This window comes from Molothrus aeneus, chromosome 8, assembly GCF_037042795.1.
Source record: "Molothrus aeneus isolate 106 chromosome 8, BPBGC_Maene_1.0, whole genome shotgun sequence".
Lineage (NCBI taxonomy): Eukaryota > Metazoa > Chordata > Aves > Passeriformes > Icteridae > Molothrus > Molothrus aeneus.
This window is the reverse complement of record NC_089653.1, coordinates 29,486,438-29,630,616: the sequence shown is the minus strand read 5'-3', so window position 1 is coordinate 29,630,616 and position 144,179 is coordinate 29,486,438. Positions and strand designations below refer to the sequence as shown.

At 41.2% G+C, this 144,179-nt stretch overlaps 2 protein-coding genes across 2 annotated transcripts; one reads left to right on the top strand and one right to left on the bottom strand.

The window, feature by feature from the left end:
* Positions 1-56,571: 56,571 nt before the first annotated feature.
* On the top strand, positions 56,572-108,881 carry PDZD8 (PDZ domain containing 8). Its single transcript, XM_066554875.1, has 5 exons — positions 56,572-57,467; positions 73,904-74,026; positions 78,031-78,133; positions 103,102-103,264; positions 104,292-108,881. Exons 1-5 carry the CDS (start codon positions 56,572-56,574, stop codon positions 106,484-106,486), a joined length of 3,480 nt encoding a protein of 1,159 aa, XP_066410972.1. The 3' UTR covers positions 106,487-108,881.
* Positions 108,882-110,060: 1,179 nt separating this feature from the next.
* SLC18A2 (solute carrier family 18 member A2) lies at positions 110,061-138,209 on the bottom strand. Its single transcript, XM_066554470.1, has 15 exons — positions 138,013-138,209; positions 135,926-136,277; positions 128,080-128,138; positions 125,888-125,971; positions 123,419-123,511; positions 122,921-123,010; positions 122,771-122,814; positions 122,636-122,696; positions 119,260-119,355; positions 116,315-116,393; positions 116,016-116,067; positions 115,538-115,601; positions 114,280-114,399; positions 113,361-113,494; positions 110,061-111,571 (listed from the first exon to the last, which is right to left on the bottom strand). The coding sequence occupies exons 1-15, from the start codon at positions 138,131-138,133 to the stop codon at positions 111,461-111,463; spliced, it is 1,560 nt and encodes a 519-aa protein (XP_066410567.1). The 5' UTR covers positions 138,134-138,209; the 3' UTR covers positions 110,061-111,460.
* Positions 138,210-144,179: the final 5,970 nt, after the last annotated feature.

The following is a 144,179-nucleotide window of genomic DNA, read 5'->3' as shown; positions in this document are numbered from 1 at the left end:
ACCTGAGCAACCTGAACTTGAGCCACCTGGTCTGCATTCAGTGTTGACCCCACTCTGAGGTGGAGCTTAGGCTGCAGAGCTCCAGAGGTCCCTTTTGCCAGTAATTGCATGTCTGAATATTGGGAATGCCTGTTTGGTTCTGTCCATTTGGTGAAAGCATCCTTCATTTCTGACAGGGCTGATCAAACAATACCTTCCACTGCTGGAACTGGGGAGCCTGCCCATGCAGGAGGGCTCTGTCCCTGGGGTGCTGGTGGTGCTCACTGCACAACCAGCCCACAGATCTGAAAATCAGTCTGGCAGTTCTTGGCATTTGGTCTCCTGGAGTGTCTCTCTAGGGCTGGTGACCCTCTGCCTGCTGGTAGAATACCTTCCTTCACTCCTCTTGCCTTATATGGACTGGGCAGGTGATCTCCTGATGAAATCAGGGAAGATTTCCATGGATTTCCATAAGAGAGTCTGGAATTTCAAGGGTCCCTAGGCAGTGATGCTTAGTGGCCTTTTCATATTGGCTGGATCATGATCTGGCACAAAACCCAGTAGTGTTCTACAACATTTGATCTACTGTAACCAAGTATCACAATCTTGTTATGAATTAGTTACTTTAAAAAGAAAAGCAGCAAATAATGAAGCAACTGGCTCAAAAAGGGGGAAATGTTGATGAGTAATGGGAACATGCCTAAATGAAGTGTATAGTTAAGCATGTGCTTAATTACTTTGCTGGACTGATTATGGGTACTTTCTTGAAGTGAAATGAAAATTTCTCCATAGCTGAAGCATATAAACAGACCTGTGCAAGACATCCTGTATTGTGTGAATAAGAAATACTCCCATGGATGGCTAAGTTTTAAATTAACTCTGATTTTTATGGGACTCTTTGAACCAGAAACCACAACAGAACTTTTAATACTAAGCTGGCAGCAATTTAGGCATTGCTGTATTGTCAGGCCTATTTATCCTGCCTTTGTGTTTGTAACTGGGCTATATTTACTTGTCACATTAAAATAACCAAGAGTTCACTTTTGTGTGTTTGAGCCATTCCATGAGGTACACGAGGATCAGAGCCTTGTTATCTGTCTGCAGCAATAAAGATGAAAAATCTGCTGACATCCCCAACAAGCTGTAAACCAGGTTGTTTAACAAGGTTTGTTTTGATGCTCAGAATCACCATGTTGTCACTGTTAATTAGGAACTTTCACTTCAGGTGAAACCTTGGATGTGTCCAAAGTTATCTGCAACAATGGATCTGGAGCCGGTGACTGGCTTAATAGCTACAAAATTCTTCTGAATAACCCTACTTACACTTCTGTCTATAAGGTTAACCAGAAAGGAAATTATGCAGAGTAAATTTTCTCTGTTTAAAACCCATAAGCCTTACAAATTATATTTACATTTAATTAAAAAGTAGACACATTAGCCTTTTTTTTTCCTGCACTTTTTTTTCCTTTCAGATTCTGCAGTGGGTCAAAATTTCTCTGCAAGATTATTTAATGATAATCTTTTTATAAATAATAAGATAGTTTGACAGGGTTGCCTTTAACCCCAGGTCTTGATTTGTAAGTTTAATCAGTTTCCAAACATATTATTAAGAATTGTGAACACATCAAAAAAAAAAAAAAAAAGAGAGAGATGAAAGAATTGAGGTGCATTAATAATACTCAGGAGTGATACTGTTCCATCCCACAGAGCTGGTTGAATTCCCCGTGTAGCCCTTGAAATTCACCCTGCTTATCTGCTGCAGAATTAAATCACCTCCTTATCTCAGCTGTTTATCCATACTATACTCTTTATCACATAATATATGCTCTGTGAACATCCTAAAATTTACATCCAGAGTGATTTGTGATTTTGGTATCTGGATTTTGACATGAGGCAGCTCAGAATGAGCCTAATTTGGGTCGCGATTTCTTTGTTTATTCCATGTCTTCCACTAAGACTATTTAATTTGAAAAACAAAACAAAACAATTTTAGGCTTCTGAACATTAGATTGCCCAAGTTTACATGAATTTCCAGCGCTGCTCAGGTATCCAGACAGCCCTGTCCTCTGCATGCACCAGTTTGGAGCCGTGGTTTCCGAGGGAGCTCCAGGAAATGGCACATAAAACAAATCCCAAGGAGATCTTTTAGATTAGGAACAAAACTTTGTTCACAGGTGACAGCAGCCCACCAGGACACTGCTGTCCCTAAGCTCTGCACTGCTAAATTAGCACCATCTGAGCCAAATTAGGCTTTTTTGGGATCAAAGTGATAAAGAGGAGAGGAGTGAATGTATTGCTCATAACAAGCGAGTTCAAATGAGAAAGATGAGATAATCAGGCCAGAGGGAGGTGAAAGAGGGAATTCTGATGATTATAGTTATTTGGAAATCCAGTGGAGGGAGGATCCCTGTGGCTGAAAAACGTTTCCACACCTACAGTTTGTGGAGGATGAGGTTTTGGTGGCGACTGCTTCTTTGATGTCTTTTCTTTTCCCCGCCTTTATCTAAGCTTCACTTGAGCCTCAACCAGCAGCTTGCTCCCAGGTGAGGTTAATTCCTGGGAGATGCTGTGAGGAGCTATCAGCTGACTTAAACCACTGTTTAATTAGCAGTGGCATTACATTTTCAGAATGGGAGCATGTACACAAAGGGCTGGAGTTATAAATGACTCTAACAGGGGATAATCTACAGAGAGACCAGGAGAAGATGCATTAATGCAGTGCCCAGACATGCCCACGCATTGCGCTCAAAGCTGCCCCAGTGATGAGTGTGTATGTGGGATATTTGACTAAAGGCTCACATAGCACCAAACAAAATAAAGCAAATACAGGGAGGTAAAGAGGAAGGAAAAAATAAGACTTAATTCCCCAAGCCATTGCATCACCTGCAAATTCAGACACCAGCAGCCTTTCACTGGAGGTGCAGCTGCACAAAAATTAGGCAGGAGGTTTCCCTATGTGCAGTGTGAAATAAAGAAATACAGAGATAAAATAAATATGAAATAAAGAAATACACAGGCAGGAGCCTGTACTGCCACCATGAACAAACTCCACAATACATCATTCCCAAATCAGAGTAATTTACTCTGTCAAATTAAGTCAAATTAATTTTTTTTTGTTTTCTCCTGTAGCTCCAGAGCCACTTTGGAAATGCCTGATTAGCTGATGACTATGAAAAGTATTTTTTCCTCCTGCACCAATGGAACCCCTTATTAAACATCAGGTTTAGAGAAACACATTGAGTAATAATCCCATCTCCCTATGCCTCAACTTCCACTTGACAAAACCAGGACAGCTCAGAGTAAAAAGCCACTTAGAGAAACAAACCAAACCCGAACAGTTTGTGTATGAAAACCAAAACTGAATGGTTTGAGCAGCTCCAGACCTGACATTGCAGCTCCTCTGTGGCAAAAGGAAAGGGCAGGATGGGATCATCAAATCTTTCTTTGCAGAAGTCACAGCTATGCCAGAGATTTGTGAAATTTTGATCCCTAAGTGAAACAAAGATATTTGGATAAGTTATGATGGCTCTCGCTGTCAGTAAACTAGGCACAAATTAAGATACTATTAATGAGGAAAACCAACATATTTGATGAGCAGTATTTTAACAAAATGGATCATCAACAATGAAATATCCTGATGAGTGTTTCACAGGTTTTTGCCCTTTTCTCAGAGGAGCAAGCATGGCATTACTGTGTTTTAGGAACCACAGAATCACAGGATCAATGAGGCTGGAAAAGATCTCTGAGATCATCAAGGCCAACCCATGACCCAACACCACCTTGTCAACCAGGCCGTGGCACTGAGTGCCACATCCAGTCTTTCCTTAAACACCTCCAGGGATGGAGACACCACCACCTCCCTGGGCAGCCCACTCCAATGCCTAACCACCCATTCTGAGAGGGAATTCCTTCTAATGTCCAACCTAAACTTCTCCTGGCACAGCTTAAGGCAGTGTCCTTTTGTCCTGTCACTGGCTGCCTGGGAGGAAAGGCCAACCCCCACTGGCTCCAACCTCCTGCCAGGTTCTCAGATACCCTGAAAAAACACACATTTTCCTCTCTTCTCATTCACAGCTTGGAGGTCTGTCCATGTTCTCCACAGCAAGTCATGAAAATAGCACTGCCCTTGTAATCTTTCCACCAGGAAAGGGGGGTTTTGTCTAAAATACAGAAAGAGCACTGAGCAACCTGAGTACCTTCAGGGATCCTGCCCCAGTGACTCCTGAAGTGTTTAGCAGAGGAGCAGGTGGCACCTGCTGGGTGTGCAAGATGGACAACAGCCTGAGGGACAGGGCAGGGCTGATGTCAGCGGTGACAAAAAATGCAATTGGATGAGTCACAGATTGTGAGGAAGGTCCAGATGCTCAGAGGCACAGAACTGTGCTGGGCGCTGATCCTTGGAGCAGCACAGGGGTAAAATGCCCAATCTTTGCAGAGGGGTTAAGCAGCCCAAAGCAACTTAGCCTGCTCAAAGAGCAAATAAGAACTTTGTCCATGTGCAAAGCTTGAAGCAGAAAAGATGTCATTTGGCACTCTGGAGTTGAGGCAGACCCCTCTTGACAAGCCAGGCCCCACAGAATTTGCCGTCACTTACAAAAATTAATGTATTATTTAATAATTAGATATTATAATTACCATTTAATATTACTCTCTGAATTACAAGCAGGGGAGTTGAGGTTGTGGGCAACCTGCAAACCAATTAAATTTCAAGAGGAGCAAACTTCCAGACTTGTAGAGCTGTTTCTTTTTGCTCTGCATGGAGTGCTCCTGTCTGGCTGAGTGATACGTGGAGCTAGGGTGACAGCCTGTGGCAAAACAGAAGAATTTCAATATCTTAATCCTTTTGATTCCCACTTGCTTTTGATCTTTTCTCCACTTCCTGCTTGTCAGTCCAGGCAAAGGTGTTTATGTTGTGGTTGCCACCATTACCCCAGGTTTGAAGAAGAGGAAATTGCCATCCTCTCTCCCTTTATGTTCTCCCAGCTCTTCTTTGTTGCTGTTTTTGGGTGCTGCATAAACTAAAAACCCATTTGACAAAATGGTGCTGCTCCTGGCTGCACAACCTGAAGGAAATAATCTTATATGGGTCTCAAATGGGTAAAGATCACAGCAGGGGATGGCTGGTTGGTTCCTTTTGACTCAACAAGAGGAGCAATGGAGCAGCCTCAATCTCAGTTCTGCTTTTTTCATGTTTTGCTGCTCCTTCATCAATGATATGGAACTTAGTTAAAGGCATCTCATGTTGAGATCTTTTATTTGCCAGGGCAAAAGTTAAGAGGGAGGCAGGGGCTTCCGCACTTCTAATAACACTTAAGGCAATTTTTATTTGCCATTTTTTTTTTTTTCTGAGGCAGGGTTTTCTTCTAGAATCATAGAATAGCCTGGGATGGAAGTGGCCTTAAAGATTACTTAGTTCCAACTCCCCTCATGTGGACAGGAACACCTTTCACTAGATCTGGCTGATCAGAGCTCCATCCAGCCTGGCTTTGAACACTTCCAGGGATGGGGCAAACACTTCCAGGGATGGGGCAGATCTGCTGCTGCTTCTTCCTCTTTAGCAGTACAGTTTTCTTGGTTTTTTTTTTTTTTTGGTTTTTTTTTTTTTTTTAAGTATATTCTCTTTATAGTCTGCCCAAATTAATAAAATAAATTTTCTTTAAAGTGACACAAAATGAGTCACAGATGCTGCTGCCCTTTTGCAGGTTGCAGAAATTACCCATTACAGTTCTTTTAATTTATCAGTCAGGGAAAATAAGATGGCCTCTTGCTCCCTTGGCAGTAATAATCAGAAACAGTCTATTTGGAGCTTAATTTATCCCAAATACGTATTGATAGTTGCAATGAAGAATATGTGACCTCTTTGGGAGTCACCAGTGGACGGAAGGTGGATAGCTTTTATAAAACCACCTTTAATAAAAAAGAGTGTTATATTGTGTATGTTTGGTGGGGTATTTAAGCATATGGTTTCCATATCAGGAGTGAAGATGGCAAACACATGCTCCACCTTCCCAAAAACCTTTCTTATGCTCATCACTCCTTGCAAAAAAAGAAAGCTCTGAGGGTTTGTTTTGTTTTATTTGTTTTATTTTTATTTTGCAACTCTTATTTTATGCGAGAGCTGAAGTAATTCCACAAGGAATGTTAAACTTGTATCTCCTTGGCTTGTTGTTTTCCTGCTGGAAGAGAGGTGATGGAATCTGCCCGTAGGTTCTGCCCAGTCCCGGTGGGATCCCTCGGGGGAGGATCGTGCCGAGAATTAGGGATCGGCTGCGGCTCTGCCGACCCGAGCAGATCCCGGCTCTCGGCACAACCCCGGCCGTGGATCCCGGATCTGTCTGTGCCAGCCCGGGCTCAGCATCCCGGGTTTGTCCGTGCCCGGCCCCATCCCGGGCTCAGCATCCTGGGTTTGTCCGTGCCCATCCCGGGCTCAGCATCCCGGGTTTGTCGGTGCCCATCCCGGGCTCAGCATCCCGGGTTTGTCCGTGCCCATCCCGGGCTCAGCATCCCGGGTTTGTCCGTGCCCATCCCGGGCTCAGCATCCCCGGATTTTCCCGTGCCCATCCCGGGCTCAGCATCCCGGGTTTGTCCGTGCCCATCCCGGGTTTGTCCGTGCCCAGCCCCGGGTTTGTCCGTGCCCAGCCCGGGCTCAGCATCCCCGGATTTTTCCGTGCCCATCCCGGGCTCAGCATCCCGGGTTTGTCCGTGCCCATCCCGGGTTTGTCCGTGCCCATCCCCGGGTTTGTCCGTGCCCATCCGGGCTCAGCATCCCGGGATTTGTCCGTGCCCAGCCCGGGCTCAGCATCCCGGGATTTGTCCCGGGCACATCATTCCCGGGATTTGTCCATGCCCATCCCGGGCTCAGCATCCCCGGGATTTGTCCGTGCCCATCCCGGGCTCGGCATCCCCGGGTTTGTCCGTGCCCATCCGGGCTCAGCATCCCGGGATTTGTCCGTGCCCATCCCGGGCTCGGCATCCCCGGATTTTTCCGTGCCCATCCCGGGCTCAGCATCCCGGGATTTGTCCGTGCCCAGCCCGGGCTCAGCATCCCGGGATTTGTCCCGGGCACAGCATTCCCGGGATTTGTCCGTGCCCAGCCCGGGCTCGACATCCCCGGATTTTTCCGTGCCCATCCCGGGCTCAGCATCTCCGGGATTTGTCCGTGCCCATCCCGGGCTCAGCATCCCCGGCGCTGGCGGCGCTCGCTGCGGGCCGGGCGGGTCCCGGGGCCGCCGCCGCCCTCCGGAGCGGGGCCGCTCGGCCTCTCGGTGATAAATCTCGCGGTCCCCTCGCTTTTTCGTCACTCGCCTAATCCCTGCCCCCCTTTCATGTGCGGTAATTGCGAGCAGCTGCCGGCGCGGCCCGGCCGCGCAGCGCGCAGAGACAGAACAATGGCAACAGCTGTTTCATTTCGCCTCGGGCAGCGCTTCCTGCTCAGTCTGCATCTGCCCTTCTGGGTCCAATCTGTGCTCCTGGGCTGTTGCTGGGGTTTTTTTATTTCCCTGTGACCCCGTTGAGGAGGGATTTGGAGGAGGAGGACACGCTCCAGCCGGGATGCTCTGCCCATGGCCAGGGGCAAGGAGAGAGAGGGATGCCGTGCCTCTTCAAATGGAAATAATAACAAATGTCACTGGGGGGAAAAACCCCAAATACCCTGCAGTTGTGCAAATGAGCAGTAAGGCTGCGAGGTGGGCAGCCCCCAGGACATCCATTCCCTGTGGGAAGCTGGGTGGCCAAGGTGCAGCTGGAGCTGGCTGCTCACAGAATCACAGAAGGAATTGGGTTGAAGGGACCTTAGAAATCCCTTGGTTCCAATACCCCTGCCATGGGCAGGGACACCTTCCACTATCCCAGGTTGCTCCAAGCCCCATCCAGCCTGGCCTGGAACACTCCCAGGGAAGGGATGGGCTGTCAACAGCTTCTCTGGGTAACCTGTGCCAGGGCCTCACCACCCTCATAGTAAAGGATTTCTTCCTAATATATAATCTAAATCTACTCCCCTTCAGCATCAAGCCATTCCCCCTTGTCCTATCACTGCATACCCCTGTAAGAGTCCCTGTCCAGCTTTCCCAGGGCTGCTTTAGGCCAGCCAGGACCCACGCAATCATCACAGTCCCCAGAGAGCACAGCCCACACTGGTGGTGGCCTTTAGGGTCCCTTTAAGCCCCTGCTCAGTCTCCCAATTCTTTGATTTCCTGGCCCCCAAACAACCATGGCCTGGGCAAGGGGAATCAAATGGTCCCAGCACCTCCAGGCAGAAAGAGAGGTGATTTAGGCTGGAACCCACAAGTGCTTAGGACCAGGAGTGAGCCTTGTTAAACTTATTTAAAGGTCTGGAGCTGCTCAGGATGTTTCTTTTGAGTCAGATACACACTCAGGATCTGCAGGATCAGCTTTTCATGCTTTTATCATGAATCCTTCCTTCCCTCCCTTCTGTTTTTTCCCCCCTGAGAAAGTGGCTGCATTCTTTCCTGAGTTAATTGTATCTTTCTGGGTTGGATAAGGCATATCTCATTAGAGGGGGAGAGAGATATAATGTGAACTCCAAGCTGCATTCTCCATGCTACAGAAAAGAAATCCCTAATCAGCACAGTATATATTTTGAATAATTGCTCTTTGACATTCCCTCTTTGCTTGCTAATTAAAGTGAAAGAAAACGGTGATGAAATGTTCCAGTGTGTTTTTCTAGGACAAGATAAACCAAACCCCTCCTTTGTTTATAAATACAGGGTACTCCAAGGGCCCAGCAAATCAGATGTTTTCACAGGCACACTGCTGAAATTTATTATTATTTTCATTTGGAGCCTGGCATTGAGCACATCTGCAGCTGAGGATCAGCTTTGCAGAGGTGTGAATGGCACAGTGGAGTCACCCGGTCACAGCCAGGTGACAGCCTTGTGGCAGGTGATGCTGTGTGTCTGCTGGGAAGCATGGAAAGGGCTGTGTCCTCCTGCACTCTCTGAATGTAGTTTAGAGTAAAATACTCGGTTTTGTTTAGTGAAATATTTTATTTTTCTTTCAAGAATGAAAATTATAGCAATAAAAAGTAAGGAAAGTGTAAATAGTAGCATAGATCTGCAGCTACTGCTGATTATTTCTAGTGTTCTGGAGACTGTATAATGATTTTTTCCAGTATTGCTCAATCAGAAAAGGCTTGTTTCCTCATCCTATCAGGTTTGTGTATTTATTTGGTTTTTGTTTTTCCTATAAGCACATTCTTGTCAGGGGAGATGCTACCAGGGCATCACTTCTCTCGATGGGATCTCCTGCATCACAAGGCTGACGCTTGGCATCTTTTTGAGATGTGTGAGAATTCATTTCAAAGTCTTCCATCATGCAAAAATCACATGAAAATATACTAGTTTAGCCAAGGAAAATGAATAGTAATATGCATTTCATGTGGCCCTGACATGAGAGTTACCCAAGCTGTTATTCCATGTCCATGTCCATGTGTTCCCGGCCCACAGTCCCAGCTGTGCAGCACAAGGCTGTCCCTCTGCCCTGCTGATGGTGTCACCCTCTGTCCAGCCCACTCTGAGCCACGTCAGCCCCTGCCCTGAGCCACCAGGCCACGCTGCTTGGTTTGATCACACCTTTGTGGTGATGACATCAGATCACATCGTAGCCCCCTGGAAAAGACATTGAAAGCTGCTGATCACACAGGGGAGCCAGGGCAACTGGCTGCTGACATATTTATAGGTTTTAGTCCAATTAAAGTGCTGTTTATTGCCTTTAGAAGGGGCTTGTTTGTTTCTAATTTTAGGAGTCAGTTTGGGAAATGACTACCTTGGCAGTAAGTTGTGAGCTTGGGACCTGAAATTTTCCAATAGCACTACTGTTGTTATTAACTAACGAGTATTAATAATAACTATTTGGCCTTGGACATCATTCTTACATGGCAGGGCAGGAATTCAAAACCTAGAGAACAACAACAAAATTACTTTTGCTGTGAAAGTGCTCAGCTTTGCTACTCTCATCACAAATTACATCTGCTTTGACCAGGACTGGATTTGTGTCCAGTTTCTCTTGCTTTCCACCCTTCCTGTCCCTCTTCTCAGCTTTATGATCAGCGTGGCAGCAGCCATCACCTCCAAAGGTGATGTGCCAGGTCAGGAGCAGCCAGCACTGGTTTGGGACTTGTAGTTGGTGTTTGAACCTGTTGCTCCTCTTCCTTGCACACCTTCTCTTCTGATTGCTCAAATGTATCCATTTCATTTATTAATGTTAAAGAGGGGAAGAAGTCTCAAGCTAAAAAAGGGTACATTGGTGTAAATGATCAAATCTATCTCTGGCCAGCAGTTATGGCAACTTTGCATAAATAAGAAGTGCAGAAATAACAAATCTTGTTTGAGAATGAAACTAGAGCTGGAATTGGGATGTATTAGTTCTGTTCACAAATTGGTGCAGGTTTGATGTGTGGTTGTGGGAAAGCCACTTGGATGTCAGCTTTCCTACTATCTAGAAAACCTGGAGTGAGAAATTGTTATAAAGCTGGGCTATTTACTTGTGCAGTGCTTTCAGAGCCTTTGGTGAAAGGCACTGAGTAGCTGCACTCTTCCCTGTGGTTTATTAAACGCACATTGATCACCACTGACCAGAGGCAGTGACATGTTTCCAGCAGGAGGAGACCCAACCCAAACACAGGATCCTCACGTTCCCAGACTCTCACAGACATCTTTAATGAAAAATCCTTTCCTTAGGATTTTTCCTCCTGAGAAGCTGAGAGGCCTCAGGAACAAAATGTAACCAATGATTATCTGCTGCTGTGGAATGCAACAGGTGCATCTGGGATTGGGCTCATGTGGTTGTTTCTAATTAATGGCCAATCACAGTCAGCTGGCTTGGACAGAGAGCCGAGACACAAACCTTTGATATTCATTCTTTGTTATTCATTCTTTCCTTTCTATTCTTAGCTTAGCCTAGCCTTCTGATGAAACCTTTTCTTCTATTCTTTTAGTATAGTTTTAATGTAATATATATTATAAAATAATATATCAAGCCTTCTGAAACATAGAGTCAAATTCCAGTCTCTTCCCTCAACCTGAGACCCCTGTGAACACCATCACACCAGACCTTGGAGAGGTCCATGAGCTGAACTCAGACCCAAAGCTGGCGCTGCTGCAGAAAGCAGAATGAAAACCACAAGGTCTCCATGCAAGCCTTGAAGTCTCAGTGAGAAGACAGGGGCTTAACCCCATCTCCTGCCTGGTGGTTCTTAATCTCCTATAGGAATGTGGCATTCCCAAAAAGCTTGGGGTGATAAAAGGTTCATTGCCAGAACCCATTGAGATGCACCTTTCCCTCTCCCCTGAGTCATCTGTGACAATACTTTAGCTGGGTTCTGAAAGCATAGAGGAAAAAAAAAAAGATGAAAGAGAACTTGAATCAACACTATCTCCTGTGATAGAAAGGGCTTTAAAAATGCCTGAAGATCTCTTTGATTGCACACTGTTTGGGCCATATGCCATCCTTTTATTACTTATCCATGTATTGGAGAGGTCACTGATGTTCTGTTGGAAATATTTTTTTTCTTTTGGCCAAATCCAGGGGTATTTTTAGCAGAAAAATAAAAGGCTGAAATTACAAAATTACTTTTTTCCTCAAATGATCCCTTCCTCCCCTAGGTAGAGAAAAGCAGATATTTTACGAGAAAATTTGGAGCTAAGTAGAATATAAATATCTGCTAAAATATATTTGACGTCAACTTTTTGCCTATGGCTATTCTTTTTGTCTAACATACAGTAACTCCTTGGGAAACTCTCTTCTGTAAACAGGATTATTACTAAAAATATACTAGAAAGTAAGAATGCCAGAAGGGGGAAATGTAAATTCACCATTTTCTTTTATCCTAGCCAGATCACTTCATTGGGCTAATAGCCAGGAAGGCTCAAATACAAATGGATCCTGCACAGACCACACCAGATGGAAAAGATCTGAGCTGGGCAAAAAGCTCTTTGTTGGAAGTTGTACTTTTGGGTGAAATAATTTCAGAAAGGTAGCACATTAGGCACCTCCATCCTTTGGACACATTTTTCTGCTGTTTCAAAGGAAAAATTGTGAATTCTTGCTTGTGTTGTCATGGATGTGTATTCTTTTTAGCTCTGTGAAAATCTTCCTTCTCCAGTGAGGGTGGGTCTGTGCCTCACTGCACAGAGGTGTCTGCCCCTGCCCTCCCTGCAGGCTGTGGGCTGATTTCAGACCAGGTCTGTAGGGATCTTCCACCTTTGTCACATTTAGATGGGCAGGAGGAACTGGGAGGCAGCAGTGATGGAGAATCAGGGTGAACCCCTGGCTTTCAAGCACCTCTAACCTCCCTCTGATGAGTTAATGCTTTTACAGCCCTGGAAAAAAGTTAATGGGATGATCCATGACATCAGGTTTCTTTGGGATTTCAGTGCAAGAGTCCTGTAGGCTTTTAACTGGAGCTCAATGGAAAAAAATGTTCCTATGCATCAGGAAGAATAACTCCTGGGCAAGTGACTAGATTCACTGTTTTACACTGTTTGCTGCCCTGTCCTGCTGGGCTGTCCCTGAGATGCCTCAGTGCCCTCTCAACAGCAGGGGAAGTCAACACCAAGAGGCAAAGCAACTACAAAAGCCCCATTTTCCAGGGGCAGAGGAAAGAGCTGTTCCAGCAGCAGCAATTCACAGTCCCAACAGGAATACAGCACTTAGGCCTGGTAAAGGAGCATATTTTCAGAACATATCCAACATATCCCAACATATATTTTCATAACAGAATCCTCTGCCTGGGCATGGCATTAATGCACAAAGCCTGTGCCATGCTCACAGTGAAACAGGATGAATTCTGTTCCCCACACAGAATTGGGCTGAGGTCCCAGACTGAATCCCTTTGTAATACCCAGTGGACAAAAGTGATCTCAAAGTCTGCTAACACACTGAGCCTCTGCAGTAAAGACCTTTTAAGTAAAATCCAGGCTCCTTTTCCTGCTTAAAACCAGTGTAACTGAAAATACAAAAGAGCCACAACTCATAGAAGTCACTTAAATCTGCAGCTGATGCTTCTGAGCCTTGCTGGGCACCTCTTAATATGACACAAATCCTGCTGACAGGTGACTGTGGGCACAGAGCTGTCCCTGTCTAAACCAAATCTGGATTAGATACAAGTTCTTGTGTTGAATACTGAGGAGCATTGCTTATCCAAGTCTCTTCACAGCTCTTAGGAAGCAAAAAGAGCAAACCTGTTTCTGTCTCTCTTTTATCAAAGGGACTACCTGGACAGCCAGGCAGTGTTTTCCTTGGACCCCAGAGGCAGCTGGACATGCCCAGAGCTGCCCTGTATCCTTGTCATGCAGGCAGGGTCTGGATGGGTGCTCTGGGCTTCACTGGGCTGCTGTAAGTGTTGGAATGTTGGGGGACACAGGACAGATGATGGGCTTTGGACCTGGCTAACATAAGAGATTTGATAACAGGATGCCTTGGCAAAAGCAAAAGGAACTTTGAAAATTAGACCTGGATTGCAAGAAGATTAAATCAAAGGGGTTTACTGGAAAAAGAGAATCCCATTGAACTCTGCAAGCAAGAGATGTTGTCATATGCATGAGTTTGTGTTTGTGATTTTAACAGAATCATTGCAGTACACATTACTAGTCTCCCTGAAATAGTATGTAAGTGTTTGTATCCCACAATAAAATGGGATTCTGATCTCCAAGTCAGTCTCCCTGTCTCTCTCCATCACTGACAGCGAGGATGGTCAAAGGGCAGAGGTGGCACTGGGATGCCCAGACTTGGCACAGGCTGTGCCAGGATCCAGCCTGCCCATGGCCAGGAGAGAGCTGCTGTGGGAAGCTGAGCTCAGGAGAGGGAAGCAGCTCTCAGTGGGGTGATCAAGCAGCTGTCCCTGCACGGGAAATGAAGTTTGCAAACCCCTGAGCTCTTATGTTAAATGAAATACCTGGCTCAGCTGGGCTTTCTGGCTGACCAAGGTGCCTGTGCTGATTTGTTTCAAATACCAAGTACCAAACAATGCCAATAAGTAAAAAAGTTCAGCTTACATTCTGCTGTGCTGTCTAGTGAGCTGGAAATGTGGGAAGGTTTCCAAGTGAGGTAGAAACTGAAATCCTTTTATACATGGAAAAAACTCATCTTTCAAGGGAAAGACCCAGGTCTGACCAAATGGGAGGTGTGCTGTTCTTTGGTCAGATTCAGCAGAAATTAATGAAAGCTGGCTTAAAAGACTCAAAAATATAATGTGATTCTACACTTTTTACCCAGGTGCTGTCCACCTTCTCAAGCATCTTTCACTGCCCCCCTTTCCTCTACAAGAGAGAAATGTAGCTCCATCTACCATGGCCTGTTGGATGTCTCAGGCACTGCTGACTGAAATAGAAACCTTGTTATTTTTCTGCCCTTTTTTTTTTTTCTGTTTTAATATTAAATGCCAGAGAGATTGGTAAAGATTTCAGAAAAACAAATTGACATTTGGCCTAATAAAACATTGTACACAGTTTTTCCTTTCTGCTTTGACTTGGCAGAAGAGTGCGTGAAAGCTCAGAGAAGAAATATTCCATTTAAATATTCCATTTTTCCTGGAGGGAGGCAGGAATCCATTAACATACAGTGCTGGAGCACAATATCCTGATATGCCCTTAAAAACTGACACAAAAATGTGAGATCTGTACATTAAAATTAAATTCAGAAATCACAAATGTTGAAGTGGTAGCAGCTCTTCTAAGATTTATTGTTGTCAGCTCTCACAGTTTTTTCATGTCATATACAACACTTTCCTTTAAAGCTCCATCTGAGTGAAGCGTGCAATCAAGAGAAAATCTTAGATTTGTGTTTTTAAAGGAGGGGTTTTTTTTTTGAGAAAAGTATCTTTTAAAATGGCAAAAATGTACCTTCAGAAGGGAAATTAGGCACAGCCACAAATGCAATGCTTTTCTTATTAAGCTAATCACACATGCTTGTGGATTTCACTCTTTTCTCTTTAAAACATTTTGGTATTGGCAGTCTCAAAATATTGCCTCTCAGCTTTTTGCTTTGGGGCCATGTAGTGAATGAACAAGCCTCCCCACCCCTTTGCAGCCTGGTTTCTCCACCCCAAGAGCTGAGTTGGCCCCCAGGCCAATATTTAGCTCTCTCTCTCTCCCCTAGATGACAGCTCAGGGTCTCTGGTGTGGTGTCCCTGAGCTCAGCGCCCTCTGCTCCAGCCCAGACCATCAGCACCACCCACGGGGTGCTGCCACCATTCTCCACCTACTAAATAATGGGGATGAGCTAATTGGAAATCAACATTCCCTCGGTACCTTCCAGGAGAGGAGGGCTGGATCTGCCTGCAAGCAGCCCTTCCCCACTGCTAAAAAAGCTGGGCTTCTGCAGGAGGTGCAAAATGACACCAACCTAATAACCCAGAGGGTCAAAACCTCCTGTGATGGCCCTCAGCAAATTCCTGTGGCAAACTGGGGGGGGGGGAAGAGAATAAAATTAATGTTACTACTGAAATAAATGACAGAAGGCATTGTGGTTTTATTCCCTAAAATCATCCACTTCTCAGCTTACTGGGCACTGCCAGTTTACCATAGAGCAGATGGCTGCCATTTTGCATGGCTTTGGCTCTGTAAGTTGATGATACAGTTTTTTTTACAGGCTTTACAGGCTACACAGCATTAGCCAGGGCAGAACCCTGGAAGATGATAAAAGGCTTGAAGTAAAAAACTGTTGATAATTTTAACCTGCATAGCTGGAAATGGACCAGTGCCATGGCTTTGGCAAGATCTGTGGCTCTTGAATTTGGGAGCAGGAGTGGGAATTACAGCAGCAGCAAGCAAGAAGCCCAATGGATGTAAAGGAACTGAGCTGTTCTTCCTGGAAAATAGAATTTAAAAGTAAGGATTGAAAAAATGAAGGTCCTGCCTCTCCACCCAGAGGAGCAAAGCCAAGGAGTGCAGGAGCAGGGATTGCAGTGAGAGATGGAGATTTGCTCCCATCAGTTCCCAGAGGAATGAGGGAAGAGACCCTGAATGCAGCCCTTGAGAGGGGAGCACAAAGCACCACTGAGAGCTCTCCAGCTGCATTCCAGGGCTGGGAAAGCCAATCCTGCTCTCTGCCCAGTCAGCAGAGGACACTGCACTGCGGCATCTGCCACGCTCCTTTGGTTTGACTTTAAAAACAGGGCACAGACAGGAGTGTCAGAAGAAAAACTGCTTTTACTTCTGTCTGCACTGAGTGAGAGTGTAAACAGCTACTGGAACCCAGCAGAGGAGGGCTGTCAGCCTGGCAGAGGCTCGGTCAGATTTTCAGCTGATGTAAATCAGGAGGACTCCGTTATTAGCACTGAGCTGGCTCACAGCAGCTGAGGCTCTAGCTGAGCCACTGAAGTGGTAAATAGTGCTGACAGCAAGTTGTGGCTTCAACAACCTTAAATGAACTCCATTAAGTGCTCATTTCTGAAGAGAATGTTGTTGAAACCTGGAAATAAGTCTTTCAAAGGTTTAACATATTTGTCTGTTGTAGAGGGGTTTATTTTGAAACCAGATGCACTGAGCAGCTCAGCACTGCTCCACATGGCAGGAGAGGCAGCATAGCAGGGATGGATCCTGCTCTCTCCTTCCTGCTGAAATTGGAAGTAACCTCTGCAGAGGCAATGTCATCACATTAGTGTCAGTGGGACCAGAGGTAGGGCAAGTGTGAGTAATTCCTTCCAGGGAGATGGAGATGATGACAGCCTAAAACCTATCTGAATAATTGAATAATGCTGGTGATGTTGCATTCTTGGAAATAAAACTGGCACACGTTCCACAGAAAACTCAAAGTAGCTGAAACAATTGATCATGACAGGGTTGAGTGAAGAAACGAAACAGACTCTGTGGGTTTGAGCGACTCACAGGCAGTTTTAGTAAAGGACAGAGTGGGCAGGGGCAGAATCAGGCAGCAAAAATCTGGAGAGAGCAACTTAGGGTGAAGTTTGCCACATGGGTCAGGCAGGGGAGAGCTCAGGAGGTGGGGCTGGCCACACCAGGAGTGGGGATGGGGCTTCAAGCAAGGGATCATCCCAAGGGACTGGTGTGCCACACAACTCACAGCACCAGAGCAAGCACTGGCCTCAGGCTGGAGATGGCAAAGGGCTTTCCCTGCCTTGATTTCTCAAGTACTCGAGGATGTGCCTGCATCATGTTAGTAAAGGAGTGAATTTCACTGCAGCTGTGCTGAGGGAAGAGTGCTGCTGGTGTTCCTAACCCTGGTAGTGGGGTGGTCAGTGCTGCTCAGGGAGAGTTTTTGGGTAAAGCAGCCACTGCCTGGAGCAGCCAGATGAAAGCAGAGTAGGGGGAGCAGAGTGAACACATCCATTTCCAGGTGAGGCTCCACCTCCTCATAACCACCAGCCCCAGGGGCCAGGGGAGGCTTTGTGGTTCAGGGGATGCAGTGCTGGGTGGGTGGTTGGACTCTGGATGATCTGAAGGTCCTTTCCAACCTTGATGATTCTATGGTTCTACAGAAATATTTTTCACAAATCAGGCAGCAGAAGGTGAATTGGCTTCTAGTGCCCTGCTTGACTCTAGTGCTGGTTAATTCAAGTGCCACAGCCTTTAAGAGAGATGTTGGAAAAGAAGCTGGCTGCCTGGAATCACAATAGAGTGAGTGGAGATGTTCCATCAGTGCATTAATGCTCCTCACTAGCCCACATTCAATTCCTTGGCCAGATCCAGCAAAGGACAGAGGCATCTCCAAGAAGAATTTCAATAGAATTCCAGAGAATTACAATGGAATTACACAACAGCACAGAAGATATAATTTATTGGTTATTATGGCTTGTATTTTGCGGATTCCAAAAAAACTCAGCTGAGTGTAAATACTCCAAAAGCCATTGGAGTCCTTTCCCTCTCAGAGGAAAAAAAACCACCCAAAACCCTCAAAATCCAAAAAACCCAAAACCCCAAAAACCCAAACAGGCACACATAAAGCTCTACTCAGTGTATTGTTGTTTATTCATTCAACAACCCTTTGAAAGTGACACACAGATGTGTCAGCAGCAAGTTGCTCTTATCTCAGAGAGGTTTCACTGGCTGGAGAAAACACAAACATCAGCCAGAGGAAAGAGCAGGTGACAGATGAGGTTTTGCTCAGACTGCAGGGTCTGCTTTTTCTCTCTTTCTGCCATTCCCAGCACAATTGTGGCCCTCGGCTCTTGGGCTTGACTACAGTAGAAATTATAAACACCAACAACACAATAAGGTCTAAGATATTTTAAGGTTGGTTGTCTGGAGGAAACCATTAGGCATCCATCATGTGGCAGTGTGAACACAAGCTCTGTATGCCTCAGACTGGGAGGTTTTTTGGTGAGTTTTCAAAATTTTCAACTGAAATATGCAGTTAAAATGGCATGTCAGTTATCTCTGTGTTATTGATGCTGTTTTTCACACTACAGGCATATTTATTGTTGGGGAATCATGAAGACTTTTCATTTTTATATCCTGCTTTACACTGTATAAGGACAGAGACATTTCTTTGATTATGAAAGCCTGGTTTGGTTTTGTTTTGTCCCCCCCTCCCGATTTCTTGTTGACATGAATAGTCTTTGTCTTTTCTTTTCCCACGTTGCTGGAGGATGGTAGCAAAACCATTAATGGATTTGGACCAGCAACACCATTTAAAGACTGGGAGGGGAAGAGGAAAGTCTCATTCTTCACTACTGAGGCCTGATACTAATTCACCAGTTAATCCATAGCACCAGCTTTGCTGCAACAGATGCAGGGATTCCAGACACAAATGAGACACTAAATGATAAAAAGTCTTTAACCTGATCAAATGACAGCAAGCATAAATCATCTCGTGCAGATTCCCATATCAGACCCTAGAAAAGATATTTGCCTTACTGCCATGTAGCAAAGACCATCATGTAAGTAGGCATTGCACAGAAAAATATCTTTATCTTACTGTAGGCAAGTATTGCAGCTAAATTATTTTTGATCATTCCCAGTGAATATGAAATCAGAAAAAAGGATCCTGGCAATCAAATAGAAGACTGTAGGTTTTTAGTGAGCCTCCAAATGTAGATGTCCAGCACCCTGTTAAAACCATTAAACAAAATAAGAAAAATATCAGTTACAAGCTGCATGGATAATCAGTACTGAAATGTGACAGCTTTTAATCAGGGGATATTTTAAAAAGCCTTGGGAGAAAAAAAAAAGGGGGAAAGAAAGAAAAGAGAAGAGTGTTTAATTGCAAGAGCATGATTTGGTACTTGGGAAGTTGAAATCAATTTCTGAAATCCAGCTTCCCAAAAGCAACTATGTCAGAGTTAGGCTGCTGCTAAACAACAGAGCTTGTAGCACTCTTAGATTACCACTGAGATACAGGACCTGTTTATTTAAGTGAATTCATGTGGTTTAGTGTATTTTCTATGCTCAAAGTGCAATAAGCATCATGAAGTATCCTATGCAGAGAATCCCATTCAGACCTATGGCACAGCACCACCTGCAAACAAAACCTTCCTGACCACAACCTCTCAACAAACCCTACAAACAGTCACCCTAAGGCTATTACAGTGCAGAGGCAGCCATTGCCCCAAATCTGAATGGTTCCAGAGAAGATAAAAACATCCAAGCCAACTGTTACTTTGCATTAAATTTCCCTTAGCCAGTGTGCATTATTGCCATATCAGAGTACGTTTTGGGGGTTTTTAAAACCAGTTTTGCACAACTTTGAACCTCCCTCCAGAGCTCAGCACATCCTGCAGTGCACACAGGGTGCTGGGGTGATGGATTGGGCTGGAGCTCTTGTTGTGCATTCCCCAGGAGCAGCTGGCACCTGGGGGCTGGCTGTTGCTGAATGGGCACTGTGGAGCAGCTGGGATGGAAACAGAGGTTTGCATTCAGTCAGCTCCTCAGGAGCAGTGCTTTGGCACCTGAGACATGCCTGCTTCTTGAGTGCTGCTTGTTCTTTCATGTGACCCCATGGGACAGCTCCCTCTCATGAGATGTCACAGAATCACAGGGTTGGAAGAGATTTTTATGATCCTTGAGTCCAGCCCAGCCCCAACAGCTCAACTCAACCCTGGCACCCAGTGCCACATCCAGGCTTTGTTAAACACACCCAGGGATGGGGACTCCAGCACCTCCCTGGGCAGCCATTCCAGAGCTTTATCATCATTTCTGTGAAAAACTTTTTCCAATATCCAACCTGTATTTCCCTTGAGGCTGAGTGCTCTGGTTGTGTCAGTGCTGCTGGAGAAAGAGCCCAGCCCCAGCTGAGCACAGGCACCTTTCAGGAGCTGTGAGAGCGATGAGGGCAGCCCTGAGTCTCCTTTCCTCCAGGCTGAGCACCCCCAGCTCCCTCAGGGGCTCCTCACAGGGTTTGTGCTCCCAGCCTCAAACTGGATTTGCTGTGTCAGACTCCAGCTGTGAGTTCCTTGGAGCACACACAGCCAGGGCTCCTTCCCAAAGCCGGGGAGGGAGAGCCATGGTGAGCAGTGAGGGAAGGGATGCAGGGCTGGGACTGTGCTGCAGGAAAATCTCCAGCTAAACCACCATCTTCTGGGCATGATTGCCTGTGCTTAGCTCATTCAAGGGAGTATTTTTCCAAATAAGAGGATTTTTGCTTTCAGATTAAGTGATTTCTAGATGATTTTACCCATAGCAAATCAGCAGGGGGTGAGTTTAGCTGCAGTTTGCCTGCTCCAGAGAAAGAGAAGCTCACTCTTCTGAAAATCATCCACTAAATTAATGGAGACATGAATCTACATTAGGATGAACTTATTTAGCTTATTAAAGCCTCTCTCAGATAATTTCCCTCTGTGTGTCTCTACATCACAAGCTCTTCTGTTTGTAATTTCCAAAGCTGAAAAAAAGAAAGGGAGATTTTATCGTTTTTTAGGGGTTACCCTCAGCTTTCAGCAGCCAGAAGCAATATGTACAGTAGTCAGCCTAAAATCCCATAGCAAGATTAAAGACCATGCTGTATGCAGTTATTACAATAATGACAATTTCACCTCACTCATCAAGCATAATCTGAGGTGTGTGCCACTGTTAGCAAGGAAGGAAGAACCTAAATGTGATGCCAGTTTATGTTCTGCTGTGTTGGATTTATTACTGGAATCTTTGTTTTACAAAGCTTTGGCTAGGATCATTCTTACTCTCCTGAGGGAAATAAAATCTTTTGTCAATGTCAGTTTCTTTGACTCCCATTGTTTTCACTGTCTTTGGGAACAGATCCTTATTTTTTCTTTATTTTTTAATTCTCTTTTACATCCTCCTATCTAGTGAATAGTCTGATGCAAGAAATCAGCAAAGGGAAACTGCATTGATGGAAAATAAGGAAGTTATAAAAAAAGTTACAGAGACCATTTCAGGAGAAAGTAGAACAATTTTCTGTAGAATGAAGATGCACACTGTTCTTTTATCCTGAAAGACACCCAGAATTGTTCTGCTGTTATTGGGCTGAGGTTCCCCAAGTAGGAAAAACAAGAAAAAAATGGAGGATGACATAAATGACACATTCTAATCTGTGGTTCAGTTATGCAGCCTCTCACACCTGTCTCCTCATAAAGAGGACACAGTGGACATATCTGTGGGCAATCTTGCCTTAAAAAGACCCACAAGCAAAACAGAACTTTTCCCAGTCAGAATAAGAACTTCAGAATTGCAATTAACTCAAATTAACCATGTACTCATGATGGAGATTTTTCTGAATGTACAGTGTCAGCAAATTAGGCTCCTTCTAGAAATTTCTAGATGAAAAAAAAATATAACATTCTTTTGCATTCATTCAGCACCTGGTGTTCCTGGGTTGAACAGAATTTTGGAAATGAGCTGTCACAAATTCTGCAGCCCTATAAATTCCAATGGGTGGAGAGTGGCTTTCAGCCAGCAGTCCAAGGACTCCTGGCAGTGCTGGAGATGCTCCAGCCCTGAAGAGCTGCCAGTCTCACCCAAAGAGGGGTGGGATGCCCCTGGTCCTGTGGGACCTGTGGGGTTTTAGTGCAGAGCATGGGCCCACAGGGTGGAGGAAGATCCTTGGCTGCCCTCTTCCACAGCACTTTGTGTTCAGTGACTTTGCTTTGATAACTTTTTTCCTTTGCTTTTTTAAAAAAACATTTCCCCCAGCTACACTTCTGTCAAATCCCAGCTTTTACATGAAGTTTTGCACCAAACTGAGGGAAAGCACCAAGATAATCTATTTGTCATAAAATACTTTTCCCTCTCTTTAGTAAACTTAGTGGTTCCCTGTAAAAACAAATTCTTTAGTTACTCAGGTGTGACTAGTCACCATATTAAATCACCATATTGCCTTCTCAGTGTAATAACACATTTATGTTAAATTGCATTTTAGAAGAACTCTTCTCTTGCTGACATTTAATTTTGCACAGGAGTAACACTATCATAAAAGAACACAGGTGTAAAAATATTACAGTTTTAGTAATTATGTACTGTCCATTACTACTAAAAACTAGTAAAACTACCAATATTTCTCAAAATTGCCTGGAATTACTAAGTTTAAACATTTAAGGGAATCATCTAAGAGCTATTGTGCAGCATAAATGTGTGCCAGCTACACTTGACCACTTGCTGAAGCATTTTTTTTTAAAGTGAAATTAAACTTTTGCAGAAGTGACCAGTGTATTTTAACACTGCAACATTAACATTGCTAAGATCCAGCTCAGTTCAATGCAGGAGAGCATCAGGAGAAGGAGAGACAAAGAGGAGTCCCAGGTTTGGTGAATGCCATTTTGACAGGTTTGTGTCTTTGCCTTTCAGATGGTCTTTTGGCCTCCCAAATGAAGCTCAGATTCTTCCAACAGGAACAATTATCACTGCAACACCTTTCAGTTCTTGTGGTTGGAGTTTGATACCAATTCTAGCCTGGAATGAGAAACCTTCTCTAACATGGTTCCCCTATCCTGACTGAAAGAAAAAGTTCATAATTTGGTGTAGTAGCAATACAGACTCCAAATATTCAGCCAATTATCCAAACAGCAGCAATATTCCTCCAAATAAAAGGGTTTTACTGATGTTTTTTTCCCCCAGCAAATTTTATTTCCAAATGCACATACCCTTGTAGGACCTGACCCAAACATGTCAAAATCCTCTGGGTGGCTTCTTCCAATTGAACACGAGCCAGGTGAACGCTGGATGTTTAAAGCTGAACAAATCCTGGGGTTGCTGTTCTGGTCCAGGGAGCACGAGAGAAGCAACCAGGACTGACCTGCTGGAGGCACCTGCTCCAGGGTGGCATGAATCCTCCCCTGGAGCTTCTCACAGTCTCACTCACTGGAGACTCTATTTCTCCATGAGTGAAGAAATGCCTCTAGTTGATAACCTGTTGGTTACCTTGTTGTTAAACCACTCTGGCAAAGCTCTCAGAGATTAATTCCAGCCTGTTTTGTCATTGGCTTGGTTAGGTCTGGATCCTTCAAGTTCCACTGCAAAAAGCCTCCAGTACATCAAATTGAGACAGAAGAACCTTGTGGTGACCCAGTTGAGATATGGGAGAGCTGACCTCACCAGTAGGTGAGGCAGGTGTCAAGGTCAGTGGGTTAATGTGTGCTGTGATGAGAGCCTGTCTCTGTTTGTAAATGTAAAACATCAGGGGGCCATGGCTTCATTCTAGCACAGACCAGATTAGACCATTTTTACAATAGAAGTTTTCATAGGCTAGAAAATATTACTTCCCCTTTCATCACTCTAAAAAAACTATTCCAGAGGGCAGACAAAAATCTGCACTAAACACCAGCTGACTTTGAATTTTGGCTTCCATGCAGGGGCCAATATTATCTTTCCTAGGCTAACAAGAGTCAGTCCATTCAGTTTTGATGCTGTGAGACTCAGACTTTACTCTGCTGTTTGTTATTTGGGCCATTGCTGTTGTCTCAGAGCCTGAGCAGGGGACTGAGCCTGGATTGTGCTGCTCCAGGCTAAAAGAGCTGAAAGAACAGCTTCTCTCACAAAGTGGCAGCAAGAGCTGAGGTTTTCCTCCACACCTGAGCTTAGCAAGGATGCAACAGCAGCATTATGTCACAGTACACCCTCCTCCTTTGGGCAGAGATGTCCAAGGTGAGGCAGAAGATCTGGGGTGTTCCTCCTCCTTTCGTAATGATCAGTGACTGGGGAGGCTCTCCAGAGCTATCACAGCTTCTCAACTCCATCTTCTCACAATTGCTTTCCCTCATGATTTTCTCTGCTCTGTTGGCATTCCAGCACATCTGAATCTCTTAGATTTCTCTTTGTCCTTATTTTTCTCCCTGATTTCTCTCAGAAGTTTTCCCCACATTGTTATCTGCAGCTCCTATCTCTGCCTCGTTGCTGTTCCTTTGCCCGAGCTGCAAGTGGTTTGCATGGTGGTTTCTCCTGTCATGTTTTTATCAGGCATTCTCCAGTAACATTCCTGCATTTGCCCATTTTTGCCCAAGGTTTTGTTTACCTTCTCTAGCTGCTCTGGGTCCACATGTTTGGGGCTGTTGGATTTCTCATAATTGCACGGTTTGGGTATTTTTTTTAAAGGGTTGGGGTTTTATCTTGCTAAGATGTATGTTTCTCTTTTCTTCCTGCATTGGCCTGTTCATTTAAAAAACTTTCTTTTAATCAAATGAAAGGAATTAAAAATGAAGAGGGAAAGCCCAAGAATTTAAATTCCAGTCTTCTTTCTACCCCAAGGAACCAAGAATTCTTTCTATTTAAGACAATCACAGATTTTATCATTGTGACTGGTTTCCATTAACTTTGTAAGTAGAAAGACATTTAGTAAAGTTGAAAGCTGTCTCTTACATGATGACAGACTTTGCCTGTTTTAATATTTTTGCTGGTTAACTACCAAATCCCAAGTCTACCACTGTCTACAGCCAACATTTAGTGTTCACTACTCCTCTGGCAAGAAACATGACTTAGAAATATCTCTTTCCTACTAAGCTTTTGAAATGTATAGTGTTTTGTGTCAGAAAAACAACAGTCTCAACATGTGAAAGAAATTGCCACAGCAAGCCCCACCCCGGCAGAGAAAGAAACAGCAAAAGAAAGGATGAAAAGTGTTAGGCAGAGACTTTTCTTCAGCAGGCACAAGCCATGAGAGCCTACTCTAATAAATACTGATGCATACACCTCAGGCAGGATGAACTGGTTATGTAGACTGAGAAACTGGTTAAACCAATGATGGTGCCATGCTGGGATGCAGTGATGCCAAGAGGGATTTTCCTTCCGGAAGTCAGGACCCAGTTTAGCCATGTTGGAACTCTTATTGTTGCTGTCAGCAGGACAAATGAGACCCTGGCACCTGGGATGTCACCTGCCCCCACACCTGGTGCCATGGCCACCTGCAGCTGCTCTCACTCCTCTCCTAGCTCAGGAAAATGGGAACAAGGGGAGCAGAAAGAATTCTGAGCAGGAATGTATGTACCACTTTCCAGTGTGAGCAGCGCTGACTGGACTGATTCCAGCTTCAAGCTCAGGTCCAGCCAACAGCAGGAAGGCACTGCCAGCCCAGTTCTGCTGCAAGGAGAGAGAACACATCCGCCTGGGATAACTTTGCTGGTAAAAATGGCTGTGTAGGTAGAGCAGATGTCCAAAGGGCTGCTCCCAGCACAGCTGGCTCAGAGTGACCCCACAGAACCCAGTTCTGCTGGTGCCTGCTGCTGCTGGCTGCTGGGCAGGGGCACAGGGAGGGCAGAGATGCTGCCCTGTGGTGCTGAATTGATACCCCTCATCCTCCATCTGGTTTTCCCCCTCCACTGAGGAAAGCAGACAGGAAGCAAAGCATTTTGCTCTGCCTGTGAAAGGAGAAACTTGCTCTTTCTGGTTCTTCTGAGCTTTGTCTTCCATGCTGCAGAGTCCATCTGGCCCCAGTGACAAGTGACAAAGGTCCCAAATCACCTTCTGCAGCCAGGCTGCCTCGTGCTGCCTATTTTAGACTGAAGGCCAGAGAAGTCAGATTTGGATAGAGGACTGAGAAGAGACACAATCTCCTCCCTTAACCCATATCCCACCTGCCCAGCTTTTTCTTCTTACAGTTTCTTAGGAAAGCTTTTCTGTTACAAAAAGTTTTTCTCTGATGTCCCTTTACACTGCTTCTACCTTCAGTATCTCAGCTTCTGAAAGGCTCCAATGCTAGAAAAAGTTGAAAAAAAGTCAAAGAAGGCCCATAAAGCTTTGCAAACTTCCTTTCAAGAGGGTTGCAGGGCTCAGCAGCAGGGATGGTGTGGAGTCACACATGGAGTCTCCTCCAAGCCAGGCTGGGGAGGACTCAGTCAACCCAAGCACCACCTCTTCACACCTGCCTCAGAACTGCAGCTTTGGCTTTTTCATCCTGAGTGTTTGCTTCCCCTCAGATACATCTGTTGCTAATTTCTGTCTCAGTTTATTATAGAAAAAAGTCTTCCTTACTTAATTATTGGAAACAGAGAATCCATAACGTACTCAAAGCTGTGAAAATGTAATCCTGGATAATTTTTTACTCTCAGAGAAAAGTCGCTAGGACTGATCTATTCTTTCAATCAAGTACACCCATTTAGTTTATTTTTAACATTCCTTTCATTATGTTATGAGCTTCTTAAGGATAATGAAATAATTGCTTGTCTCTTTGATTGATCTTTGTTTTGAAAGGGAACTTTAATAGTGTTATTTCTAGAACAGGCTTACAATATAATACAATTAAAGGAAAACATGACATTAAAACACATTAAAGCACATGTTCCAATAATTAGACCTACAATTCTTGTCAACCAGAGCCCTGTGTAGGGAGGAGTTACTGTAAAAATTTATGAGGGAATAATTCATATTATTCAGCCTAATAAAGCAAATATATTAATAATGACATTTTATGACATTGTGTAGCTGTGGCAATCAGTGAACACGCTCCTTCCCAGGACTGCTCTGGAAAGCTGGAAAGATGCTACAGGGGATCCCTGGCATTTTATTTTGTTAACATGAAAACATATCAGTAGGAAGTGGTGCAGAGGAGATATTTGACAAGCTCTGGTCTTTCAGAACTAAGAATTCTAGTTTGCACAATTGTCTGAGACAGCAAATGGTGGGGGAATTTAAAACCTGATATTATCGGGTATAACTGAAATGGGAATGTGCATACATGCAAATTAGAAGGCAAAATGAAAGGGGTGAAGAAAGCAGAGATCCTGAACCTGGATGTTCGTGCTGCCAGCCAGGAATTCAGTTGTGCTGATGATTAGATGTAAATGAGATAATACAGGCAGATTACACCAGACTGAATAGGCAGGCATCTCCCAGAAAGGATTAAACAGAATTGGTCAGAAGAGCCTTTTACCCTGTTAGGACACTGACACAAGGGCAAGGCTGTAGCCCTGGTGTCAAGGATTTTCTAAAATGTACTTTCTTTTCCACTTTCTGTAACCTTATTTCTCAGTAAGAAGGCTGAGATCCCAGATAATCAAAATACTCAGTTTTGGTGGGGTTTTTAAGGTTCAGTTGCATTCAATTTAAATATTTGGGGTTTGGCAACAAAGGATGGAATGGAGGAATTTTTTCACTTTTTTTGAATCCTAAACCAAATAATCTTTTCTTCATTTAAGATCAGTGAAATCATTTAAAGGCTGCTTAGAGTTTGGTTGGATTTGTGCTGAACACACAAAATCTGCCTTGGAGGAAAGGACAAGAGGGTCTGGAGCATCCTAGGGAGTTCTCTGTGGATGCATGTGGCTCAACCCTCTGATGAGGTTTCATTGATTTTGCAGTGATTTTTTATAGCAAATGCAGCTTCTCTAAAGAGAATTACTCTCTTTAACATCCACTCACACGGGGCACACGCAGTGCAAATCCACATCAGTGGTTGAGCAATATCTGGCAGGGTGATTTGGCAACTTAGGAGGGAAAGAGAAGACTCTGGAGTGAACTAAGAAGGTTTAGGTCATGCTTTGCACTTGTCCAAACTGGAATCACAGGTTTAATTCTTCTGCTTTGGAGAGGCTGGGACTGCCACTACCTCTGCTGTGTGGATGGCATCTCCAGGTCTTCTCTGAGAGCTCTCCTGCCTCTAGGTTCATGCAAGAAGCAGTTCCAACCTGGGAATCCAGAATTCCAATTCCAATTCCAATGCAGAATTCAGAGCTCATGCTGGGAAAGGACGGTGTCCTTGTTTCTCAGGATGCCTGCAAGGCTGAGTTCGTGAACGCTGATGACGGCAATAATGCCTTTGGGAGAATCTTGGCACATTGGGACTGACTGTTTTTCTGATGGAAAGATGAGATAGCAGGAGGAACCTTTATCCTCTGGCTGAGCAAGAACATCTTGAATCTGTTTATATGTGTATGATAAAAATTAATCAAACCTCCACAGGCGAGATTCCTCAAGGATGATAAACACTCGGCTGGCTTAGGAATCCTGCACCAGCAGTATGGGTTAACCTGGAGAGCTGTTTCACTCCAGAGACACTTGAGGAGCAAGGCTGTGGGGCACACAGAGAGAAATATCACCAGGAGAGCTCCAACATTTTCTGTGCACAGAGCAGGTACTGGGCCACTCCAGTTTTACCCACTTGGGTGTCTTTCACTCTCTGTTATTAACAAAGCCAACAAATATTACTCCCCTGCTTGCTTTTATTTGGTGTCCCAGAGGTCAGAACCTGATCTCTGCCAGGATGAGTAAGGATCCTGGCTCGGTGGCTGATAATCTCTGAGTTTCAGTTTAAGGAGGATTAAAAAGAAATCGAACACAGCAATCAAACACTGGTTTCTCTGGGAGATGGTGGGGGTGAGAGCGAGCCCAGCCTCACCTCTGCATGACTGAGACAGATGATGGGTGAATGTAAAAGTGGTTTGGTTTAGCCTGTGAGGTTAAAACAAGGCCCCTGCTCAGTTTTGTTCCCCATCCCACCTTCCCTGCAGCCCAAGAACTGAGGAAAGCACCAAGTGAGACAAGTAGCTGGTCAAACCTTGGGTTGCTTGAATCATTCACTCATCATTCCTACACAGCAAGATGCTGATAGTTACCTCCAGGGGGGTGGATTCAAATCCACTTCTCCAGAGAGATTTGAACCTGCCATCTCCCACACCCTGGCTGAGTGCCTTAAATATTTGGTAGAGTATCTGGATATCCTCTACAGAGCTGTAAACCTAGGCCAAAAATAGTTTCCAGCTGCAACTATATGACTGATTTGACCTGAGACTACTTGGGAAGGGGTGGGGGGTGGTGTCAAGTATTTTATTCACAGAAGAAAAATAATTGCCCTCCCCTATTAAGAAGACTGAAAGGAAGAAGCTCTGTTGCTACAGGAAATGAGCAATGAGATCTTTCAGACAAGGTTAGGAGGCTACACTAATATACACCACCTTTCCCCAAGCTGTAGTTTGAAAAAAAATATAGAGTTCTTCTCCCTTTCTCCTTTTATATATAGCCATACACTTATGTTTGGGGTTTCAGGATGTCCTGGAGTCACAGCATATTCTCATCATGTGCCCTAATAATGACACACATTTCATGGCTGTGACCCCAGGTAGTGCAAGTGGGTGTCTCAAATACACCATGTCTTTCCAGAAAAAAATAAAGACCAAACAATCCACATTTAAATTATAGAATCATAGAATTATTCAGGTTGGAAAAGAGCTTTAAGATCATTGAATCCCATCCTAGGTTTTAAAAGGCACCTGAAGTCAGGCTTCTAGAATCATATTTAGGCTTCTAAATAAATAATCAAATTTTCCCATGTGCCGCATTCAGCTCCTCTTTGATTACACAGTTGCCAACATTTTGGAAAATCAGCATAATTGGCGGCTTGAATGCAGACTTCAAGTAGAGATTTGCAAAGGGACTTAGGAGCACAATTTCTATGGAGAAAAGGTTTAGTAGTTCCACAAGCACAACTTTTAGGTATCCATTAGGAAAATCTCAGCTTTGCTGGAAACACCTCTGGATTCCTGAGATTTCATGCATTTGGCAGCCAGGCCCCACGTTCTGTCGTCTGACCCGAAAAGAAGTCTGCTGAGTTCTGTATAACTTATGTAGCTTTTCTTTGGAAAATAAATAAATCACTCAACTGGAAATACTCAAAAAAAGCTGGGCATATGTCCAGGTACAGTATGCCTAACTTAGTGGCAAAAAAAGTTACGGCACACATCCTCCATTGTCAAGAATACTGAATGTTTTGGCTGCCCTAATAGAAAAACAATAATTCAATCATGTATTATAAAGGAATTTCCTGGAGAAGTTTGGCCCCACTCAATCATCCTATTAGATTTATCCTTAATGTGAAGAACAGCACATTAGATTCATTACATACATTAGGCCAGCTACATTCATTTCCAGATGGGTTTCCGTAGAGTGGTCAAAATGCCTAAAAAAAAGGCATTTTGAAGATGCCTTTATATGTAACTCCTAAAGCATGATAATAACTCTGCAGTCTCACACCACTCTATGCCCAGGAATTCCTCCTTGCAATGGAAGGACACATTTAACACAACTAGCTGTAAGTATTTTATAAATCAATAATGACAGGCCCACAGGGCTGGGATCATTGTTTTATTTTGCTGGCAGGGGCCCACAAGACTGGGATATTATGCAAAGAAGAGAGAGGATGTGTGAGGAGATAGTTATGCTAATATACAGCACTTCCTCCCTCCCTCTCTCCTCCCTGGAGTAACTGTCTTAACATTACACGTGGTGATTTGTCCTTGGCAGTTCCAAATTACCTACACCTGTTGGCTCTGGCACACCAAATAAATACCCCATTAAAGATCTCTCTATTCACCAGGAATCCAGAAAATGCAGTTCAAAGTGCTCTGCTGCAGCCCTACAACCATCACTGAAGTGTTTTAGCTACCTTTCAGATGAGAGGAGCTAGATCAGTATCAACACTTTTGAAAATAGGGTTGCAGAGTGATATTTATGCAATTTTAGAGGTTTAGATTTCCCAGAGCCTTGCAGCCTTGGTCCTGGCTGGGGTTTGGGATGGTGCTGATGGGAAACAGCCCTGTGCTCCCATCAGAGCCTGTAAGGGACTGTGTCTCTGATGGAACAAAAACAAAAGTAAGGGAGGTGTGTCACCCCTGGAGACAATGATCTCTTCTCATGCAGCACTGGCCAGAATCCTTTTCTTTAAAGCTTCTCAAGGACCAGAACCTCTTGTGTTTGTGAAGGCTGGCCCTACATTGTGTGACTTTTTCCCAGCTGCCAAAACACAGCTCTCAGCAGACTCTTGGTGTTGACAGGATGCCTTTGAATTTCTCAGGGTCCTTTACATGTTTGCCCCTCACATTCTCCTTCATCTCACAAATGTGCCATGTGCCCAGCTTCTTCTCCCTGGACCAGAGACCTGGATGCTGCTGGTCAGCCAAAGGACCAGTGATCACTTCCCACTGGGGTTCCAGGCCAGAGGAAGAGCAGAACTTTGAGGGGCAGCTCTTGTGAGTGTCTCTCCACGAGAAAAGCAGAACTGCCTCTTCATGAGCTTGTTGTGGGAGGTGGCTTTTGCTGTTCTGGTGTACAGCACCCTCTCTGCTGATCACACTGCAGATGTGCAGGGATGGGCTGAGGTACTATTTCAGTCAAAAATCACTCCTGAACTGAAATTGTATAAAACTGCTCCAAAACCACTCATTACTTTAGTAATAAAGGGTGCTTATCGAAAAGACTTCATTTTTTGCTCTCTGGTTTTGCACATGCAGGGTGCCCAACCCAGACCAGGACACAGCTGTGGTTATGAAGCATCACAGAGCAGCTGGCCCCACTCAGGTGCTATTTGGGGCCACTGCTCTGCCAGGGTTACCAGAGACGTTCCACAGCAGGAGTTTTGACTGAGGCAGAGATGGAGAGTTGTTAATTACACACAGCAAACGACTGCAAACCATCACTCTGACTGTACTTGATGCTGGGAAAGGTTTTACTATTCTTGGATCTGCCACAAAAACATTTCAAGCTGTTACAATGCCTCTCTCTCTGCAAAGAGGCAGGAGGCTCCAGTATTTCAGCTGTGCCAGTGCAAACAGTTTCCTCACCACCTTCACCCAAGTGTCTCCTAATGATACCCCTGGACCTTGTGCTACACTCCATTACACAAATGTAAAATACATCTACCTTCTATGCATGTGTAAATACACATGCTTTGCATTCATGCATGTAATACAGGTATCAACTTTCCCAAGTCCACAAGATCTGTAGCTTTACTGGTGCACAAGCATGTCCTCTGCATACTTAGAAATTATATCAACAAGATGTGCGTGCCAAGACTTTTCAGGAAGGAATCTGAACTGGGTGACCAGCCAGAAATGTCAATAAATGCCCATAAAGTACTGGGACATGCACTGGAGCTGCATGTTGTGCTCCTCCCCATGCCAGCAGTAGGGGCAGGCAGGATGCTCTGTGGTGGATCTCTCCTCCTGCACATCCAGACTTTTTCAGGAATAACTCCTGTACCCTGCTGGGACAATTTGCCAATAATATAATTTTACATATGTTTGAACTGCTTTTGTGGTCTTTAAAAATGTTAAAAGCACACGTATTTGTAAAAACTCTGGGTTCCCTGATGTGCTGGAAACTTGCTAGGTGCCTATAATGTTTCAAACTGAATCCTTTCCCTGTTCAGGGAAACCTTGCCAGGTTTTCTGTAGTCCCAAGGGGTAAAGTTCTCATCTGTCAGTTCCAAATTACTGAAAGCATAAAGTTGAGAATATTACAATTATCAAAATCTCAGAAATGATAAATGGAGGGTCTATTTAGAATATTTTTCTATGTGATCTCCTGCTGTGATGAATCCAGTCCCCACTCTTCCAAGCCCTGAGTCCTTTGTTCTGCACTGATGGAAATAGTTTCATACAATATCCCATGTCCCACAGGAACAGTTCACTGTGGTCATTACATTAATTAATCTTTTCTCTGAACTTGATATGTCCCTAATACTAGATCTGTGTTTGTTGTCAAATTCCATCTGTTAATTTGTAAGTTTGTCATTTTCTTCACCTTTCCTGACAGTCAACACCTTCCTTCCTCAGTGTTTGTGATATCCAGAGAAAAAAGAGGAAATTGAGATACAGGCCAACTAGGCAGTTTTTCTGTATATCAGTTCACTTTTATTGTTTATTAAAATGGAGAAAACATGATTTAAAAAGTGAAATCATTATTAAGCACACTGTTAAAACTAAGCAGTAAGTTGTTGCTCTTGCTACAGGGAAGCTTGGCATACTTTTCTTTCTTGTGCATTTTCCAGCCTTATTTTTCTCCATCACTTAACATCCACTGCAGGAGAGCAAAGCCTCTCCCTGAGCAAAGCTCTGCAGACAAACTGGGATCACAAACTGCATTCTGATTGCCTGTATGTTAGAGAAAATACAGCATGATGCCAATTACTTCGGGGGGGGGGAATGACTTTGGGTTTATACCACTGTATCTGAGATCATAATTCTTCTCCTTGTGAGTAATTGGGGTCACATGCCTTCCTTTTTAACCTCACCACTGCAATGCCTACACCTCATGCTGCAGGGTGAGTAGCCTGAACCATCACAGATGACTGAGTCATGAACATTTTTTCTAGATGAATACATGAGAGTTTATATGAGAGCAAGTAATTGCTCTTCATATGTGCCTGGGATATTATTTCATTAACTCAACTACTCCCTGTTCATGCAGAAGCCCTAAAGATCAAGCAGCTGCTAGTGCCAAATTAAGTTTTCCTTGGGGTTAGAGCACAAAGCCAAAACTTTTGGGTCCTTTTTCATTACCTTCCTCAATTTGTAACTTTAGACAAACTCCCTGGGATCTCTGTACATGAGTTACCTATCTATAAATTTGAATGAAAGCTTAATTTACAAGGGAAAGGAGATGTGAAAGTTAAGCATAAGGGGCCAAATTCTGTCCTCTTACTCATACTGAAACAGCCCCAGGCTCTGTGTTCCTTGACTGTTTGGTTCCATGACATCACCAAGGAAAGCTGCACTTGGTGTCTGTTCATGTGTTTACCCCTGCTCTCCAGGTAGGCAAAACACTCTGGAACAGCCTGAAATTCTCCAGTGAAAGCTGCCCTATAAATGCAAAGTGTTCTTGTGACTCAGGTTCACTCTTTGTTTGGGTACAGATTCAACATCTCACTTCCTTGGCATATGAGACATGTTGTTATTACAACACTCTTTCCTACCTCCTAACACCTACTTAAAGAGAAATCACTTCTTACTGGCCTCATGTTCAGGGCATAGAAATCTATTTAAACTTTCCTTGACATGAAGGAAATCATTAAAATCAACCTCAACCCTTCTGCCCCTGAGGGATTGCTGTCTTGTTACACCAAACCACTACAGGTAAAGCTTTTAGCATGCCTTTAACTCTGCTTTTCTTAGGAAGGACCTCAACTTCTGAGACTGAAGAGACTTCTCTGAAGCCATGGGCAAACAGCACGAGAAAGCAAGGGCATGGGGGAAAAGTTCTGTTCCCAAAGGAGGGGTTTTAACGTGGCTGAAGGAGGGACTGAAGACTTCAGATCAAGGCTTTAGCACCATGTTAGGTAAGTGGCACCTTTTAGCATAAAATCACTATATGGGGAGTAAGCAGAATATTATCAGCTATGTTTATATAATCATTTTATATGTTCTTATATTCATTTCACGCATGCATGAGTGGCTATATAACCTATAGGGCACTAGAGGTCTGTTTTGCCATGTTTTGTCCCCATGGTAGTAACTTTTCCTCCCTATATGTAATGTTTATGCTATAGTTATCCAGGTTAGTGATAAAAACCTGTTATTTCCAAAATCCCACAGCTGTAATGGTGGCAGGTTGCTTTAAAACCAGGATGGGGTCAAACAGAATGGCCTTGAGCCCAGCAGACACCCACCCAACACCTCCTCACACACACCCTGGACACTTCTTACCTTGCTTTTCACAAGCCCAAGAGTCCAAACCCATCTGTGTTCCAGAGATCTATTAGTGCACACACTAAAGAGCATATTTATGATACCACAAATATTTAAGCATGGTCTCTGCAAGTGGGAGGAGAAACTGCTCTCTCCAAGAGCTTTTGGCCATAGGATTTCCCTTTCTTGCCAGCCTCCAAGTGTCCCCCTGAAGCGATGGGAGGCCTCAGATAATCATCTGACATCTTCCACAGTGCTCATAAAAAGAGCCAGTCAGAACTCCTTACATATTATCATATGCATTTGAGCTTCCACAGGACAGAGCAGCACTTCCAGGAAAGGAGGGAGAAGCGTGCAGCGGGTGCTGAGGCATTCAGGGAGCCTGGAGTGGGGAAGGAAGGATCCTGCCAATGTGTCTCACAGAGCTCTGGCCAGCTCTTTCCCTCTTTGCTTTCTTGTTGGGAAAATTCAAGTTTTCTAGCCTAATATGTAGTGAGACTGTGAAATGAAGCTGGTGAAAATGGGTCAGTGTCAGAGGAGGCTCCCTCCTGAAGGGCTCAGAAGGCCTCCTATGCCAAACAGACTCATTTCTTAGGGAAGTCTGCTGCCTTCCTAGAGTCCAGATTAAAGATGTGAAGAGAAAGCTCTCTGCCCTGCTATGAGTGTTGGATTTCTGTCCATTACTGATTTTTCAGGTAGGAAGTGACAAATTTGTGACAAGAATTTCGAGCACGATCAAGAAAGGCTTCAGGGGCTTGGGACAACAAGGGATCAGGAGCACAGGCAGTGCTCTCCTCCATCTTTCCAGTTGCAGAGAACGATGAGAGAAGAAACAGGAAGAGCCAGCAGATCAATAGCTGGCTCCAAGCCTGATGTTATCGACAGAATTTTGGGATTTTTGATCATGGGTCGGTTTACACGACACCGAGCTGGATGGCAACAGATGGGGTACACCTGTGTCAAAATGGGAAAGGATCCTTGCACAGGAATTAGCAGGGCTCATTGAGACAGCTTAAAACTAGAAAAAAAGACAGCTTCAAACATTTGAAGGGGGAAGGGATAAACCCAGGCTTGCTTGAGAGAAGTGGATATTCAGTATCCTGGTTTGGACTAATAAATAGCTTTCCTGTAATATGCTGCTTTACAGAATGGTCAAAGAGAGAGCCAAACTGAGCCTCTGCAAAATGGAAATGATCCTTGTCCCAAAGTTTACATTTTCAGCTGAAAAGAAGGGATCAGGTTCTCTCCCTCAGGCTGAGCAGATTCTTACTCTGCAAATAATTGCACTGAAACCAGTGGCAGTGCAATGGAGTTAAAAGATGTCCTTGCATGGTGTGGAGGCCCCTAGCTTTGATTCCAAACATCCTTTCACCTTGTTTACTTATGTATTAAAAAGCTTTAATTGCCCTACAGGCATTGCAGTATATTGGGACTGAGATGCCATGGCTGAGCTTTGCTGCCTGCTTGGCTCTCCCAGCATACACAAAGAAATCCAGGGTCAGAAAGGATGAAGGAAATTTGTCCAAAAAGCCATTCTGATTGTGTTTTTTGATTGTGGCTTTTTTTTTTTTTTTTTTTTTTTTTTGCTTTTCCTCCTCCCTCCAGCCAAATTCCCAGTCACACTGGTAGAGTAAGCATACTTCACTGGATACTCTGATTTAAATAAAGTAGCTTTTCCACTAGTAGATGAAAAGGGTGGGTCCCATGGGCATGGTCCTGCTGCTTCTTTTCCTGAACAAAGCCAGCCAAGTAGGTAGAGCAGTACCTGCTCTGTGCCCCCTCTGTGCTGCTACATGTATTTCTTTCCTTTCCCATGACATTAATACAACTCTGCACGTGGTGCTATTTCCCCACAGTATTAATATGGATCTGCACATAAGGAAACAGGAGGAAAAAGAGGCAGTTCCTGAACACCTCCTTGGTTTATCCTTTACCTCTCACAGAAACAGGCTGGAAAATCTCAGAGAGGAATTTTTTATGCTGGCATAATGCCAGACTGATTAAATCAAAATGAGCCTCCCAGCATAAACCTGAGGAGTTCCTCAGGTTTCCAATGAGGTCAGTGGGCTGGTGATGGGGAGAGCCCTGGCCCAGCCCTGTTAGAGCCACAGCTCCATGAGATAACTGGGTGTTGGCCACCACTGTCTTTATCTGGTTATGTCACTGCAGGAACTCAGCAAGCTGATGTAATTCACACTGGACCAAGCTCGTGGCTTGGATGCTGAGGCTGTAAGGCCATGCTCTGCTCTCAAGAGCTTGTGATGGGCTCAGGAACCCTACAGCTCCAAAATCTGTGCTTTTGCAAACACCTGAATCACCCCAAACAACACCTAATCACAAACGAGGTCACAAGGGGAAGGTACTCCAAAAAGCATTCAAAACACTTCCAGCTGGTAAGGAGGAGCTCAAAGGCAATAATTTTGGGTTGCCTATACCAACTTAATTTACCCTCCATCCCTTTGGCTGTCTGATCCTGTTCTCCTTTCTCCTCCCAGGCTGTCACCCAGTTTTTAAGTGGCTTGAGGATCCTTGAGTGCCTAAAGGGGATAAATCCTGGAAGAGTCCAATTATTAATCTCTAGAAGTCTCTACTGTGTATATGATTTCTCTTTCAATTTTCTTTCTTAGAAATAAATTAATAGTTTAAATCCCCTGTTTTTGAGCTTGAGGCAGGAAAATCTAACAGGAGTTTTCAGCTTGAATGATGAAAGTTTTGTGGGGATATACTGAATGGCAAATAAGACCTTTTCCTGGGAAGTCTGAGCAACCTTGGCATGAGGTGGGACTCAGGCAGTGCAGGGTGGACTCACAGAATGCTTAGAAAAGCACTCCAATGGTTGTGCCAGACCCCCCAGAGCACTGCATTGAGTGGGTAAATGTATGTGATCTGCCCAGAGGTCTCAGGGAAGCAAGGCTGATCCCTTGTTTCATTGTCTTTGATGTGATTGTTCCAGAATCTCCTCAACCTGCCTTTCATTGCCATAAAACTCTTTCTTCTCATCCAGATCTTGATGTCATCTTCTCTCTTCCCTTCCTGGGATCTCTGTACATAATTTTTAACATTTTTGTACATATTTGTACATATTTTGTGCACATTTTGTACATACATTGTACATATTTTGTCCTAGAACCCCATTTCATCTGCTCCTCTCAGATTGCCTCTCCTCTGGTCTGTCGGGATGCCAGAAGAGCAGAGCAAAGGTATCACAGAACAGAATATTTTTGTCCTCTCATCTCTGCTACCTCCTTTGCTGTTTCAGAAGCAGACCCAGCTCTCACTTGATGTCCATGCAAGTGTCCAACACACTGGGGTGGATCTGTAGAGAACTCGTCTTTAGTGTTCCAGCAGGTGCTTTGTCACTACTGTTTATTAAAATTTGTAATACTTGGGATCAGTCTTTTATCTCCAAGAAAATAAACAGATCTGCCCTGTTCCCAAGAGGAGGCAGGGAATGAGGCTGGTGCTGAGTTGGCATTTAGCATCAGCTCCAGGGAAGTGTGGGGCAGGGTCCCAGCACCCTCCCCTGCCAGGCTCCTGAGCCCAGGCTGCTGGAGCTGCTGCTGCTCCAAGCAGCCTTGACATGGCACCACCACTCCAAATCTGCATTTTTTTCCCCCTGGATCCCAAGATCTCCTCCCTGACTAGAAGAAGTTGCCTGGCAATGCAAGGAAACAGGCTGTGCCTGTGCTCCTTCACAGTTACAGACAAAGAAACAGGCATGCTGTGCTGACTTAGGAAAATGGTCTGTCAAGTTCTTATAAACAATAATAAGAAGTAAAATAATGTTTCATTTTCTCCAAATTAGGAGGGTATTTGTTTTGCACTCATAAAAATCCGCTGGTCCTCTGAAATGGATCAGTAGTGACATCCAGTGGCCACAAAGTGAGACAGTAATTTTGGGATGTAACAGCTTGGGCAGGATTTGCCACTATTTAAATGTCTCCTAAAAGTGTTGTGTATGCAAAAAAAAGAAAAAAAGTTTGTATATTTTATAAGTGCCAGCATCCAAGGAATGAAGAATATATATATATATATATATATATATATATATATATATATATATATAAAATATATATATATATAATAATATAAATAATATATCTAATATATATAAATATATAAATATTATGTATAAATTATATATATATATAAATATATAAATATTATATATAAATTTTGTATATAGATATATATATACACATCCACCCTGATCTTATACTAGGAGCCACTTTTCTGCTCTTACCCACACAATGTTCCTTCCATAGATATTGACCTTCAGAATAATATTAATTCACTCAACAAGGTATTTTGGAGTTAAAGGTAAAGTATGGATGAACTTGGGGTGTCTATGCAGGTTGTCAGCTTGTTTAATCAGTATTTTCCAAGGCCTTTTTGGCTCTCAGATGGTTTCTATTCGTCTCCTTGGCTTCTTAGGCATTTTCTGGCAGTGCTGTCCAAACAAAGGGGCTTTCTGCACTTGGCAGAGTCAAACAGATGTCATGGTTTCTGTATGATGAGTGAAGGATCTGCTATCAATGCTTTTTTAAAAGGAAATGTGTATGAAATACAGTGCAGACCCCTATTAAAACTTTCACAGCCCTATTTCCAAGGTTTAGCTGGCCACTAGAGCCAGGTAGTCCAAATCCAACTTGACAATCCTACATCATGAGTGATTTGTTTCTACATCATGATTGGGTTTTTTTTTTTCTTACCATGTTAACATCTTCCAACCCACAATGTGTTAAATACAGCAAAGGGAATACTTCAAGCATCCAAATGGCTCCCTGGCCTTGAAGAAGCAGACACAGAGACTGTCTAGGATTGCAGCCACTCTGCTTCACTCCTTGCTGAGCCAGGGCTGCCGAGTGGCTCCTCATGGGGGACATGAACCAGGCCACCAAGGAGTGCATCAGCTGGTTTGGACGAGTTGGGGAACTTGAGAACACCTTGATTCTCTTTCTTGCTGTGTTAGAAACATACTGACCAGCCCAGTGTGAGCCAGACACAGACTATTTTTCACCAGCTGTGCACTAGGAAATGCTCAACTCTCCCTCAGAGACAATAGGCTTTTCTTTAGTGAAGTGCTGATGCTGTGACTCCAGAAAGGAAATCCTCAGTAAAACACTGTCCCTTACTTGACCAGACTTGCAATTTAAGATGTTGAATTTACACCTTCTCTGGCAGCCCAGTGCCTCTCACTCAGTTCTAATGTGAAGCCACTGCTGTGGTTCAGTTCAGGGTTGGGGGAGATAATCAAGTTACTGTTGGCTGGAGAGTTGCTGTGTGTGCCTCGAGGCTGGGGGTTCCACCACATGCATTCTTCTAGACTCTCACAAACACTCAGCAAAAATGCATTATCTTAAATCTTCTTCTGCTGACATTTAAATGAACACATTTTTCCTCAAATATGAGACAGGCCAAGAACATCTGGCTCCACTGATGCTCAGTCAGTAACTCATTACACTGCAAGAGCTCACTCATTTTTGAGCCCTGGGCTTTGGTAATCCTCTTGCCTGGGTTATGGCTCTGGTGTACTTGATTTCTGCTTGAGCCAGGGTTTTATATATTTAGGCACTTGAGCAACAAGTTTTTCCCAGAGATCCCAAACCTTTAATTCACAGTTGTGGAAAGGGCTGCAGTAAAACCCTGCTCACTATTCATTGCTTACATTTAGAATACGGATGCTGCAAGGAATGACAGTTGGATTTAAAAACACTTGTACTGAAACTAAAAAGCAGAGGCACATAAGCCAGCCTTTCAGATCCTGCTGATGTTTTATCTGAGATAGCAGCCTGATAAAACATCCTGCTTGTCTGTTCAGGGTGGTGGTTTAAGGATATCATGATGATGACTGACATTTCTGCCATGTCACTTTTTGTTTTGCTCTTGTCAGGATGACTCTTATTTCTCTCCTGCTTCCATTTCTTGTAATGTTTGTTTACCAATGCTTGAAAGATGCTAAGGCTCCAAATAGGACCCAGATGGCAGCAAGCTCCTATTATTCACATGCAACTATTCATACTCATCTTGTACTCACAATCATTCGTAGTAACTTTAAATTCTGATCCTTCAAGAAAATTTTGGGATGACTTTCCAAACCAAATCCGAGGAATTTACTAATACTTCAGCAGTATAATTATCACCTCTGCTTAACCTTCTAAACATAAGAAGTCCATCATTATTGAGGTTTGATTCCTGCTAAGGAAACAGAAGGGGAAAGTAAGCAGTGCCTGAATCCATCGAGATCTGAGCTACTCCCTTGTCATGGGATGTGAAACATCCTCTAAGCTAGGAGAGAGTGAGCAGATTACCAGATATCAGAATCACATCCAAGAAAAATATCAGGCTGCAAGGCAGGAGTTAAAACTGGAAAGCTTTATGTCATTGGTGCCAGGTGGGTGACAGAGCAGAGTGGTTGTAAAAAAGCAAGAAGTGGGTAGGTGACAGCATTGGTCTCCAGCAGAGTCTTTATGAGGCAGTGTAAGTCTAGCAGGAGTTAACAGAAAGTAATAGGATTAAACTTGGCTGAGTTCAGAGCAAACAGTAAGATTTGCTTTCTCAGAAGTGAGATGTGGCAGTTTGGCATTTCAGTAAGAAATGAAACCTTAAAAGGGTGGTTGGAGTATATTTTGTCACTATTATTATTAATATTTCCAAAAATCCCTGGCAGGGATAAGGTCCTTAGGTGACCCAGGTGCAGAAGAAGGAATATGAGTGGAGGTGGGCTGCAGGCTGAAAGGAAAACCAGCTGTGGACTGGCCATGCAGTGCTGCCCTGTCTTGGAGCACGATGTGGGTCTGCTGGGGTGCCCTGGTCCCTTTCCAAGGCTTGAGATCACCAGCACCACCACAGCGAGGGGCTCATGACAGCTACCTGCTGCTGGGGATAGTGAGCATAAAGGTTCAAGCCTTACTAAGTGTGGAAGAGGGAGCAGCTCCATTTGCACAGACAGCAATTGCTGGCTGTGTCTCCTTTTTTTTTTTAATTCTTGTAGCAATTAATAAAGGTGGAGTTCTTTTAGCTTCCTGGAAAGTAAGTTTTGTTGGAGGAAAACAGAGTTTTATTTCTTAACAGAGTTTTGTTTCCTAACTACTTCCCTCACCCCATCCCACTCCCTCTCCTGCCTCCCCAAAATAAAGAATGTTATGGCATTGTCCAAGTCCATTAACAAGGCCTGTTCTGGTTTTTTTTTTTCCCTACAGGATTTCTTCATCCCTGAGCTGGAATGCTCTCTCACTTTACACTGTGGAAATGCAAACAATGTATGAGGATATAGCTCATGGAGCAGATCCTGCACTGACCCTGAGGCTGTCCTGCATCCTATGGAAAGGGACCAGCCCAGCTCCCAGTGAACACATAAGAGAAATACAGAGAAAGATACCAAAATCTTTATTAAATGATGCTCAAAAATATTGTGCATCTGTCCAGAGAAGTCTCAGTATTGAGACAGCCAGGAAGTCAATCACTTCTGTGGTGATGGTGGTGGCACCACAAAAAAGTGGATCTCCCAAGAGGAGCAGATTCAATGACTGGATTCAAGGCTGGTTTTAAGCTGACCTCCCTCAGGACCTGGATGCACACGATTGTGATGTTTGCTGGCTGTCTTTAATTTTCTCTCAGCTGTTTTCTCTGGACTTCTCTGCCAGATTGTGGATTATCTATAGCTGAGGTACCACAACTCCAGGGTGAGAAATGTATTCATGGTCTTCAAAATTTGTTAAGGAATGGGGGTTGTGCTCCCTGGTGAAGGCAGAAGTTTTATCATCAAACAGAGACCAAAAAAAAAGCCATCAATGCTGGATATTTTTATGACTCTTTGTGCTGATTCTACCTCGATGGAGGCTGAGTCAGGGGACAAAGAAGGGAAGAAACTGAAAATCTTCTTCATTGTAATGATTGCTTGAGTATGTCTACACAACTGCAAAGCTCTTCTCCTAACATCAATAAGAAGAACTGACAAGATATAATGGCATATTACTGCCTGCAGAGGAAGGCTCTGCACTTAGTTTTCCAGGATTCCTCTGCTGCTGGATTTAGTATCACTTTACAGGAAGCCTGACTGGACAAACCTTGGCAAGATCTAATGGCCTCATACTCTTTGCTGCTCTGTTTTACACACTGCTCTGCAGATGCTGATCTGTTTTGGAGAAAGCATAGGCTGGCTCTGCATCTTTTGCTGTTCAAAAAGAACATAGTTTCAGAGCCCCATGTCCCAGAAGACCTATGAAGATGAAGCTTTGGACCATATTTTGTCTCTTGAAGCCAAGAGTATCTTCAGGAGGAAGTGTTCAAAGGATAAGATATTTTTATTGTGCTGGTCAGACTTTTCATGCCACAGGAAATCTGAGGGTGCAGCTATGAGTCTCCATGTGGTTAACTCCTGAGGTATTTAATTAATTGAAATATTATATTTCACACTTAGTAAAAAAAACTCCCAACCAAATTAACAAAAACCCCAAAAATTTTAAAAAGAAAATCCCAAACCTCTAGTATCTGTAATATAAGACAAAGGATCCTCTCCTTTCTTTCCTACATGAAAATCTACTTAATTTTATTATGACCATTCTCTATTTGCTTTTCCTTTCACACAGCTGTGCTAGTCTAGAGCACCTATTTAGCAATAGCCTGTTTGGGTCTATATGTTCAGCCAAATCTTGCAAGTTACTCCTTGGCATCTTAATTGCATTTCCAAATAACTTGTTTTTCAAGTCCTCCACCTGCTACTTCAACACAGCACACAGGAACCCACAGACTGTTTGCCAGACCCATGCAGGACCTGGTTTCCTTGGATGAGCTAAATCAGGAAACAAGTGTAGCTAAAGCAGAATGGACCAAGGCAAACTCAGAAAAGGCACTGGAAGTTTTCTTCCCAGATGAAAATAAGGAAAAAGAAATGCTTGTGATTTATTGAACATGAAATCTTCAGATGAAGAGGATCAGACATTGCGAATTCTCATCATTCATCATGAATAGAGAAGCACTGAGTACAGCAGGGGTATTGCTCAAACTGTGAGCAGCTGGCTCTTGTGTAAGCAATAGGCTGTGGAAAGGAGCTGTGTCTGCATCAAGACAAGCACTCCTCAGAAAAGCTGTGAACCAGAACTCTTCACAGCTACCAAGAATCATTCTTATACTGTTTACCCAAACCCAGCTCTCCTAAATGCTTCTGTGTTAGAAAAGGGCACTTTGTGTTGTTGGTAGATGGCAAAATGAGGAAGTGTGAAAGTTGAGTCACCAAACCACAGAGAGAAAACGCAGTGAGAGCAACCACAGCACCCTCACTGCTCCTTGTTCCTCCCACAGCACCTAAAGCAGTTTCCTGCAGCCCTGGCCTCCAACAAGAGCTAAATCAGCTAAATTAGCTCACTAGTGTAGATAATGGTGAAGGATATTTATTCCAGCTGCCCCAGATGTGTCTGCATGTCCAACTGATCTAACCAGCCTGTAATTTTGGTAAGCACATTTATCCTGATCTCACACATGTGACTTCAGGGCTTGAAGACCTAAGCTTCAGGTGACTAAATACCTTCTGAAGATAGTGAAACAACTTGGCTGGTGTCTGTGGTGAGAATTCAGGCAGGAATCCTGGCATTGCTGTCTCACAGGGCTGTTCTCTCCAGGCCTGGTATCCAAATCATTAAAATACCCTCCTTAAATGTTGGGATGGGGCAGATTCAAAGCAAAATCATCTTGAGAGCTCAGCCCAGGCACAGAATAACACAGAAACAAAATACTGAGCCAGAATTATGAGCAAGGTGGGAAGACAGGACTGTGCTGATGAATTGGAACTAAAACCTTTTTCTGTAGGTAACACTTGCGTCAAAAAAAAACCAAACCAAAACAACAATGAAATGAAATACAAAATGCAAAACAATCACAGATTGTTACTGCTAACTCTACTAAATGTAAAAAGTGTGGAAAGCAAAAGGGGAAAACCAATGGTGTGAGAAGGACAGCAATAACTTGCTATTAAATCTTCATTGCATCTGTGTGACCTCCTCTTCACCTAAACTTGAACCTGGGCTTGCTCTTAATGTCACCTATCTTGTGTCAAGTGAAAAATTTCCCCCAGTAAGTGCACATGAAGAGAAGACAAGAAAAAGAAAGTTACTGTGGGAAGAGTCGGGTTGATGAGGGTAACTGTAGGAATCAAATAACAACTTGGCCTTGTGGAAAAGCAATATTTTTATTGTCCTGAGAGGGTTTCACAAATAACTTGGTATACACTTTGAAAATGTCCTTGATGGTGCCCTTCTGACAGCAAGTGAGCTCACGTTACAGCATCAGATATGCTGAGCAACTGGTGTGGAGGAAGCACTGATGCCACAAATCTCCTGTGTAAAATCAAACACACACAATTACCTCGCTTATGAGCCATGGTGGGGTAACAGGCTTCAGCCAGCAGCCTGTCCAGCTGCTCCCTGGCACAGATCCTGAACAGACCTTGCAGTTGGTCCTAAATCTTCAGCTACTTCCCAGCCAGGAGCTGTACTGACTGCACTAAGCATTCACAGAGCTGCTGATGGCTGCCCTTTTACTAGAGATATGGGCAGCTCAGCCAAATTGCCATCAACAAAGCCTCTCCCAGGCCTTCCCAGCAAAACAGCATGAGTGGAGGGGGGGATACAGTCCTGAAAAAGGAGAATTTCCCAGATAATTGCCATTAGGAGCACAGCTGAATTAGCTGAAGAAATCTGTGCTCCTGTCCTAATAGAACAGAGAGGAACACTCAAATAAACCAGCTCTGCCCAGCCCAGGTAATTCTGTTGCACAAATGCATATCTGTGAATCCCTGTTAAGGACCTCTGGTGTCCCTTGAAGAGATTTAGAATGGGACAGAATTCAATCCTTTTACCTGCCCCTCTGCACACCCTGTTCTTGACAAGGCCTGCTGTTAAACCCCCACTCATTTTTTTCCTGCCATCCTTCTCAACATGCAATTTTTTACATGTTTACCTGTGATTCCCTTCCCCTGCCTTTGACATCCTTTGTGCCCATCTGCTCCAGAGATGGACCAGAGCCCTGTGTACAAAATAGAGGGGATAATGGATGACTACACTCTGATGCTCCCTGGTTTGTGCTCCCTCCAAAGCAGATCATTTCTGCATGGTACAAACAGTATTGCCAGACTATGCTTTAAGAATTTAAGCTGATGAAGCAGATTAGCCTCTCAAAAGTCTATTAACAAACTTAGGAGGGTTGTTTTTTTACCCAGTATGTGTATTTATATATAATTAATGAACTCTAAGGCTTGCAGTACATGCTTCTATCCCTCCTGTATCACTGCTGTGTACAGCAGTGTATAAATTATTGCTATTATTGGTCCTTACTGGCTGTCTCTTAAGAAGCTAACAGTGGAAAGGCAGATCTTTCTGTTCCTTTCAGAAATGAAGCCCCAGTATCAATCAGCACAGGGCTGAGCTCAGCCTTTTTCTACCTGCTTTACCTGCCTGAAATCTACATTTCCCTCTCAAACTGCAGGGTTGAGGAAATCAGGGGAAAACAGTAGGATTACTCTGAGATAACAAAGAAAAATGCTGGGTACGAGGAGGTTTGGAAATCCATGCTTGCCTTAAGTCAGTCTTTATGGTAGAATCAGTATGGGGTGAATCTATGGGGACACTGGTCCAAAGGAGCAAGAAAATGCAAGAAAAACTCACACGCCGCTTCATTTCTCAGAAAAATATTAACATTCTCCCTGCTCCTCCCCCAGAAACAGCCATTTGGGATCCCTGAGATAAACCCAACTGTTTCTGTTGTTCTTCCTCTCTTAATCAAGCTCTGCTCCCACAGCAGCTCCCTCGCTGCAGCACCTGACACAGCTCACAGGGCTTTGAGGAGCTTTCCAGCTTCCTCCTCCTCCTCCTCCTCACCCTCCTACCTCCTAACTCTGCTTCCCCCAGCCCCACTCCCAGGCATGATGAGCCTCTCCAAACTCTTGTTTTCTACCACTTTGGTGGACTGTCTGCCATAACCTGCTCAAATTTTCCTTTTTAAATTCTTTTCTATTCCCACAGCTCTTCTGACTCCTCTCAGAGGACAGAAAGCTCTGACAGGTTGATTTTTCAGACCAGCTGCCTGTTGATAAATAATGATGCAATATTTAGTGGAAATTAACTGATTGCAGGGGAAACCAAGCCTGTGGTGATCTGCAGAAAAACAAGGCAGGAATCATCCTTTCAAACCTCAGCAAAGGAGTTTTGTTGGATGATTAGCTCACAGCAACATCTGCATTGGAAGCAGTTAATAGCTGTATTTAAAAAAAAAAAAAAACATGAACATAAGACTAAGAGCATTTAAAAATATCTGTTCTTGATGTTGCTACGGAGACCTTAATTGTAGCCGCTGTATGTGATGTGCATTGATTATATTCCTCAAAGGTAACATTTCTCTCTCAGACTAGTAGAAGCTGACAATACTCCCACTTGTAGGAGGTGGTGGGAGTACACAGGCTGTGGAACTAAATAGCACTTGAGAGGAGCTTTACTCAGTTTCTCAACCCTTAAAAATCTGTAGATGTACAGTTTCAGCACTCCATTAACAGTTCCTTGCCTCTGCAGAGATCTCTTGTTTAATACATTTTGCCTTTTTTTAAAGCAGAAGGGCTTAGGATCAGTGCTTAGGATCATTGTAATTGGGGTGATAAATGCAGCAATCCTATTATAAAAATAAGGGTTATCATTCCCATGGCTGGCAGTGCATACATTTGGAACTCCTTCAGTAAAATCTGAGCAGTTTCAACACATGGCATTCAAATAAAAACTGAATTGACTGCATGAAAATTTTATTTGTCTTTAAGCTGAGCTGATCAGGTCACAGTACCAAAGGCAGAAAATGCATTGCTGGTACTCATGTAGTTACCTGGGCTGCTTTTTTCAAATGATTTGAGAAAATGTTGCTGATCAAAAGCAGTTAAGTCAAAATCTTGGCAAAAAACTCCAAGTTTTTATTACCATATTCTAAGCTTTACTCATTCCAATAAAAATAACATTATTTGGAAATAATGTTATTTTACAGCCCTCACATAACTTCAGTTTCACTTTTTAGATGACAGTTTTCATCTTCCTATATATTTTTTTTTAATTTTAATGTTGATTTGGATTAAATAACCTTGCGGGGATGACAAATTTTAGCAGAAATTATTCAGGAACCCAAGCTTCTTTAAGGCTTATTTCAGAGAAGTTTTAAATTTCATATTGAAAATATTTGCTTCAGTTTTTCCATTTGTTAGGTGTAGAGCTCAATAAGTAAATTCAAATAGAAGTATATAGGCTGCATTTCAGGCAGCTGTGGTTTTAGAGACATGCTTCTTAAATTAGGGAAGTAACTGAAAAGTTGTAGGCTGGGAGTGGGAGGAAATGCCAGCATGCTGTGATGCTGAGGACAACAAACAGGTTCCTCACTTGTTTGAGCTTGCAGACTGGAATTTCACCTTCTCACTCAATTCAGCATCCTCAGCATCACTGAGTGCCCAGGAAAAGAGAGAGGAAATCGAACAGATCCAAAACTGTACAAACACTCATGAGCTTTGCCTTCTGGCCTAATGATCCTACAGGAGTACAGTTTGTCCAAAAAAAAAAGGGGAAATTGTTCTTAAGTTAAGAGGGATTTGGAATTTTTGCCTTGTCAGAAGTTTGGAAGTGAACATGAAGATCCTTGTTTTAAATTGCATTTCTGCCAGAGATTTCCATCTATTTTTACTGATAATCAAAATTTTAGAGCAACCTCCCCAGTCTGCTGATTTTCCTTACTCTTTTTCTTACTTGTTGTTGTTACTTCCTTTGTGTAGGCAGTTCACTTAGCCCATTCCTCTGCAACGTCTTATGCACAAAAGAAAAAGTGTTAAAAAAAAGTGTTAAAAACATATAGCCTAGACTCTGTGTCAAAGGATAAGGCCAGATTTCACTGTTACTACAGAGATAATACAGTTTTCCAACTTGCAAAATGTTTGTGACTTTACAAATTGCTTCAGTTCTCTCAAATGTATCACTTCCTGAGTGTGAAATGTGAGGTTGTGTTTCTGGGTGAATTTAAATTTGGCCAATGTTTGTCTTGCTCTGAACGGTAGCAGCACAGACTGAGTAGTATGAAACCAGACTATTAAATAAAGTCTAAAGGGAGAACAGCAGGAATTGTAATGTTATTCTTTCTCAGCTGAAATGTGTTATTAATGGTATTTACAAAGATTTCAAAAATATAGCTATTTGTCTTGCATAGTTAAACAAATTAACTCATGTTATTACAAATATGTAGCCCAAATTGATATGTATATGCATTAAAATACAAACATATGTACATATATTAGAATTATTGTTCAGATATGGTTGCAATGATCATAATTTGTCATTAAACATGGCCTTTGGGACAGCTTCTGAGAAAATCTACTTGAGTTTGTGCAGAAATATGTTGTGAAGGGAATGAAACTACTTGTGTATAGATTAGCCTTGGGAACCTACATGCATATTTTCATTCTCTGAGTACAGAACATCAATACAGGCAGGGGAAAACTGTTGTTAAAAACTTGTTAGTAGGATGAAATAGAAATAAGAATATGTAAATAAATGTTTCCATATACTTTTCCTGAGTTTCTCACCAGTATAAAAGGTATTTCCCCCCGTGAATTATTTACATCAAAATGCCTCATCTACTTTTGAGTGCTTGGAGCAAGTTAAATTCATTTCAGTTTAAACTGCTGGGTTGAGGGGAGGAAGGGCTGACCAAACAGGAGGGGAGATGGAAGGATCTCTTCACTGGTTCAGCTCCTCACACACATTTACAGATGCTGAGATGGACAGCTTTATGTACAGCCCTGTAAAGGTGCCTCAGAAGTCCCAGGAATGCCAGGGGGACAGGATACAGTCACCCCTGCCCACTGCACTTACACCAAACACGCCTTCCCCATAAAGTACATGAGCTGATCAGTAATTTATATCTTTTTTTGTTTTAATGGCTTGAGACCTCATATGAAACGCAGCAGCAATCAGTGACACTAAGGTGAAGAATGGAGAAATCCCAGAATCCTCCTTTTCTGAGAAAACTTCAATATGAGCTAAAATTTCTGAGATACTCCCTCCAGCTTGAAGAGCTGGAGCAGGTTCCCCCCAAATCTCCTGTTCCCCTACTTCGTTTCTCTTCCCAGCTGAGCCAGCATCAGGATCCATGGGGGCTGTGAGCAGCTACAGGAATCCAGGACCTGACACAGCTTGTCACCAATCCCAGGGCTGGAGCTGCTGGAATTGGATTAACAAGCCTTTGCACAATTAATCCCTCTCCCCAGGACATGAACTTCATGAACTGGGATTGTGGCAGTGCCAGGTGGTTCTTTCCCACTGCCCTGGTGCAGCCCTTTGCCCTCCCTGCTGCAGGACACAGAGGCTGATAAAGGGTCTGACACAGAGGCTGATAAAGGGATAAAGGGTCAGATACAGAGGTTGATAAAGAGTGAGATACCGAGGCTGATAAAGGGTCAGATATAGAGGCTGATAAAGGGATATAGGGTCAGATACAGAGCTGATAAAGGATCGAACACAGAGGCTGATGAAGAGATTGACAAAGAGGCTGATGAAGGGATAAAGGGTGAGATATAGAAGCTGATGAAGGGTTGAACGTACAGGCTGATGAACATCTGGACATACAGGCTGATGAAGGATCAGACATAAAGGCTGCTGAAGGGACAGACATCCAGACTGATGAAGGGTCGGACATACAGACTGATGAAGAGTCCCTCTCTGAGCCACAGGACTGCAGCCCAGCCACGTGTGCAGCTCTGACCTTTCCACAGGGGTGATCACCTCCAGCAGCAGGGAGGGAAGGAGGGAGGGAGGGAAGAAGCTCCCTGCCATGGCCTGATTTGGCTGAGCTTATCTGGAGGCTAACAAGACACAGCAGATGCTCCGTGACCGGCGCCTGCCAGACACAACCAACTACCTGTGGCCTGACGCAGGGAATTACACTTTTAATGAAGGGCAAGTGAGGCACAAAACCTCCCAGGGACCCTCATCTCAAACCCCACATTCATCCCTGAAGTGTGTATTAACCCTTTAGCCAGTGAATCCCTGTGCAAACCAAAATTGCTTTTTAATGCAGTTTCCTGAAGCCTCTCCATCAGCCAGAGGCTGCTTTGGACTAATCCAGGAAATGAGCCAAGCATTAAAAAAAATAATGTGAGGTTATGGAACATCAAAAACATATTGACCATAGCGTAATTATACTTGAAATGGGTTAGGGGAAGTAGCTAAAACAATCTCCACTCTGAATAAGATAATTTGGGAGCTTGCAAGAGGGCCTTGGGGAGGGTGCCTGCAATTCTGAGTAGGGATGTGAATGTGCTTCAGAGCATGTAAGGCAAAGGTACCAGAGTGAACACTAAATGACAAATGTGATAATCACTGTCCCAAACATATCACTTTGCAGGGCTTAAGCAAGCTGGCATTTACATGAATACCTCAAGTCAGCAAAGGAAATGCAGGAAAAAGCGAAATACGTGTGACAAGTCTCACCCGCATCCATGAATTAAGTAACAGTTTCTGGACTTAAGATGTAACAGCAGACAGGGAATAAAGGAAATCTTCATTTTGCCTTGCATACTGGTAATACTAAAAACCTGAATTTGTTATATTTACAATTAAAATAGCTGGTTTAATTTTTTTTTTAAATCTTGGAAAAGTTATCTGAGAGCTACAGTTCCTAAGTGGAGTATCTACCTTCATGATATAATAAAAACCAGAGTCTATGTAAGATAGTAACAGAATCCCTAATTAAGAACCACGATACTTTAAACTTGAGTATGATGAGCCTCTTGAAGTAAGTATCCAAAGCATCTTTACATCCAAAATGTTAAGCTCTTGATTAAACAAGCAGAACATACTTTAAAAGATAATTAAAGATGAGCTTCAGTGAAAATACTGGGTTTGTATTTGGGCCAAACTAAATCTTGGATGCAAACCCTCACTGTCTTTTTTTGTTTTAACATGTTCTGATCCAAAGTGGTTGGGCTCTTAGCCACTGTTACCAAACAACTCAAGTGTTGTACTTGTTGCTGGTAAGATTGATAAATGACAGCATCCCTGTTGTGAGACAGATTATACCAGATCTGCAAACTTGGACCCAGAGTTTTTCTTTTTCAGAAGTGTCAATTTGGGGCATTCTCATCTTTACTCAGCCAATGGAGTTCTTTTGGTTTTTTCCTCCTGCTGCAGGCAATATTCACAATTTCAAAGTAAATTCTGTAGTTTCTCATTATCTCTGAAAACTGAGGGTTGGATATCTCAGATAGGATCCACCAAAAAGCAATATGCACTCTCATCTTGAAAAAAAATAAGTCTTCCAGTGAGACATTTCAAGTATAGGAATAAAACCTTCCAAAATTCTCAGCTTCCATCCTTAAAAATAACTAGAAGTTGGGGGATGCATGTGTCATATTTTTTAGTAGGATAAATGGATGCATTAATGCAAGAGGGCCAATGATTTATTCCGGCTGACGAAATGCTGGTGGTTCTCTGCAGCATTAACACAGCATAAATATGATTGAGTCACCCAAACTGGATTTTTTTCCCCACAAAATTCTGAGTGGGTGAATTTAGATTATAATAGTGACATGTACTTGAGAGATTTGGAAATTAATAGGGAGCCCCAAGCAATGCATTCTCCTCTGGACAAGGAATGGGCTCACAGGGGACATGAGACAAATTTGAACAAATCTCCCCAGGGCCCAGCTAGAAACAGGGTGAGCTCTTTCTGCCAGCTCTGGGAGCAGACTCACAGTGCAGCCTGCCCCTTCAAAGGCAGAATTAGAACAAAAGTAGGAATTCAGATGGCATCAAAGGAAATCTCACCCAAAGTCCCAGTGTTTTTAAAGCGGTTTATACCTATAAAATGCAGAATTGCCTGATATTAAGGTAACACTTTTCTTGGCAGAGTTCAGAACCAGAACTGGAAGCAGTACCAATCACTATGTTTCCTCTTTTTTCGGGTTTTAGCATATCTTTAGCATTGGAAAAGACCACCTGATCCTGTGCAGCATATCCTGTCTGAATTTGTAGATGCCTGAGGACAGTCAAAAAGAAAAGACACCTGCCAGCTGTCTGTCACAGTGTAACTTCCAGCAATCTTTGTGTTTAATAGCCTTCAATGGATTGTTTTTTCCTCATGAATTTACCTAATCACTTTCTAAATCCTGTTTCATGCAGCACCATGAGAATGATAATCTAATTTTGGTCTCTAAGAGATGTAATACAAAAACAATAGGAGGCCTAGGAAAGAATGAAATAATTTTGCCAACAGATATTACAAAAGAAGGCAACAATTCCACTCCAGTGATGAAGAAAATTACTAAAACCACTCATTACAAAACATCCTGCTTTGAAAAACAATCTATTTAGACTACTTTGCAGTTCTGAAAAAAATAAAACCCACCCATCTGTAATTGTCTTTCCAAGATTGTGATGTGGATGTTTCTTTCCTTGGTTCCACAACATGAACTTTAAATGTGCAGCTTTGCCTGGTCCTGCTGCCTGGGGTCACTGAAAAGGCTCCTAAAGCCCTGTGATCCTTGGATCAGGCATGAGTGAGGTCAATTGAGACAAATGTTCCCAAGGCACTACCACGCCTTGCTTTGAACAGCACAATTGCCTCAAACATATCCCTTCTGTGAATTTATGCTACTAGTTCTGTATTATCAATTATGGAACTCTACATATTTTGCAATCTTGGTGCACTATCATTGTTGAAATCTCCCACAAAGTGTTGAAATTAATTTTGAAGCTCTGCACTTAGCGATTTGCTGCCGTCATGTGCTAAATTGATTTACAAATGAAAAGAGTATTTTCCTTGTTTAAATACAGGTAAAATTTCCCTTTAATGAACTAATTCCTAGTACTTTTTAAAAATATCAGTATAAATATAGGCCTTTTTCTTTTGCATGTCTTCAGCCCCATTTAATAATTTCCAGCTATTCAAAGAGTAAACAATTGAGTACATTCTACATAGTTTTACAAAGCTCTGTGTAACCCGGGTGAAATTGGTGAGACTACATAAACCTTTCTATTCATCTAGACTTCCAGAAAATGCAAATAAGACCTTCCAGATGGAAGCCAAAGTAAAATATGTTCTTAAAGGCCCTTTTTAGATAGTATTAAAATGAATCTTCATTTTCTCCTCTACCTGACAAATTTAAATATCTTTTCCTTTTATTTCAATCCCATGTTATATAACATTTTTGCACAATCGTTTTGTATTCACGTTAACACATTTGTTATTTCCCTCCATTCTCCCACTCTCATTGAAAAAGCTAAAACACGCCCGACTCTTGCTTCAGAACGTGGCTTTTAAGATAACACAGCTCCTGTTGAAAATGTTCCCGGGGAAGGAGAAAAGCCATTACTGAGCTGAACATTTCAGAGGCTCTTAAGCTGCCATCAGGTGCACAGAATGTGCCAAATTCCCTATTCTGCTTGTCTAACAGAAGAAAATACTCAATTGAGACATCTGCAACATGACTTTTTTTTTTTTATCCTCCTGCTGTTCCTCCTGACCCAAAAGCAAGGCTGCTATTGCCTTTTTGAATAGATTAGTCCTTATCTGAAAAGCCATTTAGTTGCAAATCCCAAACCTTTCCATTATTACCACGTTTGGCTGTGTTAGCCACGGTGAAGGCCCGTAACAGAGCAGCTCAAATGTTGGACTAATGACCTCTCTGGCATTTCTAAAGAAGTGCTCTGTTAAACACCCAGGCATTTCAACTTTCAGTCACAAGACCTATAAAAAATTCATACTCTGAATCTCTAGTTTCAAACCACAGCACTACATCATTAAGAGCTTTTCAATCCTCCCACCCCACACACTTTATGAAGGGGGATGGGGAAGAGAGCTTTTATCTTCTTGGTAATAAAATTTCACATTTTCTTCTCCTCTTGTTCGCATTTTTAAGCAGTTCTGGAGGTTGGGGAAAAAAACAACCAACAATGTGAGCATGAGTTTTATTCCGTTACATTATAACATAATCAAAGGACTTTTAGCTAGGTATTTAGTGGAAAAGAATGTAAAAAACAAGTTTAATCATTAAAGTAACTTTTGTCTCAATTGTTGCTGCCTTTCAGAAATCATAAAACTTCTATTCCAAGACTGAAAGAAAAGACTACCCCTGACAAAGGGAAGCACCTGGAAAAACAGTGTACAGCTGTACACTCTCTAGCAGTATATACATCTTTGATCTGGCCTTTAAATGAGTTTGCTGGACTAGAATAACAGGAGTTTCTTTTGGATATATGTTTATATTTTCCAGTAAAAATATGGGCACTTCCTATGACAATTCTGTAAGCCGAATTTGAATGGCTCTTCTGAATTAACCACTCCGAATGTTCAAAATGACCCTTTCTGAAGAGTCACACGTTTTCCCTGCATGCTGTAGCCCTGCCTCATGTCACGTTTCTTCTTCCTCTCCTCGCTCAGCGGTTTTAAAGCAGTGCTTTAATGTCCATCCTCCCTGCAATGTCCAATGTCCCCGGTTGGATGGGCTGTCACTGGCTGTGCCTCCTGCACAGCCCACATCTGTCACCTGCCTGCAAGGGTTCTGAGCAGCCTGGGCTGTGAGATCCCTCCTCTGCTCTCCTCTGTGATCTCATCGAAGCCAGTCTGTCCTAAAAGAAACCTCTGTCCTTGCTTGTCCTACCCACAGGACAGCAGCGATCTCACTCACATCAGAGGCTGAAATATCATGCAAAGCTCTCAGCTTTCTTTTCTTCATGCTCCTTTTCTCCACGGGTTTGGTAGGGTTTTTTACCTCATGCACTCAATGACGACTTTCAAGCACAAGTAGATAGCTGGAGGGGACGGAAACAGATTTATATCTCATCACCAATAATAGCAGAGCGGGATAAAATGTCATCTAGGCAGGGTTTGGGTTTTATTTTTAATGCGCTAAAAGCATCTCTCATCAGCAGGAACCACGGAGGTTTCTAGGAAGTCACACAACGCCCACGAAAACAGACTTTATGTCATCGCCCCTCTCCGGAGCAATTTCACCGAAACAATCCCCACCCACCCGCCGATTTTTGAAGATGCTCAATGTCCTTTTTCCGTCACCGCCCCTCGGTGCTCCTCAGGCCACCAAGTGCCACCGACACCGGTCACCTTCCCAGGGGCAGCGCGTCCCCCTGCCCGCACCGCCACACCGAGCACCGCCGCACCGGGCACCGCCGCCTCGGGAGCGCGCCCGGAGCGGGTGTCGGGACTGTGGCCGCGGAGCACATTAGGGGAGCGCGTACCCGGGGACGGTCTCGGGAGCGCGCCCCAGCACAGGGTCTCGGGACCATGCGGCCGGGAGCGGGAACGAGAAGCGCACCCCGGGAGAGGATTCCCTGGGAGCGTTTCCAGGGAGCGCGCCCTGAGAACGGGTCTCGGGAGCGAATTTGGGGAGCGCGCCCTGAGCACGGGTCTCGGGAGCGAGTTTGGGGAGCGCGCCCCGGGCCGGCTCTCGGGAGCGCGCGCGCCGCCCCTCACGGCCGCGGGTGACCCCTCCGCGCGCCCCCGCCCCGCTCCGCCCACGCAGCTCCCCCCCCCCTCCCCGCGCACACGCCCGCCGCGCCATGACGCCACGGCGGCGCCCGGCGCCATGACGTAACCCGCCGGGCTCGCCAATCGGAGCGCGAGGAGGGCGAGGCCGGCACCGCTGGTTGGCTGCCGCAGCCGCCCCGCCCCGCCCCTCGGCCGGCGGCGGGGGGGACCCGGATGAGGCGGCCCCTGGCGACCGCGGCCGTTAAACGCCGGCGGGGCGCGGGCGCGACCCCCGCGATGGCGGCGGCGCGGTGAGGGCGGCGCGCCCGGGGCAGCGCGGAGGCCCGAGGATGCCGCTGCTGTACGTGATCCTGCTCTCGGCGCTGGCCGGCTGCTGCCTCACGCTCCTGGTGCAGCTCCTGCTCGTCTACAGGAGGAAGCCCGAGCCCCCCAGGGCGGACGGAGCGTACGGCGGCATCGTCTACGCCCGCGTGGCGCCCGAGCACGGCCTCAGGGAATACCTGCAGGGCGCGGAGCCGGCTGGCGGCCCGGCGTCCGCGGAGCAAGCCCCTAGCCCGGCCCCGGCCTCCGCGCCCGCCGCCGCCCCGGGCCCCGATCCCGGCCCCAAGCAGCAGCAGCAGCCGCCGCCGCAGCAGCCGGAGCCCCCTCCAGCCCCCTCCTCCCGCGAGGAGACGTGCCACTTCCTCAATGCCATCTTCCTCTTCCTCTTCAGGGAGCTCAGGGACACTGCCCTGGTCAGGGACTGGGTCATCAAGAAGATCAAGGTGGAGTTCGAGGAGCTGCTCCAGGCCAAGATGACAGGGAAGGTGCTGGAGGGGCTCAGCCTCAGGGAGGTCTCTCTCGGCGATGTCCTGCCTGTCTTCAAGTCCGTGAAGCTCATCCGGCCGGTGGCCTGCAATGAGGAGGGTTGTCCCGAGGAGCTGGCCTTTGAGGTAGACCTGGAATACAATGGTGGCTTCCACCTGGCCATCGATGCCGACCTGGTGTTCGGCAAGTCGGCCTACCTGTTCGTGAAGATCTCCCGGGTGATGGGGAGGCTGAAGCTGGTCTTCACACGCCTGCCCTTCACTCACTGGTCCTTCTCTTTTATGGACGACCCCGTGATACTCTTTGAGGTGAAGTCTCAGTTTGAAGGGAGGCCCATGCCTCAGCTCACTTCTATCATAGTGAACCAGTTCAAGAAAGTAATTAAGCGCAAGCACACCTTACCCAATTATAAAATCAGGTGAGTTGGCCTGCGTCCTCAGCGTTACTTTGGGTGCTGTGCAGCTGAGTTGCTGTTTTGCTCTTAATGGGTGTTTAGCACGGTACATTGCTTGTCTGCTGGCAGGAGCTTTCCTGAAAGGAAGGATCATTTTCCATTTATAACAGGTGAAGAAGCCTTGCACAGTGAGGTTGTTCTATGCCCTCATCTGGGTGTAACTAAGTGGCAGAATCAATACGTATGAAAAGTTTGGGGATCTTGTCAGGTGTGTGACAATAGGAGCACGATGTCCCTCTTTGGAAGAGGTAGGAGGATGGCTCCATGGAGAGTGTGTGCGTTTGGGGTGTCCTCCCAAGCTCCTGCCGCTGGTGAGCCACCTGGGCAAGACTTGTGGCTGCTGCTTACCTCTAGGGGTGAGGTGATTATTACTTAATATAAGAAAGGGCAGAGTTCACTGTCTAAGGAATATTTTTGAGATCCCATGATATAGGCAGTCTGCTTGCATTCTGGCCTGCTTAATTCCCTCAGTAAATTTTGGAGGAAGTCTGAAAGTTGATAAGAGAACTATCACCACTGCTGTGGTAACTGAAACTTAGAAGGACCTTCTGGGTTTTTGGTTTGTTTTTTTTTGTTTTTTTTTTTTTTTTGGTATTGTAGTAGTTTTCTTTTACAAATGCACGGACTGCAGCCCAGACTGCATTATATCGTGAATATAATGAAATGTGCACTGATACTTCTGTAGCAGAAGTGGCAAGGGGCACATTCACTTTGTTTCTGTCTGCTGATATTGATATTGAATGTCTTAGAAGTACTGTGGTACTCAGGTACTGTGCTTCCTTTCTGTTGTGTCTTGCCACTCTTAGGGTACCACGTTTCCTTTCTCTTTTGTTTGTTCTTTTGAGCTTTTGTTATGTGTTAAGTAAGGATTTTAGGTTTGTTTACAACATTCTTCTGCAATAAGCCTTTTCCCTGAAATTCATGAGAGATGAGTAACTGAAAATGCTTGTTTAAATTTTGAAGTGTAATTAGCTTTGTAGTGGTGTAATTTCTGAAGACTTTTCAGCTGCTTCCCCAGCAATTGAATATATAAGTGCTCTCATGAAAGTGGATTTTTAAAATATCCAAGATTTGGATAGCCCCGACAGAGCAGTAAGTCGTTTTTTGGGTAATGTAGTGGTTCTTTCAAGTTTTGAGGTACTGAACTGCTCTCCAGAAGAGAGCAATCCCTGGCCAGCAGGGAAGCTGTCACAGCAAGTTGGCTTCCATTCTGTTACTGTTTTGGAAAGAGTGAGGCTGTAAAGTGGAGAGGAGCCTGAAGGAGAGGTTGGGACAGCACAGAGTCAGCACTCTCAGCACACCCAGACAGAACAAATGAACTTTGCACTCCTAGACAAGTTTTTAGGGTTCCTGTGCAACCTGTGATGGATGATGTGCTCCTCCCCTCCAGCAGATGAAGGCAGACATCTTCACTTTGCCTCTGAGATACGCACGTGGACAGTGAGGTGTTCTCACCATTTAGTTGGAGACCACTCAGTTTTCCACGTGTTTCTCAAACTTTCTGCCACCATAAAGAACGAATGAGGCTTGTGTGATGAGGGACTGGAGGGGCCAATAAAGAAAGAAGCAGAGTGCAGAGCCCAAAACAGAAATGAGCAGTGTGATGATAGAAGGTAACTGACACTCAGAATGATATATGAAGCATAAATAATTCTAAAACTAAGAAGAATTAACTGTTAACTTAAAATGTTCTTTGTGGTTAAAGGAGTTGGGAATCCATGAATGTTTCAGAGGAAAAAGCAGTATCATAGCTGATTTTCCCACTGGATAGTGGGCTGGTAGCCTACTGTGCTCAGTGAAAGTGTCCAACCCTGCTCTGGTGCTTTTGACCTTTACATTTTATGCCTTGTACTGAAGGTATCATTCCAACCCCTGTGTTGTGAAGGGGGCACTAAGGCTCAATGCCCATGAATGGAATTGTCCTCAGGAAGGAAGGTTGGCTCATTGGTGTCCCATCTGTCCATACCATGGCATTTACAGCTTCAGGTGGGAACCTTGGGGTGTCCACAGGGGCCTAGAGTTTTGTGGAACACAGACTAAATCCACAAATTCTTCCCCAGCATGTCCAGGCTGAATTTAGGTAGGTGAATCCCCACACTTGGTAACAGCTGAGCAGTAACAGTGCATTCTTAGGGGGTGGCAGAGCTGAGAGTTCAGGTGTTACTGAAAGCTGGTTTGGAAAATCAAGTCCCTTGCTGATAAAATGCAAAAGTGGGGCTTTAAATTGTAAGATTACATTGGATTTGGGATTACGGTATGCTAACGTATTTCTTAGCAAAGAATACCTAGGAGAAAGTCAGGAGTTTCACAGCTGCTTAATAACTTCTTACCTTATTTAAAGCTTAAAAATTTCTCATCTACGTGGAATGTGATCATTCTCTCCCAGTTTTTTCCCTATTGCCTATATGTCTTTAAGTACATAGTATTTGCTTCCATGTGTAGTTCAAAACGTTTTTGATGTCTCCCTGCTCTTGCTCAAGTAACTTTGTAAATAAAACTTTGGATAACAGCGATTGCAACAAAAATTGTAAACAAAAGTACTTGGAGTGTGAGGAGTTCTCCCTTTATCTGGTCAAAAGGGGCACTTTGCTTCTCTGGTGGCGTCCACATTGAAGCCCACAAAAGAGTTTTATCTTGTTTCAAGATGTTAATTAGTATATAAAAATATGCTGTTTTCCTTGTCTTTTATATTAGGCAGCTTCTAGAGGTTGTTACTGAGTGGTGAATGGCATATGAAGAGAACTTTTGCTGGTAGTTGATTCTGAACATGTTATAACTCAGTTTGTTACAGATCCTGGCCTCCTCTGTTATTTAGTTACAAAATACTGTATTTAAAAAATGTCTATTCATGTGTGCACTGTCTGTTACTACAGCCAAATTACTCCTCAAGTACTTTGTATTCTTTCCAGTTAGGTACAAAATTTATGCAGCACAGCAGTGATGAGTAAGATCCTATTTGGTATCATCCATTTCTACAGGCTTTGTGTGATCTGCATAACTGTACCTTGAAAGCAGGAAAAGGCATCTTGCATTCCTGCTGCCCTCCTCAGAGTCTATAGGGAGAGGCAGTGAAGCTGCATTTAAAGTTTGTCTAGCATTTTATACACATTTTTCTCCCCAAAAGCAATTCTCTACTAATTGAAAAAGAAGGGTTGTGCTTTATGTCTAAACTAATAAGTAGTAATTTGTGTTTTACTCTAATAGCACGTAATCACTTTTCTCTGTCTCTTTAATAAATGTGTTTGTGTCTGGCAAAACACTCTGTTTTGTAGCTGCTCTGCTATTGAATGGGAATTGCTATCTTGTGAAATAGAATAGGAGAATTTGAGGAAATTCCTGGATGTAAGGCTGTTGGTAAAATCCAGTGAATGTAGGCTGCGTTTGTTGTGTTTTGTTGGTTTTTTTTTTGTCATAATTGATAAAGGACTTATGCAATTCTATTGATAATAGCAATATTTAAATGTTTGTATTTAATATTAACGTATTTGTTGCTTTATAATAGAAATGGGAAACAGCTTTTTCTGCAAACATTTTGGTATGTCAGAGCAGTGTCTTGTTCAGATGTGGGAAAAACCTAATACAACCTTGTTTTCATGTAGATTTCTTTTAATAGACCAGGGCAGTGAATGCTATCAGCACAAAGTGGAGTTTATCTTGTAACCTGAGTCCAGCCTTTGGTTTTTCATTGTATGCACTCAACCAGTTCTTTAATGCTTTGGACACTGTTCATGTTGGGTTTAACTTTATCATGTCCTTTTAACAGTGACTATTAAAGTGGTTAATAGGATTTAGGAGCACAGAGTAGGGACTATTTCAGGTGTCTGTCTCCTTGCTTGATGGTGCTGTTGCAGTAGTGATGGGTTCATCTGTGTTAGTTCTCTAATGAGCTCTACCTTGCTCATTAACCTTTTATTAAGTTGCTTATGGTGACAGCCTTGCTGTGCCCTCTCTCACCTCAGGCTTATCAGTACACTGATTATGCTGTGTCCAGCCTGTTCTTAATACTTGGGTGTATTTTTGTTCTTCTGCACAGCTCTTGATCTTGCTTTTAGATTCTGGAGAGTTGAGTTTTGGGTTCCTGCTAAGCAGTAAAAATACACTTTGCCATAATGAAGATACAAAGCCTGTTGTGTGTATGTAAAGTGCTTCTTCTCCCAGAATTTAACTTCCAGGTGTTTCTTGAGCAATGATGTAAAAAAACCTGACAGGTGCCTTTTTTTTTTTCTTAAACATCTTACAAGTTCATCAGAATCTAAGCAGACCAGGTGCTGCTTAAGCCGTGGGTCAGTTCTGTACATTTTGGCAACACTTTGTTTCTTGGTTTGTTACATTAAAAAACCCAACTATTTTGTATTGATACTAGTCTGCTTTGAGAAAATCTGTTTGCTTTCTTTTAATGCATGCTACCACAGAGAGGAATAACTTTCTTTTCTTTGTAAATATTCTCATAAAGCATTGCTTCTACCATTTCTGTATTGGGTGTTTAGAGGACCTCCTCTGGCCACTGTCAGCATGAATTGTCCTTAGAACTGATCACTTGCAATATATTTAGTCATGTTAAATAGTTTTATGCTTTATTTGGAAGCTGAGGCTATATTGAATTTCTCTGGGAAGAACAATTAGACAAGCCTATTTTTATTTACCATTATAGAATACAATTTGAGAGTTACATAGTAGATTCTTATTTTTGGCAAAACTTAAGCCTAGAAGTAATTTAAATAGATATTGATTTGAAATGTGTTTTACAATAGAAATTACTTCATAATGAGGAAATTGAGGTATTGGAAAAAGTATAAAATTAAAAAAAAAAAGCATGTATTATTCATATGATGAGGCAGGAGTACCAGAAATAATCAGATTTTGGGACTGTGATCATGTCTTTGCTCCAGAGACCTTTCTCTGTAGCTGCTGCAAAGGGAGGGTTTTTCTTTTTGAGTGAATTTCTACAGTAGTTGATAGGAATCTCTCACTAGTTAAATCTGTAAGACACTCCTGTTTGAAGTTCTCACTCCTACTGCTGCTGATAGGAAAGAAAGGTGATTTGTTTGTTGGTTCTGTTTATTGGGGTTTTTAATGTCATGCCTGTTTTAGGTACAAAAACAATCTACTGTACAAAAGCATTAAAAACCCTGCAGGATCTGAGTCCTTTTCTGCTCTGCAAAAATTGATGGTAAAGCAGCACTGTGATTTTCACTGTCCCACAGATACTGCCCTGAATGATGCCAGCACAGACTGTTCTGCTCATGGCAAAGTGGAGATAATTTCACTCAGTAGCTCTGTCTGTAGTCAGTAGTTCCATGCTTGGAAGGTCATCTTAATAGTGGACAAGCAGTTTTTCTTTGTCTTACAGGAATTGGATAAATGGGTCTGTAGGCAACCTGACACACAATGAACACAACCAAACCTCAAACCTCAGAACAGCAAATAAATATTTCCTTTTTTTTTTTTTTCCAAGGGTGCTGCATGTAGAAGGAAGATTTTGGTAGTGCAGAGCTTTTTACTGGTTTTTTTTTTTTTTTTTTTTTTTTGGGAGGGCTCCATCTCAGGCATACATAATTTCTGGAGGGTGACTAAGTACAAGTTTCTTCATATTGTATGAAATTATATGGTGCAATGGCTGTATGTAAATCTTATGTAGCTAGCAAGTTCAAATCCATTGGTTCTAAGGGTTTTGAAACATTTTTAGTCATCTTCCCCAGCTCCAGCACTTCATGAGTTTTCAGACTGGAAAGATGGAATTCTGAAAGGATGCCAGTTTGAAACTTGTTCATAGTAAAGTCAGAAGTAATGAGTGAGCAGCTACGTACCAGACATTTCCCAGCATACAGGTGGTGGCATTCTTTTCAGCTAAAGAGTGAGCCTTTTTCTGTGGTTAGTCAACAAATCTTATATTTCCTATTCTTACCTACAAGGGTGAGGAACTAACACATCACTGACTTGAGATGGATTAGTGAAAAAACTGGGAGACCAGAGGTGTGGGGCAAAGAGAAAATCTCAGTTGGAGAGAGTGATGGATGAAGGTACAGGATAAAGGAATACATTTTGGTCATTAGCATCTGCCTTTGCTGCAGATGGAAATCCAATAGGCATAATTGGACTGGCATGAAAACAGGACCTCCTTCAGCTTTTCGTCCTTACTTTCTTGTGCAGTATATAAAACACTGTGCAATAATACTGTAAAAAAAATTACCTCATTTAATCCTTTGCTGGTTTGTGTTAGAAGTTACTTGATCTTAGTCCTGCAGTGAACTTTCATGTGGATAGTGAATAAAGACTCTGAAAATCTGCTGAGATTTATGTAGTAGCTGATAGTGTTTTGCATGCACCAGCATTGAGACCACATTTCTCTTCATCTGGACTCTGCCCTTGAACTGATCATGCTGCTCAGTGTGCACAAATACGGATCTTTTTATTCAGTTGTCCTAATTTGTGTTGCTTTCAATTAATTTAAATAAATATGAAATAAACAGTATTTTTAGGGGTAATTTATTTCAAAATATTGATCATATAGGATTTAATCAGTTTCCTGAACTGTAGGCACCTAAGAAATGTGTGGATTCTAAGAAATGTATGGACAGGTTCTGAGCCTGTCTGCTGGAGCAGGGAGGTGTGTTCAGGCTCTGGAATTGGCTGTTCTGAGCCACCTTCTACAGGCTGTATTATGATTTTTAGACTCTGTGATAGATAGTATGATTAATGTCCCCCATTTGTCACATGGAACTGAACCCTGGGTTTTCCTGAAGGAGATGAATTCAAGGAAAAGGACACAGAATTTACCTGTGAAGATCTGTAGCTAATACAGCTCTCAGTAGTTCATTGGGTGTAAAAATGTAGGAGGCTTTTTTGTCAAACCTATTTCTATCTATTAAATGCATGAAACAGTTAATCTTTTACTGGCAAATGGCACTTGATCAGAAAGCTTTTAAAAGCAGCCTGGGTGAGGACAGTGGGTTTTAGTGGGGTAGAGCAGTGCAGTGCTGGTGAAGCTCAGCTGGATTCATTGTTGGAGCTGGTCATTTCATGTTCTGGCTTTCTGTGGGAAACTGCTTATTCTGCATTCCTGCAGGGATAGCCTAAAGTCACCCAGTATGCTCCTGTGTTTGCAGTTCCTGTTCACACTTGTTTGATTTAAAACTGTTGCAGCATTTGGGTATTCTTGATATTATTTTTTCTTTAGAGTATAGTAAAAGACTTTAAATGCAACATGTCTTCTAGGATTAATAAGCTTTATTTTCTGAACTGAGTATGGAGAGAAATCAGCAACTCACATAGTTAGGTTACATTAATAGATAATTTGTGTCACCCCAGTCTGTTTAAATCCCTGAATTGTGAAACTGCAGAAAACTTTGTGTGATGATCTCAAACCATCTTTTCATGCAGAAAACAAGCAATGATCCAATGTGATGAAGATTCCTACACCTGCCCAGAGCCATTTGGGTACATCTGATTCCCTAAGCACACCCTACCCTTGTGGAGCCCTGCCTGAGTTGAGTCTTCTCAGGACTGTTTCATGTAGGACCCAGCTGGAGGCTGGCAGTGTTTTAGGCTTGTCTGTGGCCAAGCACAGCTCAGCAAACTGCCAGCAGATGCTGGGTGTAGCAGAGAATAAAAGAAAGAGGGGGAAAACCTTAAGTTTTGTGAGGTAAAAAATCCACAGAAATTATGTTCAGCCCTGAGCTGGGCTCTGGAGAGCTGCTTGGTTTGGGCTTTTTTTTCCCTTACTAGCTGCTCTAATACAATTTAACATTGGATACAACTTACCTTATAACGTGTTAATTCTGCTGTTTGGTGCTGCTGGAGAATGGCCTGTGAGCAGCAGTGTCCCCTCCATTAAAGCTGCTTCATGAGGAATTCTGCTACACCAGTACAGTTCATACATTTTACAGTTCATACAGTACAGTACAAGGCTTCCCAGATGCCATAAAGCTCTCTCTGAAACAGAGTGTATTACAGTGATCAGCCACTGATAATTAATCAGACTGTTACACACACTCAAAGGCAGTAATTAATTGCCAGATATGATGAGCATAAAATTAGGGTAATCACTTGGGAATTAATTTTTTGGCAGTTTTTTTGTTGCTCTGGCTGAAAAACTTGCAGGGACACTTTGAGATGTAAATTCAAAATCATTATTTCTTACTTTCTGTCTTGTAGAAATTATCTGATGATATCTAATGGAAATCATAACACTCACATACTTTGTTCCTGACTTTCTTTACTGAGACCTAATGCTAAGCAGGATATTTTCCTGTGTCAATGGCAACATTGCTATGAAAAATGCTCACTCAGAAGAAAATGTGTACAAATATTAAAATATACTTTTCTAATGGCATTAAGTACAAGATTGTGGTGTTTGCCAGTGAAATGAAGATAGTAATACTGGTAGTAACTACTACCACATATGTAAAATGCTTTAAATGGTACTTAAACCTGTGAAAAATATCCTGTCACATAGGTTTTATATGTAGTATCTTAAAGGAAACCCATTGAGTAGTGAAAATTAAAATGGACTTTTTCATAAATGTCACTTGTGTAGTAGATGGTTTAAACCATTATTAAACCATTGTTCCTGTTTGCCTGAGCTCAAGTAGGAAGAGTAGAAATGCAAGATCCCAGTCTGGTGGTGGCATGGCACCAGGCTTCCTGGTGGTGTTTGGATCACCTCTGAATGATCTGGCTTGGTAAATAGTTCCTAAGTAATTAACCAGGGGAAATGACTACAGAAACTTCAACAGTTGTGTGGGTTTTGTTGGTTTAGTGTTTTTTTAAAGAATAACCGTATACTTGCTAACAAAACTTGATTCAATTATGTTAGAAGAAACAAAACAAGCCTAATGTTTCCAAGCAAAGAGCCCAGTGAATTAGAAAGGGAGGTGGGGTGGGAACAGCAGCGTTAGGCAGTGGTATTGTTCTAAAACAATTCTGCAAAAACTCTGATTTTTTTTCTATTCTTTTGTTCCTCTGAAAGAAGAGCAAATTAGAGAAAGTTCAAATTCATCATTTGAGCAGCTGCTTCTATCAAATGTAATCTCAAGTCTTAAGTGTAACGTGCCAGGAGTGCTGCAGGATTTGGAAAGTGCAGGAATCTTTCCTGTTAATTAACCTCACAAACCCTTCCTTTGTCATCAGTGGTGCCACAGGTCATGTCCAGACTGAGCTTCTGTGTTACTTTATCCTGTTTACAGTGTGGCTCTATAAATAAAATGCTGTGACTTGCCTGCGGTGTCATCTTTGCTTGGGGGACAGCTGGCAAGTGCATGGCCATGGTGTGTCCCTGGGTCCATTTGTGCCCTCCCCAGCACTGCAGTCCTTGAGCTCTCTGCAAACCAGCTTCAGGGTGAGCTGGCAGTCATCTCAGCTTTGAAAATGCTACTGCTAAGCCTGAGCTCTCAGGCTGTGAATTGGAGCATCTTCTGTCTTGTCAGAAGTGACTCGATAAATGTAGATTGAGGAGAAACTTCTGCAGTTTGAGCATTTTTAAACCTTAACTGGAGGAATGAGGATAAACCTTAGGCATCTCTCTTGCCTAGAATTTACAGCAGATACAAATATTTTTTCACTTTTGGTTTACAGCTGTCAGGGACTGCTTTCAGCAGTGAGACATTGTGTTCTGTCTCAGCAGCCTAAGAGATGTCACTATTTCACATGGGTAGAGGCTAGGGTTTAGAGCAGAGGATTAAAACTCTTCAGCTCAATGAGTAAGTCATGTTCAGAGCTCAGACTTCCCATAGAACATCTTAATCTTGCTCTAACCAGGACTGCAGACAGGTGATGTTTGTAGACTCGAGACTTCCTTATGGGAAAACATTCTGCTGAAGTGAGCAAAAACAAATGTTTGCCTCAGTCACTGGGACCAACCTCTAAACCAGTTGGCTGAAGGTAGAGTTTTGGGGTGGCTTGGGTTTTATTTGCTTTTTTTTATGTGCGTGCTTTTTATTTTTTGTTATTTTTTTCCTGCTGCTATTTTCCTTGAATGCCTAAAAGCTGGTTGCTAAACCACACCTACTTCTCTTTCAGCTCTACGTGAACATAAGCACATTCTGTATTTTCTGTCCCATTTGGAGCAAAGCCACAACAATTCAGGCTTTTTGGTTAGACAGGGAAAATTTGTCTTCATCCTCTCAGAATTACAGCAGGATTTTCATCCCTTAATTTGAATCAACAGAACCTGGAAACAGGGATCAGACACTGACTACATTGAGTTAATAAAGCTGTTTAAGTATTTTTGGAATTTAGAATTTGGGAAGTGTTCCTGAAATGCAAAAGAATATGCACATGGTCAAGTTGATCTGGTTTGTGGTGATTAGAAAGAAATTCTGGTTAGATTTTTTTACCTGTGGCTATTCCAATGCAGGCAGTAAAACCATATCATTAAGACTGTCCATGTTGTATTTGCAATTTCTGTCATATAAGCAAGAAAAAAATCGGTGATCTTTTTTGAAGAAGCTGCTAGACTGTTTGCATTTATTCTTTTATTTGTTCTTGTGGAAGTCAAGAACAAATTGAAGTTTGGGAAGTGTCTTGTCTCAAATGTATGATTCAAGATATACCTCAGAATTACTGAGAAGAAAGAAAACTATTTTAAGAATCTGGAAATGTGTGAAGTTTCTTTGAAGAAAAAAAACCTAGTAAAATCCTTTTTATTTCCTTTTGAGGTCTTGGTTTAAAAAAAAAAAGGACTGTTCATATATTGAGACCTTGTGTGTATGAGCCTCCTACATGTGTGTGGCAGAATATCCTGTAAGACAGTGGGTGGATTACTAGATCTGATTTGCAGTTTACCATAAAACTTCCTCGAAAATAAACACCATCTTATTGCAATGGTTTTTTCAGGCTGCTTGTAAGTCAGATTTTCATGGCTGTGAGTAAAGCTGAAATAAGTCTTATTTGTTATAGAAATCTGCCTTAAATTGAATTGTTCAAGTCCCTGAGTGTAAATACTGATAGAGTTCAGTAGCAGCATTATTCCTTGAGAAATTAATGGAAGCTGGAGAATTGCTTTTGTAAAATCTATAACAAAATCTATAGAGAAACCATTACTGCTACTATTTTTTTTTGTTCAAAATAAGGATAAACCTCATTTTTATATCTTCAGTGTGAAGAATGATATATAAGCTGTTTACATTATAATACCTGACAAGTGTAAATGTTAGCTGATAAGCACTTCTAAAATCTTACTAAGGTGATCATGTAATTTTAGGAGTGGATTGTAATATTTTAGAATTTTTGTAGAAGTAAAACTTCATCTTAAATTACATGCAGTGTAAGAATAAAGGACTTCTTTGTATCTTAAAATATCTGCTCTCAATCCCTCTTTGAAGTTTACATGCTTTACTAGTGCCTGACTTGTGTTTCTGTGACTCAGGTGAAAAACACAATCTAAAAATGACTCAATTCTGTTGTGTAGTTAGTTGAACTTTTTGATTAAGTCCCAGACTGAAAATATATCCAGCAGTTATTCTTTCAATAGTATTTTAGATAGAAGAATCTTCACATACAGTAGCACTTGCAAAATTGAAATCTTCTAAACGCAGTCTCTCTTTAGATTGTGATAGAACTTTGCTTTACATTCTAGATGAAAATTAAGACTTGGAATGCATTCAGAGTTGCTTTATGCTGAAGATGCTTGCATTTTTGGTTAATTGATTCTTCTAAGGTTTAAAATCTTCTTTGCTGTTTATGAAAATTCAAATGTTCAGTTAGTGTAACTTCAAAACTCCCAAACCTGAAAATGTTTTATCTTTATGTCAATAGAGTAGTGCTGGGATTCATGTAATTCAAGTGTTTAATGTGGTCTTAAACTGATAGTCAGTAATTTTAAATACTGTTTTAGATACCAAACTTCCTTTTTAAACCAGAGAATAAGTTAAAACTTCTCCTATAACTTATTTTTAAAAAATTTTTCACTTCTTAGCAAAAGCTCTACAAAATCCCACCTTCTCATGCCCTTGGAAATGAAATCATAAGACTTTCTACTTCTCCAAGTAGGAGATGGAATACTGACAGCTTTTGAATTTTGTTTCTGGCTCTGTTTAGCTCTGAACAATTGTTGGGTTTTTTTACTGTGATTCTGGATATTCTTAACTGAAGCAATGAGCAGACACAGAAGCATATGGTAATCATACCAGATAAATCAATTTTTTTTTAATTTCTCAATAGATTTCCTCATGCAAGTAAAAGTATCATTAAATAGGTACTGAGGTGAGCAGTTCATTTGGGGATTAGGTTAATTAAACTAAGGTATAAAAGACTTCTGTCCTCTTTTCTGTTAAAAGTTGGCTAAAGGACCACAAAACAATCATCACAGAATGGTGAATTGAAATTAAAGGGAATGTAGGTCAGACATCTTTAAAATTAAATCACCAGATCCAGACTTGTTCCAAGTAGATGAGTTCTGCCTCCCAGAGCCGCCAGCTGGAAGGGAGAATTCTCCCATTCCAGGGCTGAAAGAACTCCTAGGGAAGGGAAGAAGCTCCGTGTGCTTGGGGTTTTTCTGGATACACTTTTGATCTAGACTTTGAGGGAGGTGCTGCTGAGAGGGAATGAGTCACTGAAGAGGCAATGAGCCACTGAAGTGACTCTGAAGTCTGGCATGAAGGGAGTGCAGAAGTCCTTCACGTCAAGGAGACACTGCCTGCAGTGCTGGAAACATTTTTGCTGTGCTTTGTGTATGGAAGAGCTTAGTATTGTGCTATTTTAGTGTCTACCTTTAATCCTATATATTAATTCAGTAACTTTATCCTAATTACCTTCAGTATAATCATCTGACTGATTCCTCGTGTAAAGGAGGAATTTTTGCTGTTTGTATCTGGCAATATTTGTTAAGAAACACTCGCTATGCTATAGCTTCTTTTAAATATTTTTTCTGTGGAGTTGAGATTTTTTCATTTGCTTAAATGCCCCATGATTGATGAATATTCCTCTTCATAATAATCCTAAGTTTTAGCTAGCTTTTTCTTAAGACTGTGCTGTCTGAATTTCAGACCTTTGGACAAGTAAGATGAGTTTGTGGAGGGACTCTGGTAATTTAAAAAGAAGTTGAAAAGGCACTATAAGCATTTAACATAAAGCACTTACAGAGACTTTCTGCAGAGAGAGCATCCATTGCTGGCCTGCTGCAGTCCTGCCAAACAGAAGAAGAGGGATGATGGCTTGGTAAGAAGGTGTGCCCTGCTTTTAAAAGGTGGGGAAGTTCACAGGCTTTTCCTACCATGGGGAAAAGATGGGAGAGCCTGTGATGCCTGACCTGCTGGGAGCATGGATTTCCTGTGTGTGGTTTTACAACATGAGGGAATGGTCCCACCCTGCTACCAGCAGTCCCCATCTGAGTCTGTATTAGTTCACCAACTCCCAGTGGGAAAGTCTTTGCAAATAAATAGTGTTGTCTTCTTCTTAAATATTCTGACAACTCTTCAATTCCCTAGTATGTAATTGAAATCTACAGGAAGTAGTAATTTGTCAAATGTTTAATTTTGGAAATGCACAAGCTCTCCGTAAATTAAATAGATAAGTGCTATGATATAAATTTGGAAGGCTCCAGAGCAGCACTGAAACATTAAAAATGCATTTAATGTGAGATATTCAGCTCTTTGTACGTTGCTAGTGCCAATGGAAATAGGTGATGTATTCTTTTTTTTTGCTAATGATTTTGCAAATTAGTTGTGATAAGAATGTGAACATAGATGCTTCTTAGAAATTAAACATGATGTTGAGACTGCCTTTTAATCCTGTATTTGTAGAAAATTTAAGTAGTGCTGCACCAAGTCCCCCCTGCACTGCTAAGTGTTTTATATATTCATGTATATAACTATATTGGTATTTTAGAATGAAGTCCTATTTAATTCATTGTTGTATAAAATTTTTTAAAGGATTTTGAAAATACAAATCAAAATTACAATAAACATTGTCTTAATCTAGCAAGGAAAATAGCTTTTTCTGGGGATTGTTTCATTATTCTGTGCTGCAGCAAAGGCTTGCAGTGTGTGTTGTACCAACACTTTGTTCTGAAGTCACTTGAGGATGATGTTTTTAGTTTGAATGTGTAGGTGAAGATGTCTGCATCCTTACTGGAATGTTTCAGTCTGTTATTTTGCTTTTCTGTTCTTACTTTTAGCATATAAAATAGGTTTATCCAAGTTTGAGTTCTTGTAGATGTCCTGCAGGATGTGTGCATACGTAAGTGAAAGACCTGGTGAAATTCCAACACTTTTAGGCATGGTATTTGCAGAAATTGGGAGAGCTAATGGTAACCTACTGAATCCTCTTCCTTTGCCTTTTTTCCCTGCCAGAAATCTTGTTTCAGTAAGTCACTGAAGCTCAGAATGGTTGTTGTTAGGTTGATGCTCCCATGGAAAACTGTCTTTAGAACAGATTTGGGAGAAGGACTACTGGCAGTTGCTGGTACTAACTGAAAAGCAGTTTATTAGTGCTTAAAAATCCTCAAACCTATTCACTCAAAACTTATTATTTTCCAGTGTGCTTGCCTAACTCATCCTTTTCTGCCTAACAAAATCTTAGCTAAGTGTATTTTGAGGGGATAAAATGATTCCTATCAGGAGTAGGGTATCCTTGCTTGTGCTTAAAGTGAGAAACGTGGGGTGGGTCTGGGTGGGGAGGTGACCAGGCCCTGAACTGGGATGAAGTTTGGCAGAATCAGAGCAGTGGGGTCATCTTGGTGGTTTTTCCCTACCATTATGATGTTTGCTATTACTTTAGTAATTCAAGAGCTATAAAGGAAGATTATGATGAAGTACCAGATCAGTCAGTACTTGAACAAGGCATATTTTGAGTTTGTTGTTTGTGGTATCCTCATAAACCTAAACCATGGCCAGAGTGATTTAATAGCCTCATATTTTTCATGTGCAAGACCTTTAAAAAAATGTATTTAAACGTGAGTACTTTTATGCGACATATTTCAAAATGGTTTTCTTTATGAAGGAGTTAATGAGGGTGAAACTTGGAACCAAATTAAAGTTAGAAGTTGAATTGGATTTCAGGAGAATAGCTGGAGTGTTGAGTTGTGTTTATTCACAAAGAGAACAAAAGAAATTACTTTCTCATGGCTCTGTATGAGGCTGTTGCTCGTACAGAACCGAAGTGTCTGGAATCAGAGCATGGAGCTCCCTCCCAAAGTGTGTGCTGACAGTTAAAGGATGCTTAATTATTTATTTGAGTTTCTGAAACTCTTCAGTTCAGCTCCATGTGACTGTTTCCTGAACATCTTGTGGTCTCCGAATGTGACAAGCAGATGCCTCTGATGGTTGAGCAAACAGTGCTTATGAAAGAGTTCTTTCTCATGAAATGGCAGAGCCATCCTGCAGGCTCTGCTGCTCCTTTCCTGCTATTTGTGAGTCTCCACACAAATACTTGCTGGGAGGCTTCATCAGTGGCAGAGGATGGAGACCAAGGCACAAGGCAGTGCTGGGAAATGAGAGCAATAAATAAAGACAGAAAGAAGGAATACCCTGTAAGAGGGTTTTTTGTTTTGTTTGTTTTTGTTTTTTTTTCAAAAACTTTAGCACAGATGCTGTGATATCATTCTTTGTGCAGGGCTGTGGCCCTTGCTGTTGGGATTGCCTGTGTGTGTCAGCCATGTGATGGGGCTGCAGCTGTGCAGCCTCTCCCCCTCCTTCCCTCCCTCAGATCAGGGCTGTGTCCGACACCACAGCACTATCGCTTAAAAAACCAAATTGGTATTTATAACTCAGCATTTTCTAATCAAAGAGACAGAATTATGTGGTGAGATAGCTGGTGTTCTGCACAGTTATCTTGAACATGAACTGCTTTTCCTGTGAATCACATGCTGCAGTGAGGGAAATAAAGCTCAAGGGCAAATGTTTAGAATACCTGTATCTTTATTTTTATTCAAGAAGACTGGCTAAGAGGAGCCACCTAAAGTTTTTTACAAAGTGAGAGAAGAATCCATCTGTGTAACTAAAGGGAACTGCTCATCACTGCACCACAGTACTGTCATAAAAAGCTCAAGCTTTAGGGTCATAGCACATTTTCATCTTTCTATGCTGTGATGTTTATGCAGATTAACTTAAAGAACTGGTAAGATACTTACTGCAGTAGGACTCTTGTGTTAAATCATGTTTGCAATCATAAAAATACCATGTGATTTTTACCAGCTTCCCACTTCCTAAACATTATCAGTGCTAGTAAATGTAATTCAGTCTATTCCTGTGAAGCAATTTTTGTTTAAATTGTCCAGTCTGCTGCATTCAAAAAGCTTTAGTAGCTCCTACTCATTCCTTTTGACCAATGAATACATAGGAATGGCAGAATTTCTCTTTTTAAAGAGTGTTAAAGATTCATTATTGTCCTGTTACCTTTTTTATATTTTTGTGTGTTCATGTTGTGTAATGTGAATTAAGAGAAGTTTCTTCTGTATTTTTCAGGTTCAAGCCATTTTTTCCATGTCAAGTATTGCCAGCTGATGAATATGAAGATCGAGACCTCTGTATACAGGATTTTCTATTGACAGAAGGTCGGCTGAGGGTCACATTAATTGAATGTACAAGGTATATTTTTGTGCACTTTTGCTTATTCTTGACTAAACAAGGACCTGGGTTTCCTCAGTTTGTAGTAATTATAGTTGTAGGGCAGTTCTGATTTGCATAGTGGCAGCTTTGGTGTTCTGATTGCTCTCTAACCTTAAAATGTACTTTGCTTGAAATAAAAATGAACAAATGAAAGTTGCAGTTATTTTCTTGAGGCACTTTGGGTTTGTGTGGCGGCAAGCCTTTGCCTTTCTGAATTTTGCCTGGTTACAAGCTAATCTGTGCCTCCTCTTATTTGCTTGGTTTGCTTTTCTTCCACCAAATTATGGGTCTCTTTCCAGGACAATATAAATGTTGTAATGATATTACTGTATTATGTAACCAAAGGGAAATAATCATTTCACTTAGTCTTACTTAGATAAATACAAATCACTTTTATAAGGCATTATTTACTGTCTTGGTCTTGAGTAAATAATGGAAAGAAATAAAATATCTTTCCTCCATTCATTGAAGAGAATATTATTCTCTTCAAAGCTGGAGAAAAGGTGTGTGGGCTCTTGGTTTGTTGGGGTTTTTTGTCAGGCTCTTGGTTTATGTTAGTTCTTATCCAAGTAGGGCTAAGGCTTTGATCTAGTCATGTGCAGTTCTGTTCTTTATGAACTGAACTGTTTTGCAGAAAGACTCTTTTTTAACCTGTTCTTTTCATTGCTTGTATTCCTCTTTGCACTTTTTTTTTCTGTAGCACTGTACAACACTGTACAACATTTGAGCTGTATTTGCGGTACTAATGTAGTGGTTAGGATTTCTTGAAGATATTCTTCTGCTTCTAAGGGTTCTGTGGTGGCAGCAGTGGTTATGTTTTTTGTGATAAAATTCCTGCTTACCTATCTCCCTCTCTTTGTGTTGTTTTCTGCGGATGATCCAAGGATACTAAATAACTGCATTCCTTGGCCACCAGGAGCATTTCCCTTTTGACTGTACTGAGTAAGAAAACTCTCATCTCTCTTCATAGCAATTCTTCAATTTCAGCCCAGTGATGCATTTGATTTTATCGTGAGGGCCAAAATTACCACCTTTCACTGTGTACAGTTGTTCTTGGTTTGGGAAGTAATCTTTAAAAGTTGTCTTTCCTGAATCTGAAACACTGTGCAGCATCAACTTTCGAGTTTCTTTGCACTGAGAGCTCAGATTGCTCGGTCTGACATCATTCTGAACTCTCAGTGTTTTCAGCTGTCACAGATGCTTATCAGATGGCTGGGAGAGGATGCAGTTGCTGACTTGTCAGGTCTGACATAATCCAAGTGTTTTATGCAGCTTGGAATTTTTCAACACACACTTGGAAATTGTCTCAACAGACACTTCTCAGGCAAGATGTCTGACTATTGGACCCACAGTAATTCCTCAGATCTTCCAGTTGTCCTGTTCTTTTTTTGAACTAAACAGCTACAACTGCTGTCCATAGAGTCTCTTAGTGAATAAATACTCTTGTTTAATTTACATATCTGAAGATATTGATGAGGTAGAAAGAGAAACAGAGAATTTTGGTAGGGAGAGAATAAACATACACTATATACACAAAAGTAACAGTTATCAAATTTCCCTTTTTCATCAGCCCTCTGTGAGTGCTGTGAGTTTGGCTGGGCCAATGCCCAGTGCAGCACTGGGTGCTGACATCTAGGGCTTTTGCACTTACATCTGCCATAGGAACCTAAACATTTTTCATCCTCTCATTCTCATTCCAGAATGAAGGATCACTTTAATTTCTGTGTGGTTTTCAGTTTTGCTCAGTGCCCCAGAAGGTTTTACATTTTCTCAGTATAGTAGATGATCTTTGGCTTCTCTACAGAATTTGGAAGAATTCTTTCATCTAATCAGGTAATAGAGTTCTGCTGCTTCTCCCATTTAGGTTTGGACATCAGTGGTGAAACTATAGTGGTAAAATGTTTAGCAGACTTTTTCTGTATTATAAATGGCTTGTTTAATTAAATTATACTCTTCACATGACCAAATACTTGCACTTTTCACACTTCTTTTCTAATTGCAGGCTTGACCATAGCAATTTTCTGCTGTCATGCTGTTGAAAGAAAAATTAAATTTGCTCATAAATTAATGCAAGGATGGGAACTTTGCTGTAAATAAATAATAAGGAATATATCTGGCAAATCTCTATCTGACCTGTACAAAAAAACCAAATTTTCAAAAAGTGCAATGCCCTCAAAGAACTGAATTATTGCAAAAATACTGTTACCTGTCATTATCTTAAAACTTTTAAGAAAAAGGGAAAACCAAAGCAACGCTGTTAAGTTTTGGCTTTGTTTCTTTTTAATCAGGAAACACTGAAAAAAGTAACAAAGGTAAACTCTGATTTTATTAGCTGAGAATTTACTTCCAAAACTGTGCCATAAAGTGAGCACTTTTCAATTTGTAGGATGTAGATATCTCTTTAAAATATAGTCATCTATAATAATGTCAGTCTTTATGTGCAGCTGTCTTACAGGATAAGGCTTCTTTCTTTGCCTATTAATGGAGATACTGTTCAAACAAAAATTTTCTTAGTGTAGCAGAAGTTAAAATTTTGCCTTTGTCTTTCTGAAATTGGAAATTGAGCTCCAAACTCCAGCAGAGTTTGAGCTCCTAAGAGCTCTTTAAAATTTAAATGTTTATTCACCTGACACCAGGTTAGCAGGTGCTGTTAACCTGCTGTGAGGTGAAATCTCAACATGGCTCTTGGTTTTGTTTGTGGCTTATGTTGCAGTTCTGGCTAAAAATGGTTCTATTCCTGTTTAGAGCCATCTCATGTGCTTGGTTTTCTATCCAGTACAGCAAAATAGCTCCTGTGCTGATATTTTAGAGGGGCCATAAGTGCCCCTGAAAAGTTCCCTAAGAGTGTGTCTACGTGAGCAGAAGCAAGCTTGAGAGCTGTCACAGTCAGAGAGGTGTTTACCCTTGGGTTGTCTTAATTTTACCAGTTCTGATTATTGGTGAAGGTTGTCTTCAATAACTTTACTTAATTTTCAAAGGACATTTACTACAAATCTCCACATCTGAAAGATGAGACTTTCTGATTATAAATATTTAACCTAGAAACATTATTTAACAATGTCAAGATAAACAGAGAAAATTGACATGTTTTCCTGACAGCTTTTGTCTGTATCATCTAAAGATTTGTATAACACATCACAATCATAAATAAGATACTTGAGATGAAAGCTTAGAAACTGTTCTTGTCAAATGTGTATAGAAAGTTTAGGGGGAAATTAAAATCTAACAGCTCTTTTAAATGAGTGAAGTTTGTTTTAAGTTTTTATTCCAAAATATGTATCTGCTTCCAGCTACTGTGAGATAAGCTGTGAACACCTTGATTGCTGTTCTGTAGCCTAAAGTTTGTAGTCTGGGCTTTTTTTTTTTTTCCAGTACTAATATCTCTCTGAAAAGCATTGTCGCCTTCTGGAATAGGTTATCATGCATGAAGAACTACTCTTTGTTATAAATGTTAGAAAAATCATAGATAAGAGGATCCCAGTTCAGTGAAATACAAATACAAGCAGTAGTAAACTGATTTTAATCTACAATAGCACTCTCTTAAACCAACAAGAGCTTCCCATTGTGATGTTTAGGATTAAAGTGGAAGACACTGGCTGCTCTTCCTAAAATAAAACAAAAGCCCTTTATGGGAAAATGCCAATTGAACACTTTATTGAAAAACAAACCAACCAATCTCCCTCCCCACCCCCCAAAAAAAAAAAAAACCAACCAAAAACAACACTGTAGGGAAAAAAGTCAACTCAAAAAAAACCTCTTAGCTAAAAATTCTGTTATATTTTATATTTTTGGAGTTCTTCCACTAGAGGGTGGCAGTGTCTTTCCTTTGGTGTAAGGCTGTGCCTGTGCAATCTGTTCTCTCTGGACTTCTATGTATACACATTGGTAATAATCATGTATAGATGAAGAATAGGGAATTTAATGTGATATCTGGCATATATGTAATGGTATTACAGTTCTTACCATAGGCTTTTCTATTTCAGGTTACTGGTGTTTGGATCCTATGAAAGAGAAACAAATGTTCATTGCACAATGGAGCTGAGCAGTAATGTTTGGGAAGAAAAATCAAGAAGTTCTATTAAAACGGTAAAAAAAAGGGCGTCATCTTTGCATCTTGCACTTCTGCACTTGATACATTGTTTAGAAAGTGTGTCTATAGGAAATGAAATGGGTGACACAACAGAAAAAACCTAACCCAAAACATAGCAGACCAGTTATTTACTTTGTAGTCCCCTGACAAATTACCATGTATGGATAACATTGTGTTCAGTTCTCACAGCTGTGCTTGAAAGGGTACCTGGTTTGAATATTCTGCCAGCTGTCCAGCTGCATTAAAACAAATAGTGGAAAATATACATTTTACAGTCCTGTTACATTTGGGTGGGGCAGTGTTTAGAAAGGAGTGAGTTGGGGTATATTTGGGTTATATTTGGGTGGGGCAGTGTTTAGAAAGCAGTAAGTAAGATTCACCTGTCTTTGCCTGGCCAATGTTGTAAGGTATTAGTGTTTTACTAATTATTGCACTTTTTAACAGGAGTTGAGCAGCATACAGCTTGCAGATTGCCTGCCTTTTTTTGTGAGAGTGAGAATGACCTTTTTCTATTTCTTCAAAGAAAAGGTGTGATGTATGAAACAGCCTTTCAGTTTTACATTAGAGGGATATTGTGTTAGTAATCAAATTGAATTGGGCTTGTGCTGAGCATTAAGTGTAGTGTGCTTATTGAAGAAAACCCCCCAAAGCTTTAAAAAGACTGTGTGTTAACAGTTGGTTTCATGTAAAGAAATCACTAGAACAAAAATCCCTGCCCTGAATTTTACCCTCTGCTGAGTGCCACTAACTTAAACCTTTGCCTTTGTTACATCTGACTGGAGTTGTGTTTGGAGACCAGCATCGTTTTCCACTGGAGCAGCAAGAATCCAGAATTTCAACATCTCATTCAGTTTTCCACCATGGAATTCCACTTTGCATTGGGTCTAAAATCCTTGTAACAAATGCTGTCATACTTGTTTTCAGCTTATGTGTATTATGTTTTGCCAAAAGGGTATGGCTGAGCAGCAGCTGTGTCTGAAAACATGCACAGATCTGCAGGGTTGATGCTCTGGCAGTGAAGGTGGCAATGCATTGATTTACCAGTGCACTCCTCTAGACAAATTAGTGTGTGATTATTTTTAGAGGTTGAGTAGCAGTGTTAGAACACATTCTTTTACACAGAGGAAAGGAAAAACGCTCTGCAGACACTGTGGCACCGATGCGTTTGTGACAGCAGATGGCAGTAGGAGTAAAGGAGTGAGGGTGGAATGGCTTCTTTTAAAACTATGCAAAACTACTCACGGGGAGGCTCTCAAAAACTCACCTTCTGTGTCAGTATCTAAAGTGAAATGGCAGGTTTTTAAATGAAATGGCAGTTTTTAAAAATGTCTGAAGTTTTTGGAAATCTGGCCCTCAGTGGACGTACAGAGGCTTTTCTGTGCATCTGTGGTGCAGTCCTTCATTCAGTGGGTTCAAACACTGCCAGAGCAGAGACTCCTCAGTTTGGGTTGATGCAAATGGAGCTCAGCTGGCACTGGAGAATTCACTGTGCCCCAGCCACCTTGAACTTGAGGCCCCTGGAATGGTGGCCTGGTTTAAAGATCTTGCTTTTGAAATCTCAGTATGGGACAATATGGAAACTGAAAATTAGCAACTTGCAGAACTACTTTTTCGTTCTCAATTTATATTCAACAGATGTAGCAAAATCATGGAAATCTCTTTTCCTTAGGAAATCCAGTTAAATTTGCAAGCTAAGTTGCAAAATGTTAGGATATCTCACTGAGTGGTAAGAGTATTTTCAAGGGTCCTCAACAAAATAGGAAGAGTTGCTTACACATTTAGCACTGGAATTTAGTTTTTTTCAGAAATATTAACTAAGTGAATAGTTAAATAATAATTTATAACAAAAAATTGTGTTATTTTTCCAAACAAAAAGTTTACTTCCATCTTAGACGTGATTATTAACCCTAATACAATATTAACCATGAGGCAGCTGATGGCAATACTTAATATCTTTTTCATATTAAATCCTTATTGTAATGATCACATGTGCAGTACTTACTTGATATGAAGTTAGAATTAATAACAATTTCAGAAGCTACAAAAGAGAAATAGCAGAAAAGTTGAAGTGAAAAGTTAAAGGTACATTCTGATTTAACTGGGTCTAATTTATACAGGCCTCACAAAGGCATGACAGTACATCCCCAGATTCAGACTATGTTCTACAATGTTCCTGAGGAAAATTCTCATAACTTTCTATACTTCCTGACATTTTCATTCTTTTTATTGTGTTAGTCGTAGTGATAAAAGATTAGACAGGTTTAATACTTTGTAATGAATTTTGGCAAGACTTTAATCTGATCCTGGAATTTATGGAACGTTAGTAGATGTCACAATTGATTTTGAAAAAAGATTCTGTGTTATTGAATATATCTGGAGCATTATTGAAGTGTCTGTTACAATACCAAGGTGTCTCAGGCTTATGTTTGTCAAATCTGAAACATGAGTAAGACTTCAGAGAGTGATTTGGCACATTCCCATGTGAAACATGTAAACATCCTTAAATACCTTAATTAATAGTACATGCTGCTGGAATTAAGGTTAATCAGTGCCTTGCTATGTAAAAGTGATGTATGGCTAGGATGCAGTAATTGGCATTAGCAGCATTGGGTTGGCAGACAGGTGTTCTATGGTTAAATAATGAGGTATCTCCAAATAATGAGAGACATGCTTGTAGATGTGGAGGCTGTGTCATAAAATATGGATGGATGTGTCCACTGGACTGCAAGTCAGCAGTACCAGGTTAATTTCTACAAACAAAAAGAATTGTTCTATTTTCCTTGGAGCACATCTGTTCAGCGAACCCTGGGCCCTCTCTACCCTTGGTGAGACTCTTTACCAGTACCAGCACTTCCTGTGTAGTGTTGTGAAAGAACAGCATGATTTTTCAGCAAAAATCAAAATTTCTTTATTTATAAAAGGAAAATACAGTTTGTTTTCTGTACAACTGGCAGAAGAATGGATGTGGAGATGAACTTGAAGTGTAGCAGAGTAGCAGAGCCCTGAGGTGGCTTTGTAAGTACCCTGTACATTGACTGCTCTGTAGATCCTGGTGCTTTTCTCTGGATCCACCTCTGTAGAGAAGAATGACTCAAGAGTGCAGTTGTACTGAAGTGAGAATCTTGTTTCTTATGAACTGCTCTGCAAATCTTTGTAGTCGTGTTTCTTTTATGTACATATTGATTTTTCTGATAAAGTAGTTTTCTAGAAATTGTAGAAACTATTGCAAAGAGGTTGGTATCTTCTGATAATCTTATACGTATGTAAACTGTAAATGGTTTGTGCTTTTTATTGGTTGTAAGAATCCAAAGTAATGTGGAGAGGTTCTCCACTCCACACCAGAAATATATCTGTTCCAAATTTTCTCTTAAAGAAATTCAGGAGCACAAGAGAACCATTATTGATCATGAAATAAGTTACATAACCCAATAAAAATTTGAGGGAACCTCTTTAAACTCTGGTGTCAACTATGTTGTCTGAGGTAGTACTGCAAGAATAGCCACGGGTTCATATTTCTTCACAATTTCTTATTTCTACAGGCAGTAAGTCTTGGGGCTTTTTTATTGTTGGTAGGGTTTTCATTATGATTTTTTTGAAATCCCTTCTATAAATATTAACTTTAGCAATACTGAAACTGGATTTCATATTCTGCAAAGTAAAAATTTCCATCTAAAATGCCATGTCTGGTAGCCCATAGGATTCACTTTTGCAGCAGTTGTCTCAGAAGCACACAAATATCTCCTGAAGTAATCTAATAATAGAAGGAATTTAATAATTAAGATTAGCATCCCAGTGCTTTTTTATGAATACTGCTTGATGTTTTCTCCAGTTCATTCTGAACATTCTGATCAGCACTGTAGTAACTCAAGGGGAGGACCTATAACACCATCTTTCAATATTGCACTATAAAAAAAAGGCAATATTTCTCAGCTTTTCATAAAACTAAATTTCCTTTATCAGGGATTAAGGGAAACTTCAAGGTATTCCAGTGCCATAACATATGAATCTAAAATGAAAAATAATGTAAATCAAATCCAGCACCTTCTGAAATGAGTTGCCTGAAGGTACTAAACTATAATGTCAAAATTTAAAGCAACTGTGAAATGTTAATTTGTGAATACATGGAGTTAAATGCCTCACAGTTGGCATTTCACTGTGCTTATTTAACAGCCTGCCATTTCAGCATTTAATCCTATCAAAAGAAAGAAGGAGGATTAAAGCAAGAAAAGCTTTTTGAAAATGTCACTTTTTATGAAAATTCATGATCTTGTAAAACTTGGTAATATTTGTAAATACAATGGGGAATAGTTCTGAGATTTGTACCTTACATAATATTCTGTAATCTGTCTTTCAAATAAACTTGAAGGCCATCAGGATTTTTTCAGTCTCATCCTAAACATTTAAGCTTTTTGACTTGGGGCTTCAGAAAGCTTTACTGTGATTTAATGAACAACCTTCTGTGAAAATGCACTGTAGTTCTTTATTACTTAGAAACTGTTGAATATGAACATTAAAAAAAACCCACCAAAACCCCACTGCCAGAGGGGTTTATTTCAGTATACATTCAGATGGTTCTTTAGAACCCAATGCCATTATTTCAGTCACAGCCTGACCTGAACTTATTGCCTGCTCATCAGAAGCTGGCCTGTGCTGCATCCTGGCCATGAGCACCCTTGCTGGGGCAGGCACAAAGTGGAGCTTGTTCCACTCTGGCATTTGGCAGCAGACAGTCCTAAATGCAGCATGTGCATCCAAGGCTGGGGCTTCCCTTCCCTGCTCCTTTTTCTCCCTGTGTCCAGATTTGACATTGTGATTTTCCCTGGAGTGCTGTAGACATTGACTGCTTGCAACAAATCTGACTCGCTGAGTCTCAAATTTAAAATAGCAGATGAAAAGATTAATGGATAAAATAACTTGAGTGAGAAGAAGCTGTGCTGAGCAGTGCTTAGTGCTCTCTGTGTTCTTTCACTTCCCCATCCCCAGCTCTTACTCTGAGAGTTGCCAGTAAGGCGCCGATCCATGGTCCTTGGATTTAGGAGTTCTGCAGCCAGCTACTTGTCTTGTATAGTGAAATAAGTTTGATTTGAAGCCACCTCATTCCAGTTGAAATCTCCATTAGATTTTGTAGCCAAGTTGTATTGCAGATGCCATTGGTGATGCTGTCTATACAGCTGAGGTTTTCCAAGCTGATATTTTGCAAGGTGTTGACCTCTGAAAATGTGGCAGTGACCTCCTCATTCATCAGAGTCATAAAAGCCTTTTAGTTGGTTATGTTGGGTGAATTGTCCTTAGTGAGACTTTCTGTATGACTGTTCAAGGACAAAAGCTACATGAAACTTCAGGCTTACTAAGGGTTAGTTCTTTTCTCTTTTTCACAGAGCTGATCTGAAAAGAAACCCATTTTTGCTGTGCTTTTACTCGTGGATTAGCCACCCTGTAGTACAGGTTCTATGAGTTACCTTTCAGTTGACTATTTTATGTATCATCCTGGTAGTACCCAGTTTGACTGTCAGTTGTAAGCTTTTCTTGTCATACTTTAATGTACTGGTTCATATTTAAAGATATGTAACTATTTACAGTAAATGATACCTTTTCCTTAGAAATGCTTGTAAAAGTGATGACTCTTTCAGAGTGTCACTCTGTGCTGGTGACTTTTTTTTTTCCCCTTATTCTTGTCTGTTTGGTAACAGGTCCAAATACTGAATGCAGTAAAGAGTTTTAAGTGGGTTTTACAGCAGCTGTCTTTCTCATTTGCAAAGAAATTGATTTACAGCGATAGCTGATCTTGCTAAATAAATAGATGGCTGATGCATGGAAGCTAACTTTGTTTGTATAAACAGTATGGCTTATTGTAAGAGAGATAACAGTGTTTTATTGAGTACACAAAGTGGTTCCTGGGTAATTCAGTATTTCTGGAATGGCTTTTTCAATTATTTTGTTACATCCTATTGCAAAGATGAGCTGGCAGCTCGGAGGCTGCCTCACATGACTGAAGTGGGAGGGACTTACTTAAACACAGTCATCTACAGCCAGCTTTGGAAAAATAAGCTGGTTCTGTTCTATTGGTTTGTAGTTTGGTTTCCTCTTCAGCCCTTTAGATTACTTTTAAAAATATATTTTCTCTGATAACGTTATAATAGTTAGCCTTTTCCTAATGTAGGGTTTTTTTCTGATTAGGAGGCTGGGATCTGCTCATACTAAGGAGGTAGTAACTGGAATGGAGTTAATTTACTCATGTGTGTGGATTTTAGTGATGTTGCAATGTTTCCCTATCAAACCAAGACCTCATCAAGTTGGGCAGGTTGACACCTATTTTCCTTCCATTAGTGAACAGTTATGTCTCCCAAAATAATGAAGAAAGGGAGTCTGTGCTTGAATGTAATTATTGAACAGAAACTTTTTCCAGAGAGAAAGCCTGGGAGTGGGTAAAAAGTTGTGGAAAAGGGGCCTGTGGCAGTGAGTAAAAATCTTGTTGAGAAATAGAAGGTATTAGCACTTGGTGCTCACAAACTCTCCTAAAACCAGTTATCTCCCACCCAACATCTGTGTGAGATGTGTGCAGGTTTGACATGACAGAGTTTTGCAGAGTTGTTCTTTTCTGACTGCAGGTTGCTCAGTAAGAACCTGTCTGAGCATTACTGCCACAAGCAGCTCATCATCTGGAAGTTCATCTTGCAGTTAAGGAAGAGAAAATTACATTGGAGTTTCTGCAGATTGTCAAAGGATGGGCAAGTGCTTGTAGTTGTCACAGAACAGCTGATGTTTAACTTCTGCCCTTCAGGAATCTGATATTGTCCTTGCTTCTGAGTATAAATATCTCATCTGTTTATTGACTTGGAGTGCATTAATAACTACTGGGAAGACCATACAAGAAATCTCATCTGCTTGGTTCTGGTTCTTATTTTTTTGTTTACACTGGCTGAATTAACAATTGTATCAGCTTAAACAAAAGCATCATCAGGTTGCATACCAGGAAGAAATTTGGAATGGAGATTTTTAAAAATGTCCTTAATTAATAACTCTAATTACTTATATTAATTATTTAACTAATAAACCTACCATTATTTAATGTAGGTATCTGATGCCCTTCAATGGGATAGAAATTAATTTTCATACACCACAAATAGCTGATGTCTAGCCATTTTAAATTTTATGGTTCAAGTGTCAAAATACAGGCATAAAATGTACTGAGTGACTGCGAAGAAAGCCTTTAATTTTGTGGGAGGAATTCCTTATTCTGAGTACAGTCTAATGTATTGTAACTGTTTTTATGAAGTCAAATGCTTTAAGTAGTTCAGATTCTTGAACTCAAGGTAATGCAGTGTTGTTACATCTGTCACATCTTGCCTTCCTAGAATTTAATTATTTAACTGAACATTAAATCGACTGTTTATCTTTTTCCTGTTTTTCTCCCTCTTCAATCACAAGCTGAACCAGAAATTAGGTGCTTTGTCTCAGTCTTACAAGTCTCTTCTAGGTGTGGTGGAGCTCAACACTTGGAGGCCACTCAGAGTGAATGAGAACAGTGGGGTATTTATATTATTGTTATGATGTTTAATGGTTACTGCATTACCAGTTACTGTGGCTGTTCTGTCTGTAGAATAGCAGGAGTGGAATCTCACTTTGTAGGCGAAAGTGAATATTAAGATAATTAGCAGTGCAAAATAAGTGATTCTTATTGGTGACCAAGCATCCGAAAAATGGTTTCCATAATTTAAAAAAAAATTATAAGCAAAAATTTCCCCAGAGGAGTGCAGTGCATGTTCTCCCAGAGCTCTGTAATGATGACAGAGAGCAATAAGAGAATAATGTGAGTGGGCAGTGCAGCAATTGTCCTGGAAAAGCCTTGGGGATCAAACGTGGAATTGCCAATTCCCGTCATACAAATGAAATGACTAAAAGGTCACCTGGTGTATTAAGGTTAGAGGGAGCAGAGTGATGCTCTGCAAAGGCCACCTGCAGATCAGGAGTGATCAGGAGTAAATAATCATTAGAAAATTGAGCATTTCCCTTACTGCAATCTGGTAAAAGGCTGTCTCTGTCAGAGTTTGGGTGAAATAAATAGAATTTAGGAACTATGAGTGTCTTCACAGATACTTTAACCAAAAGTCAGTCATATTCAGATCTATACTTCTGTCATCCCTTTCAGTTTTTAGATGCTTAGTTTGGAACAAATATCATGTCTGTGCACCCTCAAATCCATTTGATATTAATCAAAGCTTTAGATTTTACTTGGCTGAAGGAAAGAAAAGAAGCCTAATTCCTTAGAAACCTGAGGCAGATATGCAGAAATATTTTTTGTGTGTTTTGTTTGTTGGCTTTTTTAATTATAAAAGCCATCTAGAAGCATGTATATTATAAATATGCATATGCACTTTTTAAGTATAAGTTGTGCATATAAGTACATGCACTTAGATAAATGTATAATGAAAAACATTAGTTGCTCTACTTCAGTTGAATATATATGGAAGTCTGATGGATAACGAGTTGACCATGCATTTAAAAAAAAAAAAAGTAGATACTTGTAAATACAATAAGTAACCCTTGAGAAACTGGAATTGACTCACCTGAAGTTCACCAGCAGAGTCAAGAAATAACAAAGTTGATGTTTAGAGAGCAATTGCAGAAATCAGTTTCTAGGTTCCACAGTAGTTAAATCACACATCTGTGGGAATATATCAGAAATAGTCTGTACAGCAGCTTGTAAACTAAAAACAATCACTTTCCATAACAATGTAAGCTACATATGAAGGGAGCATAGGATTACAGTGTCCAGAACTTCTAATGCAAACAAACATGTGGCTCATTTCCACTGTAAATCCCCCCCTTTCAAAGCAGTGATTTCCACTGGTATAAATCAGATGCACATTTACAGTAGGATTTCATTGGACTAGTTAAGTGTACAGCAAGAAACTTGCTTAAGTCACAAACTGCTGTTCAGCCACATGGTATTTCTGTGAAATGTGGAGTCCAATTCTCTTTGAGCTGTACAGTCTGTTCTTGGGGACTATGAAACACACCAATATGACAATTAGTCTATTTCTGGATTCAAGACTTGTGTATAGACTGTAGATCAAGTTCTCTCTATGGACATGTACATATAAATAAATGAAAGAAATTTGCAATATTTAGCTAGTGTGGAATCTTTAAAGTGCCTGATTAATGTATGTTTTTTATAGGTTTGAGAAAGTCCCAGGAAATATGTGGTTGTATGATCAGAAACATTCAGCAGAAAAATTGGCTTGATTCCAAGCATTTCTTTGTAATTATATATAGTCTAAAAGAAGATTAAAAATGATATCTGGACAAGGTATCTATTTGAGTGGAGTCAGTAATTTAGAATGGAAAAGACCTCTGGAAGTAATCTAGTCCCAGCTCCAGCAAGGTCAGTGCCAAGCTGGCTCAGACCCTCTTCCTGCTCATTGATAAAAAAGTCTTTTTTCTTCAAATTTTGTATTTTCACTTTTGGTAAATAGTACATGACAGACTATGCTGTTACACAGGGAGGGGAGGGCAGCAGAGCTATCTCATTTCAACTAGTTAAATAAAAATAATTCACAAAAATACTAATTTAGTTTTCAGACTAGCCTAATAATAGATCTGTAGGGATGACTTCAGATGGAATAAACTTTCTTTGCATAGCAGACAATCCAGGCTGGAGGCAGTTTTAGCCTAAAAACTCTTAATTAAATTGCACCAAGATTACATCTGAGGTACAGACCTGCTGGAGAGAGAAAGTAATATTAAATGTCTTCATTTTGGCTACAGTGGGTGTTTAGCCAAAACATGGGAACATCCACGATGGATTTTTACTCCTTGCAAAACAATACTTGAGAAAAGAATTCATTTTTTTAAACAAATTTCTTGCCAATCTTGATAAACATTTTTATTTCTGCTGGAGTTGTTGAAGCTTTTGCTATTGGAAGAGAATCTGAAATAGGGAGTATTCTAAAAATGTTTGTAATAACTCAGAGCAAACTCTTGGCTGCTGTTGTGAGCAGAGGCATTCAGATTCTTGCCAGCTGATGTGTAGAAGTGGATGAGGAACCAAAAGTCTTGGTTGCATATGATTGAGGTAACCAAGAGTTGTAATTAATTCCCGAGCTTTAAAAATAGCTGCTAGGAGGAACAGATTTTATGAGAGGTCATTAAAGCAATATTCTCTCATATCTAGTAATTGTAATGAAAATAAAACAGATTTACCAAAAAATTAAGAACCTCATTCTCACTAAGAAGAAAAAATTTACTTCTACAGAGATTAGTTTTGTTTCTGAATTTGTTTTAACAGATGGAAGTAGTAACTTATAAAGACACTGGAAATGTGTCCTGGACACTGTACACACTTTTCTGCACATTCAAAAATAATTTAGTAGAGCAAAGGTTTCTTTTTTGATTTTGCCAAATCCTCAACCTGGTGTATAACTCTTCAAATGCTGAGGTAGATATTTTAAATCTGCAATGGAAAAGACTCAAGGAGTGATGCTGTGGCTGCAGGAAGAACAATGTAGGGAAAGATGCTCTGTGGGTCTTGACAGATTTTTGTCCTGGGATTCCTTTTCAGCAAAGCAGTGGTAGAATGGGAGAGGTGCAAGCAAATTCCTTTTTCTTCTCTTCTGTTCATATCAGAAATAAATCTTTGACATTGAACCTTGGCACTCTTTCTTATTTATTTTTGCATTTTACTGGGAAGTAACTTTACCAACCAGCTTCTGAAAGCGATTCTTCTTCTGTATGAAGGCTAGATTATTTTTTTTTCTTGCAATGTGCTTTCCTGATGATTGGTGTCTAGCAGTTCTACGGATTACTAGGTAAGTTTCAAATGTTCTGTATGGACAAATGCAAACTGCAGGAGTATAAATTTTTACTGTCAATAGAACAGATTGAAAAAATTTAAAGTGGAATTTCTCTTGAGGCAGCAGCATACACCCAGAATAGGAGAGCAGTGGTTAATTTGTTGTTACTGAAAAGTTAAAATTTTGCAAATAAGTAATGAACTTGAAGTGTACAGTTTATCTTTTTATGAATCTATAGGTATCATGCTTTTCTACATAGCATTTATTAAGGAAGGAATAGCAGTTGAGAGTGCTGAATGAGCAGGCAGCCAGTAACTATCAGTTGGTCAGAAATACTTTAAAGCAAAGCCTTCTGTAAGAGAGAGAGTGTGGCTGATATGCAAAATGTGCACACTGTAGATGCAGACAAGCGTTTTTTGAGTTTCTATCACTACACCTCTTCCCCAGCATATCTTTAGTTCCATTTTTTGAGTATTGCTCCCATTTGTCTTGAATACTCTGTAATGTGGATGTTGGCTAGGGGTCTTATCTAGTGTATAGATTTTTTTTAAATTGGTTATTGTTAGTAGTGCAATATTTTTTTATTTAAGAATTTCAAAAAATCATATTTTAGCCTTGCTGCTTTAAGGTTGGTAAGTCAACTGAGTGAGTGTCACTGAGATCTGCAGGCATAACTTTGGTATCCATTTCAAAGTGTCTCATTACTCATTGGAAAGTCTCATCTTTGTATTAATTTAGCTATGTCTCCTTTTTTGATATTTCTGAGTGTCTCTATACCTGTAGAATGTTTTGGTCTTTTTTTTTTAAGAAGGCACAGTTATTTGTAAAATAGAGTTTGAACTTCTGTTGGAAAAAAGTTGTTTACCCAGGCAGAGACTTAAACCAAGAAGGTGGCCTAGTTTGGCTCTAGTCCTTGTTAGTGTTGTTGGCCCTATGTCCTCAGAGGTTTGCTACTTGTATGAGTTTTTTAAAATTGTATTTATTTCTCATGTATTGTATGGTGTTGACAAATTCTTTGTTCAATTTTCAATTAAATGAGTGAGTTGTGAATTCTTTGGGGAAGGTGATTGGCTACAGTCCCACACAAGCTGAGTTTGTGGTGGTGGAGGAGAGAAGAGGGAAAGGGAAATAAAAAGATGTTGGGTTATGAAACTGGGTGAGTGCTTTGCAGAGAGCTGCAGCAAGCCCAGGTGGAAAGCTCAGTGTTTCTGTGGGTGGGTTGGTTCTCAGGAACCCCTCCCCGGCAGGGCAGCCTGGCTGCCAGGAGGGTCCTGCTGCCATGGGCGCCCAAGGTGCTGCTCTGGCACCACCTGTCCCTCTCCACCCACCTTTGGGCAGGGGTGATGCTGCCACCATTGCCACTTGTCCCCATCCAGGCTGGGTTTGCCCCTGTGACCACAGCTCTGCCATGGAGGAGGGCCTGCACAAAAAGCAGAAATTCTCCATGGTGCAAGCACTTCACTCTCTGTGCAATAAAACCATAGCTCTTTCAATAATTATTAATTCAATGATTTCAATAATTATTAACAGCTCACTAGTTGATGTTATCATTATATTCAGATTATGATCCTTGCATACCACTTTTAACCTTGGTCTGCTTTCTATGCAAAATACTTTTTCATCTTAGAAATGTGTCCTTGTATGAAAAATGGCAAAAATCAATGATGTTTCTGCTGAAAGCATCTAAATTACAGTTCATTTTGTTGTTTGTCTGATTTAACAGGATAGATTTACCTGAGGCTGAATTACTTTGCAATGTTCTTGATCAAATGGTATGAAAGTATGGAAGTCACAGGCTGGTTTTGTGGACTTCAGGAGTTCATGAAGAAGGGCAAGCTGTGCATGATGAATACACATGTTGTGTATTAAAATCATTATGATTTTCTTTTGATAGAACTCCTAAGTAAAAAAATAAAGCATTGATAGTTTTGCTTTCTTAGCTCCCAAGTTGTCTTTTTTTTCCCCTTTTTCATGAGAAAAAGGCAATTCCCTTCTTAATATATTGTAATATATGCATGGATGTCTCTACTGAAATGTAACTCTGTACACAAATAATTGAAAATTATAAATTTTAAGTTTAATCCATTGGTTTCTTGTAGTTAATGTGAATTAAGTTTTATTAATCAGAGGTCATGGGAATGGGAAAAGTAGAAGTATTGCTGTCATAGTGCAGCCATGGATTTACAAACTGCAACTTAATTCCCTGTCCAGATCTGTTTTTTTTTTCCCACCTCCAATCTCCTTTCCTTTCCCACCTCAATATTACACAATCTTTTTACCCCCTTCCCCCCCCCCCCCAAAGCCTGATTGAATAAAATTTTTCTGGTGGGTTTTTTTAGTATGTTGTAGAGATTATAAAAAATATTGAACTCTAGTGGGAGGAAAGTGGCTGTATAACGTTGGGAGCAAGCTGATGATTAAATTTGCGATTTTGTATCCTGAAACTTTGCTATTGGGAATTTTGTAGGATTTCCTCTTCTTTTTACTGTGAAGTATTTCATCATTCATCACATTGCACATTGTTTTTTTCTATGGAGTCCTAATGCCTTAAGCCTGTAGGTTTTAAATGAAATATTTTTACAAGTACCACTTGAAAAGAGAAACCTCAGACTTTTGAATATTTGGTGTTGAATGTGCCATTTATGAACGATGCCTTTTTTGGGCTGTTTCACCAATGCCCTTACTGTGATGATCACAAAAATATAGTACCGTGGTCTGAATCAAGTATTCAAATAACTTCACAAGTTTTCATCAACTTCTTGGATGCAATTTTCTTTTTCTTTTATTATAAGGGGTCATTGAAGTTAAGTAAGCTGAATTATTCCTATCTTCTTCAATATGACTTTTTTTTTAAAGTTAGATTTATTTCTCAAGCCTTGTATGGTATTGACTAATCCTTTGTTCAATTTTCAATTTAATGAGTCAGTTCTGAATTCTGTGGAAGAAGTAATTGGTCACAGTCCCAAGCAAGCTGGGTTTCTGGTAACAGAAGAGAGAAGGGGGAAAAAGGAAGTAGAAAGATGTTGCTTTATGAAATCCTGTGGGTATTTTTCATATATATTTCACCAACTATCAATAAAATATGTTGCTAATTTAAAAATAATAGAGCATAAAACCAGAGTGTATGAAGTTATAGTGAGTGCTGAAGTAAAAGAAGTTTTTAAGCTTGACATAATTTCCTATTCCTTCTTTCACTTACCTTACAAAAGGGAGATGAGGAAATGGTATCTATTACTTCCCTGAGCCAGAAGATACTGAAAAAAAAAAGGTCAAAAGGAATGAACTTTTACTTCCGCTCTGGGTAATGTTCTGCTTCTCTTGTAACTTTTTTTGGGTTTACTCTTAAAAAGCTGTTTCTGGAAGAATATTCCTTTTTAGCTCTTTTACACGCTTTAGTGTTAAGAGAGGTCCAAAATTGGTTTCTGGAGAAGACATAGTTGCATTAATTGTTTTCTTGTCATTCAGCTAGCTGACTATAGGGAAAGGAAATCCTACTTTTTATTAGGCCCTTATGGTCACGTTGGTTGTGTGGAGAGAGCACTGCAGACAAAGATCCCTTCTGTGAAAAGTTCAAATGTTTGGATTCTCGTGAAGCATTTTTAGAAGCTCGGTTCCAAAGCTGGCTGGTACGTGCATTCCAATTTACAGCTAACATTCTGTTTCTAAAGCATTCTTTGCATCTATTGAGAACTGATCTTTATGTGTATTAAAAAATAGTCTGAATTATTTTTCAAGTGCAGAGGAGATAGAGCTGGGTATTGATTTTTTTGCAAAGTGAATTGTCAGGATTTGAGTTGATGTGAAGATATTTTCAGTTTAATAGTTGTGGCAATTTTTATAAGTGGTGGTCGTTGGTAACAGAATGAAAATCTGGTTTCTAGGTGTGCTGTTGTCTTGGTGCTATTAATTAGATGTGACATTGAGCTGCTGTTTCACTGCCTGCCAGTGACTTGTGCCCTATAGCCATAAATAAATTGATTTGATGTGATGTGTTCAACAAAATAACCAGAAATAGATGTATGGTCGTGGAAACCTTTACTGGTTGTATATTTGTGTGTTTATACTGCAGTGTTTTGTCCAGAATTTAATTGAAAACAACTCAGTGTGGTTTGGCTGCCTTTCTAGGTACAGAAAAAATTATTATATACAAAACCTTGGCCTTCTTGCAGCAATTATTCGGAATAAGTTAAATATAAATCCTCATTTCTTCAATAACACAGAATTTCAGAAAAGTGTTGGTCTGGATTTTCTGGGCAAAGGGTGGGGCTAGGGCTTGTATGCAGCAGGAACTACATTTTGATACAGATGGGTCCTCTATGTAATCTCTGAAGAGCTGTTAAGATCACGAATCATTTTACTACATCTGCTTTAGTTCCTTTGGGCTTAGCTCGTTCAGTGGGAATGTGGGAGTCTGAACACTCTGTGGGTCACACAGGATATTATTCAGGCTTGTGCTTTGCTTTAATAGCCATCTAGCCATTAATGTTGATGAGAAATGTACCAGTTGCCAAGAAAATAGTGTTTCTGCAGTGCTGAAAAAACAAACTATTCTTTTAAGTTCTATGATATTTCAAGTTGTATGATTGTGGAGCTTCTAGGTGCATGTGAGGTCCCTGTTCCTTTGGCTGTGTTATTGATAAGAGTGTAATTTGTATTACCTGCAATCTTAATGCTTTGTTTGTGAGAGTGCAGCTTTTCTGTCAGAAAAGTAACTTTTAAGCTTTTAAAATGTGACTTTTAAGCCCATTCTTGAAATCAGAGTTACTACTTTTTAGTGCATATAAATTATATTGTATATTTTATTTCCATGGAGAGTAGCATCTGTAATGCATATTATTGTAATCACAGTGGATAATAACATTTCATATTTTTAGTTTTGATGGCAATATCCATGTCAGTATTCAGGTATTTAATTCTGCTGGGTCTGATAATGAAAATTGCCAAGCAGTTTCTCTGTGTGGAGAAAACTCTTCACTGTGTCTGTTAGTTCCATTATAAAGAACTTCACCTAAAGAACTTCACTCCAATATTTTGAGTTTTTTGCAGGAAGATTAATAGTAGCTGTCATATCACCATCTAATTAATACTTCCAAGATACATATAAATAATTACACTTTAGAGGGTTTACTTTTAATGCATACACTTGAATGTTTTCTGTTTCTTTGCTTCTGTCTCACAGGTTCTCATCAATCTCCTTTATCTGTAATTTGCAATGAAGTGATTGGTAAAGTTTTTCTTGGTTTGATGTCACACATGGTATTATTAATGAACTTAGTAACATTATTTCAGTATTTCTTATTAGACTACCTGAGTTTTGCACAAAATATTTATGTGATGACCAAGTAATGCTTAGCCAATATTGGAGGAAGCCTTTTTCCTGTCAAAGGCTTATATGGCTATATAACATTAGAGAAAAAAATTGATCTTTGTCATTTCTTCAGAGCCAAAGGAAATCATCAAAGTTGAATTTAATAAAGACTAAAAGGATGTCAGTGAGTAAGAGCACTTAAAGACGAGCTATGTTGGTGTTTGTGCTAAATTGCTCTGCAAAGAAGAGCCCCACCTAAAACTGAAGGCCTTTATTTTACCTGCTTTTGACACTTCAAAGTTAAATGCAGGTTTTCTGCTGCCTTGTCTTTATCTCCTCCATTCAAGTCCTGTAATTGCTGTAAGAATGCCCCAGCAATTCATGATAATTGCTAAACAGTTTGCTTTTTACATGTCGTGTAACCTGCTTCACCGTGCAATTGGAAGGTGCAATTTTTTAGGAGTAGCTTAGCCAAGGAGTACCTGCAATGTGTCTCAAGTATTTGGGAAAATAAGATACAGCTCCTCATTCTGTTCAGTAACTACGCCTGTTCTGGATTTTGCTGATGTCTAAAGTTTGCAGTGCTCATCAGGCAGACATGCAGATGTTTCATTTTCCTACCATGAATTGTCACATTTCTTTTCAGACAAGTAGTTTATGATGGTGAAGTTAGACATGTGCATAACATTTGCCATATTGTGGTGTTAATGAATTGCTATTTTAAATATGATCTTGGCCCAATATGTAACGCGTTTCAGAATGAAATTATCGTCATATTTTTAAACTTATATTTTTTGGGTTTTACAAGCTATCATGTAGAACAAAAAATGAGTCCCACTGGCTTGCTATTTAGGATGACTAGTAAGAAAATATGCACCTTTGTCCATAAGTACACTTCTTCCTAAAAGTAAAACAAACCAAACAGGAAAAATGCAGCGTTTGTCTGAGATCGTTATATCTGCCCGTGCACAGACCACAGTTCAAAAGATTAACAAAGATTAACAAAGCAAAAGGTAGAACATCCAATTTCCTTTTTTCACTGTTTTATAGTCATCAAAAACTTGGTTTTCCTAATATTCCACAAGACAGTTGGTGCCTGTTCATTCAGTAACACTCAAGGAGACACCAAGGTGTAACCAGTCCTATAGAGCTGCTCCAGCTGATAGGGTATGGAATGCAAATATATGTCAAAAATGCAGAAATTACAAAATGGGCAGTGTTGAATCAAAGGAAAGAAGCTGAAGAACTTATTTTCTGATATTGCACTAGATATTTTCTGATATTTGTACTAGAAAAATTGTTTGTGAATAATTAATCGCAAGATGATTTTGAGTGTTGGCTGATTCCTTTGTTTCCCTGATGAAAATTGTTTTCAGGACAGAGGGTGTTGTTCAGAGGTTTTGGAGAGAAAGGTGAGCAGTGTGAAAAGTTAACTTTTTTAGTGGATTAAGCAAGGGGAAGTCTGCTCAGGACAGCTGGGAGTACAGAAAAACCTTCCTGACCCATGGGGTTTCAGCACACAGTCAGAGCTGCAGTGGAGGAAAGCAGAACACCAGGTTAAGCAAAAAACCAATTAATTAACACTGTCTAAAATTTGAATATGTCTGAAATTTGCTCCACTTGGTCCAGAAACCCACTACAGACACTCCAGTGAATGTTGGGAACAAGTAAGGGATGGTTTAGCTATCAAATAAGAGGCACAGAACAGAAAGAGAAATTACAAAAATATGGCTGAAATTTTATTTTTATTGATGATATCTCCTTGTGGTAAAAGTCCATTTTAGTAGCTTTTTCAAACTTATTTTGGTTTTGCATGTTTTTAATAGTATTATCAAATTACTTCTTTCAGGCAAAATGGACATGAGAATATCTTTATAGCAGTTGCTCAGTTATGACTGTAAAAGAAATTGTGCAAAAACTATAATTGGGATTGCTGTTGAACAGGAATTTTTTTATAAGCAGCAGATAGTTTCCTTTTGATTTCTTTTTGGCAGTTCTATTCACACATATACACACATATATATTTAAATGCTTAAGTGTACTGATAAATTTAGTTATTTCACCCCCTTTCACCTACCATTCTGTATATCTAGAAGAAATACATATTCATTCAACGTATTTGTCTGATATGTTTTGTCAAAATATTTAAAAAATGGAGGGGACAAATGAAATTGTTTATTAAAATTAACTGAATCAATGTAAACCTGGGAATGGTAGAAAAATACATTTAAATTTCCACTTGAATGATACTAAAGATGTGTATATCTTAGGCATGGAGGAAGGATCACATAGCAAGGAAGAGTATTTTAGTTGTTGTTATAGATGTCTTGATACAAATTGTGGAACAGTAGCAATTTTAGATTTAGTATTTAGATTCAGTTATGGAAAAAACTGAAGCATATTTTTATTCGAGCAGTCTTTTGTTAATTATTTAAAAAAATAATTTCACAAATCATTAAATTAATTTCCAAGTTTGTAAATGTGTTTTCTAGCATATTTTGGTTTCTAGAAGGGCATATTGCTTCTAGCTATAGTGTATACTGATGTTTTAAGTAGCCAGTGTATTATCTTTTACATTACATTACCATCAGTCTTTTTCTAATGAGTGATTTGTAATTAATGCCTCTTTCTAGTGCGGAGGAAAAGAACTTAAGTCAATTTTCTATATAGATTTAATTTGATTGCAGGGATTATTTCCTTCCTTTCACTGTTTGTTGTACTGTATAGTGTAGTTATTCTGTAAGTATTACTACAGCTTTTTATTTTATTTAAACCTTCTGTCAGTGTGTTTCAACATTTCTGAAGCCACTGAAGGAAATAGCCAGGTTAAATCTGGAGATGGAGGCACGTCCACACGTGTGCATCGTTGCACCTGTGCACGTGTAAGACATAACAGTGAATACAGTGCAGAACTGATAATTAGGGCATACTTTATTGATACTGAGCTATTTAAACATCCCAAGAACAGGGGTAGCTCTTGAATGCTCAGAAAACTTTTCTCTTTGTGTAATTGGGAGCTTTCTCAGTGACTGGGAAATGAAAGTGTTTCTGTCATCATGGATTCCTTAGTCCAGGTTTACACTGGAACATGTCTGATGTTACCGTGCCTGTGGACAGGAGGGCTGGAAAAGACTTGTGCTACACTGCCACAAGCTCCCTTTTTAGGCTTCAGGGCTGTGACACAAGGAGAAGAAAAACACCTACTCCTGTTCTAAAGCATAGATTTAGAAACTCCCACAAGAAAATTATTTTATTTCCTTTGTGTCCAGTGTTTCTAAGGAGCAAATCATGGGTTTGGCGATACGTGTTTCCTTTCAGTGCCTCCTCTCCGCTGTAAATAACCTCAGAGCCTTTTTGCTGTGCAGGTCATACATAATAACTGTATTCAGTAATAGGCTTGAAAAAAGCAATAATATTAAAGTCAATGTTTTAAGGATGTTTGCCAGAAACGTTTTTTCAATAATGCAAAGAACTGAGTCTTCTGAAGAGAAGAAACTGCTTCCCACTTTCGGACTTTAATGTTTTGGGGGCTTTGACGTGAAATATTCCTTCCTCTCCTCTCGGCATGCGGGGTTGTCTGGGAGGATGTAATACTTTACAGACATTCTCACTTTTTTCCTCAAAAGGCATTAGACTACACCTTGCAAGAATACCTAAGATATCACTTTTAACAATGCCAATGATTTGGCCAAAAAGAAATATTTTTATCCATAGTACAGCACTGACATGGGTTCAGTTTCTGCTACTTAGAGGGTGTTACATACCCCTGATGGGGAATATGAACAATTTGGAAAAACAGTATTCTTCTAATTGATGTAAAGTCAGTAAAAAAAGATTTCTTATTTGTGCTTGGGTGATCAAGCTTTTTTAGCAATTACTCAAAAGAATGTGATATGCTTACTAAATTCTAGTAAAGATTTATGATGTTAACGCTTACAAATAATTGAGCAAATTACACATTATTTTACAGTGTAAAATTAAGCTTACAAAAACAACTATTTCTTTTTTAGTTCCTGAAAATAAGCAGTTAAGTTTAAAAGCAAAAGTCTTCTGCTCCAGTTATCCTGCTACAGCTTAATTTTGTCATTTTCTATTTTTGTATACACCTAATAATTTTTAAAGTTTAGCTGAACAATGTTGCACTGCTAGTCAGAGATTGTCATACACATTTTCCTAGATGTTGTGATCTCTGTATTTATTAATGGGCATTATTTATTATGTCTTGTCTTAGAAATTCTGAATAGAAGTGCTGTATCTAATGTTAACTTAGATTCTACTTAGGAGACTACAGTATTACTGGTGGCATTCTTACCTCTGAATCAAATAATAATCTAACTTCATATATAGTTCTGGAATAAATAGTAAATGAAATGGCATCAATGCCTGTAAAAGGGATGTTTATTTATCATCCCATTGTATTTGTAAATTATTTCAGACTGATAATTTCATGAAGCATTTGAAGATTAAAACTGCATCGTGTTTTGACACTCATGTAAATATTTGGCCATTTAAATGATACTAGCAAGCTGTAAACTTCTGATTAATCACTGTGGAGTTCAGTACTGTATGTTTGAAAAGATTTGGAAAAATTTCTTTTCACTGATATTCAACTGGGCTTTCAGAACAACATGGCTGAGGCAAGGAAAGGTTGTGAGACACAAGATGATTTTCCCCTGCATGTGTTTCCAGAGCACACATCCAGTATTGAACTGAAAGTGGCAGTGAGATTGTGCTGTGGAATTGATGCTTGTGGGCTTCGTGCTGTAAAAGCCAAGTGTTCACAGCTCTACATCAAAATGTTCTATTAATTCTAAAGTTAAAGGACATCTTGTGTTCTCTTGTTTTATTGTTGGATTTGGGGGATATTTTTAATAATAAAACACCAAGGAAATTATTACCTTTTTTTTTTCTCTCCAGGACAGTCATTCCTGTTTTGTTGCATTTTATTCTCAGCAAGTATTTAATAAATAGTCTGGGGATTGCTTGCTTTTTTTTTTTTTTAAGATACATTTTCTAAGCTCTGTGATACAGTTTAGTTCTAATTATTTCAATATAAAATACATTGAATGTATGCTTGTCACTGACAATGAAGTACTAATATCTGCTTTGTCTTACTCCTTATTTAAATAACTACTAAGATTTGCAGGAACTAGTAAAACAGAGCTATTAATTAGATCAAATTAAAATAAACTTGCTTTAATATGATATAGCTAATTGGTTAAAATTTCCCTTTCTCCTGGGTGCAGCTGTTAGTTTTTCTCCCTTGCAGCAAGGTTTCTGATAATAAATGTCCTTTCATTATTAGCAATTTTCTTCCAACCTCTGTGTCATGTAGCTGATTTACATCCTCCTCGTGTTTAGTGTTCCAATAGGTCTTTGGCCCTTCACATTTATTATCAAGTCTTAATTTGAGGGGGAGACAGAAGGTAGCTGTGCTGGGTATGCAAAGATGTTTGGGTTTGTGAGTGAACTTGTTGGGGTGGGGAGTGTTTGAGAGCTTCAAATGGTCTTCACCTGCATTCATCTTAGCCTGAGCATGGTGTTTCTTGCAGGTGCCAGAAAGAATAATCAAGGAAACCATTCATCTGGTTTGGGTTGATAAATAAAACCACTTTGCTTCTTGAGAAAGTTTGTGACTGTGCCAAAGTTAATAAAAAGTTGAGATGAGCTTTGCTTGTTATGTTCAAAGGCACTCTCCTTCCAAAAACAGCTTTCCATCAGATACCGCTGGAATATGGGAAGTCTCCTTGCCATCAGTGAGTCATACATGTTGTAATCTGCAGGCTGTGTCCCTGCATGGGAGCCAAATGTTCAGAGATACCTACATATCTTGGGTCCCAGCTGTCCCTCATTTCTTTCATGTGGTCTCTCCCTGGAGGAGGAGGGAAGGGTGAAATGCTGGAGATCACCTCAGGAGTTTCTTGTCTTTGCACTCCAGAATATTTTCACTGTTAAGTCATCCACTGTGTAGTTCTGCTCAAAGGAGTTCTTGGATTCAAAGGAAACTCAAGAGCATCAGAGTCTGTACTGACAAGCGCTTTAAAAAAGAGCTTTTGGTAACTTTTTTATTCCTTTTTACTATCTTAATTATGCCCTTTCTCCATATCTGCTTATCATGCACTTTGCCATGATTGCAAGTACCAACAGTGGTTAGAGGTAATTCCTGTCTTTCTTCAAAAAGTCAAATGTTGCAACACCAGCTCTTCCTTCTGACATTCTCTTTCAGACAAGACTTATAACTTTCTGGAGAAATCTTACCATTTTGGGCCATCCTTTGAATGGATGAGAAATACCAACTTGTAAAAGGAAGGAGTAGGTTGGCCTGAAGTAACTCCTGTGACAGGGTTGTGGTGGCCACCTTCCTTCAGTAGTTGGGTGTTTTTCTGCTCTGCTCAGAGACTGGAGAGTGGACCAGAGTTGTCTCATCTTGAGAACAAACTCACAGCAATGTCTCTTCTGCTGCCAGGCAAAGCTAACAGGATGTCCACCCTGGATGGGCCTTGGCTCTCAAACATCTTGTCTTGCTAAAGAGCTCCACTTCTGGGCTGTGAGCTACAGAACTAATGTAAGATTTCAGAAGAAACTATATACAGTCAAAATAAATGACTTCCTAAAGGAGTATAATTAAATGGCCAGAATAACACGGTGTTAAAAGGAAAACCATCTTGAGGTTTTTGTTGTTGTTGGGTTGTTGGTTTTTTTTTTTTCCTTTCACTGTTCTAAGCATCAATTTCTTTCCTGGAATTCTCTCACTAAACAGCTTTCTACTTCAGTGCACTAACAGAAATTAGGGGGAAAAGTGGTTATAATTTGTTTTTCAGCCCTTTGTAATTTTCATGTTTGTCAGCATTCCTTAAATGCGAGTTTACTTCCTGATCTTCATTATGATAGTTCCTCTTCTATTCAAACGCAATGATTTGGAAGTATTTTTTTGAGCTTAATCACTTAGAGCGAGACTTACAAAGGAACCATCATAGGAAAACTGAGATTTGAGTACTTGGACTCCGAGCAAAGCTCAGAAATAATGGTTTCCTCATTGTTTGATAAGAATGTGCACTTATATTATTGTGATCTTTGGATGTTGTTTTTGTTGCAGCTTTGTGTGCTGCCAAAGCAAATTCGTGTCATTTGTGTTTCTGACAGTTAAAATATTCAATTAGTGTTGTTTGAAATTGCAGTAATTGTTCATGTTGTTTCCATACAGCACATTGCAACATTTGTGAATTGCTAGCTTAAAGCTATATTGCATATAAATAAAGGGCTAAAGCAGAAGAGCAATTCTTTTTAAAAAAAAATAGTTTGTCTTCTTCCACAGACATTTCTAATACTTCTTTGTTTCTTAACACTTAGTATTTTATTGTTTAATTTTTTTAAATTTAATTATGTAACTGTAGTTTTTGTGGAAATGAGGATGGCATTTAAGCAAACAAATGAACAAAAATCAACCTGAAAACTCCATCAGGGTTGTTTCTGTAGGCAGCTATTTACTTGTTTCATTCTGAGATAACCTTTAAGTCTTGGAACTGCAATTAAGCTTATATTGGTCTTGTTATTCTTACATACATTACTGGGGATTAACAATAGAAGTTTGATAAAAAAGAGTAGATGCCTGTGGGAAATAGTGACTGCAGAAAATAGTGACAAAGCTTTGAAAGTTAATACAAGTGTGCTTCTTCAAGCGCAGTGCTGTTCTATAGCAAACTGCAGAGCAGCACAAGCCTTTTTATTTCTGTAAAGAACTGAACTACAATTAAAAAAGAACCAAGATGCAGTGCTATTAAAATTATGGGAAAGGAGTGACAGCTATGCAGCCAAGGAGAGAGCCATGGACTGAGTAAGGAGCACATCCTCTAAAGAGGAGGCTCAGCTCCAGACAGTTCAAACATCCACAATTGAAACAATAACAAAGTAAATGCAGAAGGCTGGAGGAGAAGGCTGTCTACCTGAACTCAGTAAATTGAAACCAAATATAAAATTTCCTGTGGAGGTTTCTACACTATCGGCCTCTGTCTTCTTGGTAATCAAAAAAACAAATTAAATTTCTATCCTTGAAGCTGAAACATATGAGTTCTCCTTTCAAATAGAATACCTGTTGATGGAATGATTGTAGACAGTCATTTGAAATAGTCTAAAAGGAATGTGCTTTAGGGGAAAAATGATATTGTTAAATTCATCAAGGGCTGCTTTTATTAGGAAAAAGGTTGCCGAAGATCTCAGACACTGAGGTCTGTAAATAATTGATAACTGCCTAGGTCTGTCATACGAAAGTCAGCTACAGGGATTGCACCTCAATTGTCCTTTTTTTTTTCGTTTGTTTGTTTTTAAAAATGTATTTGAGTTAAAATTTAAATTCTATTTATTTTGCAAGATAAGTATGAGAAAAGGGTTTGCCTCTTTGAAGAAACTTTTTAGGCTGTTGTTAATTGAGATTTGTTCTAAATGTACTTAGGCAATCTTAAGTAAGTACATAAGAGTTTTGTCACTTCAAACACCCTTGTGCACAGACTACTGGAAAGCCACTCATAGTGTTAGGCTTTATAACACAAATGGGCTGCATTCAAAGTGATACCTAGGTTGATGGTGCAGTGCTCCTAATAAAATGGATAACGAGATTGTGTTTAATAGTAGTATTTTATTGAGGACTGGGACTTTTTGGGAATATCTCCAAAGGTGTAAAATTAGTTGGCAGACAGTTGATCAATTAGGTGAAGTCAATGAATGTCCTAATGCATTTTTTCAATAATAATCTGGTTTTAATACTAAAATGATACCATTTTATTTAATTTTTATTTAAATTATTGTTAGTAGCCATTAATCCTTGCAGTCAGCTTTACTGAGATGCTTTTGACTTCTTTCTCTGCAGGCAGAACTTGTGAAAGGGAATCTGCAAAGCGTTGGGCTCACGCTGCGCCTTGTGCAGTCCAAGGAGGAGGATGCAGGGCACGTTGTCATCGAAACTGTGACTCCAAACTCACCTGCTGCAGCTGCTGATCTACAGAGAGGAGACAGACTGCTGGCAATTGGCAGTGAGTGATATGTCAGCTTTCACAATGGGGGTCGTCTTGTCCAGTTCAGCCAATCTCCCTTTCTTAATAGTTACAGTTGTGCTTGGCACTCAAAGCTAACATTAATGTATTTATGGTCACTTAAGGTCTTTGTTTGCTTGATTTATTTTGTTGCATATTTATTTACTCCTTCTTAGGTAAAAGGCAAAAGAAGCTTGAATAACCATTTGGCAACAACATTAAAAACAGAACAAACAAACAACAAAACAAAACAATAAAAAACCGAGCCAAAACATTAATGTGACTGGGCTAGCAGGAGGTTTAACCTTTTACAGAGGTTTTACAGACCAGAGCTTAAAATCTACAATGGGTTCTTTTGCTTAGGTACTGCCTAAATAAATCCCCATTGCAATATTCCAGTAATTTAAAAGGGTTTTCAGTTCCTTTGAATAGATAGCTGATGATTGCTTTAGAACAAAGGAAAAATCATTTTTATGGGATCCCCTGCATGATTGTATTTGGACTGTGTGCTCATTAAGATATTTTAGCTTGCATACATCAAATGGCTCTGAAAGTTCTGCTCAGGAAGATGGTTCAGCTCACTCCAGCCACACTGATAATGTAGCATTATGCCCATATTTCATTAGCATATTGGAAAGATTTTCATTTTAGCCTGCTTCTGTTATAATTATAGTTGTATTTAAAGATACCCATCTTTTTTGAGTCCTTTGTTAAATGTCTACTGCTGAAAAGTCCAAACTTACAGTAAGAGCAAGGTCAAAACTGTTTCCATATCAAATCAACATTACTATGTAAGATTACAGTATTATTACAAGGAGCAAACTGGAGTGTTTATGTAATTATTTTTTCCAGCTCCATATTTATATGAATAAAATGGAGAGAATCCATCTGTTACATTTCAATTAAGCTCTTCTGTCATAATTGACTTCCTTTGTTACTGAGCAACAATGTGTTTGTTGACTATTTTTGGTCACTTAGAGTATTATCATAATTAGAACCTAATAATGTTTGTCCTTTTTTTTAATAGGTGTTAAAATCACATCAACTGTCCAAGTATTGAAGCTGATTAGACAAGCTGGGGAGAGAGTTTTAGTCTTTTATGAAAGGCCTGTTGGGTATAATCAGCATGGCTCAGCACTGCAGGATGGATTTGGACAATTGGAGGACACAGCTTTCTTGGCACAGGCAGAAGATGACCAGAATAGTTTAACAGCTGATACTGATAGCAGAGATTTTGATTCAGAATTTGAAGACTTAGCTTGTGATGCACCTGACCAAAAAGAAGATCTGCCAACATCTCAGAGTCCCAAACGGTCAGTAGTAATTCTTGCTGCTGCTAAACCTCTTGGAACTATATCACCCATCCTGAATCGAAAACTGCATTTAGGAAATTACCAGGCAGCATCCAAAACACAACAAAAAGATGGGGCTAAAGTGGCAACACCTAAAACTCTTGAGGTTTCAGATGCACCACAGCCGTCAGGTAAACAGTCACAAGGATCTAGTACTAAGCCTCCTGTGCCACCTAGGCCCCAAATTAAGCCTCCTTTGTCTACTAGTGATAGCCAAACTGTGTTAGAAACTGGAAGTGTATGTCCTGATAAACCAGAGAGGCCACCTCCCCCTGCAAATAACGGAGAAAAATCTACAGAGAAGCTAATTAAAATTAGTGATCAGATAGAAGACCCAGCAGTATCGAAAGTAGTAACAGCACCAAAGCAAGATACATTAAAAGATGGACTTACAGAAAATGCACGTAGCAGCAAAGATAGTGATGATCATCGAACCTGGGAGTCACCAGAAATTCCTTATAAAGCCCGTCAGGGCCGGTGGCCGATGACGAGAACATCCTCCTGTCTATTTGAAGTAGAAAAATACCACAAGTACCTTAATGTTGCACTGTGGTGCAGAGACCCTTTCAAAGCAGGTGGTTTTATCTGCTTAGGATATGCAAGCATAAAACTTGAAGAAATTGCTTTAGATTGTCTAGCTACATCCTCAATGGAATTTGTTAGAAAATTTCAGCTGCATGCTCCTACACCTAAGGCAGCAGTCACCAGAACAGCGTTGCGGAGTTTGACAACCCATAAAGGTTTCAATGAAAAATTTTGTTACGGTGACATAACTTTACAATTCAAATATTTAAAAGAAGGTGAAATTGATGATACAAGCACATTTCTGGAGAAAGAGAGAGAGTCTCACTTAGAAGAAGAAGCTCATGCTCATCAGAAAGAGGATCATTTCTCGGGACAAGTTCTCACAGAGAACAAGCATAACTTTCAAGATACTCAGTTTCAGAATCCAACTTGGTGCGATTACTGCAAAAAGAAAGTATGGACTAAAGCAGCTTCGCAGTGCATGTTCTGTGCTTATGTTTGCCATAAAAAATGTCTAGAAAAATGTTTAACTGAGACGCCCTTTTGTGTAGGAGCCGAAAGGCGGCTCGATCGAACTGGGGGCGGCAGCAGAGCCGAGGGCCAGGAGGCTCCTGCAGCCGCCTCCTCTCGGGTCGATTCGGAGGCCAAGTCCGCTCACAGAACCACAGGTTTGACCAGGCACATCATCAACACGAGCACGCGGCTGCTGAACCTCCGGCAGGTGCCCAAAGCCCGGCTGGCCGAGCAGGGCCCCGACGTGGCCGAGCCTTCCCCCAAGCACACCCCGAACACGTCGGACAACGAGAGCAGCGACACCGAGCTCAGCGGGCCCAGCAGCCCCTCCAAGCGCGTCGGGGGCGCCGGCATCAAGCTGGTGCGCAAGGAGGGCGGCCTCGACGACAGCGTCTTCATCGCCGTGAAGGAGATTGGCCGTGACCTCTACAGGAGCTTACCCACGGAGGAGCGCTTTCAGAAATTGGAGTTTATGTTGGATAAGCTGCAGAATGAAATAGACCAAGAGCTGGAAAACAATAATTCACTGGTTAAAGAGGAAAAAGAGACGAGCGACGTGAGGAAAAAAGCCCTGATTTCTGCTGCGCTGGCTAAGTCGGGTGAGAGACTGCAGGCCCTCACGCTGCTGATGATCCACTACAGGGCAGGCATTGAGGATCTAGAGTCCCTGGAGAACATGCTCTTAGAGAAGCAATCCAAAAAACTGACTAAAGATTTTGAGGAACCCAGTATAGCAGAAGAAGTGGATAGCGAAGATGGCAGTCTGACAGAGGCTCCGACATTGAACATCATATCAGAAGAAGAACCTGTTGATCCACCTCAATCAGACTGATATTTACATATTTAGTCTTTGAAGGAATGGACTAAAAGAATACTTTGCACTTAAATCCAAACACACACAAATTAAATTAAAACACTGGTACAATGTGCGTGTCCTGCTTCTCCACAGTTAATTGCTAATAGTGGTTCTTCTCCAGCTACAGCACCATCATTTTGTTAAAGTAGCTGGTTAAAACTACACTTTGGGGTTTATATTGGAAATTTATTTTTAATAACTTATTTTTATTTTTTCTAATTATGTAACCCTACCATTTCACATCAATGTGTGTGGTTTCCTTAATGCATTACTTGACCCCACTTCCCCTCTCTGTATTTTTTTTTGTTTTGTTTTTTTAGGTAGTGTTTTCAATGGGAAACAGGCAGGGTTTTCAAGATGTTTAGTATCCATTGTATGATGAAAACATTATAAGCTTGTTGCATGCCTAAGCTGATGACTGACTCAGAAGTCACCAAGGGGCCAGGCTTTTAAGTGTTAATCACAGTTTTATTGTATGTCTTCTAGGTAGTTGTATATTTTTTGCCAAACATATCATGAAAGCAAACAAAAAGTCTTTCATTTTGTCTGTTATTAATACTGACTGAAGTTACCATTGCATATCATTTGTTTTCCATGTTTTTGTTAAATACAAGAACTTTTTGTAGTTTGTACTTAACACAAAATATAGTAATGCTATGCTAAAAAAAATCCTCCTTAGAACTTGGGACTATTGTTAGATATCAAAGTATAAACTGGTATCTCATAATAATTTAATTGGGAATATTTTCAAGGTAAGAGGCTCGTTGCCTTCCAGAATGAAATCGTATGTTTGTGATGTTGTATTATCTGATAGCCTGATAAAGGAAAGTTGTTCTTCACAAGAGTTGGAGGTTTCATTGCCTTCTGTGTAAAAGCATGTAATCATGGTGTAAGTAATATAAAGAAATTAATATTTTGCTGCAGACTATCATTTTGGAAAGCTTAAGGTGCAAAAAACAAAATAACTAATGTTCTCTCAACACTTTTGAGTAATCATAGCATGGTAAGTTGCATTCAGCTTCTCAGACAGAAGATAGAGTCTGAGCAGAAGGATCACCTTTGTCAGCAAAATGTCTTATAGTGTATATAACATGTTTTATTTGAGTCAATTTGTGAGTTCAGTAGAGATGAGGAAGAAATTCAGCCAGCTGCTTTCGAAAAGAACTGTCTGGTCTTGTGCTATGTGTAAACTGTGGATCTTAGCATCACCTGGCTAAGGCCATCATTCTTATTTATTTCCTGTAGACATTGTTTCATCTTCTGTGTATAGAAATTTTGTATAAAATATCATCTTTATTTTAGGTACTGTGCTAGGTACTCGTATCATTATCACTGGTATTGCTGGTAGTAGAAAAAAAAAAAGCCTTTATGGGAGTGGAGTTTGAGATGGTAAAAATAACTCCTTTAGTTTTTGAGGTCATGTGTAATGTACCTCTCCTTTAAATTTGCTTCTTGGTTTAGTTTGTGATGGGCAAAATTAAGAAGCAGTGGTTTTCATCATGGGACAGTGTGCTTGTGCTTCTAAGCAAAATGGTTACTGCCAGTCATGCAACTACTTGCACTTTTTAGTGAGTTCTGGGCAGTTGATACTACTTAGTTGATGTATGGAAAACTATCCAGGCTAAAACAGGCATGTGACACACTTCTGAAATTAAGCTTCAGCAAATAATCGCACAAAATGAGCTTCCCTTCTTGTCTAAAAGTTATTTAACCTGTACTTGCTTGAGATGCATATGAAAACTTCCCCACTCCATTTTCTCAGCAGCTTACCATTGGTGGTGATCTGCATTCAATGCCATCAGTGTTTGCTCTTACAGACTACTACAGAGGTTTTCAAATATATCCAAGTGCTTCATTTAAGCCCTGGTGCACATGAAGGAGCTGTGAAAACAATGCAAATACTGATTTCAAAATCCACATTCATGGTTTTCAATTGACTCCTGTAACACAGTGGGTAAGAAAAGCTGGGTATCATTTTCCTCACATAAGTGTTGCTAATGATGATGATTGTAAGAGGTAAATTAAATGTAGTGCAATATTTTTAAATATACTGAATGGAAAAGGGGCAAAATAGTTGTATTTTAGTGGTAAGAAGGAAAACATGAATTCCTGTCTGGCATTATTTACAATAAGCAGTGAATCTCCAGGGGGAAATTGTAATACTACATTCCTGATGTAATCTTTGCTTCATGCTTGACTGTAAATAGCTGAAAATAAAGACTACCACAGAAAACAAGAATATCTTGACTTAATGATATCTGAATAGGTGGCAGCTACACACATTTGCAGAAGACCTGCCTAATATGATTTTGTTGGCTATTATTTTATCATGAAAATAAGCTTTAATAAAATAGTTTTGCTAAATTATCAACTTCCTTGCATTGTGTCAATGTTTTTTAAGCACTTCTATTGCAGTAGCTTATCATCTTATGCCATCTCTTAAAAGGAAGGATCTTCAGGGGAGAAGCACATTTTGCATTATATAAAACTACTGATAACTGGATTATTTGGAGTGAGAAATTTGAAACAAAGCATCTGTGGAAGTTTACAGCTGCAGAGGAGGAATAAATAGTGGAAGCAAATCAATGAAGTGTCTTTGTCACACCTGAATTGACACAGATACAAATATACAAAATAGGAAAAATCCACATTTTTCCAGGACAGAAGGGGAATTTTTGTGTATTTTCTGAGTAAAATTTCTTCCTGACTATCACCAAAAAAAGGTTTGGTTATTCATTACTCAAAAAATCCTAAACAGCTGCTAAGTTTTTATTTGGGAGTGGGGAGAAAGGTGTCACAGAGATTACAAACATGAGTTTCTTTGTGGATTTTAATTAATCTTCCTCTTCTGGTGGAGCAGGAGTGGAGCAAGAGAAGGGGAGCCACTGCATTGATCTGCTCAGCAACTCCTGGGAAGATGCTGCTCCCTCAGGCCCAGCAGGCACTGGCACCAGCTGTAGAAAAGGAATGTGATCCATTTCTCTCCCCTTGGCTCTCCTCCTCATACTCATCTTGCAGATTAATGCAAACTCCTCCTTAGTTTTGATGTACCCAAAAATTGAAAACCAAGCCATGAAGAAGGCCTTTCTGTGCTTTTAAAAAAATGTGAGTTGCTACGTTTGAATCATATATTGGTGAATTCAAGAAATACACTGGTTGATCAGCTGGCAAAAGGATGAGCACATCCTGTAATAATTCAGAATTCTTGCATTGGTATTTCAGTCTCAAATTTGATCAGATTAACAACTTGATGTTGACCAAAAGACTTCAGTGAGGTTAAGTAGAATAACATCTCTTGGAACAAAGTTTCAGTGTGCAAATCACAGTAAAATCTGAGCCTGATGTAAATAGCCACTGGTCTGCACAATTATTACTTACTTGGTGTTGGTGAAGAATTCATCATGAGACAGAATCTTGGTTTCTGAAGGAGCTCTAAGAAATGCTTTCCTGCCAGCTTTCCCCACTGGTAAAGCACACTGCGTAAGGCAAATCCTGAGGGGGGTTGTTCTTTTTTAATCCTTTTTTCATTTTATTACAATAGATCATGAACTTCTGTCAGATAACTTTATTTTGATGTGTTCTGAATGCATAATTATTGACAGAGCAATACTTGAAGTTTGATCCACTATATTTTTCATATTTTTTGACCATAGTATATACGCTTTACAAAACTATATGTAAACATAGTATCTATGCTGTAGTACATAAAACATCTGCAATTACATGAGAGAAGGCACATCAAGATTTTCATTTTACAAATGAAATTATACACCATGGCTGAGAAGGACGTTGGGATTGTTTTTAAAATGCTTTCTTTCCAAGTCTTGTTTTTTCTAAGTGCAGACAGGGACTGCCTAATACAGTACTTCACCTGTATTGGGCTGTGTCCCCAAATGTTATGAGAGATTGGCAACAAACTGGCTGTTTCTTCCATTTTTTAAGCAAAGAGTGTATTGGAACTCATTTAAAAAAAAAAGTACACTGAATTTTTAGATGGATACGTAAATGCATGTAGAAGAGTTGTTTGAACTGCTCCAGTTAGCAGCTCACTTTCAGTACATGCTAAGACTGAATACTGTAATACTGCAGCTGTTCCTAACCACTCACTGAAGATAAATAAACTAAAATAAATATGAAATCTGTTAAAAGATCCAAAAGATAGAAATACAAAAAGTATCCTCATGCTGTTACATTCCCTGCTAAGGGACAGGAACGCTGCATGTTCATTCCCACTTGTTTACCTGGTGCTGAGTGTTTGGGGGCTTCACATTGCACAACTGCTTGATTAAAGCTTTGTTAGATACCAATAATACAAATACACTCATCTCTTTAACATGTTTTCCTCAACGCTGGGGGTTCAGGGAGAAGGCAGTATTTAAACTGGCAGAGAAGCTGTGCCTCTTACTTAGTTTTTTGTATATATTATTAGGACCTGAAGTTGAAAAAAGTGATAGTGCTGCCCACACTCTGAATTCCAGCTCCTTTCAATGCACTTACAAGGTTGTCACTTAAAAGGATGCAAATTGGATGGGTTTTCCTTGAGGGTTGCTTTTTAAAATTTCCAATCAAATAAGAAAGACTCAAGTTGGACAGTAACCTATGACTTCAAATAAAATATGAAAGACTGTCAATGAGGTGACTTTAAAAACCAAATAGTTAAAATTCACATTTTATACAGATTTATACTACACATTTAATAAAAAATAGAGTGTAATATTCAATAAAATTAAATACACAAAGAGTAACACTATACAAATGGTCTATAAAAGCTCTTTCCCCCCATAAGGCGGTTTGCAGTCTGCTTTATAGTCACCAATAAATAATATACCTTTGGTTTCTCTGACCATTTCACTATTAAATGTACAGTACAGCTAAAACCTATTTCTGGATGAGATGTTTCACATGAACCACAGCATTTTGTACACCTAAATATGTTATATGGCTTTTCTGTTATTCATCACTTTCATATTCCTCCTCTTCTTCACCTATGGGGTAGGATTGGATGTTGTTCTGGGTGTACATTTTTGTTTTCACAGGACAGTTGTGATCCATGAGTATTGCCTGGAAGAAAAGAGAGTGTGAGTATTTCTGCTTAGCATCCAGCTGAGGCTGGGGCTGGGGCTGCATGCAGCACTCAGGGATTCACCTCTCCTCCCTTGAGGCAGACCCCAAACTGATTGCAATTAGGGTAAATTAGGTCCTCAGGTCTGTGTGAGAGGGATCTTAGTGCTGAAGACAGCTCTGGAAAGTTTCTATTTCCAGTATTTCAGCCCAGGTGTTATTGAAATACATCTACCTGCTCTGCAGAGACAGTAGTTTACCCCTCCCAGAATTGATTTCCATCTATTAAAACCTGGATGAATGATCAAGAGCAGTCCTACTGCTTCAAGTAGGACTCTTTTACTGTTTTCCCCCCTCTTTCCATGGAGTTCCAGAACAGCAAAACTGAGGATAATGCCAGGAGTGGTGGTCCCTATGCTGTGCTTGACACCCATGGCAAGCTAAAAGTGGTAATCATGGTAAGAGCCAGATAAAATACTAAAATTTCTGGGCTGAAATTTCCCAAGGAGCTCTGGAGCAGCTGTGTAGTGTTCTTTCTGCTGAGTGTAAATAAGTTTGGGGGTTATAATTATGCAAAGACCACAATGTTGGGACCCTCCTTTTGTCTCTCCTCCAACCTGAAAGAACTGTACATCATTTTACAGCCATGAGCCACTTTGGGAACAGGAGCTATTTTGCATTTAAAGCTATATTAGAGGTAGCAGATGCTGGAAGGTGTTGGAGCCATGAGGGGAGACCCTTGGAAGTACATGATAAATTTTATATTGCCAAGAAAGAGCAGCTGATTTTTTTTTTCCTTTCTGTTCCTCAGCCTTATTTAATGTACAAAAACCAAAACAAACGAAACCAGTGCATTCAGCAAAGGTCATGACAAGGGATTAACTGGGATTCTGCAGTCCAAACATGAGCCAAACAGAAGGTCTCTGGCCTCACACACACCATTATTGCAGCAAGATTCCATTTTCCACCTTCTGCCAGCACAAAGTGAGCGGCGCCAGCATCAGGTGCTGTCCTTACCTTGCAGAGAGGTGCCGCTGCAGAATAAGACCATGGCCATGCAAAATTAGTTTCTTTTCACCCAAATAAACAACCAGCAACTACATTTTGGGCCCAGATCAGCCTTTTTGGGGAAGAGCAAGGATGGAGTGCTGAGTGGGCTAAATTTAAAGATGGTGACACTGTTCTTACACACCCTACAGTGGCTGGGGAGCACTGAGTGCTCCAGATCATAAGTCTTTGGCAAATTTATATTATAAAAAAAAAGAGAAGGCCTGTGGTACATATTGGACAGAGGAGCCACTAGTTTGTAGGGATAGGTGAAATGTATGAAGGAAAGAGAAGGAAGAAAAAAGATGATTCACAATATACTGTGGAATATTTTTTTATATTTTTTCCCAGAGGACTATGGGAAAAACCAGTTTGAGGCGCACCAAGGAATAATTTGATCAATTGGCCAAAAGAGTTCTGGTTCCTAAAGGAAAAGGGAAATGAATTCTCTACTGACTCCACCACAGCATATGCTGGTGCAGAGGAATGTCTGCAGGACCCTGTTTCATAAAAATCAAATTTGTGACTTTGTAACATCTAGTTAATAAAGGGTTTGCCTTTATACAGCTTGGACATAGAAAGAAGGGGGAGTTCATTCCAAAGTTAATGCTTGAGAGTGAAATACATGAGCTGGTCCTGTTTTGAGGAACTTAGAGGCAAAGATGCAAATATAAGTTATCATTTGTTTCACTGAAAAAAAAACAAAATTTAAAAAAAAAAAAAGAAACCAACTTGCACTTACCATTTTCTCCTCTTTGGCAGGTGGACTTCGAAGGAAGAAGCACAGGGGAGCAAAGATGATATCCACAATTCCTATAATTGTCATGAGCCATGGGAATCCAATGGCCTTGGCAATGGCACCACCAGCAGAGGGACCTTGTACAGATAAAAACCCTTTTCTGCAGATTGCTCTGACACAACATTTGCAGCAGCATATTTTGCATACAAGTAATTTTGTATACAAACCCCCCATCTTACAAACAGATTGGAGGAATGTAAAGACGTGTTTGTAATTATAAACATAAATATAATTATGATTTAACACAATTATATATAATTACATAAAAATATATAAATATATAAAATTATATAAATTTTATATATAATAATATTTATAAAATTTTATAAATGTTTCTATAATATAAATATATAAAATTTTATAAATACGAAAATTATATAAATTTACATATAATTATATAAAATATATATAAAGATATAATATGATTAAACATAATCATAAAACTTTCCTGGCTCCATAGCCCACATTCCTTGGGGAGATTTGAGGTGTTCCTGAGGGCAGCTGTGTCGTGCTCTCAAGGAGGCAGGGGGTCAGGGGGGAGTGATTCCCCCACAGACCCTTGGAGCACAGCTGTGGTATTAAAGTGTTCCAAGGCCTCTTTCCTCAGTATATCCCATTTATGTTCAGTGCCTTCACAGACACCTTCAGGCTCATGAATTGAGCCTGTTAACTCAATAATGAAAAATTGCAGCAGGGGAGGGGAATGGATGCCAAACACAATTCCCCCCGCTCTGATTTCTTGCAGAAAATAAGATCCTCCTCTCATAAAATCTGCAGGCCCCACTGGGATTCACAGCTGGCACTGTAGCAGATTCCTGCTTTGCTTAACTGTGCTTTCCAGGCAGGGGAAGGCTGGACTTACCTATGGCAAAACCCATGCAAAAGGCAACGTCAGCTATGGCATACACACTGCCATAGACTGACACGTGGCGCAGATCCACCAGGTAGCCCATGATTGGCATCATGGAGGAGTCCACCATCCCTGCAAAACACATTCCAGGAAAATGCTGCTGCCTTTTCCTCCCCTTCTTTCAACCCTTTTTGGTGAATGATGTGCTAAGAAGGGGTGCAAAAAGCAGCTTGTTCATAACTAAGCAAGATTTACATATAAAAAGCAAAGATAACACAAAATAGTCTGTGTTATCTTTGCTTTTTATGGTGTTTGCTGTGCCTGAGGTCATGTGTGGACATGTATAGAGGTGTACACAGCAAGATTTGTCTAAAAATAGTCTGTGCTAGCTTTGCTCTTTATGGTGTTTGCTGTGTCTGGGGTCACCTGTGGACAGGCACACGTGGCACCTGCCAGAGGACAGGGGAGATGGGAGCTGAGGGTGTATCCACACTTCCCACCAAGTGTCTGAGCAAAGCTCCCACCCCACATTCCCTGCCAAGCAATTAGGGGGAAGATATCTGGTGTGAATCTATCCTGATTGAAGGCCTAAAAGACAGCATTGGCCCCCAGTCAACCAAGATGATTTCCAGTGTTTTTATCATGTCTTTTGGTACACACCCTCATTTCTGGCAAGAAACAGCACAGACAGCTCACAAAACTGCTAAGATAATTTGTTCCTGAAGCTTCTTTCCCCTCACTGCACATCCCTGGTGTGGAGATGCCCCAGGACATTTGCTGAGCACCAAGCACTGAAAACAAGGCAGGGTCCCCACTGCACAGCCCAGGGTAAGGAAAGTCACACACGTTACTTGAGGAGTACCTGTGTGTGATCTTGGGAATTCCCCTTTGTGTACAAACAATTTAAGCCTCTTTTTTTCCAGTGGAAATGACTGTATAAATCCTTTTCCTCTGCAGGGAAGGCTGTGGGTTTGGGGCAGTAAACAGCTGCATTTCTAAAAACAACATTTACATTCATGGACAGGTTGAAAGGTCTCTTTAGGTTGATGGAGCAGTTCTGGACAGCCTGGGGGTCCAGCTGGTCTAAAGCAGCCTGGTTCAAACTCCCTAAGCACTGTCCCTTAATTCCTTCTTGCTCTGCCTGCCAGTTTGGGCCACAGCTCAGGCTGTTAGATCAGAATAGCAAAAAACCTGATTTTCTGTGTAACTTCATATCAAATCATTTTTACAGAAACAACAGATTGTAAGAACTCATTGCAAATGTTCTTACCTATGGCAAATCCAACTCCAAAAGTTGGTGCTATGAGCCCATAAATGTTTTTAGCAAACGGTACCTACAAAGGAAATTTCAGCCAGTTAATTACACCATACTGCACATGCTAATGAGGTTAGCTTCTTTTTCTGAGATAAATTCTCCAAGTAGTTATGGCCCACTTTGTACAGATCTGAGAGTCTGATCCTTGTTCTGAGCTGTCATTTCAGACAACTGTGCCATTAAACCACTGACACAGTTACTATTATAAACTGCTGAGTGACAGCTCAACAGAGCAGCATGCTCCTCTCAGAGTCATCATTTCTAAAAATAATTGAAGCACTGAAATTGGAAAGCACTCAAAACTCTGATCTGGAACCCATTAACCACACATTGTTTAATAACATGTCATGAAACTCTCATGGGAAAAGCACATATTTGAAGATGAGCACACCAACATTCACATGATTTAAAAGATGTGTGATTGTCTACTTACACATAAAATACTTATTCCCACGATCAGCATCCCGAGCAAAGCACAAAGCCACCTACCAAAGAAGAAACATCACTCAGAGATGGTGATAATGAGATGTTAGAGCTGATCCTGAATGTTTCAAAGCCATGTCTGAAGCACTGAGTTCAACAGCTAAAGTAGCAATGTGTTCAAAAAAAAGCAATTTTTCTCCTATAGAACAAGCTTTAATAATTTCCACTATCAATAAACTGCCCTGGGAAACACTGGAAATAGTACATGAAGAGACTGGGAGGTGATTAGTATTTTTAAATTAAGCATACCTTCCAATTTTGTGTGCAAGTATCCCAAAAAGATTCGTCCCAATGAGATAAGAGATGCTGGCTGGAAGAAAAGCGACGCCTGCAAAATATGAATGAGAGGTTTTATCAGCAAGGATTTCAGGGAAGTGTTAGAAGAAACTAATAAATGCCAGACACTGCAATTTTGATCTGGACACATCTAATACAGCTCAAAGAATCAAATATCCGGTTTGTTGCAGCCTCTTCCTGAAATCAAGGACATCATCTGTGAAATGCAGCAGCAACCTGATGCCTTTGAAAAAAGAGTTTTTCAGCATTATGATACAAGAATTGGTCTGGGAGAGAGGACAGAACAACAAAGAGCCAAAAGTTGATATCTGACTGCAATAAGCTTTGGGATGGGTCGAGGAGAGCAGCTCTGCTGCAGCTCAGGGCTGATGGAGCCCGTGCCCAGCACATGCAGCCAGCCCAGGGTGCTCAGGGTGGGTGAATCCCCTGCACGAGGGGACAGCAGGGCTCTGCCAGTGACAGTCCCCTCTGAGCCTGGCAATGCCACTAAGCTTCCTCTTACAGGCAGGTCTGTAGTGCTGTGGTATGGCCCTTGGTCAAGCATGTATCAATAATGTAGGGGTAAAAGACCATTAAAAATAGTATTAAAATGATTTAGCCAACTTTTTTTTTTTAATTACATATTGCTTTAAGTAAAATAAAAATTTTTAAAACTGTAATAGCTTGCAGATGAGGACACCTGAGTAAATTCTGTCTCTCTCATTTCCCATCTCCACTTGGAAAAACACATTGTTGGCACCAGCAGTGCTTTTCTATCCCTGAGGTTGCCACAGCAGTGGCTGTATCTATAGCAGATGCTGCTGGTGACATCTCTGGTTTAAAATCCAGTTATTTCAGTCTGTACTGGAGGATTCATCCTCTCCTTACACAGAAGTCCCAGGGCAGGACCCAGCCAGAGATTCAGGAATCAGCTGTGGTGTCAGGGCTCACAATCCCAGCCCTGCCTCACGTGTGTGTGCTCCTCATCTTTCACCAGGACAACAGAGCTTTTCTCATTTCCTGCCTATCCATCTTCCTTCCCATCTCTCTGATATATTCATGAGAAAAAAAACACCCAGAGGTAATTTTTAGCACAGCAATATCCTGTGATTAAAAACCTTGTGGGTTACAGTGGCGGTGCTGGGGAAATATTTAATTTCAGCCTGTGTAACCACAGCTACTTCAGTACTGCTTGGAGCTATCTGGTTATACCAAATGGTCACACAGAGCAGACCTTGACAGCTGGAAAAGACAAATTGTACTGCAAAGTCTTGTTAAATAAGACTTGCACAGGTTGGTCTGTAAGCTGTGGTACACTGAGGCAGAGCCATAATTTTGTAAATAAGCTTTATGCACAGTAATATCCATTGGTCAAATAAAGGTACTTTACACCTTCTTCAGATCATGCTTCAAACAGCTGGCTTCCAATTGCATAAAATAATAATTTGCTTAAAACCCTGCAGTTCAATTTACAATCTAAGAGGCTTCAAAATTTTAATTAATGCTGTCAAATCAGACTTAGTGAAATGGAGTCAATTACTTGTACCATTAAGGGGTTAAATTAGTCTTAATTTAAAATAGATATTTTCCTTCTAGTAACCTCTGTTCAATGAAGAGATTTGTAAATCTCATTTCTATTGCACCAGTAATATGAAACTGGTGAGGGAGGTAGATAGGCAATATCTATTTTTCCTTTTTGAGGTTCAAAATACCTAAGTTTGCATGTTCATTCTGCTGTATTACAGGTTAGAAGTTATTGCCAGGTTCAGCATTAAGAACTCATAAAAGGTTCACTCCTTAAGAACTGCATCTGTGGCCACTCTAGTTCTCAACAGCATTAATTAGAACTAAGGTTTGTGCTTTCTATAGGGTGTAATGTGTACATTAAAACAGAGCAGGGATATCAGCTGAACATCATTTTCATGAAGGATTTTCCTTTTTCTTTCAAACTATCCACTGATATTAAAAAATACCCTCATGACCACATCATTAAATTAATCAGAGATAGATGAAGGCTGAGCATTGCCCACTTAAGAAGATTCACATCAACCTCTCACATACAGTTTGTCATTCACTAGAATTTAATCCACATTCTGGTGGTTTTTTTCCTGCTCTTGCTCACCTCAAAGAGAAATTACCTGCCCCACTTTCCTCTGGAGTGCAAATGGATGCCTGGGGCATGCTCCCTGTTTGCCCAGGGACTTGGTTTCCCAAGGCTGCGTCCCTGCTAAAACTCATAACAAGGTCCAAGGTGGGGCTCCCCACTGCTTTCTGTTGAAAGGGATGATTAAGTAACCACTAAAGGATGCCAAATATGTAAATGCCAAGGGAAAGTGCTCCTCATGTCCACGTTTGGAGCAGCAGTCCATCTTTCCTGCACATGCTGGCAGGAGCAGGCTGGGAGGAGGAGGAACCTGCCCTGCACCAAGCACAGAGCACCTGCTGCTCACCTCTGTGCCTGCACACCAGTCCCTCCAGCTGGGCACTGAGGGGGGATTCCCTACAGGGAAAAAGCCAAATGGTTTTGCTGTGCAAGGCTGGCTCTGTAGCTCAACAGGCACCTGGCAGCCGCCCTGGCCACCATCCACAGCCAGAGCAGTGCTGGGATTCCCAGTGGAGATGGATCAGCCCCAGTCCTGAGGCTGCCTACAACTATCTTTCCTTGAAAAATAGTTCAAAGGATTCAGTAGTTGAGTGTAGCCCATTACAGGAGCCTCTATTGCAATAGCATCACCCCACTGTGTAATTTTTTTCTTACATACCAGCGTTTGTAATTGTGCAGGTTTAACACTGACACTTTACAGAATGTAAAAAAAAATATTAATTACCCCCCCTGAAGCAAATAATCTTTAACAGGACCAGGACTCAGACATTCAATAGACAAAACATAGAGATGCAAACAGTGTACTGTACTTTACCAAGCTGCCATTTTTTTGAGCACATGGTCTCCATCATCCAGATGGGTAAAGCTGGTTCAAGCATAGCAATAGCCATGTTTGCAAAACAGATTGAGCCTTAAAGAAAGAAGGGGAGGGGGAAAAAATAGTAGTAATTATTTCTTTTTACTTTAAAAAAACCGCCATGCAAAGAATGGATGCTTTTACATTAAATATTGCACTTTTTACAGCCCTATTTGTCATGTGTCAGATGGTGATTAACATTAAATAGAACACAGTGTAAAATCACTGGAGGCTAACTTTTTATATGTTTCTATTCTCCTAGAAATTCTACAATAAAGGTTAAGCTATTTCATAATGTGAAAGTTTGCAGTGAGCTTGATGACATTTGGAAAGTTCACGAGGTCTGTTGTACAAATGATTAGCTAAAACTGCAATCACTTGGTCTTTACCTGGCCTCCTGGGGCAATAGCAGAGCCCTGTTGTGTAAGAGGCTCAGGCTCTGACCCTGTGCCACCTGAGAGCTCATCCTGCCTCACATGACAGCCTGTGGAGGTCTTGATCCTGGAAATACCAAGGTACGAGCCCAGGGATGGATGTCTGCTCCCAAAAATGGGGATTTTCTCTGGAGATCCTACAGGCAGCACTGGGGCAGCAAGCGTGGCTTTGGCTTTGAGCTTGCGCAGCCCTATGAATTTCAAATCTCTTTTGAATCCCTGGACCTTCAATAGCCCAGACACAGAGGATGACAAGAGGTGGAAGTGCTGGTTCAGTCTGGCTGCCAGCTCAGCTCTGCCCCACAGCAGTGGGTGTGGGTCATGCTCATCCCTCCTCAGTGCTGCACTTCAGCTCCAGTGCAGGGATTAAGAAACCCCATGGCATTTCTTGGGATCCAAGATGCCTTTCACACTTACTCAAAAGACCCTCAGGCACTCAAGGCTTAATGCAGGGCAACAGGACGTGTCCCCTCTGCTAATCCCTTTAAAATGGCTTTTGGGAATCACTGCTGGAAGTGACAACCTCAGACTTGTGTTCCCTTTCTTCCTAATATTTACAACCTCTGAATTTCAGGAAAATAGATTCTAGACTCTTCCAGTCATTTACTATACAAATTTTACCTTTTTTAAAACAAAAAGCTGTATTTTTCAGAGGTCAGAGAGACATTTCTCTCACAGGGAGTTCATCACAAGGTTCAAAACCAAATGAGCACTGATGTCATTCTTTGCTCAAAGCTGTCAGAATATATTAGACTATTCCTGAAATGACCTTGCTGGCTAGCTGGCTCACTCCCTTCCCCAGGCAAGGAGCAACAGCTCAGCACTGCTTTGCCCTAAAGACAAGAGCCAACCTTTCCACTTGGGTGCAAGCTCCCAGAGTGGGTCTGTGAGGAGCCCCAGTTAAACACCTTGGGGCTCTTCCAAGCCAAAGTCAGCCAGGCTCAAACAGCTTCCTTGGTGCTGGAAAAAGCATTTCAGGCTGCACAAAGTGCAGCCAGAGGAGGCAGGACCATTCTAACTAAGACAGCTTAAATAGCAAAGGCTTTGCTATTTAATTAAATATTCTATTTAATTAAATATTCTATTCTGTTCAGTTTATTCTGTTCTGAACAAAGCTCACAAAGGAAGGAGAAACAGGTGTGGCTGCACACTGTTGTGGCACCTGCTTCTCCCTAGGCCAGCAAGCACCCCCAGAGCTTGCCAAAGCACTCAGGGATATGGTGATAAAGGTGCTTCAGACCTGGAGAATGTGCCCCAAGAGAAAAGTGAGAGCCTGAGCTGTGCTCTGCAATCTCAGGGCAAAGCCCAAGAGCCTGCTACCTCAGCAAAGCTTCCCCAAAAGAAAACAAATTATTTTTTTCCTCAGTCTTGCCTGCAGCTGACCTTACTTTAAAGTGCCATGTGTCAAGGGCATCAATCCTACATCTTTTCCTCCTTGGATGGGATTAAATGTCCTGTGTTGGCCAGAAGGTGTGAAATTGCAGCCTTCCAGCTGAATCCCATCTCCAGAGCCAAGAACCCCCCCAGTTTTGGCAGAGTGCCACAGACATCAGTGGCATTTTCCTGGGAAAGAGCAGGCACCCAGTGAAAAGCTGTCCCACACCTTCCCAGGTGTGCTCATGGTGATGCCTGCCTCAGCTCTGGGTTTTGGATCTGATCATTTAAAGCAACTTGTCTGTCATGCAGCTTTGTCAGGCAGTAGCACTGATTTTGCTGCAATCCCTGTCAGTGAGGTTTGGCTTCAGGAATGAACCTGACTTCACTCCCTGAGCTCCCACCAGCAGGGAATAAACATCTCAGGGACATTTCTTCTGCCTAGTCAGGGTACTGATGGCACAGGCTGTGAGGCATCACCTCTGACACAAACCAGGGCATTTGACAAAACCAAATTTGGTCTGCAAGGGAAATAAAGTAAGGAGAAGAGGCTGAGGTCAGAGAACATCATCTGCACTGTCCCAGCACTGGGCAGCCTCTGTCCTGGGAGGCAGACACCAAGTGCTCCCCTTAATCCCATTGATAATCCACGGGGATTTCTCATATTTTATATCATTTAACTGCTGTAGGAGAAGTTACTGAATCAGCTGAATGACAAATCTGATCTCTTATCACAAGAACTGTCTTTGCTATACTTTTATTCAGTGGTTTTTTCCTGCTCCAAGAATTTCTCAAGCAAAAGGGTTTGTGTAATTTAAGTCACAGCTCAATCAAGTCACAGAGTTTATGATAAATCCCTAAGATCAGCAAGAAACAGAAAACTTCCAGAAATGCCTGGAAGAATTGCACTGTTTGACAAGCAAGTAAGGATGAAGTAACAGAACTGTGAAAATAATTATCTGTTTCCAGGTGTTTTGTCAACATTAGAAAGGGCCAGGTTTAATTACAGACTTCAGAATAAACATTCAGCAATGTGCAATGCAAAAAGGCAAACTTCTCTTGAGACAGAAAGGCTCATCAGAAAAAAGATACATATTATACCAAACACCATTCACCATTCCACCAGACCTTTTCTGAAATACAACAATTCACACTCAAGAGACCAAATTTACTCCCTCTTCAAACAGAAACAAAGTTCAGTGTTATTCCCTGTGCTGGCAATCCCTCACTCTGAAAGCCTTGGCCCCAGTCACTCACAGGAAGTTTCCTGGCCACATCTCATTGCCCCAGCAGGCACCTGCAAGTCATCAGTGGCCTCTCAGTTGGAAAGACACATTTATTTCAAATTTTCTGCCTATTGTGCTTCTGCTGGTTCATTCATCCTGTATTAGCATCTCATTCTTAGATCTTTGCATAAAGTAAACCAGCAAATGACAATGCTGTTAAAGCAGCTCAGCCCAAGGCATGCCAAGGGGGTAGGAATGACATCCATGGCTGGTTTAAAGAAGGAAAAAAAGGCCTGGTACCTGCTGCAATAATGATGTATGGGTCCTTCAGAAGTGTCAGTAAAGGTGTCCCCTTCTGACTCTGTGAAACAAAAACTTGGGATTAGGAAAGGCAGAGTGACACCCATTCCTGCAGTGTTTTACCTTAATACTCACTTCTGCCTGTGTTCTGGAGGGCTGCAGGACAAGTAGCTGAACAGCTGTGAAAAGAAATGCATGCTGTGACTCTCCTGCAGGACGGGGATGGACAGCAGGAGCAGGAATGGGACGTGCCTCAGGGGGATGCTGACTCAGAGACCTACTGACCTCCATCAAACAGAGCCAGGGCTGCCAGCACCAGGAAAGGAGAGCTCTTCCCCACAAACTCATACATGACACTCCCAAAAGGGGGCCCCACTGCCAAGGAAAGGAAAGGACACACCTGTGAAAACTCTGACAGAACAAAACCCCTGCTAGCATTTGGGCACCCTGCTACAGGCACACAGCGACCAAAAATCCAGTTTGAAAATCCCACAAAGATCATTGATCACGGCAATAACCATATTCTCCATTCCCCAAAAACACTGTGCAGTGTAAACAAATCCCAAACATCTCAGAGATTACTGCCTGACATGTGAATCCACACAGGGAATGCCTGCTGTGGCAAAAGCTGTTCCTCACATGCACCATGAATCCACTCTGGAGACTGCACAATACCACAACACCCAGAGAGACCCTTCTGCTGCTGCCAGAGGGCCCAAGAAAAAAGCTCTGGGATGGCTGGGGGATGGCTCCTTCTGCCAGCAGAGCCTCCAGCTCACTGACCTAATACTCCCATAGCCAGGCCTCCAAGTGCAATTCCCATCGCGTTGCCTCTCTCTTCATCATCCGTGTAAACAGTGGCAAGCAATCCCATCCCTACAGTTACAAATAAATAAATAAATAAAGATGTATAAGAAAAGAAATAAATAAAATAAATAAATAAAGAGACATAAGAAAAAAGCACAGCACAAAATTAGGCATCTGTGTGGTACAGTTTATGGTCATCATTTGCCACACCTACTAAACATTATACAGAAATAACCAAGTGTTTGGGGTTTTGTTTTTTGTGTGTGTATATATATATGTATGTATGTACATATATTCCCTCCCCATAGAATCAACTTCCAAGCAAAAATGGTTCTGGCAGTACTGATGGTCCCAGAGTTCTATTGTGCAGTATTAGTCAGGTAATTTAGTGATGCCCTTATTTGTTAGATTCTTTATTCATCTCTTTCTCACAGAGCTTTTTGATGATGCTTTCCAATGAGCAGAATCAAAGCTTTTGACAAGTATTCACCATCATTTATTCATACTCAGAGTGCACAAAGGTCTGGTGACCACTTAGCTCCAATTGTGGACAGTGCTCTGGGCAGGAGGTATTATACAGAGCTGATTGCTTTGTAAATGAGTATTTCAAGTTCAGCACAAAAAAATTAAAGGATCCTTTTGACCTTTATCTTCACATGCCTTATTTCTGCACTTGATGATGAGCCTTCATTTCACAAAAGGAAACATGAAGCCTAATTTGCTTGTCTTTTTGTGGAGCACTCACACAATGCAGATGTAAATGCTGCAGAAGAGTCCTTATAGAAATTAATAATTCTGTTTTCAAATCAAGATTTACATAGGACTCAATAAATAAGTTCTGCAGCTACACAGAGAAGGAAAACAATACATTGCATGGTTGGTCGCTCAGTAAATACCATCCATCACCAAAAGAGCAGAGGTCCTGAGTGGATTACCATGTTTATTGAAAAGAGTGGATGACATCAAATTGTTTGCATGAACAGCTGGAGAGCTGCATTAGAATTCACCATGAATGTGGGATTTGGGGAAATATTCTGGAAGAAAAGAGGGAGGGGGAAATGCAAAGACAATAACACAAAGTTCTAGGACATAGATTCAGATCTGTGTGTTCTATCACACAAAGATAGGAAAGACTGCAGACACAAATGCAGGGGAGGAAATGACTGCCAGCAATGGCTCACAAAATTTCCTTGGCTGTGAGACACAGGGTGAGACTCTCACTGCTGCTGGTCCTGTAAGGAGCCAGAGCTTCTCCCCAGAGCTGGGTCTGGCTCTGGTGCAGCTCAGGGAGAAATCTGGGGCTGCTTGGAGACCCTGCAGAGAATGGCAATGAGAGTGAGCAAGGGCTCAGAATAACAGCTGTGAGAGACAACTGCAGGAGTTCCAGTTTAAAAGCAGAGAGGGTAAAACTGATGTGAGAGGTGATAACAGCCTTGCAATACAAAAGAGAGCCAGGAAGATAAAGAAAGGAAGCTGATCTTTGTGTTCTCTGCAGGATGGCAAGCAGAAATAAGCTCACATGGCAGTAAAGAGCCTTTAGATGAGACATCAGGAACAAAACCTTCCTGACCGTGAAGGTATTTAAGCACTGAGCTGGATGCTGAGGGCAGTTCTGGAGGCTTCTGAGGTCAGGCCTGTCAAGTGTGCATGAGGAATGACAGATATTAAGTTGATCCTGCCTTCAGGAAAGGGTGGACTAGATGGTCCCCTGGCCTTTTCTGCTCTTTTGTGTTCATTGGCTGAGAAAAAAGAAAATCTTGTGTTCACCTAAGAGCCCATAGCTCAAGGTGCCCCCTTGCACAGGGACTGAGTTCAGCTGAACAATAATTTTCATTCTGGCATGTCTTCCCTTGGGAAAGCTTGACTTGCAGCCCTAGCTGATGTCAGTTCCTGCCATTGCAGGAAATTTTTCCAAGATTGGAATATTCAGCATGAACAATTTTCTCAGGCCTCAGCCTCAAGAAGGCTCAAATAATTTGGGCTGAAAACCCATACTCCATTCTACCTACTCATTTAAAAATGAGACACTTTTTTTGGAACTCTGGTACCTAAACTGACAGCCAGCATGGTAAGCCCTTGAAAACGACATTTTATAACAGAAATTTCCATAACAGACAGAGCTGCTGTTCTAACTGTAATAAGTACCAACATAAGTTCCCAGTGACCTTTAAAAGGGCTAAAAATGAATTTAAAATGTTGAAGACACAGGTGCAGAAATCCCAGGGAGAGTGCAGTTCATTTAGTGCTCTACCTTACTGCAACCCAAATACCAAGGAAGTCTTAAAAGACATTTGCTTTTGAGCTACTTTATATAAAATAGACAGAAAAACAAAAAAAGAAATTGATTCAACTGAATACTTTTGTATTAATTATTGAATGTGCTGATGAAATTAAATTAAAAAAAAAGACTGAAAGTGATCTGCATTTTCCTCTATCATCTCTTACCTGCCACAGAAGAACAAGAGGAACCCACTCCTTGCAGGGACCTGGCAATAAATAGTAGTGCATAGCTCCCAGAGAAGGCAAACACTGCAGGAAAAAAAATAAAAAACAGAGGTAATTTTTAAAATTAGGTTAACTATAACTAGGTTAAAAAGTTAGATTTCTTGAAACTATCACAAAAACTTCCTACAATTCAGTCAAGTGTTTACAGTGACTTGTGCCACTTTCAATGCTAACTGCATTATTTTCCCTTATTGCATTTAGATGTGTCAGTGTTGAATTGCTCCCAGGTGTCTAAGCCTCCAGGTAACACAGAATGCAAGAGCCCTAGCAGTTTTAACTAATTACTCAGGATTTGATTACAGCTGCTCTGGTTCAGCTGCACACAAGAGGAGTAATAAGAGTTTTCTTCCCAGCCTCACCTCTCCAGTCTGGAGCTCCAGGCACTGGGGAAGGCAGCTGTAACAACACTCACCCATGCTTCCTCCAGTAATGAGGGCATGGAGAGAGGTTTTCCCCTGGTGCTGCCAGATGTGTGGAGCACAGCTGGCTGAAGGTGCAGGGAAGCCAGATCCCCCCCCCCTTCAAAACCTTCAGCAAGTTCCTCCTCCTGCCACTGGCAGGGAAACTGCACCAGAGGATGAGCCACTCTCTATTTCCCCAGGAGATTTAACCCCAGGGTTCACCTCAGGCACTCCCTGCCCTTTGGGACAGGGCCCCTGGATGCTGCACTCAGCCTGGAAGAATTGCTCTGTTAGACAAGCAAGTTAGGATGAAGAACTGTGAAAATAATTGTCTGTTTCCAGGTATTTTGCCAACATTCCCCACCCACAGCGCTGGAAAACAGAAGTTTCTCAGAAACCCAACCACATCCCTGCTTGTAGAGCCCATGTCATTGTCATTGTCAGTGTCATTACATCTACAGTGAGTTTATAAAGCTTTTTTTTCAGCTCCCATCTCTTGGCCACTTAGGAATTTTGCTGGGCAGGTTATAGCTGCAGGAAGGTGTCATGCACCAGCTAAACATGGGATCCACGTGCACTCCTCCCACCTGCCCTGCGGTTGTGCCTCTTGGGGCTTTTCACCACATTTTACAAAAATCCCTACTGTGTGGACACATAAAAATAAAGGGAAAAAGGATTTCAGCAGATCAGCAGCCCTCTCCTCTGCCATGAGTTAGGCTCCCTTCTCTTATCTACATCCCAACCAGAATTTATCTAACATGTTCCTAAACCACTGAATTGTCAGTGCCTCTAAGACCAGGTCCTCTTCTCTAGTACTTCAGTCCCCTTGATGATACAGTTCTAGGATCATAGAATCACAGGATGTTTGGGGTTAGAAGAGACCTGAAAGATCACCTGGCTCAGTCCTCTGCCATGGCAGGGACACTTTCCCCTTGACCAGGCTGCTCCAGCCCTGTCCAACCTGGCCTTGAGCACTTCCAGGGATGTGCCATCCACATCCCCTCTGGGAAACCTCTCATTATTCTTTCTTTTATGTACAGAGGACCTGGAAAACTGTTTGTCCCCTTCCTTTTTTTGTCACAGGCTGTAATACATCTTACATCTGCCTTCTGAGGCAAAACCAGTTCTTTCACTGATCCTCACAGGCTTCTAATGAACCTTGATGTCCTCTGTACTCTTTCTGTCTGGGCCATAGCTTTAAATGTCAGGCCAAAGCCAAACACAAACCAGCAGCTGAAGCCTTATCAATGCCATTAGAGCAGGCACATTATCTCAGCTGACTGGCAGGCTGTGCTGCTGTTTGCACATCCCACAGAGATGTTTAGCAACACTGTGAACCTGTTGACTCATACCCTGCTCATGAGCCACTGCAGCCTCACAATCTTTCTGATAAGCCCCCATGGTATCTGCCTGGCCAGGGCCTTGCAAGACAGCTCTCCCTTGGCTGTTCACAACTGTCTGAGCACTGCTCCTGATCAGAAAAACCTGAAAGGCTCAGCTAAGGAAGAGACCTGCTGAGGTGGGATGAAGGGTTGTGATCCCTCAGATCAAGTTCCCTTGTTCAATCTCATCAATGTGGAGCTGACCCAAATTTTCCCTCAAATTTTCCCTCAAATTTTCCTTGGGAATTAGTCCCCAGACATCAACTAGAAGAATTCCTAGTGATAATTATTATGGACCATTCATTTAAAAGTTGTGCCTGGGCCAGACCAAGTAAGATGTGACACTTACTGATTGTTGAAACAAACATGATGCAGAAGCCAGCAAACAGTGGGATCTGGTAGCCTATTCTGGAAAACAAAATGAATATTCACATTTCTGGGGTTTTGAGTTAGTCTTACACGAGTTCACACACCACACAAACCCAACCTGTAGTTTCTTGGCAGGCTTTGAACTGTTTATTGTGGACCACATGGTCGTATATTTCCACATCACAAACCTCTTTTCATCTGACACAGCAGGCTTTTTATCTGAAATCCCTGGAAAAAATCCTTCTCATGATTGCCCTGATTGCCCTGTTCTCATTCTGCCTTAGTTGTTCCCAATAAAACCCCTCTGGGGCTCCATGAGGTTGCCAAAGATATGCCAAGGGAAGATTTTCCTGAGTGTGCTGAATTTTGAAATACCCCAGTTGTGTTTCAGTGCTCATCTGTTTCCATCCTCATCAGACAATGATTATAATGAGACATAGTCAAGCCAATGGCTTTTTTACTGGAAAAATTTGTCATCAGCTTTTCTGGGAGTTTTGCCTCAGGAGCACTGGAAGTGTCCCAAAGAGACTGAGAATAATACTTCTGCTTTCCATGGGTTTAGGAGTAGAAATGGAGCTGATCAAAGCTTTCTTCATCAGCCCATTTCTTCATTAGGACTCCAAAGAGCCTGTAGAAATGCCTGGTTGCTCCAAGTATTTTCAAGTTTCCAGGAAATAAAGAACTCCCTGGATGGGAAGCAATTATATTTTTTGAGCAGATAAAACTGAAAATTCAACCACCAAAAAAAATCACAATATATTGTTTTTCACACCAATAAAAATCTACCCTAGAGTCCAAACCTAGGTAGCTCTGAAGACAGTGTGCACATTCTATCCAGCACACTTTGTTCACAGCTTCATTTCTTGTAGGATTGTGCATCTCAAATGTATTTGCCTGGACATTTTTTAATGGCCAAATTCAGGAGTACTTTCAAAGGATTTCAGTTTGCAATGATTTGACAGTGCTGCACATTTAAATGGGCAGCATTGGCTAAAGCAGGTCAATCAAATAATGGAAGGGTCAAAAATGGCCCTTTAAATGACAGCAGTCATGACATAGACAAACCAAAATAATTATTCTCAGCTTTGTTTTTGTATTAATATTTTTATACAGCCAAGAACCTTTGATAATGGAAAACTCCCTCGAGTGCAGAGCTCAATGTTCGTTGTTTGTCTCATTCTTGTGAATGAAATAAATTGAGCTTTCACGTGGTATTTTGCCTTAAATCACCACTGCATTAAAATATGATAAAAACATATTATAAAACATATTAACATAGATTCTCCTAGTTGAAATCTGTAAGTGGGTGTTGTAAATATCCAGCAGAACCTGGTCACTCATGTGCTACTCACCTGAACTGGTGTCTCCAAAGCAAATTAAATCCCTGTCACAGACTTCCCCTGTGGCCTTAGGATAATAACTTTAATCTCCCAGCACCTTCACACATGATATATAAAAGAGTAATACTCTTTTTGTCTGCTTTATTTAAAGTGAATGATGTTTTTCTAAGCCAGCCTTTCCCTTGCAGTGTGTGTAATAGGTATTACATGATGGGATGCTGGTCTCCACTGGTGTTTCTATGTACATGAGGAAATAAAAAATTACCTCTTGCCAAATTCTTACCTGCCTCAGAGCTGAAGTGAGCACTTCCCAGTGGGCTCAGGTAGAACAGGCCACAGAGAGTTTGATCACAATTGCTCTGATTTTGAGTTTTTCAATTAAATAAAGCACTGAGACGAGTGCAGACAAAAATGTAAATAAACCCTGTGGGTATGGCTACTGCTGGTGGTGGGCATTGTCAGCTTTTTCTGGAGTGTGAAAACAGAAGGTGAATGTCTTTATGCCTTTTCCCACTGCAAAGTAAAGTAGGGCTGGGTCTGTCAGGGCCATCCCAGATGTATCTAGGATGGAAACTGTGAGGGAGAATTCTGATTTCAGTACAGGAATCAAGCAATTCATAGACTGGACACGGGGCCTGTGAGATAGCAGTTTGCTTCTGCTACAAGTACATTGAAATGATGTTCAGTTACTGCATGAAGAGAAATGCCATCCAAATTGGCTCCCACATTCACATTTCCATCATTGTATCAGAGACATGAGCTGGGAGATCTTCCACAAACATTCACAAATTAAGCACAGAGCAGTGCTGTCATACTAAATAAAGGAGATTTCAACTCTTCCAATGGGCTTCCTGCATCTGGGAACTTTCTGGTGGTTGAAGGCAGGAAGAAAACAAACATTTTGGAAGCCACTTCTAATGCTCAGTGTAATACTGCTCAAGCGTTGTTCTTAATTTTTGCAGTTGCAGATCTTATTCTTCCTTTTCCTTGGACAAACAGGGCCACAGCAAGGTGGAAAGTGACACATGGCAGAGGGTGGGAGTTGAACAAGTCCTTATAATACTCTGGAACTATAATATTGCTGAGAGCATCCCCCAAAATGTGGAGATGCACAATTCTGGAGTGCATGGAATTGCTGAACCCCTAGAAGCCATGCTTGGGCGTTCTCAGGGGACAGTCCTGCCCACATCCAGCTGACATTTCCTTAGATATGCAGAATGTCCTTTCCTGGGCAATCCCAACACACCCTGCCTCTTAGCAAACCCTGAAACAGCAGCCCTAATTAACAGGCAGTTGTGCTGCCACAAATGTCCAACCTGCAGCTGCACTCCCTGGTCTGTTCTACAGGTGTTGAGAGCACACACTGGGAGCTTGTGCTGAACAAGTGCACTATAAATAATCATGAAAAGGAGAGGCACCACCTGCAGCAGCCAATTCAGTGATTCTGCCCCTTGGTCCTGGGCCATTCATGTGAAAAGTGAATATGCAGTTTTTCCTCAGCCATGACACAGCACCCTCCACCACAATTACCTCTGCATTTTGTTCCTCTGCATGTATGCAGCACCAGAGAATATTACAGCCTGTCCTCTCTCTTATCTTTTCTTGTTACTACAGCTAAACATATAATTTTCTTGGGCACTCCTTTCAAAACCCTCCAAGCAATTCTGAAGCAGAGTCCAGCATGTCTCACCAAGGCTACTTGCAGCTAAAAGTGCTTATTACAAGTATTTGTGATCTCTGGAAAAGTCTGAGTCACTGGTTGAAGGAGGGAAAGGAAAGGCTGCCACTGCTGGAGAATGATGCCCAGATGAACTCCATTTCAGTCCCTGTGGCTCCAGATTGTAGGGCTCTCAGGAAATGATTTATGCCCATTAACAAGATTACTCCAGACTAAGACAACAGACTGTTGGTCCTGTGCAACAGCACAATAAAGGTTACATTGACCAGGTGAGCAGCTGTGGATTATTAGAGCCTAATTACCAATTAGAGTGCTGCAAATCCACTGGTTCCAACCTTGCTGCCACACAGCTCCATGTGAGCACTCCTGGCTGGCTCTGTCCTGGCTGGAACTCTGGCTCTCTTCTTCCCTGCCAGTGAAGACTGGGGAGGATTTATGGCAAGAATATGTTCCTTGAGGTTCTGAACCACTGAATATGTGTGGAGTTCAAAAGGAACATGTAGGGTCAGCAGGGACAGGGTGTGTGGTCCCTGTGCTGGAGCACGGGGGAGGCAGAGGGACAGAGTGACCTGAACAGACAGAACAGGTCACTTCAACCTCTGCCAAAACCTGAAAGGAAAGCTCTCACAGGAACTGAGCTGTAAAAATGCAGCTACAAATGTTATTTATTCCTCTGCTTTCTTCTCTGTGTGTGTCTTGAGCATGAACACATTTTGGTCCTAGCTACTCTCTCTCTCTCATGCTAAGGAGTTCAAAGCTGTAGCAAGGATGGTGATGATGAAAATAGCTAATAATTTTTAATGTTTTTTGAGGCTGATATGAATAAAGACAAGGTTAAAACTACAAATTTTTTTTCAGACTAATGAATAAAAGAAGGGGACACACCTGGCAGAGGCACTGACTGCCTCTGGTGGTTGAGGGGCTGGCACAGCTGGGCTCACAGCCTGGTGCTCAGAGCTTGCTGAGAGACTGATAAAAGCAATGGAATGAATCAGAGAAGCACAGAATGGCTTGGGCTGGAAGGGAACTTAGACCCCATCTCCTTCCAACCCCCTGCCATGGGCAGGGACACCTTCCACTGGACCAGGGTGCTCAGAGTCCCATCCAACCTGGCCTTGGGTACTCCAGGGATCCAGGGGCAGCCCCAGATGCTCTGGGCACCTGTGCCAGTGCAGCTGGATACAGCAGGTGGTTACAAAGGCAGCCTTTGCTCTCTCTCTTCACAGGGCAGCTTCAGGCAGAGCTTTCAGTCTGCCCCTGCCAGTGCCTCCTCCTCACAGAGCCCTGTGTCAGGTGCTGTGCTTTGTGGATAGCTTCTCACAAATGTCACCACCAGGAAAAACATAATAATGTGCTTCTGACCCACAAAATCTTATCAGCTCTGCCCTGAAAGCGTGCCAGGGTGGGAAGTGAACTGTTCACTTCCTATGGCAAAGCCATCACTGGTGTTTGCTCTGCCAGGACTTTGTTAGGGCAGAAGGAACTTGTATTGTTTCAGGAACTGCAAACCTGTTCTCTGAGCCAGGTGTGTCTGGTGTTCCATGAAAAGAGCTGGGCTTTAAATAAGAAATGGTTTTTGCAGAGCATACTCCTTGAATGAAACCAATTCTGAAATTTGTTTTTGAAAATTTAAACTTTCAGTAATTATAAAAAAAGGAAAACAAGCTCCAAAACATTCAGAAACCTTCAAAAAAGCTAAAACATAGTGATTATTTGCACAGACTGATATGAGTAGAACATCCTGTTGCTGGCTGTACAAACTCAAAGCCAGTGCCCGGTGAAAACCAGCACTTGACCAAAACTCTAAACCCCTCTAGAACAGCTACATTTGATTGAAAAATAAAAATCCCTGTACACAGTGTGCTACTCATTTGAAAAAGAAACTTACTGGGCATCTTAACCAACTTGAACACAGATCTTGAAACAAACAATCATTTCTCCTTAAGCTTTGATATTTTGCTGGAATTTTATAGAAGTAATAAAGGCAAAAACTTTGACAGTAACCAAACAGCTTATCAGTGGTAAGGAAGAGCCTTTCTATTGATAACCCAGATATTTTCTGTTTGATTTATACAATCACACATTCTAGCTGATCATATACATTATTATTATTAGAAATTGTCAGCTTAAGAGGGGGAGGGTACCTGATAACTTCTACAGTTAATTGATAAATGTGCTAACTGATATTTCCCACTAAACATTTCTCAGAACCAAGGCAGATACCAGTACCAAGATACAAATAATGCATGGAAGAAAACCAGTGAACCCAAAATTTAATTTAGGGCCACTTTGCCATTAAGGCACTCACTTCAGCTGTATGAGGGAAAAGTTTGTCCTGTGGGATGATGGGATGAAGAGCTCCTTGTTTTTCCTTCTCCCACTCCTGTGAGCAAAGCTGCCCCTGTGCCCCAGGCAAAATCCTGGGGGATGTTTCCAGGAGGAAACCTCAGCTCCCAGCACTAAAGCTCACTCTGGTGTGGTGCCAGCCCTGCCCCTAACAGGAAAGGGAGATGCTCCAGGAACACCTCCTGCCTCATGGCCAAAGCAGGGATGCATCCCACACATCCCAGGAGCTGGCTCCAGGGCACAGGTGTGACCACACAGCTTTCTCCTCATTTGGCAGGCTCTGGAAATGATGGTGCTAACACAAAACCAGCAAATATCAATAGGGCAACCATGTAGGCAGCTAGGAAGAACTAGAAGCACATCCAAAGAACTATTATAAAAACATCATTTGATGTTTTGTTACTTTACCTGCAGAGGAGCTATGGCATCCTCACTAAACAACGTGGGTAAGAAAAATCCTTCTCAATTTGCAGCAGTATTTGTGCAAAAGTAATTTTGTGGTGGTGTACTTATATCTGTGTAGGTGATATGTATTGGTGGTAAGGGGAAATGAGAGAGAAATGAAACTGTCTCTCTCATTTAAAGCTTTTGTGTTTAGATCAGTTCCAAAGACCAAGCACAGATTTTGAATACATAACACTGTGAGTCCAAAAATGCTGCTTAGCTCTCAGCTGGATACTTTTTATCTTTTTATGAGATTGAAAAGAAACACTGAGACTATATATATATATATATATATAAAATATATGTTAGGTTTAATAGCATATATATATACACTGTATACATATATAATGTATGTATATACACACTATAAATATATATATATATACCCTAAATATATATATATAGTGTATATACATATATATATATATATATATATACACACACACACACTATAAAACCTAAACAAGGTAGTTTTGGCTTCAAAACCTGAAATATCTGTCATTGGAGTGTGTTGGTTGTTTTAAACATTGCCACCTATGATGGACCTTGACTGTTTAAACAAAAGTGTTCTACAAGTACAAATTTCTGCTGCATTTTCTGAAAGGAATAATTCTCTATGAAAACAGCTTACATATGAAATATGCAGATCATATGTACACTAAATACAGTTTGGAGATTATTTCCTGCAGAGATTGATCTCATAGTCTGTTTGGGAGGACTGAAGCTGCTTCTGTGGGGAGTGGTTACACAAAATGCTAACAGTGAAATTAAATTTATTATTAACATCAAAAATTTAAATGGTATTATATATACTTTTTAATCTTCATGTTGACATCACCAGTAGTTGGATTTGGAAAGGGGCTTTAAAAGCTTGATCCTAGCTCAAATAAATTTTCTATGAAGTCCCATTTAAACATATTTGGTTCAAGACATCATGTATTTGCAAGAATTTAGAGGGAGCAATTAGGAGAGTCATGGGGCAGAGTCATGTACTGATGGGAATGTGGGACCCACTGACCCTGGTGATGAACATGGCATCAGCAAAGTTGGACATTCGTTCACTTTTCCCTGAAGTCCACACAAATTTCCCACTGATTCTCTCCTCAGACAACTCCAAACCACCACACAGGAAGGGCTGCTCATCTCAGTGACAGCAGGGAAGGGGTCTGAGCCCTGCCTACAGTTTCAATATCATCTTTGCCTAATGTGGATGCCACAGGAATATTGACAATTCACAATCTTCGTGAATTGCATTGTCTTTTGCCCTCCTATAACTATATGGGAGATATTTCAACAGAATCACAGAATAAAGAGTTTGGAAGAGACCTCTGAGATCATCGAGTCCAACCCATGCCCGAACACCTCAACCAGACTTTATCACCAAGTGCCGTGTCCAGGCTTTTTTTAAACACATCCAGAGATGGTGATTCTACCACCTCCCTGGGAAGAGCATTCCAGTACTTTATTATTCTTTTGGTGAAAATTTTTTTCCTAATATCCAACCTGTTCCTTCCCTGATGTAGCTGAAGGCTGTGTCCTCTGGTTCTGCCAGTGCTGCCTGGTAGAAGAGACCAACCCCACCTGTCTGCAACCTCCCTTCAGGAAAGTGTAGAGAGCAATGAGGGCACCTCTGAGCCTCCTCTTCTCCAGGCCAAACACCCCCAGTTCCTTCAAACATTCCTTACAGGGCTTGTGTTCCAAGCCCCTCACCAGCCTTGTTGCCCTCCTTGGGATGCCCTCAAGCATCTCAACATCCTTCCTAAACTGCAAACACCATCTTAGCAAAAGTTTCTATAAAAACCCAAGGTCTCAGGAGCTGGGGGAAAAGTGTGAGATACTAATGGCTGATGTGCAGCTATTTTGGAGAGGGTGTAAGCGTTTAGAAGTGTTCACCAAATGTATTTCACTAAAATATTCCTCCAGAAGGCAGCAATCCAGGGAGAATTAAGAATAACCTGTTTGAAACACCAGTCTGGGCTAAAACACAAGTGTGGGATGGAGCAGCAGCAATGCCATACCTGTTTGTCAGGGGCCCTATGAAGGGGTTGGTCATCAGCTGCACTGTTGCTTTTGAAGCAAACAAGAGGCCGACCCTGACGTTCTCATTCAGCAGCTCCTTGTCATCCTTGGGGCAGTCAGAGGGAGAGGGAGTCACCCTGACAACCATTGGTTCTGTCTGGGTCTGATGCAGCTCTGCAGGCTCTGTCTTGTCAGATTCATTTCCAGTGAGCATGGTGGAATTGTCGTAGTAGGAGAAGATGCTCTGGAAATTGTCCATGGTTGCTGAGGGGACGTTGGGTTTAGCAGTCTGGATTTCTGTGGCATTTTTCTGGTGTTCGATGCTGTAAAGGTAACTGGGAATTATTGGCACTGGAAAAACAAATAGAATACATTGGCATCTTACTGTCAGGTTATTTGGAAATGGAATCACCAAGCTGCTTGCTGTGCCATTGATCAGGAAATACAAGGCTTTCCTACAGGGCACGTTCAGAAACACAGAATTGAAAGTTGCTCGTGGGAAAAAACACACCCGTAACTCAGAAGTGCAGTTTAAAACAAAAAGTTCATTTACACTGATCTTTATTTTTTGCCAGTTTTCATAAGATTTCCATAAGGTTTTCTATACATACATCATTAAGCAAAATATCAAAAGTATCAAAACCCATGTCTGAAGCCCCTTTGTTGCACGTGGCTGCACAAGTCCTTTTATTAGGCTGTGGAAGCATGAATAATGAGAAGAGCATTGGAATTATTATTAAACCAAAATATAAAAAAATGCTATATAAAACATTTCTAAAATAAACCACCAAAATATTGATAAGTACCAAGCATAAGAAGGAAAAAAAGTAACAGACCTATATCAAGGAATCAGAAATAATATGTTGATATTTGCATGTCCTATTATTTTAAAATTTACATTGAAAAGATCATCCAAAAGGAACCATGTTTACATGTTTTAAGATCTTGGCTGCAATTTAATTGCTTTTATGTGTATCTCAGACATTAGGATTTCAGAGTTTGTAAAAACAGATGTCAGGTTCATTCATTTTAATTCAAGTGACAGAATCACCCTTTCCCATCTTGCATTTCATCCTGAAAAAAGCCCAGCCTCTCAAATCTGCAAACTATAATAATTTCTAGGGCCTCTAGCATACATATTACTAAACAAGCAATTAAATATTACTAATGTTATAAGGCAGAAGAATAATGTAAAAGAATTCCAAAATCAACTTGCTAAAAATAGATTTTTTTTAACTATGGTCTACCTTGTGCCATCAACTTTTAGCTGAAACCCCTTCAAGAACTTCAGGAGTCAGATTCAGAAGTTGAGTCTGAAGCATCACCTGAGAGCTGGCTCTGCACAGACCAAGTCACTTCCAGGAGAACCATGAGCATTCAGGTGTGTTTTGTGTGCACATCCATGAGCATCTGGTTTCTCTGGACTAGATTCTTTTATTTCACATAAACATTTGAATATGAGGAGTTCTAAGTCTACCAGTAAAAAATATTCAATTGTTTTATTTGAGTAGATTTCTGAATCTTGATACTGTGCCACTGAAGCCATTAAAAGTTGGATCTTAGACTTTGATCGAAACTTTTATTATTTTATTAAACTAACTCATGGAAGTGCTTTTCTTAAAAGTGACTTAGATAGTTTTCTTATTAACCTATCATTTTAAGAGCAATGTGGGGGAAACAGAACTATCACAAGGAAACAGGCATCTCCAATGTTATCTAGCCTGTTGTTTCAGTTGCATGACCACAGGAGAAAAAATGATGAGCTAAAAATACTGTTATCTGCTGTTCTACAAAGTATTAGTGGCGTTTAGCAGGGAAAAGGAAAAAAATAGAAAATAAAAAGAGAAAAAAAAAGGAGTTATTAAGACCTTTTTATACCATTCCTTATCTTGCCATTAACATGGAAATAAAGCAAGACTTTGATGTCCACGGCGGCGCGTTTGCAATGCCTGCAATATAATTCACGGTTAAAAACAAAATTAATCAGTATTTGAAAATGTTGGGTTTGAGAGCATTAATCGGGCATTCAGGCAGCGCATCTGCAGAAGCCGGGGGAGGGAAAGCAGCCCGAGCCCGTTTCACCTACCGACCACGGTGAGCAGCATGTTGTCCAGCAGCAGCGCGATGAAGACGATGAGCAGGATGAGTTTGCGGGACTGGCGGCTCTCCCGCAGCCAGCGGAGCAGCCCGAGCTCGCCCCAAGCCATGCTCCGGCCCGGCTGCGGACACACGGGGACCGGCGGGGCCCGGGGACCGCCGGGGACAGGCGGGGACAGGCGGGGACCGGACGGGGACCGGCGGCAGCCGCGCTCCTGCAGCCGCGCTCCGCGCTGCGCTCCCGGCGCGACCCCGGCGCTGCTCGGCGGGAGCGGGAGAGGAGGAGCGGCAGCAGCAGCCGGAGGAGGAGGAGGAGGAGGAGGAGGAGGAGGAGGAGGAGGAGGAGGAGAGGGGCGGCTCCTCTGGTCCCCGTGAGAGCCTGGGGAGCGCTGGCCAGCGGTGCGGTGCACGGTGGGATTCTGCCCTCCTCTCTGTGTGCCCCTAGCCCAGGTACGGATGCTCCGGGACGGCCGGGGCGGGGCCGCGCCAGAACCTCTGGGTGCCCAGCGAACCTCTGTGTCCAATGGGATGTGCCAGAGCCTCTGGGTGCCCAGAGGGATGTGCCAGAACCTCTGGGTGCCCAGCGAACCTCTGTGTCCAATGGGAAGTGCCAGAGCCTCTGGGTGCCCAGAGGGATGTGCCAGAACCTCTGTGTGCCCAGCAAACCTCTGTGCCCAATGGGATGTGCCAGAACCCCTGTGTGCCCAGTGAAACCTGTGTGCCCAGCAAAGTCACTGCTCAGATTTTGTGCTCAGACACCAGAGCACGTCAGTGCTGCCTTTGGCGAGCCACGAGGAACAACTGCCTAATATTAGGAATTTCATACAATCATAGAATATGAGAAGGGACCCACCAGGATCATCGAGTCCAGCTCCCAGCCCTGTGCAGGACACCCCAAGAATCCCACTGTGTGCCCAAGAGCATTGGCCAAACATTTCCTGAGCTCAGGCAGCCTCGGTGCTGTGCCCACTGTCCTGGGGAGCCTCAGTGCCCAACTGTTGCAGCAAGGTAGAAAAAAGGAAAAAAACAAAGAAAGGCTTCATAAAATCAAGGCTGCTCTCCTGGAAGCAGTGGCTGGCCTTGTCAAAGCCAGCATTTTGTGAGTTCCCATGTGAAAGCAATCCTGTTGTGAGCAATTTGTTAACATAACAAGCTGTTCCTGGAGAAAAAAATAACTTGCACCTGCATAAACTGTGTTACACAGTTAGATAGAAAAATGAAAATTATCTTTCACAAACAACTGTCCCTACAGGTAGACACCAAGAGTTTCAGTGCCCAATCAATGCAGAATAACAATTTGTTACTAACCAATAAAGGAAATTGGCAAGAAAGCTACCAACCAATTGGGGTCCCACACAAAGTATGCAAAACTGTGTAAAAAGGAGTTATGTGAATAAAGAATGACCTTTTTCCACCATGAAGAAAATGGAGTCCCGTGTGATTTATTCCCATACCCAACCACTGGACAAAAACTTCCTCTTAATACCCAACCTGAACCTTCCCTAACTCAACTTCATGCCTTTCCTTGAGTCCTGTGACTGATAATGAGAGGGAAGAGATCAGTATTTGCCCCTCAGCTTCCCCTCATGAGGTTATTAAAGACCACAATGAGTTCTCCTCTCAATTTTTTTTTGTCTTCTCTTCATGGCACTCCAAGTGTTTGACTCAGCCTTATCAATTTCTTCCCAATTTATATTAAAAAAGATGTCAACCACATTGAACTGGCCAAGAACAATTCTAACAAAGGTTTCCACTTCTTTAAAGCTCTTGTCTTTCACATCACATAGCACACTACTTTGATTTAGTCACCAAATGCTGAACTTTGTGATCTTTCTTTGCTTCACAGAGCTTCACTTTTGGACAAACCAAAGAGAGAAGTCTCTTGAGGAGCTCAGTAGCCCCAGATCCAAATGTCCTGCTGAAGATAACGACATCATCACTGCACAGGTCATTTATTTCTGTAGCTGCATTGCCTGCAGTGCATTTTAATCTATTTAGTGGTTTCCATCTCCCATGTGTTGTGATTTCACTGCTGATGCAGGTTTCTTGGGAAAGTGCTCAAACTTCTGCTGGTGCCTCTGTGGCAGCAGCCTTTTCCTGTGCTGTAAACACCCAGATTGAGAACAGAAGACATTTACACTGGAGTTTTGCCAGTGTCAGTTATAATAAGAGATAAATGTTTATGATCTAAATTGCTCTCTTGGGTCTTAACCCATCTCTGATGAAGTTTAACAGGTCTCGGGAATGGGAATAAATTTTCAGGGCAGTGGGTTATTTACTATACACAGATTTTTAAAAAAAGAGTGAAAAGTGAGAGAGGCTCTGCTGACAGCCCAGCACTCTTTTGCTTGCATGCAGGTAGCTTTGATTTTATTTAAAACGTCCACCACATATTATTTCTATGCAGAACCTATTATGCCAGCACATGACAAATGTCACCCAAAGCTATTAATAGGTTATTCATTCTTGAATGATGGCTTATAATTGGTTTGGGATTGTTAACCTTTTTTAATCAGAAGCTTCAGGAGTTGGTCACATTCACATTTGAAGTTGAATTTGCAAAACAAGACTGCTGTATTCAGAGGAAATAGAAAAATACAATCAACTGGACTGAGGTGAGGAGAAACGTTTCTTCTTTCAAGTGTCAGATACTGAAGGCACTTGGTCAAAAAATGACATTATTTAGTTGACAGCTTGCATGGATAGCAGTAGGAGGAGGGCAGCACCAGCTCTGGTCAGCAGCAGGAGCAGCATTAATATGGAATGCACGTCAGTGGAATGTCAATAGCAATATTCTACCAGGAAAATGTGGGCCTGGGTATTTTTTGTTCTCAACAGTTCACAGGAGAGAGAATCAACAGCAATGCTGTTGGTTTGTCACCTGTCAAAAAGCAGATGTGGAGAGAAATAAGATGTTTTTCTAATCATTCCTAAAGAGGGACATGACTGTAGAAGTAATTTATTTCTATCTCTTGGCATCAATGTCATGACAGGGGGGACCTTCCCTTCCTCCTGCCTCCTCTCTCAGTCCTTTCTTCTGGCATTTTTCTCCTCCTCATCCCTGTCTTGCTGTGGTGCTACAACACACTGACAATATCTGCTCACTTTGCTGGAGTTTTAAATCACTCCCTTTGTCCTGGTTTCTCTTGCCTTCAGCTAATTGATTGTTTGATAAAACATGCTGAGATATAAATGCAGAATCATGCCTGTTCCATTAGCATGGGTAGACAGAAGAGCACTCAAAAACACCCATCTGCATGTGAAGATGCCTGTTGGTGCCTGGATGCTTTTGCTTTGCCCATCCAGCTGATGGAATTGTGGTTACCCAGGCAGGGAGCAGGGCAGAGCCTGCCAGGTTTGCTGCTCTGCAGGTGTGAACTGCATTCAGGCAAAAAATGATTCCCTCACTAATACCCCTTAGTCTTTAATCAGCCATCTCTGTACCTACTGAAGAACAAGCAGAAAAGGAATAGCCACAGCCAAATCAGCTGTTGATGATTAGAAGATTTTACTGCCCTGTAATTTCTAATTAAGATTGCTCAAAAAAGAGTGAAGAAAAGCCAGGGAGTTGTTTCTTCCTGTTGTTATTTTTGCTTTCAACAGAACAGTGGAGCAAAAATGCTCAAAAATGCTTTCATGCTTTGAAAAATGCTGGTCAGCTACATTTTATTTGCTTTGACTTCTTTAACTATACACATGCTTATTAGACCCATATTTAACAATGTGATCACTTTATTAATTTTAATAAGACATTAATATGAAATAAACTTCTAATAAGAACATTTTAAAATAAATAAACTCTGAAATTAGTTCCAAAAGCATATATTTATTTAGAAATAAACTTTTCAGGGCTTAGAAATACTTCCCATCCCTGGGAGTGTTCAAGGCCAGGTTGGATGGGGCTTGGAGCAATCTGGTCAAGTGGAATGAGATGATCTTTAAGACCCTTTCCAACCAAAAGCATTCTGTGATTCCATTGCAAGCACCAGGGAGAAGTGGAATTTTGCTCATTTGCCTACAGGTTCCTTAAATGTTGAAATTTAGGGAAAAGCCCTCGTGGTTCTCACAGTCCAGTCTGAGAAATGCACTACCTTGCTGACTCCTTTGGGAAAAGTAATCCCTTTTGAAGCTGTCTCTTTTTAAGATTTACATTTATTTTTAGTGCTTGGAGTTTTAATTTGCAATACTTCATAATTAACTCAGCTTTCTGTATGAATTAATCATTGGCAGCTATTGCTGCTGGGGAAAAATTCCTGCTATAAATAATTCTTACCATTTAAGTTGGAAGCCATACCTGGAAGCTTATGTTTTACTAATAGCAAGTAATACACTTAGCCAGCTTTTTCATCCTTTGCAGCCCTTCCCAGAGTTTTTTTCCCCCCTCTGTGCCTGACAGTCATGCTGCTAATTACTCTGCAGTGAGGCTGGGTGGTGGTGAGTTCCACTGAATAATGCATCTCCTCTTCTCCAGGCACAGAGGGTGTGCATTGTGTTTTAATCTGCAGAAATTATAACCTCCAGAAAGTGCACGTGTGAAAGTGGATTTCTACATATACAGACGTGAATGTGTATTTCTGTATACACAACTGCTCACTATGGCACGTAATGTTCAGAGGAGAGAGGAAAGAAAAGCAGAAATTTTGCTTTTAAGAGGATCACTGACCAATTCATCAATAATGCTAAACATTTAGTTGGCTGAACAGCTGTGTGTGTGATAAGCAGGTCTGACATGCTCTGAGGGGGTGATTTTTAAAGCTGGAAAGGCTCAGGGTGGAGAAAGGGGCTGTGGGAGAAGAAGAGAGATTGAACAGCTCCCGTGTCTCTGCTAAAAAGGAGTAAAATATCCCTTTTTGTCCTTTGAATAGAAACAAGAACATTAATTTTAATGTCAGAACACAGGGCAGACACTTCCACATCCACCAAGAAACTGTGCAGAAGGTTCTTACAGATGTGGGAAAGCTGTGGTGGAAGAGTAGATGGAAATATGAACATAAATAGGTGATTCTTTGTTGTTTAAAATAAATAAATAAATAAGAACATAATAAATATGAACATAAACAGGTGATTCTTTGTTTTGGAGGACCATTCATGTATATATGTGTCATGGACAAAATTCTGGACTTCTATACATAATGGCATAGGCTATCCATATGCACTAAATAATTTAACCTCTTCAAAAGTAAAGTTTTTCAAGTTAGAGTACTTATTCTAAAATATTGTTCACACACAGTCTTGACCCAAAATAGTAGTAGCAGTCTGAGATGGTGTTCCTTCCCATTTGCTTTGTATAATTCACACTGAAAACAAATCAAAAAATACAATATTGTGAGGGTTTCGATGAAGGTCTGAAATTTTCATTGTGTTTCAAATTTAGGAAATTGTATTCTACGGTAAAATTCCTCTAAATTTTTTTTTTTTAAGTGTTTTGCTATGCACATTAGAAAAAAAGCATTTGACAATTCTGTACTTGGGGAACTGCTTGAGTAGAAAAACACCACTTAACCCTGCTCCCTGTCTAAATCCCTGAAGAATACACATCACCTGGGACACTCAAATGAGGTGCAGCATGAAAAGGGTGTTTAGGTACAGATGGGAAAATATTGGTCTACATATATACATGGTAGCTAAAGTAATGACAGAATAAACACCATGAATGCTTCATCAGTGGCAATATATATACACATAACCATTGGTTTTATATATATGTATATATATAGGATATGAGGATATACCTGGAGGTATTCCAGGTATATCCTCATCTTTTGGACTTGCTTGAGGATTTAACCTCAAGAACAGGAGACAGGAGAGGAAGGAGAGGCAGTGCCCTTCCATCCCACACCCCACAGCATCATCATTTCTCTGCTGGCTTCTTGCACCCAGAATATTTTTCATTCCTGAGAGCAAACATTGCCCAGAGCTGGATGGGGCAGAGGATTTAATGTTTCTGTCCCCATGAGCTGTCCAGGAGAGCCACCACCCTGCAAGGTGCCCAGGGAAGCTATTTTCAGCATTTCCATGGCAGGCTTTGTCTGAGCACTCTGGTGTTACTGACCACAGGTTAGTGATGGAGAGAGAGATGGATGTGCCTCTGACATGCTTCATCTGACAAGAAAAAGAGGCTCTGCCAAGCACATTAAAAGCTGGAAAATAACTGGG

What these genes read in the sequence shown, in the direction of transcription:
- PDZD8 (XM_066554875.1), top strand. Translation starts at nt 56,572, where the DNA reads ATGCCGCTGCTGTACGTGATCCTGCTCTCGGCGCTGGCCGGCTGCTGC. An exon ending in ACATTAATTGAATGTACAAG is followed by an intron (nt 74,027 to 78,030) that starts GTATATTTTTGT and finishes TTTCTATTTCAG; the next exon opens with GTTACTGGTGTTTGGATCCT. An exon ending in CAAGAAGTTCTATTAAAACG is followed by an intron (nt 78,134 to 103,101) that starts GTAAAAAAAAGG and finishes CTTTCTCTGCAG; the next exon opens with GCAGAACTTGTGAAAGGGAA.
- SLC18A2 (XM_066554470.1), bottom strand. Translation starts at nt 138,133, where the DNA reads ATGGCTTGGGGCGAGCTCGGGCTGCTCCGCTGGCTGCGGGAGAGCCGC. An exon ending in CCTGGCTATGGGAGTATTAG is followed by an intron (nt 123,011 to 123,418) that starts GTCAGTGAGCTG and finishes TTTCCTTGGCAG; the next exon opens with TGGGGCCCCCTTTTGGGAGT. An exon ending in CCTGGCTCTGTTTGATGGAG is followed by an intron (nt 122,815 to 122,920) that starts GTCAGTAGGTCT and finishes TTCTTTTCACAG; the next exon opens with CTGTTCAGCTACTTGTCCTG.